The 110318-nt window shown below is 42.4% G+C and overlaps 1 protein-coding gene across 1 annotated transcript; it reads left to right on the plus strand.

Moving 5' to 3' along the window:
• The first annotated feature begins 17273 nt into the window (after positions 1 to 17273).
• LOC147419831 (uncharacterized) lies at positions 17274 to 57552 on the plus strand. Its single transcript, XM_086505461.1, has 4 exons — positions 17274 to 20994; positions 56420 to 56546; positions 56884 to 56985; positions 57151 to 57552. Exons 1-4 carry the CDS (start codon positions 17522 to 17524, stop codon positions 57217 to 57219), a joined length of 3771 nt encoding a protein of 1256 aa, XP_086361587.1. The 5' UTR covers positions 17274 to 17521; the 3' UTR covers positions 57220 to 57552.
• Positions 57553 to 110318: the final 52766 nt, after the last annotated feature.

A 110318-nucleotide genomic window follows, 5' to 3' on the forward strand; every position in this document is an offset into this window, starting at 1 on the left:
CCCATTCAGAATGCATTGTGCTAATGTATGCGCTTAGCAGACCCTTTAGTAAAGAATACGTGTAAGCTGCCCATCCAATGCGGGATGAATAGCAACACTGAGAGTGAGGGACTTTCCCCCAACCACTTACAGACAGTCTTCCCAGATGACTAGTAAACTGGGTTCACCATATCGTACAACCTTACTGAGGAATCAACAAGTTCCTAAATAACCATTGGTTATGTTGGAAGATCCACAAACACCCAAACCGAGCCATGACTTCTATTGGTGATTGGTAGACCAAAAAGTAATCTCATAGAGATACTGCACATATAGTGCAAAATGCTTCATAAGCAATTAATGTGATGAATATGCAAGCCGCTCCAAATCAATCTTTGCTAAGCACTAGGGCCCATAACACCTAGTGTGCATGGATTTAGCAAAAAAAAAGATCCGAACGTGTTTATCCATGGTCATGTTTGTGATGCTCGTAGCACACATTATGGAGGAATGTAAATAGTCCTGAAGAAAGAAACTAAATACTGTCCTCTGCAATCATTTGCAAGCCTTGCTGAAGCATTTGAACCATAATAGAAGGTGAAGCATTAATCACTTTTAGGGACAAACAATGAAACTTTTTCATTAACAGCTCAAAGCTTTGCTATATGTATAAACAACCATATGTAATATTGTTTAGCAGTACTTGTACATGAACAAGTCGTTCTAAGTATCCGACAATTTTTGGCCACCAAAATTGTTCTTGATACGTCGTGCTGAAAATGGTCTAGAATACAGATTTGACCAGTACCTAGGGACTTTGTCGTGGCATATACTTGAAATAGGGGCACAAGTGCCAGTCCTAGAGACTCATATTCTCCACATGAGGAATATGTTTCATGTAAGAATGTCTGAAAAAAGAACATCCTTCAAGTACAAGATGTACTTGTGCGTGGAGGTAATTGCAAACACACTACGACGGGAGTGAGAGGGACCCTCATTAGCTTTGCTCCACACTGGCTAAACCGAACTCCTTTAGTTCCTAAACCATGTGACAACATGTGCCAAATAAACCCTACAAATGGGTCTATAACAACATAATGCAAAAATAGTGGGCACTACGGCCCCAAAGTCGTGGCTCTTACGTGACCTTATCATCTCGCTGAAGAGCAAAAATGGATGACAACCTAGTTTATGCATCCTACGTAGAAAAAGCAAACCAAAAAAAACATAAAACCAAATCAAACGCGTACCTGGAGGGTGAACAGAGTGTTCACTTATTTGGAGGCATCTGTCCAAATTTCTCGCCTGCAAAGGCTTAGGAACACTAATTGAAAATTAGGAAAATGCAAGTAGTATTGCACATGATTGCACATGTAACCTTGGGTGTTGCCTTTGCAATCCAGACCCCTTGGTTAAAGCAACATTGTCAAACCCCGTGGTTAAATGGTGCATGAAAACTGCTCAACATGCAGCTGGCCCTTGGTCTTTGTCCATGGCCCCCGTTGGGTTTGCCCCTGGCATTTTATTACCTGTGAAGTTGAAAGATTTCCACGACCCTTTGGCAGTTTGTGGACTTATTTCCTTGAAAGTACAATTGTGATAGATCAAACTGTGATCCTCAATGTCTATGGAGTGATTTAGTAATCACTTGCAGGGTCTTACCCCAAAACTGTGCTTCCATAGACACTCATAGTGCTATAGAGAGAGCAAGAGATACACACAAGTGAAATGCCTAGCTCTTATGGACCACCATGCTATCTCAACTGTTTGTTGCATCTAGACTCCGTGGAATAGATCAGCTGTTGTGAGTTTAAGACTATCGAAAACTCAACTCGAGCGTCGCACTAAAAACATGTAGTGCAAAAATGACACCCAAAACATCCATAATGACAAGACTCTTGCTTGTCCATTAACGTCGATGGGTACTCCACTTGGTAGATTTGTTCGATCTTGAGAATAATCACCCAAGGAATGCCAACAGTTGGGTCTTATCTTAGGTCTAACAATGGCTCTTAGCCTTTGTGGTTCATAGCCCTTATGCCAATAACAAATTACTGTTCAATCGACGAACCGAGGAAGACGAATTTGGGTGGTGTCTTGGCCACTTTCTAGTTGAGAGTTAGAGAACCTTGGCTCAGGCTGACTCATGAGCAAAACATGTATCAAAAGCTTCTTAGAAACTTTTGATTATTCTTCGAGAGAAATAAGAAAGAGAGAGAAAGAGATAGCATGCTGGGTTGAGGAAGGTAGTGCGTACCCAATCCGTGTGATTGTGTGCATCTTATGCCTGGGTTGCAGCTTATTCTATAAGCATACAACAATCTGTTTGTATGACGCTCTCATCAAGAGAGGCAATAGAAAACACAAGTCAAATCTTGACCCATCTACCTTGTATGGGGTCATGATTGTATGTGGATGACTTGAATATAGCACTTTGCCTGTGAATCAAGTCCAAGTTTTAGGTTCTTTTTAGTGTTGTTGTGCGTTGATAGCAACCAAAAATCATGTCAAACAATCCACTATTTATCTTGTCCTTGATAGAGTGTCTGGTGTTATAGAGAAAGTGTAAACCAAAAAGTGATGGAGTTCATTTCACCTGGCTAGCATGCCTTACATGCAAAGTGGTAAGCCCTTGGCGAGAGTGACGGCCTCAAAGGTGAGAGCCCAAAACCATAAGTGCCTTGCTTCGGGTAGATTGGTAGGAATTTTGTTAGGTGGTATCCCTACTATGCCAGTTCCCCAATGGTTGAGTCATAGTTTATCGTTAGTCGTAGAAGACTATCTGTAAGTGGTTGGGCGAAAGCACCTCACTCTTACAGCTCCTATTCATCCCATGTTGGATGAGCAGCTTACAAGTATTTTTTGCTAAAGGATCTGCTAAGAGCGTACGTTAGCACAACGCATTCTGAATGGGTGATTCTCTCTCTATTCTAGAATTTGGCTTAAGTAAGGTTTTCAACTTGGAACACCTGTTGTGGTGGGGTTGGATACCATTTCAATAGTTTCATAAGTCAAGGACTTAATAGGTGTGCTAACAAAGTATGTTGGCAGGTAACCTTCATTAGGGGTGAACATGTAGTTTTGTATGTTCCACAATGTTCAAAAGTCTGACATAAGGACACACCCTATTCTACTTCTTAGTAGCTATGAGCTTTTTAAGATACTCACCCGAGTTGGAAATATGGCTCACAACTTCATGAAAAGTTGCACCAAGGCTTTCTTGCTTTTTTCCAATAGCTTCAGAAAGTATGGAAATTGGTTGGATACAAGTGGTTGCAAAAGGACAACAATGTTAAAAATCAAGATGTTGCTCTTGGTTTCATTGAACCTCCTCACTGCACCAAGTATCGTTCATATGGACAAGTGGCCCGCGTATAGGAGCCAATCAGGAAAACATCAGTGTTCTTATGAAGATACTATCGCTTGTGTTTTCGAGGACAAAAACGCTTCTCCAAGGGGGGAGTAATGTCAAGCCAAGGGCCGGGCCAAGGGCCAGGACGGACATGCGTTCAAGGGGATCTCTATAATTAGCAGGCAAGGCCTATATAGGAAGTAGTTGGGTGGAGAGTTGCATGGCCTAGTCCCCCGCGGTCTCACATTATGTAAGACCCAGGAGCTACGTGAATAGAGATTCTCCGCCCAATCCCCCATTATATAGCCCTTGGCCACTGGATAGAATCTCCATGTCCACCCTTAGCAGCCGCGCCCTTGGCCCGAGTCCTACTCGCCTGGATTTGCCCTTGGCATGACATTACTCCCCCCTTGGAGAAGCGTTTTCGTCCTCGAAAACACAAGTGGTAATATCTTCGTAAGAACACTGATGTTTTCTGTATTGACGTCCCATACATGGGCCAGTTGTCCTTATGACCGATAACTGGTGCAGTGAGGAGATTCAATGAAACCAAGAGCAACATCTTGATTTTCAACATTGTTGTCCTTTTGCAACCACTTGTATCGAAATGGTAACTCAATTTTTAACTCACTGGAGTACTTGAAAGGAGTAACCACAACTAAAAGGTATCTAAAGACATAACCAGTTGTCATACTTTTTGAGGAGACTGGAAAAATGCAAGAAAACCTTGGCGCAACTATCCATGAAGTTGTGAGCCAGATTTCCAACTCGCTTGAGTATCTTGAAAAGCTCATAGCTACCGAGGGACAGAATAGGGAGTGTCCTCATGTCAGTCTTCTGAACATTTTGGAACACACAGAACTACATGTTCACCCCTAATGAAGGTTACATGCCAACATACTTTGCCAGCACCCCTACTAAGTCCTTGACTTATGAAACTATTGAAATGTTATCCAACCCCATCACAACAGGTGTTCAAAGTTGAAAACCTATCCTAAGCAAATTCTAGAATAGGGAGAGAATTGCCCATTCATAATGTGTGTTGTGCTAACATATGAGCTTAGCAGATCCTTTAGCAAATAATACTTGTAAGCTGCCCATCCAACACAAATTGAATAGCAGCAGTAAGAGTGAGGTGCTTTCCCCCAACTACTTACAGATAGTCTTCCACGACTGACGATAAACTATGACTCAACCATTGAGTATCCTCGATATGGAATGGAGACAACCAACTAGGTTGAAAGCGGGTTGGAGTGGAGTAATCTCATAGAGTTTAGACCATCCAACCACAGACACCCATCCTGAGCCATTACCTTGTATGGTAGGGTGTATACTCATAATAAATTTGCTAGAAAAGTTGCACTTGAAGTGCAAAAAGTTACAGAAACAAGAAACTCCATGAATTTGCATGCCGCTTCGAACAAATCTGTGGTAAACACTAGGGCCCATAACACCTAGTGTGCATGCATTTAACACAAACAAATCCGAATCGCAATTCCATGACGAGACTTTCCACAACACGTACATGAAAGCCTTGCAACAAGAGTAGACCATAACAGAATGTGAAAGCTCTGTCACACCTAGGTACCAACCGTGAGACATTCTCATGAACGTAGCATACTTGGCTATATGTACAAACGACCCTCCATTAAGGCGGTTTCACAGCACTTGTAATCGCAACAAGTCTGTACTTAGTACCCGACAATTTCTGACCACTGAAATTGTTCCCGATACGGTGTGCTCCAAATGATCTAATAAACGGATGCAACCAGCACGTAGGGACTTCGTCGCAACACATCATTAGGAATTAGGTGCCAGTGTTAGTCCCAGAGACTCATATTAGCCACATGTGGAATATGTCTTAAGTAAGGATGGCAGAGAAAGCGACATCCATCAAGCACAAATTGTACTTGTGTGTGGAGAGAACTATGAACACTCCGCAATGCAAGTGAGAACCCTGGGAGCTGCCGTGTCCAATCCTCCACCCAACCACCCTTTTATAGCCCTTTGGCTTGCAGGATCCCTTCTCCACTGGGCAGTCGGCCCTTGGCCAGGTCCTTGATCTCCAAGGTGGCCCTTGGCCTGACATTTTGTCCCCAACCCCCCACACACAAGTGTACACACTTCTACATAGAGGTGAACTGATCAACAAATAGTGAGGTTGAAGTTTGTGTAAATGTAGAAAGAAAAGGGAAGTTTTTATATGACCTTCCAAATGAAAAAATGGAAACACCCTTAAGATGACACTTGTTTTTTCCAAACTCCATAAAGAAGTAGATGCCTTTTGTGTGTTACGATGGGCCCACTTAAACAAGGTGAAAAGATCACATTGGCATTTTAATTTAAAATCAAGTAAAAAAGTAAAATAAAAATAGCAGAATAAAGAGACTCCGTTACAAAATCAAAAGTAGATTTAATAAGAATAGATAATCATAAAATAATTTCTTAAGAAAAGGTAGGTTTAATAAGAATAAAAAATAAAAAATATTTTCGTGAAATGTACTCTTAGGAGGTCTTAAATGAAAAGATTCTTTTACAAATCAAAATATTGCATTAGTTCACATCATAAGATCAAAATTCTATGAATGTACTTCTAATGCTTTGTTCTTTAAGGCCTTTTAAGCACTCCAAATAAACAAAGACAAAAAAAACAAGTGATAAAATCATAAGGCCTGCCCTTGAGAGGAGTAGTGGAAGGTAAACATCACTATTGCAATTTAAACAAGTGCAGTAATTCTCAATTTCTAAGGGTTGTGTCCCGTTGGATTGGTGCAAGACATAGAGCACTACAAAAATTGAAAGACAGAGCAAAATTTGTAGTGCATACAACTGACTAGACTTCATTCAATGAAAACCTTTGCACTATATGCCATATGCCCACATGCGTCCAGTGGGACACAACTTTAAGTCCAAGTTCAAAGCCTTGCCATGATTCAACACTGAAGTGCTTGTAAAATTGTACAAATTTTCTTCTAATGCAAGATCGGAATTGAGCAGGGACTTGTGAATCTTAGCCACAATTTGTTGTGAGAAATATGTGAAAACTTGCACATTTCTCGTTTTTATTTTCTTTTTCCCTAATTTTAAGTTTTTTAAATTATTTCTTTAAATTTGTTGTGTGTAGGGTGGATTGCAAAGTGAACTGTGGGTTGAATGTTGTGGAAGCGTGTGTAGGGTTTGCACCCAAGGGAGGGAGAGCATGGAGAGTTGGGCGGAGGTGGTGGCCACCACAGCGGTGCAGTAATAATGAAGGCCGATTTGATTTGTAGTGTTGCGAGGGATGGTATTGGCGTAGAGCTGTTGTGGACTGGGAAATGGTGTAGTCACGGCCCTAGGTCACTACCAGTCTATTGCAATGAAATAGAGGTAAACTATGTACTGGGTAGACTACCATTGAACAATGATGTAGTGGACTGGAGGTAGATACCCTGCAAGCTAAGCTAGAGCAAAAGATGGCGATGACCAACAGTAGACAAGGGGGAGGAGTGCAGTAGCAATGTTTAATCCGGTCAACACACAAGGATGCATATAGAGGGTTATGGCTACATTAGACATGAGAGGTGGTTGAGCCGCATTGGACAAGGCAAAACAGGAATTCCAGCCAGCACAAGACATCATATTCGTTGGCAATTACAATGGACAACCCTTCATTTTGCGCTATGGGAGCTTCGGCCATCCGTCCATATCAGTACTTGCGCTTAGACTCTTTCATGGAAGCTTTTTATCGTCTTTGCTTTATTTTCCAGTCTCGACCTCAAAGACCCCAAATGACCCGGATCTCAAGATCCTTTTGCTTGGCCTCTCCAACGCCACATTCTCCTGCAAAATGGCCTTCAAGCCTCTTGATTTTCCTCACCTTCAGCTCCCGGAGCTCATCTCCCAACCCCCTCTATAGTGTGGACTCCTCTTCAAAGCTTGCATTACCAAACCCCTACTCAACCGCAATACCCCCCTTCTAAATGATTTTGGCAAGCCTTCAAGGCTAACCATCTTCTCTCCTTTGCGCTCTCCAAGCAACCCGGCTATGTAGGTCAAGGAAAAAGGCGTTCCTGAGACGATTATCATAGGAGATGTTGTAGCAGACAGGGGGACTCGAGAAGGGGTTGTGTCGAGCAATTGCCCATAGAGATGTTGTAGCAAACAAAGATATAGGGAATGAATCACAAGCTCGAATGGTTGTCGATGCATTGACATGCAAGGAAAATAAAGCCGAGCCACCATCATTATGGTTTTTAGCCCTCATAAGCAGAGAATCAATCTTGACGAACAGGGCAACCATGAGCTCCTCAGTGTAGGTCTCAATGAAAGGATCTACAATGACGATTGTGACCGTGTTGGTGCAAACAGCGTCGACAATGTCGAAATTGAAGTAACGTGCATTTTCCTTTTGCCCAAGGGAGATGTAATAGAATGTGCCATACCAATTCAATTTTCCCCTCTATGGAGAAAGATTTGCTTCCCTCGTCTATATCGGCGATCACGAACAACAGCAAGGCTTCCTTGATTATCAGGGTTTTCCCTTTGTCAGGCGGCTTACAACCGTCAGAGGGATTGCGAGCACCTTAGGGTTGGTTGACTGTAGGCAATGAGGCTTGAGTTGTGCTTGACCCACGAGTTGGGGAGCCAGTCTGCTACAAAGTCAAAGATGGTGCTCGGTTGGACTCCTCTCCTAGCGGCAAATCTGCTTTGGGCAAAAAAAAAAACAGGATCTTAATTCGGTTGCACATTGAAGAGCGCACTGCAACATACGACAACATAGACTCGTCAAGTTTGCCCCACAAAGAGCACGTGTATGCTGGCCATACCTGCACTAGCAGTAGAATGGCTAGCAGGGCTTTCCTCAAACAGGGAACACCTACACCTCTTCTCGACTACGCCTTGTCCGGAGTTCGGTCTTGGGGGCAACTCAACAGAACTCTCTAACATCGGGTAAGCCGCACGCTTGTTTGCAGGGCAAGGAGGAGGCTCAACGAGTTTGTGCAGCTCTGCAAGAGAACAAGAAGATGAAGCCACAACCCAAGCAAAACATTCACCACCTAAGCAAGCCAAAGACAACGTAGAAATGACCAACACACAACAAACTCACCAACGCCAAGGACAATCGGGCCATGCAAGCAAAACGCTCGGAAGCATGGGGCATGGCTTCTGGCGCTGTTTTGGGAGGCTAGGCTAAGATTCCCAACGAGCAAAACCCGAGGGGACTGGCTGGCTAGCTGGCTGTTGTGGGAGCAAGGCAGTGGAAGCACAACCAAAACATCAGCAACAAGCATCGACAAGAATAAGCGAGCCACACTTCATGCCTAGGTGGCAACCAAAATATGCAAGGCAAATGACGATCGACTAGTAGAACCAGTTTGCATCAATCATGCAACCTGGTGGACTTGGACACAGAATATTTGATGTTGCACTGGGCTCGATGAGTTGGCAAGCTTGGAGTGGAGGCATTGGATGGCGAAAACAGGATTAGCTGAGAAGACATTGCCCACAACTACAAGCAAAGCATGCCCACTCAAAGGCACAGAGCCATAATGCAACAAGTCAACACGGCACTTTCTTGACACAAATAGCAAGTGATCATTGCACCCATCAATCCAACAATGAAACCTATACACCTCAGTTCAAGAAAAAAACCTAGGATTTTTTTTTGTGCAGAAACAACATTGCAAGACTACAATGAGAATTCAAAAAAGGAATTCAACTCACAAACCTTGTCAAATCATGTCAACACTGGTCCACAATGGAGAAACAACCAGTTTAGCCGGTGTATGCACTCAAGTGTCACAAGTGAACTAAAAACACGCGTCAAGGATGACCTGCGCAAACAAGCAGCAAGCAACAAGGGCAGCATTCTCGAACACAACACATACAAGGGGAAAAGAAACCAGCACCAGCGACAAAAAAATGCACCATTGGCATGCGGCAAGCCGACACCCCCAACGAGTCCCCCGATTGGACGAATAGAAAAATCGATTTTAGCACACAGTCGAGCATGACAAGAATCTGGGCAAAAGGCAACAAAGTGAACCTCCAAAGAAGTCGATACTCTCACTATCGGTGGGTGAACCTAGACAGCTTGCTACTCCCACCATGACGTGATGCACCGTAAGCCTCAAAAGGCTGTCGCAAGACCTGCAGCTACAAGAAGATAACCTCCATGCATCGCTTCCTCTACCAGAAGCAGTGCGCTAAAGTTTGCAAAGCACACACCACCATAAGAGTTAGAAGCGCAGGACCGCATCACCTCCTCTGCCAAATGGAGTGCGCTGAAGTTTGCAAAGCACATGTCGTTGCAAAGCACATGTCGTCGTAGGACTACAGCCACTCCAACCTCAACTACAAGCACCACTTCCTCTGCCAGGAGCAAACAACAAAAACTGCAATGTGCCACCTCCTCTGTGAGAGCAGGGCAAAAAGGACTTACAAAACTTTGGAAAGCATGCTTTAGCAAACCCTTGCCATGTGGCGCTCATTCGATCAAGAATCCAACGGCCTCGGCAACCCTATGGCCTTCCACATTCCAAAAATCTATAGTCTCAAAATGAAAATGTGGCTCTTGGGATTTGTGGAACCACCCATGCTAAGTCTTTATCATTTAACCTCTAACTCTTTCAACGTTTTCATGCTTTCACAAGCAGCCCAAAATCTTTTCCTTGGTAAATGAGCATTCATTTCATATTTTAAAACTCAAGACATGTCATCATTAGATTTACACACTCTTCATTTAAATGAGTGCCCACTATCTCATTTCAACCAATCATCATTTTTGGCCTATCAAAAAATGCTTGAAAATACAACTCAACCTTTTTCAATTTTAGTCAGCAAAAAGAGAAGGCATCTCTATAGCCTTTGCCCTTTGGGCCGGCCAAAAAAAGTCAAGGGAGCTTTAAAGAAAGGTGCCAAATTACAATGATGAAAGGACCCATTTACAATTTAAAAAGAAGATATCACTTTTATAATACTTTCCTTTCAAGCTAAGAGGACACATGTCCACCATCGACAATTTCTGCATCAACAGCTTAGAAATTGAACCATTCCTCCACACCCCCCTATGGCCTTCTTCAAGCCAAAAATCTCATAATGAGAGGCTTCTTTGTTTTGAGAGAAAAATAGAAAGTGACTAATATTTAAAAACGTGTGGTATCACAATAAAACATTATGTTTTTTGGAAAAAAGTCTAACAGTGAACTATTTAGATTACAAAATATTTCAAAAGAATAAGAAATAATATTTGACACAATACTCAATGCCCCTCTTAAAGAGAGAGATACGCAAATGTCAACACCCTCTCACAAGCCCCTAAACAAAATAATAATAAAAAGTTTATTATCATTAGCTTGCCATGTGACACTAATCTGCAAGCTTTATCCAATGGTCTAGTGATGCACCCAAAATCCAACCCTTTGATAAGGACTACTTATGTAGTTCAAAAAGATGATTGAGTGCACATTCATACATTTGTGTTTTCCTTTTGCATACTTTCTCTTTAGAGTCTTCTTCTCTGCAGAGTGCTCTTGCACTATATTGGTGGTGAATATATATTTTTTGAAGCCATTAGGCATTAGGTGGTGTTTTTTTTTTTTTGAAACCACTAGGCATTAGGTGGTGAATAATTTTTTTTTGAAGCCATTAGGTGTTAGGTGGTGAATTATGAGTTTGGCAAAAAAAGAAAAAATAGTGCTCCGTATTCAGCAACAACTTTATTTTGCTATGTTGCTTAATACCAATATTGTTTGCACTAAATCATGAAGTTTTTGTCTTCTCAATTTTGCTCACTTGAAATTCTTCGTCTTTCCAAGACTTCAACATGGTTTAGAAATGCAAATACCTTCTATTATAAAGAGGCAATTACATCCTTTCAGGTATGAGAGAAGTGCAATCAACCATGATAATAAAAAGGTTTGTTATAAATCAATCCACACTAAATTCATTAGAATACTTAAGAAACGCTTATTGTCGTAAAATGCCTAAGATCGCCTCTTTCATAGAGTGGCCTTTGCAATCTTCCAAGTTCGAGTGGAAAGTGTGGCAGTGATCGAAGAGCATACACTTTCTTAAACCGTAAACCTAGGGAGTGTACTTCTCACTTATGTATTCAAAGGATTGGTTCTCTCCACTCAACAAGCTGTGGGGCAAGCAATGGTCGGAATCAAGATGGGAAACAATTGTGAAGAACATATGGCGCCCGCAATGGCCGCATAGGATGAAGGCAGAGAACACCATTGTAACAGCTAAATTCTCATAAATAATCCAATAAAGCAGGGGGCGATCCTCATTGTTGGTAAACAGACAAAATCTGATGAGTGGAACATGGCCTTGGGTGCTGCTATGACTGGCTTGCTTGGGTGAAGATGTGGGCTCATTCCTTTCCATGGGATGGCTCCTGTTAGGCGGTGTAGTTATGACCCTTTGTAGCTATCATGGCTCGACACAAGCATGACAATAATTTGTAATATTTTGGTTGTGCTAATATAATCCACTTACAATTGTGAGTTTTGCATTTAGGAAAAAAAAGGATGGTCGTTTCAATCAAAACTTTGGTTTTCGAAGACAAAACTAGAATAGACCAGGAAGGTGGAAATGAATGGCATGCACAAGTGAGAGATTATCGAAAATGGACCAATTGACTCCAAGCACACAACTGCTCTTTTCTTGGATGTACCGCATTAGAGAAAATAAAAACATGTAGACTTCACTCGGGTCGACCTTGAGGGCCATTATTTATGGTGCCCTCCACACGAAGGGGGGTAATTGTAGGAGGGAGGGTGATTATACCTTTTGAAAATTCATAGCTTCATGCACACACCAAGTGGGAGGGGAGTAAGAAGCTGAAATGTAACTTCACCTCTTTGAGATGCAATTAGTGGAAGGGCAGGTGCTAACTCAAAAAACAATTACCCCCTCCCGTGGAGGCTCTCCCTATCAAGCCCAACACTAATACAAATACCTTATCACTAGGGTGCAACACCATGGTGTGCATGATCTTCAATATGAATGACTTGATATACATGTATTACAGGCAATCTTTGTATGACGATGATGCTATGATATTTGGATTTGTGTTAGGTATACGATGATGCTATGATATTTAAATTTGTAAATATCCATGTTGTGAAAAGTCATTCTATTTTAACTCCATAAGTTTGTTAAGATTGTAATGTCCAATAGATTTCAAAACCATTGCTTAGTTCCATGCAAAATTGCTATAATGTAGGTTACACTAGCGATCCCCTCTAGCTCTCACTCAACTTGCATTTTATCTAGCTTTCCTTCTATGGGTATATTAATTTGAAGTTTAAGATATCCTAGTTGGCCAGTTGGGATTGAGTCTAGGAGCCTTATTATCCAAATGATTTGGGTGAGTGGGTTCATGTTCTATTAGGGTTTCGCCCAACTTGCAAGAGATGCACAACAGGGAGGCTCGTGAGGTGCTCGTCTGTGGCAGGTCCCAAGGCCTTATGGTCTCTGACAACATGTATTGGTGGCGGACTATGAGACAAGCTTTGCTCGAGCAGCGGAGGTATGCTCCAGTGGGGTCCTCTGACTATTACTCCCCCTAGCTATACCATGCCCGCCCATTATCCCTTGCATTTTTTCCCTTGGGAGAGTTCATCCCTCCCACCTCTTCCCCAAGTGGAGTTTGATGGCCATCATCCTTCGGGACGTAGGGCGATTTTTGGTAGGTTTCGCTCTTTAATGTGGCCCCTAAGAACTGCTCTCGACGGGATGAAGCTCTCTGTTTAGCTTGTTCTGATGATGGTGATGACTTGGCACTATTGGAATGGTCTTGGAGGTTGGTCCTTGGAACAACACACTAGGCTTCACGTATATCAGCCTGTAGTATGCCCGGACGGCTTCCCGGCTTGACAGGTGCTACTACTCTCATCAAGCCGACTAGACTCTATCGTTGCTTGATATGAAATTGGTAACCTCACAGTCTCTATTAGATCACCTACCACTTTACATTAAACTTAGAAAAAGCCAAAGGTAAAGGTCAGCACCCCAAAGGGTCTAAGAAGTTGCTGCCTACACGAGCACAATGTTCAAAGACCCTCTTTTCAAACGTCTGGACAAAAAAGCCTTGAGCAAGCTCGATAAAGATGTCAATTTTGATGACCTTAAAGCTTGGGATTCCTTTACCAAGAGCATGCAAAAAGTGGGTAAAACTACAAACCCTAGATTGAGGAAGGCTCATGATTAGCACCTGAAGCAACTGGAAGATGAAGTAGAGTGGCTCACAATCAGAAAAATGCAAAAGGACTTCCTTATAAGCTGAGAACGGTTAGAAGCAAAAACTGACCTGACTGCCGATCAACAATTGGAGGAAGTCAGAAAGGTCATATTATTATCTAAGGAAACCTACCTATAGCCCGAGGCGGCTAATCAAGCACATTTTTTCAAAGCCTTAAAAGTCAAGAGGGGTCGAGACCTGATCCACATCGCTAGCAGAGGGGAAGCGGAATGAAGGACTGGGATGAAATGACTAAGATGACGCTAGATCACCTATGCCAGATCATAGGCCAACCTGAGGCCCGCTCATTTGAAGTGGACGAAGCCAGGGAAATTTATTGAGGAGCGTCAAGAAGACGGTATTGCAATCAGAAGCCAACCTCTTGGAGAAGGACTTTACTAAGGAGGAATGCTCCTACACGTTGAAGGCTTTAGGCAAAGAGAAATCCCCTAGGTGGGATGGGTTGATTACGGAGTTCTTTAAAGAATTTTGGGAGGATATCAATTCCCCAATTATGCGTATGGATAACAAGGCATTGGGCAATGGAGTCCTAGACTCAAGCATTAAAAGGGGCCTCATAAAAACTATTCCAAAGCAAATGTGGTGCTCTCGTTTGAAACATTGACGACCTATAACCATGATATCAGTGACATATAGTATTATTGTCAAAGCTTTAGCCCTTAGGCTTTCTCTCATTCTGGATAGAGTTACTCCTCATCAACACGGTTTCATCAAAGGAAGGTCAATATATGATAACATCTTGGCAGCAATGTTCATCATTGAACATGCAACATTCACCAAGCAAGAGTGTATCTTGTTGCAGCTTGATCTTGACAAAGCCAATGCTAGAATCACATGGTCGTTCATTGAGGATGTCATGAAATCTTTGGGCTTTGGGCCACGATTGTGTCGGCTAGTTTTCACCCTCAATGATGGAAGCCATTCTGAGCTGCTGTTTAAATGATAGAATTGTGGGTGCATTTGAAGTCAAAAGATCAATCAAGCAGGGATGATTGCTTGCCCCTTTGCACTTTGTCATCGGCTCACACCCACTCATTACAACAGTTCAAAAGGCTATGGAGAGTGTGCAAACGTTCACCCTAGCTTGTGGATCAAAGTTCAATATTGAAAAATATACTGTCACAAAACAATTCGTTCGATCCATGTATGTGGAGTTTGGAATGGAGCAATTGTCTCAAAAGGAAAGATTTTCCGACACCTTGGTGCTCCGTTGGGGGTTGACGTAACATACAAGCAAAGATTCCAATGGGTCATGGACACAAGAAGAAGCAAGACGAGAAGGTGGGAGTATGTGTTACTTCCTTTCTCGAGCAAGTTCCCGAGCAAGGTAAAAGTGATTTATTCCTTTTATGTTTTCGTACATAGCCTTCACTAGTCCGCTTCTCAAACTAGCCAAGTGCAACTGGAAGGAGTTCTTGAAATCAATGAAAAGATTCTCAAGAAAAAAAAAAACCAAAGACTCGTCGCCATAGTGGGCCAAATGGGAGACTGTCGCGATGCTAGTGGCGCAAGGAGGCATCAGAATTGTCAACCATGTTATCCATGTTGAGGTACAGTGCGCCAAATTTCTAACGTCAATCACTATGCAAGACTAGGCATGGGATATCATGACAAAGGACATGATTGACAAGGAAAAACTCTTTTCTAAAGGTGGCAAGTGGAAAGGCTTAGAGGTACATGACAAGCTGCTCACTCCTAGGTGGTCCCCTACCTAAGACTGGAAGGCACAACAGGAGAGAGTACGAAAGTGCACTAGACCTTCGGAGGCATTGGAATGGGGAGAGGTAGCAAGGTATTTTCAAAATTCTGTCACTCACTAGTCCCCTTGGCTCTCTAAAGCGAGATGCAGCCAATTAAACCCTTCTAGAGAGAAATATCTAGAAAGTTTAACAATAAAGGACTCAGACAACTAGGCCTTTTTTGGGACAACAACAACAGGAGCTAGAAAGGGGAAGACCAAATGGCTACCCAATTTCACCTCAATGGGATTGAAAGACTGCTGGTCAATAGAGTTCTGGAGGGGCTTGATAGTTACTGTATGCGGTGTGTGAGTCCATGTTCCAGTAGAAAGCCTGGCGGTGGCAGACGCTTCTGCAAAGTGAAAACCAATGACATCTACCATACGCTAATGATCTTGATTGATTGGTTCTCCCCCCTCAATAAGCTTTGGGAAAAGCAATGGCGGGAGGCAAGCTGGATGGCGATAGCAAATACAATGGCCCCGCTGACGATAAAGATATTTCTTTGGAAGGTGTTATGGGGGCTATGCCAATAGGAGTAAAGGTTTTTGCTAGAGGAATTGGATCTGATAGATGCTCGGGTTGCAAAATAGCTCGTGAGGACTTCCCTCACCTGTTTAAGGAGTGCTTGACTATAAGGGGCATGACAGGGAAGATGTGCAAATGGGTACAAAAGACCTGGAAAACAGGGTTCTTGAAGAACGACCTATTCCTTGGAGGGATGGTGATGAAAAACCAAGCGTTACTAGTGTGCACACAAATTGTTAGATTCTGGTACTTTAAGCAAATATGGAAGGCCAAGAAGTGTCGGGTCTTTGAGAATAGTCTTTCTTCTGCTAGTTTCATTGAGATCGTGCAAGAAAGCAAGGAATTGATTGTATACATTGGTAAAAGAAGGACTAGGACAAGTGGTATAGGGTTATTAATGCCGCTTTGATGGATTAGCTTGAATATGAATAGGTTTTCACCTCTTGGTGAGGCTTGGTAGCTTATCAATGTAATACGAAATCCCTCAAGGCTCGACATGAGCTTGAGGTTATGTTGTACATTTATTTTGGGAATACAATACATACACTCACAGCTGTGAGTTTGACCCAAAAAAAAAAAAAACATGTGAATACTCCAAGTTTTCATTTTCATGCGCACACAATGTTTTGTGCCTCCTCCTTCCTGGCATCACAACATAACATGTGAATACACACTCCAAGTTCACATGTAAATTGACTACTTCAATTTTTTAACCTGGTCAAGCTAAGCCAAGGCTAGCTTCAGACGAGCAGACATAAGAATTATTCATCGGTTCGTGGCTCTATAGTGTCCAACACTCACTGGAGCAAAAGGAAAGAGTTTGTTTCTGGACTCACACAAAACTAGGCGAATGCTCCTACCTCGGAAGCGAGTTTCTCCTTTTCAAGGCAATTTGTGTCCGTCTAAACTTAGCCTAAGACACACACTATCCGGAACATTGGATGAACCAAACATGCACAACAACAAGCTATCTACCCTCATAACTAAATAACATGGGACGGGGTCTTGAAGGAAGCTTGAGCCATGGGATCGACGGGAGAAAAGCAATGCACGAAACGTGAAATGCTGCTCAACCATCATCTGTCAAAGTTTACCTTTTTAAGTCCGACTTTACTTTTCAGCGTTTTGGTTTACTTTATATGTTTTTGTTTTCCCCTCGTGGACAACCAAATCCTTGCATGCATGTGGATAGAGTTTGAGCCCCTAATTGCGGCTGTCTGCGATCAAATCCCACTCACGTCTTCGGGTTGACTTTTTGACCATCCGTCTTCCTTGAGATCCCCCCCCCCCCCCCCCCCCCCCACCCACACATAAATCCCACCAGGCGAAAAAAAATCCATTTTCTAATATCTTTCACCGTTTATTTTCGAAAAGAAATTTTCACTTTCAACAAAAGAAAGTGGTGCGTGACATGGCAAATGACGTGGCATTACAAGCCTCCACGCTTCAGCTATGGCTGTGCCATGCGCCGGTAACATTTGCGTCGCGCATTTCCCTCCTTCGCTCCCACGTTTGAATTTCTTGTGCCTGGGGCTCTCCTGCGAGAATGCATTCAATTGGGTTGCACCAGTGTCCAAGCCTCGCCGCAATTTCTTGTGCTATAATTGACCACAAGGAGCAAGTTTGCATGCCCAGTCGCACATAGTAAGCTCCTTACCGCAGATCGAAGCAGCCATGTCTACCCCCGCAGACGTCAATGTAGAAACACTTCTTGGTGGTATGGACATGGATGCGCTGATGGCCTTTGCAGACAATGACTTTGAAGGCATTTATGAGAGACTACAAGAACCCTTTGATGACTTAGAGCAGAGAATTGTCGTCTCCAGCATGGTACAAGAAGCTGTTGCCAAAGGCTTTCTCAAGGCCATGGAAGAGGAGTCTTGTACAAAATTGGCTCGCAAAGATCAGGAAATCACGTCTTTGAGGGACTTGTTGAAGGAGAAAGACGCTTGCATACATGATTTGCAGAAAGTTTTGGGTATTGCAGAGGATGAGGCCTCAATTGCTGGTAATGCAGAGCGCACCAGGTCCAAGCACTTGTGGGATTTTTTGCAAGAGAGCCAGAAGAAGTGGAGAGAGAGTGAGACTGATGTTGCTGAAAAAGAAAAGGAAATAGAACGCTTAGCTTCCAACGTGGCTACTATGGCTTTGATCTTGGATCGTGAAAGCAAAAGGGCAGCAATGTTGGAGAAACAGTTGAATGACTTAAAAGAGCAAGATGCCATAAAGTCTGGACAAATCTCTTCTTTCCAGCAGGACATTGTCAAACTGAAGCTTGATAGTTCGAGCCTGAAACGACAGGCTCGGTTGAAACGACTTCAGTTTGATGAGAGCATGGAACACACACGAGTAGAACTACAACAACAGCGTGTCTTATCAGAAAGTCTTCTGCAGGAAAAGAGGGTGTTTGAGAAGACTATTGAGGAAAGAAACAGAGCCTTTTCGAACCTGGAACGTGATTACAGAGCCTTGGAGTCTCAAATGTGTGTATTGGATGATGAGCTGAAAAGTTTATTGAAGGTGGAAATCACACTTAGAGAGACTATTGAGGGGCAGAACGTGTTACATGAAGGTGAGCAAGAGTTCTTGACTACTTACATTCATGAACAACTGAGGGCATCCCACGCAGACGTGAAAAAGGACATGGAGTTTACCTCATCTTCCTGCTCTCATCAGGCTAGTGGAGACCAAAAGGTTTTGCCTTGGACAACTGGAGAGCCAAGCACAACAGAGATGAAGAACTATATGATTGAGCAAACATGGAAAGCAGATTTACAGGGCTTGATTGTTGAAATTGTCATGGACAGTTGGTACAAGGAGATGATTGAAGTGTTACATAAGCTGACGTATGAGCTGGCATGGAAAGACGAAGAAATATTCTTTCGTGACGGACAATTGGGTAGTCTCAAACATGCTGTAGAGGAGTTGGAGAATGACTATGCCACCTTAATGTCCATTTGCTTGACACTAATTAGGGACCAAACTGACAATGATTCAAGAGGAGAGTCAACAGTGTCTCCCGTTCATGAGCTAGGAAGACGAAAATTAATGGAGCTAAGCGAGTTTCTCAGCTCAAGGGATGCCTTTGGTGGGCAAGAAGAGAAATTCCCTTTAGATACAGGGGTTGAGGAGGAACTAGCTGCCCAGCAACCTCAGCAGGACTTGAAGCTTGAGATTGTTTCAGAGGTTTTTAATCAGGAAAAAGGATTAGAAACTTTCAACACTTCTGCTGATGTTGAGAGAGAGTCTTTTCTACAGCTGAACCTCGCTAGCGCACAACTGCAACATGAAATAGAGCTTGAGATTGTCTCTGAAGTGTTTTCACAAAAATATAAAGAAGCGCTTGACATGGTTGTTGATGCAAAGCTTTGTGGGTCAGTAGAGACCAATGACAGGAAAGGTTGTAAAAGTTTTGAGGAGCTAGGAGCCCACTTTGAGTCTTTTATGGAACTGCAAGCTTGTAGGCGGGAGCTCGAAGCATGTAGGCTGGAAAAGATAGGTTGCTCAACCTCAATTGCCAAGTGTGAGTTCAAGCTGGATAAGCTCATGAAAAATTTGGCTGATCAGGTCAATGAGATGAATGCAAAAATTTCCTTCATGCAAGATGCTATCAAACAACAAGAGTGGAAACACATGTTTGAGGAGGATATTCTTGCATTGGTGCTGTGGGATGCCCTTGTGGAAATGCACAAAAATGTGATGTCGCAAAGAGTTCATGAAGAGCATGGCCTATCCTCAGAATGTCCTATAAGCCCACTTAATAGAATAAGTGCCACCACTTCATCACGAGATGCTCTTGCACTATTAGACACTGAGGGGCAAAGGTTATATAGTTCTCACCAAATGGAGGGTCGGCAGGGGATGCAAGACAAAGACAAGCTGATTCTTTTGCTGAAAAAAGCTATAGAGGAGTTACGAAAGGAGAAGGCAGACAGCGAACAAAAACTTGATGACATAACAGAAGAGCTTTACAGTTTGAAACGCCAGTTTTGGAAGGAGAAAGAAATCTGGGTTTCCAAGCTGTCGCAGCCTCAGAGGAAAGAGGTGGAAGCGCAAGTGGATGCTCTTTCAAGACATTCATCATCAGCCTTGGACTTAGAGGAGGAATTCAAGAAAATTGAGGAAGCAAGATTTGATGCTTTAGTGTCTGGTCTGAAAAAAGAGTGGCTTACAGAGAAAGAAAATCTCTTAGCTTTGATATCACAGAAGGATGAAAAAATAGAAAGCCTGGGCCCAGAGATTGTGAGACTTAAAGAAAAAGAGAGAGAGAGCAAGGCCACAGAGGCTGGCCTTTTGGCCCACATGGCAGACTTAAAAATCCAAGCTGGCAACCTCTCTAGTGAAAAACTCAATGAGGAGTTCCGTTTTGCAAAGTGTAAGCAAGACTGGCAAAACGAGAAAGAGTCAATGCGAAGAGAAATAAATGATCTTCTAGAAGGCAATCGCGTTTGTGCAGCCACAGAGGCATGCATGTCATCTCGAATTGTGGAATTGGAGAGTCAAGTTGATAGCTTATCAGCTCGAGTTGCAGAACTAAACACCGAGAGAATGAGTTCACAACAAGCAATGCTTGATCATGAAGCAGAAAATCTGAAGTTGAAGAAGGAGGTTGAAGAGGAAAGGGAGTGCCTTATGCGGTTGACATCAGAAAAAGTAGATCATGAAGCAGAAAATTTAAAGTTGAAGAAGGAAGTTGAAGAGGAAAGGGAGTGCCTTAAAAGGTTGGCATCAGAAAAAGAAGACCTCATGGATAAAGTTGTTGCACTTTCTGAACGAGAAAAGCACAGTGCGGTCATGATGGAAGAGCTAGAGACTGAAAGGGCCAGACTGACCAAAGAAGTTTTGGATAGGGAATCATCAACATCATGCTTTACAGAGGAAAAAGAAGTCGCCTTCGCATTGGCGGTCAAGGAAAGATTAGAGGAGGAGCAAAAGAGGAAAATGCTCGAGGTGCAGGTGCAAGATTTGAGGCTTGAAGTCAAGAGTTTCCAAGGTTTGAGTGACAAAGTAGCTGAGCTTGAAAGCAAGTTGAATGAAATTCCAAGGCATTTAGAGTCTAAAATGGAGCTTCAAGTTGATCTTTCTATAAAGGCAAGTCACACCTTTGAGCGGAAGGTTATGCAAATGATGCAACAGAATTCAATCAGGTATGCTGAAACCTTGGGTGTCTTATTCATTTTTAAAAATCTCACCTCTTCAACTGCTAACCGTATGTTTTTCACCCGATAATCATACATTGACTGTATCACCTATAATTCAGATCCTTAAGATATATCTTGTGTTCTGTTGTTTATGAGAGCTGAAATTGTATGCTCTAATGCACAATGGAAGCTTGGAATACACAACAATGGATAACCAAAAGAGAAAGTGAAGCATGTGGTTTCTTTTGGGCTCTTTTAGTGTGCACATTTAAAGGGAGAAGAGGGATGAAAAGGGGGTTGAACCGTATGCTCCTATGCAGAACCGGAAGCTTGGTAAGTCCATGTGGCAGTACTGCTGATATGGCAGTTGGTAGCCAACAGGGCAGATGACGAGGCTACAGCAGCAAAAAAGCAGCCAAAGGGCTCATGCAATCGAAAAGCAGCAAGGTCTCCAGGCAAAGCAATCTCGGCGTGAAATGAAAAGCAGCTAATCATTAGAGTGGGAAACTGCTGGTGAAAAGCGAAGCAGTGCTCCAGAGTCCACATGCTCTAGAGGTGTCATAGGCATTGATGCTGCACCAAGTCACTCCTACTGCTGAGGCACCTCTTGGGCTGATGCTAGATGACTTCTTCTAGCTAGTTCCAAGTTCTTCCTGCTGAAAACAGAGATCTACAGGACTGAACTGATTTGGCGACCTTCTTGGCCATTTTTGGCAAGGTTCCATGTCTCCAAAGGTGGGCTGATTTGCTGCTGCAAAACGCAGATGCAAGGGCTGATCTGATAACTTCTTTACAACAAATCTACTGCTATCGAGTCGCCCAAGGATGAGGATGCATGACTGGTTGCAGATCTGGAATGAGTAAACACGCTCGGCTGCGATGGAACTGCTACTAGAGAGTTCAACCAGGGCCTGGGCAAGGTTTGGATGGGTAAGATCTAGTCCGGATCAGCCTGCTATTGCAAAAATGTTGACCTCATTGCAAAAACGTTGGCCTCTTTGCTGGCTCAAAACTCCCTTCAAAACGCTAGGCTGAGGACAAGGCGTTAGGTTAAAGGTCTTCTTCTCCTTCTGACTTCTTGTCCTTTCATCCCCCAAGGGGTCACATTTTTACTTTTTACAAGTGCCATGTGCACATGGTTCTATGTGCCACGTAGACATGCTACTACTAGGTCTTCGGAGCCAAGGTTTGTTTACAGATTTTAAGGGATTTAGTTCCGACAATTTTGTTAGCGTGTTCGCATGACCTCCATGTCTGGACGGGTCCATTAGATAGGATTTTTCCAATTTTGGAACCCTCTTGCATAAATGGTTTGTGCAAGGCATACGCAGGTCTAGTTACACTTTGGTGGCGTCAACATGTAGCTTAAGTCACGCAAGTTTCACCCATCCGATCTAGTGTCAATTGGAGTAGGGGAAAGTGAGATGTACATGCTTGTGCACATGTGCAATGTCCTCATATTCTTATCGAGAAGTCACTTCAAACATTCTAAAGTGTTTTCAAGCGGGTGACACTATAGTCAGGCAGGCTGACAGCCCATATATTTTAATATAATAGTGTCAGGTGCGCACTTCACTTGCGCCACGTGGACATGCTTCTGCCATAGTCTAGCGTCAGTCTTAGCGTAGGACCTAGCATGGCACCTTGGGAGCCTCTAGCAGGACGTGCATGTCCAGACCGGTCATAGTTGCATACCCTCTCTTGCACAGTACAATCATTTCAGCATGAGCATTTTCCAGAGCATAGAATCCTTTTTTTCCAAAGTACACAGTTTTCACTTATATATCAATAAGTGACTTTTGTTGGAAAAGTAGGTAGGGCAAATTGCTAAGAAACTATAAAAGAACCCATTGGGCACTCAGTAGAAGCAGAGGAGGCAGCAGAAGGTGGTGCACCAAGTGTTGCACCCTACAAGTGGTCTCTCTCTCAGCAGTACCCCAGTAGCACTAGCGTTTTTGGAGAAATTTTCAGCCATCAGCGTTTTTGCAATAGTACCATCCCTTTAGCCTCGTCGCATCCCCGATTCCATTCCCAGCAGCAGATCCTGGCTGAAAAGCCATCCATCCCGACAGATTTCAGTTTTCATCCTTAGCGTTTTTCAGCCTTGACGTCGTCGTCGTCGACATCGTCGTCATCATCGCAGGTCCCGGACTTGACGACGACATCGTCATCATCGTCATAGTCCCATCGTCGTCATCATCATCGCCACGACACAGTATTGCATTTTCAGCCCTTACATCAGCGCCAGCTCTCAACCTTACACATCAGCCAACGTTTTGAGTTTTCAGCCCTTAGAACAGTAGTCATCGTCGACATCGTCGTCGTCGTTGGCACAATACCCAATCGCAGTAGATTCCCAGTGATCTCAGTTTTCAGCCCTAGCGTTTTCAGATTTCAGCCCTAGCCTCGCGTCATCGTCGTCGTCACGGCGACATCGTCGTGTCCGTGACGGTCGTCGTCGTTGTTAGCATCGTCATCGTCGTCTACATCATCGTCTTCGACATAGCCCAGCAGTACCCGTTGTAGACCTCCTCGTCTTCGACATAGACCAGCGGTACCCGTCGTCGACATCATCATCGTCAACATAGACCATCAGTTCCTCGTCGTTGACATCATCGTCATCGACATAGAACCTCAATACCTCAATACCCCTTCAGTATCTTAGTACCGAGTACCCAACATCAGTAGCATCAGCATCTCAACATTTAGTTATTGTAGTAGCATTTGTGCAAGAATAAAGAAAGTACTTGCTTTGGCAACAGAGCAAGGGGGCCCTTGAGGGTTGGGACCCGACATCTGTGTCGTCTCTTTTCTCTCTCTCTTGTCTCTCTCTTTCTTTCAGTTCAATTCAGTTCTTTCAAGTGAAGCAAAGTGTCCCTTGTGTTTGTGTACGGAGTACTAGATGCGAGCAAATCCTTATTCTCTTCCGCTACTGTCACAAAGTGATGATGTGGCGGACAACAAAAACCCTATTTCTGGCTGAAACCGTAAAATTCCTGCTAACCCTAAAAACTGCCAGAAACCCTAATTTGCAGGAAACCCTAATTTCTGGCTGAAACCCTAATTTCAGCAAACCCTAAAATCTGCAGGGATGCCACATGGCAGCAGCAGTGTACGGCCTTCCGGAAATTGCGGCGGAAAAAGCGATGAGAAAAAAAAGCAGTGCATGGGTTGCTTTTTGGACTCTACGCAATGAGAAAGAGAGAAATTGCTTTTGTTTTCAATTAGACTCTCTAAGAGAGAGAGAGAGCAGATGCTTTTGATTTTGAAGCTTTTTGGGGCTCTGCTTTTGGGCATCCCTTGTAAACCTTTAAATAAGTGGCTTGGGCCTTCACTCCTCAGAGCATCTGGACGCAGAGTCTGAGAGTGAACCCCGAGTCACTCCCTTGTACTTTGAACTGATTAATATAAAAAGAAATACCAAAAGGGGCGCCAGTCTTTGGGGCCAATATCTCTAGGCAGGGAACTCCACTGGGCCAGTGCAAATCTATTGTGATCTGTGAATTGTTTGAAGTGGTTATTTGGTGCTGTCGCGGTTGATTCTTGACTTGGAGAGTCCAAGTCTGTTTGGGGTAAGTCAGACTGCCAGAGTGAATGGCAAAGCCCCGCTTCGCATGACTCATCAACTCTTGAATAGAAGCTAACTTCTGCTCCAAGCAGTGATCTTGGATCTCTGTAGGTAGACCCAAGGTGAACCGCTCAATCTGTTCTCTGAACGTGATCTTCTTGAATGAAGAGGCGGGTAGAAAAGAGCTCGAGAATCTTTCGTAATAAGCATTGATTGTATCTTTCTTAGTCATCCGAATATGGTTCCAAGCAACTCGTATATCTCGTTCATATTCTTGCGTCAACCAAGAAGAAATAAAAAGCTTTTTGAATTTCAACCATTTAACTGGCGCAATCTTGTTTAAAAGAAGCGTAGACCACCAAGTACGAGCATTCCCCTTTAGGTAAGAGGTAGCTCTCCGAATCTTGGAGTGCTCTGAATAGCGTCCTCCCGTGAAAGCAATGTCAAACTGTTGTATAAACGACAAAGCCTTCGAAGCATCCGAGTATCCTGAAAAGGTATCAAACTTGATTGAGTGGCCACCTTCCTTTTTAAAAAAATAAAAATAAAAAAATTAGCGACGCAAATCCTAGCTTTTTGCTACACAAGGATTTTGGATGAGAGAAAGAGAGTGGAATTGCTTTATTTTAACTCTCATTGAGAGAGAGAGAGAATTTGCTTTTGCTTTCAAGCTTTTGGGGCTCTGCTTTTGGGGCTCTGCTTTTGGGCATCCCTTGTAACCTTTAAATTAGTGGTGAGGGCCTCACTTCTTAGAGCATCTGGACGTAGAGTCTGAGAGTGAAACCCGAGCCACTCTCTTGTACTTTGAACTGATTAATACAAAAAGAAATACCGAAAGGGGCGGTAGTCTTTGGGGCCAATATCTCTAGGCACGGAACTCCGCCGGGCCAGTGCAAATCTATTGTGATCTGTGAATTGTTTTGAAGTGGTTATTTGGTGCTGTCGCGATTGATTCTTGAGTGGTATGATGGGAAGCGTGATAAGCAACCCGAAGTGGAAGAAAACAAGGAGATCCTTGTTCCTGAACAGATTTTGGCACATAAGGATACGAAGACTAAAGGTAAAGTCCGAAGGCGGTTCTTGGTTAAGTTCAAGAACGATCCTGCATTGGATGCAAAGTGGATAGAGGAGGAGGACCTAGCAGATACTCCTCAAATTGTGAAACTTTACCTCGATGCTTTTGGATTAGCATAGTCTATTCCAAACAGACCCCAGAATTCAGCTTGGCCGCAGATCTGGTGCAGTGGGATGCACAAGAGGGGAGTCGCTCCGCTCCTTTGTCAACAGATGCCTTGATTTAGATACTAGAGTCACTGATGTCTCTTTGAGCTTTAGGGATACTGAGAGTTGACAGTATTCTACTGTATGACTTTATGAAACGGAATTCCTGATAATGATATCGATTTGTTTCTTCACTTCTTTTGAGTGCAGGAACTGATAGACGAAATGATTACAGCATTTTGGTCTGATTGATCTCGAATAGACATGGTTGCAATAGGGGTTAGTCAATCGGACATCGATGAGGTCCCGATTGGACCTAGATGTGATTGCTAGCTACATTACCGATAAATCATGCTTTAAGATCCGAATGAATGTTAAATGTCATGTGATGTCCTGTGATGTCGTGTGATGTGACTGTCGATTTGGTGCATGTGCTAGATGTGTGTTGCTAGTACGTAGGTACTAACAGTCAGTGTCTGCTAAGACGGTTTATGGCTTTTGTCGGTTTTGGAGGCGTAATCACGGTCGATTACAATGCTTTCAAGAGGGGGGTATGTTCCTGCAAACCCTAAAAACTGCCAGAAACCCTAATTTGCAAGAAACCCTAATTTCTGGCTGAAACCCTAATTTCAGCAAACCTTAAAATCTGCAGGGATGCCACGTGGCAGTAGCAGTGTACGGCGCTTCCGGAAATTGCGGCGGAAAAAGCGATGAGAAAAAAAGCAGTGCGTGGGTTGCTTTTTGGACTCTACGCAATGAGAAAGAGAGAGAAATTGCTTTTGTTTTCAATTAGACTCTCTAAGAGATAGAGAGAGCAGATGATTTTGATTTTGAAGCTTTTTGGGGCTCTGCTTTTGGGCATCCCTTGTAAACCTTTAAATAAGTGGCTTGGGCCTTCACTCCTCAGGCATCTAAACGCAGAGTCTGAGAGTGAACCCCGAGTCACTCCCTTGTACTTTGAACTGATTAATATAAAAAGAAATACCAAAAGGGCTCCAGTCTTTGGGGCCAATATCTCAGGCACGGAACTCCGCCGGGCCAGTGCAAATCTATTGTGATCTGTGAAGTGTTTGAAGTGGTTATTTGGTGCTGTCGCGGTTGATTCTTGACTTGGAGAGTCCAAGTCTGTTACAGCTACACCTAACAAATAGGGCTTGAGAGCAGGGAGTGACCAGAGGGAGGTGACGAGGGGCTGCCAATTAACACCAGGCGGAAAGGGCGATGGATTCAAAATATGCTGGATGTTTTTCTTTCCCCCATGTATGCTCTTTTAATGATTGCCTGGCTGCCCACATCAGCGTTTCTGGGTTCGAGCTCTCAGCCTTGCCATCATCATCTGTTGCCTCTTCTTGTTGCTGCCACTCCATACTGGAAAACTTTGGAGGCGCTTTGTGCAGGTCTTCATTCTCAGTATTGGGTCCCTATCGTGGAGGAGATTGACCATTGCTCATTCCCCCCTTCCATTGCTTATTGGATGGCTGTCTATTTGAGATCATTTTAGCCATTGGTTTGCAACAATACATAGCTGAAGGTACATCAGTTTTCCAGCCAAGTTCATCCTTACATTTGAACATCCAACTCAGCCTTGGACCTCATTTCGAAGAGTTACCATGGCCTACATCCATTTTAGTTGAGTTGATTCTAGTCTTGCATTGAAGTATTGCATTGGTATGCATTCCATTTACGCAAACACCACATTGGTAACGGTGTGGGGGGCCCTTGAGAGGGTTGGCTGGGACCCCATTGGTGCATCTTCTCTCTCTCTCTACCTCTTTATAGCTCTACCTCATATCTCTGACTCTCTTAAGTATCGAAAAGGAACCATCAATAGTGCAAAGTTGCATTCATCAACGCAAGGAAAGAACAAGGGATTGTGGAAGTGCGAATTCTCGATTCTACCTATTCTCTCAGTTCCACTACTACAAACACTGGTATTAGAGCTTTGTTTTTGCACAAATCCTCTAATCCTTGAGTTTTTTTTCTTGTCTTTGAGTGTGTATAGCGTTTCGCCTAAGCATGCTTCTCTCACTAAAGGAATTGCAGGACTTGCTGTTGAGCGTAACACCTTACACCTTGAGTGTAGGAAACACAAACATTGTAACAGGCTTGAATACCCAAGCGAGAAATCAATAGCAACACATGAACAGAAACTGCAACAAACTGAATTGAATAGAGAGAGAGAGAGAGAGAGAGAGAGAGAGAGAGAGAGAGAGAGAGAGAGAGAGAGAGAGAGAGAGAGAGAGAGAGAGAGAGAGAGAGAGAGAGAGAGAGAGAGAAGAAGAAGAAGAAGAGAGTTTTAACGTCGTAGGAAACTATCCCAAGAGACCTTAAAGATCTAGCCGACGAGGAGTTGAACTCAAGACCTGTTATTCAAGAGGGAAATGGCATAACCAATCTACCACACTTGGGTGATAGAAAGGTTATACCATTTTCCTCTTTTTATTGGCACACACATACACCCACACACACACACCCGAGAAGAAGATAGTTTTAATGTCATAGGAAACTACCCCAAGAGACCTTAAAGATCTAGCCGACGAGAGAGAGAGAAATGAAATGAAATGTTATATTAACGTCTTCAAAAGGCCAAAATGACCTATGAGACCAAAAAGTTACAATTGGTGAATCTGATACCATGTCCGAGTACGGAAATTACCAAGTTACAAAGTTACCAAGTTACAAAGAACTAACACTAAAACACTAAGGCACTAAGGAGAAAGGAAATAGGGGGGGGGGAGGGGGGTCTGTGGGTTCAAATGAAATCTCTCATCGGTCGCTGTCGGATCTCATCGACTTCCTCCATGGTCAAAACTCTGGTTGGGCGTCTTGCATGTTGAGCTAGAGTGAATCGTATCTTCTGTTGCAACCTTCGTCGGTAGTGGGAGACCCCCCGAGGTCGTGGACGTCTGGATCTGCCAAGTTCAGTGGCTCTGTCAAGCAGTGTACCTCTAGTATGAGTAGGCTGTAATGACTGCTCCGTTTGCTCTCCTCTGTCTGGTGTAAAGAACTCTGTGATTCGTCTCTGAGACTGTTTTTCCCCTGATGTCCTCAGCAAGCTCTCCCTAAGTCTGCGCAGCTCTAGCAGGAACAATCCGAGACACTTTTGATCCTTGTATCTCATGACTCTAGAAAAAGGTTCGAACCCTTCTCTGAACAAGTAGTGGAAGCGTCCGCGTATCTCATAGTATGCCGGGCAGTGGCATGTGTAGTGCAGTTCTGTCTCTGGCTCTAAGTTACATAGGTGACATATCCTAGCTCCTGCCGGCACCCCTCGGAATCGGCCAGTCTCGATCTGGAGCTGATGTGAGGATGTGCGTATATGTCCAATAGCGCATCTTATCCCATGAGATAAGTGTGTATCCATGTATGGTGGCCTAGTCACAAAGCCGTCCTCCGTGAGTTGGAGAAGATGCTCTTTGTAGAAGGCCATCTTCGTGCCCAACTCCTGTGTCGGCTGTATCCATGGGCTCCCGGTATTTAGTTGAAGATCTTGATGTATGAGCCTGGTGATCTCTGTCCGTGTGAGAGACAGGGAGGGTGCATCCAAGGAGTATTGAAGCGGAGGTAATCTATCCATATTGAGACCATGCGACTGGAACCATGATGCCATCTGTCCGTACCAACATGCTGTATCGCATTGTAGAGCTAGTTGTCGAGATGACTCCAGGGCAAGCCGAGCGTATCTGTCTCTGGGGAGATCCCATAAACCGTGCATAAAGGAAACTGATCTCGTCAGTGCCTCCACCACGAGGGGGGGGGGGGGGGGGGGGGCGGCTAGTTCGGCTCGGATAATCTCATGTGGTACTGAGGCCTTAGCCCCAATCATCCGAGTGATCATAGAGATCAAAGGCCTCTCCATACATCTCCATCCATCTGTATTACCAGATCTCCCATGGTGGTCTACTGAGGGTCCCCATACCTAAACTCCATAGAGCATAGCTGGAGTCACTAGAGTGTCAAAGAGCCATAGCTTTGTTCGCGGTTCCTGAAACTGAACCTGCGAACACATCCTCTCCAGTCCTCCCAAAGCTGCATATGCTCTCGTCAGTCTAGTGTCCGATGCTCTCCTTAGTGAAAACACCGGTCCACTGAATACTACCCCAAGATAGGTATATGCATCTGTGTACTCCACAGTCTCCTGGCCATACATAAATGTGTGTGTGTGTGTGTGAGAGAGAGAGAGAGAGAGAGAGAGAGAGAGAGAGAGAGAGAGAGAGAGAGAGAGAGAGAGAGAGAGAGAGAGAGAGAGAGAGAGAGATGATGAAATGAAATGAAATGTCTTAAAGAAGGACACCGGAAGGTAGACGTCGAGAGACCTTTGGTTATAGTCGTCCATGGTATCTGTGGCAAGCATTTTCAAGTTGCCACATTCTGGCCAAGATCTGGACTTCAAAGAGAGAAGTCATATAAATGCGTGCAAATATTGTCTTGAAAGCTTGCTAGGTCCTTGGAGCATGCGATTGCATCAAGATGGAACTCCACCACTGCATGGCATTATCTTTAAGAAATCTCGTTAATCTTGGATTCATTTGTATAGTTCCCTAAAGCATAGATGTTGTCGAATTGTTGTAGGAACTTCAATGCTTTCTTCCGATCTTTCATCCCGGAAAAGGTGAAAAATTCGGCTCTTGTGCCGCCATCCTTGAAATCTTTTGGTTGGTTAGGCGCGTATCCCGGGTGCGGATAATAAGGGTATCCATATGGGCTCCAACCATTGTAGCCCGGTGGCGGTGGTGGTGGGGGCAGCGGTGGTGGCAAAGGCGGTTGCACAGGATCAGGGTCAGATGGCTGCACCATATTCCTGAAGACTCCCGCGATCTGAACTGACAGTTGGGAAGGTTGCCGGTTGGAAGCTCTCGTACTTTCTAGTGTCGGAGGATGTCTGGGCTGTACTATACTGAAATGAAATAGACAATGTCAAAAGTGCATGATCCACTGCTACGTCCACTGGTCTTGCTTCCACTATGAAATCCTTAATACAAGGAATAAAGCTTGGTTGTGCCATAACATAGTCCACTGTATTGGCCCCGTGTCTGTGTGGAAAGCATGTGAAATCGGTTGCTCCAAGAAATCGCTATAAGCCATTAAGTATGGCTAACCCATGTGTACTCGTCATCTCCGTGAGGTATCTCCCATACTCCGTCTGCTCTCTGTCATGTGAGCATCTGTTAAGCCCCAACTCACCCACATCCAGCTCTCAAAGCATCTCATGTGAAGTGTCGTAGAAGACTGCCTGAGTTGCTCGTTCGGGCATTGAAGTCCCTAGGAGGATGATATCACCATCCCTAGAAAACTTCCACATATCATCATCTAGTATAGAGAAAGGCGACTATCCTCTGGATGCAACATATACTGACGTACTGGGGGGAAGTAACATATGGCAATGTATAGAAATCGGCCTGTGTCAGCTCTCAGTCTCACCCACATGTATCTAGCATGATCATCTCTCCGTACAATATGTAGTAGTGACTATAACTCCTCCCTAAATAGCACTGCACTAGTTGGGCTACTCAAATAAATATGTACAATTCTGGGGGTTTATGTGCGTTTGCCAAGGCAAGAGCCTTCTGAACAGGAACCGGATTAGCTAATTGCTAATCTCCCACAGGTACGCATAGTTCCATTGCGAAAGATTGCGAGTTTGGAGAGTTTTCTCACGTGAAAACTCGTCCAATTCATAAGGGAACTGTCCCATTGCGTGCGGGAGCCCTTGGGACACGCGTAGGCGTGTTTGCTCCACTAAAAACGATCCGAAACAGGGAATTACACCCTGCTGTGTTTTTCTGCAGGTTTAGGGTTTCGCACCTAAACTGCAAGGGAACACCAGGGGAGCCTCGTGAGAGCCTTCGGATGCGTGTACATGCATTTGGGCACCCGACAGTGAAAAACAGAGAATTACAGCACGCTGAATTTCTGTGACAGCTCGCCAGAAAGCTTCCAGATAGCGAGGGAATCCGTCCTAGACAGTGCTTTTGACCTGCAGGGGTTTTTGCGCCGTTATGTTGCCAAAATCAGGTCGTTTTCAGTCCTCGCCAGGTTTGGACAGCTTTGTGAAAGCTTGTACTAAGTGGTTGGATCGTCTACCTTAAATCGAATAAAGAAATACCGAAAGGGGCGCCAGTCTTTGGGGCCTACAGAGTGTCGATCTCGTGTGCGCAGTGACATTCTAGTCGCTGGACGCATCTGTGTTCTCTTTCCTTCTCAGTGCTCTGTGTAAAGTTAACAGGTAATTGAAATAGTACCGCCCTCTACGTTGTATAGGCCGGTCACAGATGACGTGGCAGCAGTGTATGGAAGTCCGCTTTTTGCGACGCTGTTTACGGCAACAGTGGGCAGATTTTTGACTTGCTTTATTTTACGCAAGTTGCAAGAGAAAGAGAGAGCTTTTGAAGCTTTGCTTTTAGTTTTGAAAGCCTTTGATTTTGGGACAGCTTTTGGGGCTCTGCTTTTGGCATCCTTTGTAATGAATAAATAATTGAGCAGGGCTCCCACTGTGCAGAGCATATGGACGCAGAGTCTGAGAGTGAGACCCTCCCACTCCCTTGTACTTTGAGTTGCAGATTAATACAAAAAGAAATACTGAAAGGGGCGCCAGTCTTTGGGGCCAATATCTCTAGGCACGGAACTCCGCCGAGTCGTGTCGAATCAGTTGTGAACTGTGAACTGTTTTCAAGTGAATTCCTGTCGTGTCGGGTAGAATCTTGACTTGGAGTGTCCAAGTCTGTTACAGTGGTATCAGAGCGCGGCCGATTTCTCTCCTTCCGGGAAATTCGATCCTTTTTACGTGGCACTTATGGATTCAGACAGAGATCAGTCGACTTGGTGGTCCACACGAAGAAGATTCACGTGAGGATTACGGCGGAGCTTGAAGAGATGGAGCGTCGACGATTGATCGACGATGCAACAAAGGTGATGCTAAATTTTGCGAAGGACCCGAAAATTGCAAAATTTGTGACTCGGACTTCCTTTGACGAGGTGCATTCACAGTGGCGGCAAACCACAGAACCACCCCTCAAACCGGCACTCAAGAAACCTCCTTCTCCAAGGATGTTTATAGAGTAAGAAATAGAAGAGGTGGTTGATACACGGATTTCTCAGCTTTTTGACACGCAAAACAAAGCCAAAAAGCACGACAAAAAGCAGAAGAAAGGCATTGACTTCTCGGATTATTTGGGTCGTCAGTCTACTTTTGCCTCGGCAAGAAAGCAAAAGAAGAATGTGCGATTTGAAGGAGTACCCTGTTCTTCTTCTTCTTCTGACAGTTCTTCTAGTTCCTCTGACTCGAGCGAAGAAGACAGAAAAGCGAAAAAGCGAAGCAAAAAGCAAAGCTTCGGAAAGGGCAAGGAAGTCTAAATCTCGCCCAGTTGTTGACAGTTCTACAGAGGACTCGTCTTCGAATAGTTCAGACTCTAACGACTGCAGCTTTTATGCAAAGAAGAAGAATTTCTATAAAGCCAACCAGCATGACTTTCTGGAGGATAAAGGCAAGAAAGCCCGAGAGTTTAAAGAAGGTGGACAATCAATTAAATCTGACACGTTCTCTGGATATCAAGATGCTTTGAAGGCTTTGGCCTTCATTCAACAGTTTGACATAGCTTTCTCTGGAGGGCGTTACTCAAAGCACTCCAAGATTTGGAGGGCTACCTCTTACTTCAAGGGAAATGCTCGAACTTGGTGGTCCACACTTCTATTGAACAAGACAGCGCCAATTAAATGGCTGAAATTTAAAAGGCTTTTTATTTCTTCTTGGTTGACTCGAGAGTACGAACGCAACATACGAATTGCTTGGAACCATCTTCGAATGACCAAGAAGAATACATTGGACGCATACTGCGAGAGATTCTGGAGCTCTTTTCTACTAGCCTCTTCATTTAAGAAGATCTCGTTCAAAGAACAGATTGAGCGGTTTACCTTGGGACTTCCTACAAGGATCCGAGATCACTGCTTAGAGCAAAAATCAGAGTCCCGCTAGGAACTGATGAGTCATGTGCAGGGTTGTCCACGTTCAACGTACAGGACGTTCCATACGTTCCGTACGACTCGTATGTTCCGTACATGACTCGTGCTTTTTTTTTTTGGGTGCGGGGGCGATTTTTGGTGTGGGATTGTTTTGCAGCATTTGACCAAGAGCCCAATGGCTGCATTGGCTCAAACAACCATGACCTATGTGCGACGAGGTTCGGGTAGCGGATCTACTATGGCTGCCACCACTTTGGAGATCATGATTCTTCTTTCTTTGGACATTGCCGTTTCCAATGTCCATGGACAGATCTTTCATGTTCTAACTTGTAAAACTTAAGTTACAAGTATTTAGTACTAAGTACTAAGGTCTATGTCATGACTCATATGATCTATCATGTGTAAGACGCATGATTTTTTTTGCATCGTATGTTACGTCACCGTACGTCTAATTTTTTTTAGTTCTTCGTACATGTACCCGTCGTACGTGACCGTACGTGTCAACTATGGGACTCATGCGAAACAGGGCTTTGCCATTTACTCAGGTGGTTTGACCTACCCCACAGATGAAATCATGACGCAAAAGATTGTGCAGACAATGAAAGTAGAAAGAGGAAGAGCAACCCAGAAAAGAAAGAAAAGGATGCACGAACCAAGCTTACTCTTTGAGAGAGAGCTCTCTACATTAAAGAGGGGAAGTGCTTTGGATGCGGGGAAACTGGGCATATCTCCGTGAAGTACCCAAGAACAGAACGACAAGGATGAAGACAGGCCAAAGGGTTCGAAAGCAGCCGAGGAACGTGGACGAAAATTCAAGATGAAAGCAGGACTGGTTCCAGATTGCATGGGTACTGACCCAAGCACGATTGACGAGAGTACAGAACTTTGCTGAGCATGGGGCAAAGTGACAGACCAAGAAGCCCAAGAAGCCCTGATCTTCTTCGATGGAGGAGCCAAGGTCAACTTCATTTCACTTGAATTGGCGGCGCGGCTCGAGATCACGCCCGATCGGATGGGACCACTAGCAAAGGCAATTCTAGTGGCACCCGGCAGGGACGTAGCCATTACACTTGTCATTGGCAAACTTCGGTTGCATTGTTAGGGGTATTTGGGGCATAGGACTTCAACATAATGCCCTTGGAAGGTTGTGATGTCCTCTTGGGAGTTCCCTGATACCATAAGTGTCACAAGACGGGCACCACGTGCCAATAGAAAAGAATAGACTGAACAAACTTTTAGCACTTCTTTAACAATTGAACTGAGGGAGAGCGACGACACGCGACACGGAGTGGCGGAATTCCACCCCAGAGAGTATTGGCCCCAAACCTTGGCGCCCCTTTCGGTATTTCTTTATATTGCATCAACAAAGTACAAGCCGGTACTCGCAACTCTGCATCTTCTCCAGGAAGCATGCCAGAGAATGAGCCCTAACCTCATATTTAAAGGCCCTTTGCCTAAAAAGCAGTTTACAGTAAAAAGCCTTCAAACTTAAAAGCATATGGTCCAAAAGCAGAACATAGAGAACATCTGCTACAGGTCTTTCAGGCATTACGAGATCACAAGTTGGTGATTAATGCGAAGAAAAGTGAAGTTTTCCTATCCGAGATACACTTTTTGGGACACATTGTCTCAGCAGCAGGAGTGCAGATGGACCCGGCCACGATAGAGACTATCCGTGATTGGCCCGATTTGAAGAATGTCCATGAAATTAGAAGCTTCTTGGGCTTGTGCTCGTACTACACGCGGTTCATTAGAAAGTTTGCAGAGGGTGCTTCCCCTTTGCATATCTTGACACAGAAAGGAGTCCCTTTCTCGTGGGGACCCACAGAGGTGACTGCCTTTCAGACATTGAAAGAGAAATTGACTATAGGACCAGTTTTTTGCCAGACTTGCAGAAGTCATTTGAAGTATATTGTGATGCTTGTGGTCGTAATCTGGGTGCGGTCTTAATGCAAGAAGGCCATGTCATTGCCTACGAGAGCTGATTGTTTTCAAGGCCGGAGTTGACAACACAGATTTATGGGAAAGAGCTTTTGGCGGTTATCCATGCTCTTACTCAGTGGCGGCATTACCTACTCGGAGCGGATTTTACTGTCTTCACAGACCTTCAGAGTTTACGCTACTTTTTGTCACAGAAGCAGCTATCAGAAAAGCAGATGCGGTGGGCGAACATCTTGTCACAGTTTCACTTATAGATTGTCCTTGTGCAGGGACAGAAGAATCTGGTGGCAGATGCTTTGTCCCAAAAGCCGTTGGTTCTGGCTTTTTCCGCGATACATCATAGGAGCTTCGAGGATATGGTCAATCGGTATGCCACAGATACAAATTTTGCAGATATTTTCACTCGGATAAGGAATGGAGAGATAGTAGCGGGATATTCCATTCGGGATGGCTACTTGATGAGGAAAACCATGTTGTGCGTTACACAGCGGTTGAGGGAAAACGTTATGACCGAATGCCACTGTCCACCTTTTACGGGTCACTGCGGCATTGCTACCACCTTGAAAGGGGTAGAGAGATACTTCTTTTGGCCGAGACTCAAGAAGGATGTGGATGATTTTGTGCGCAGTTGCTTGGTATGCCAGAAGGTCAAGTTTGAGAGGCATAAAGCACAGGGATTGTTACAGCCTTTACCCATACCCACACTCCCCTAGGAAAGTATTACAATGGATTTCATTTTTGATCTCCCGAGAACACAAAGTGGTCACGATGGTATCTGGACTGTTATTGACATATTTAGCAAGCAAGCTCATTTCATTCCAGTGAAGAAAACAGTGAAGCCGGATCACTTAGCGAGACTGTTTATGGCCCAGATCTTCAGATTACATGGCATGCCCGAGACGATTGTCTCTGACAAGGACCCCAGATTCACGAGTTTGTTTTGAAGGCAATTTGGGAGAACATTGGCACGCGGTTGCAGTTCTCGTCATCTTTTGACCTGCAGACTGACGGGCAATCAGACATTGCCAATTCAGTGGTACTAGATTTATTGAAGTCTTACATCTTGGATCAAAAGACTCAATCGGAAAAGTATTTGCTTTGGTGGAATTTGCCTACAATAACACGATACACTCTTCGACGGGGAAGGCGCCATTTGAGATTATTGAAGGTGCTACGAAGGTTCCACCCTTCCTAAGCACGAAAGATAAGATTTTTGAAGCCGATCAGTACACGCGTGACTTGGACACGGCTTTTGCCAAGGTCCGTGAGGCTTTGCAGAAATCTCAAGAAAGACAGAAAAAGGCAGCAGATCGCCATCGTCGCGATTTAAAATTGAAGGAGAAGGATTGGGTGCTCTTACGTTTTGAGAAGGCACGGCTGAGAAAGAAAAAGGGATAGTAGAGGCTTTTCCAAAGCTTAGTATGCGATACTACGGACCTTTCCAGATCTCCGGAAAGATAAATGATGTCTCCTTTCGACTAAAGCTGCCCGACACTTGGAGGATTTACAATGCTTTTCATTTGAGTCTCTTGAAGCCTTTTGAAGGCGATGTGCCCGAAGATGCGGAGCCTGATGAGCAACCCGAAGTGGAAGAAAACGAGGAGATCCTTGTTCCAGAACAGATATGGGCACATAAAGACAGAAAGATTAAGGGTAAAGTGATAAGGCGGTTCTTGGTTAAATTCAAGAACTATCCTGATTGGATACGAAGTGGATGGAGGAGAAAGACCTAGCAGATACTCCTCAGATTGTGAATCTTTACCTTGAAGCATTTGGATTAGCATAGTCTATTCTAAATGGAACCCCGAACTCAGCTTGGGTAGAATCTGGTGCAGCAGGTATGCACAAGAGGGGAGTTGCTCCGCTCCTTTGTCAACAAATTGCCTCGATTTTTGATATTAAAGTCACTGATGTCTCTTTGAGTTTTAGTATGCATAATCATTCCTGCAATAAAAACAAGGGAGAAACAGCAAAATGCACGCACACATACTTGCTGTAATTTTTTGCACATAACCTGAAAATGTTACCTGAGTACGTTTCAATGCCGAAATAGAGACCTTTTTCGCGATAGAATCGCACCAAACTTTGTATACGCATAGTATAGGTCGAGAAGAACTAGATTTTATGAGTACTTTGCTGAAATTCACCCTAAAAGAGATGATTAGGGGCTAAAAACAGAGAATTTACAGCCACCACACTCTACGGAGAGAGTGTCTGCTGCAACTCCTCGCGATGAATCTTCACCAAAAGCTGGCTATGGCTATGGGAACCCTTGTTCTAGGCAATGGGAGCACGAGGCAACCACATATGTCGCAAGGGGCTGCTCTCAAGCTTCCATGGAGGGCTCCAATGCGTAGAGGATACTCACAATAGGGGGGATAGGAGCATTGTAAACACTGGGAAGTGGGGGAGGGGCTGCTCTCTCGTCACAGGAACGGAATAATAGAGATAGACAGCAAAAGATAGAGAAAGAGATCTTTGTATTGATGGATTTTTGTAGAGTTTTGATACAACAGAGGAGCAATGGAATATATGGACGCACTCCGATGTATGGAGCTCGAACCTCCCGACCACCCCCGAGCTTCAATCCGCTTGCATGCAACGTCTCACTCGCACTCGCACTCGCACTCGCAGAAGAAGAGATATGTGAATGATCCCCAAACCCACCACCCTTCGCTCTTTTCCTCGAAAAGCATGCGACTTCTCAAAATAGTCGCTTTTTAGGCATTCGATCAACTCGATTTTCGTACCAAGTATACCTGCGAGAACAAGATAAGAACGTGATCGCTAAGCGATCCGTAAAGGTTAGATTTTTATCATGACACTTTGCACAGATCGTGTTTCACACATTGATTTTTGCATCGCCTACAAAATAGCCAAAACAACATACTCGTGCAACCAATTCAACATGATAATCAAAGTAAACAAACATAATTATGTACCTTCATAATCTCAATTGCAATAGTCTACCATGAAGAAACAAATCCACTTCTTGGTTGATAGCAGGGAGAGCTGTATGATGTTGTATGTCTGCCTGTCCCTGTGTATACTACCCTGCTGTTGCCTTCTGTTTGTTTTCATCATAACTTTTACAAACGAACTCATAACAGAGCAATCCAAGTACTCAAAACGACGGGAATAGGTCTGGTCTACAAGGCAATGTGGACAGAATTGCGAAAAACGTATTTATTGGGCTGAAAACACAACTTTTAGGTCGCGACTCATAAAACCTCTATTTTTGGGTCTCCACTACTTTTTCAACTTATTTTAAGGCTAACCATGCATTTTAAGCTAAAACACATAAATATAAAACACTGATATTAATAAAAATCTCAATTTTACTGGTTATAGACAAACTATCTATTATTCATTAATCTTTATCAAATATTTCTTTAGTGTATTATTTAAAAAAACAATATATGTTCTCTCTTAATATCTCAAACTCATTCATATAAGCTCTATTTAACAGAGTATTCAACAATCTTTCAAATCGTGCTAAACGAAAGATATACCCTACTACATTCTTTTCGACTTTAAGAACTTCAAAGATTAGTCCTATTACATTCTCCCCTTATCAAAATTAACTATGTCCTCAGAGTTGAAAAGAGAGGGAAATTCTCTTTGCAAAACACTAAGATCAACCCATGATGCATCCGCTACTGGATAGTTCTGCCACTTAACCAAAACTTCCACAATGTCTCTATTTCTCAGATGTTTAGCTAATGAACCAATGCACTTCAAAATTTTAAATGGCCTAGCAAATCGTGGAGACAATCTTTTATCCTTTCGAAGAATCAAATGAGACTTCTCAGGAATAACCTTTAAGAAAACCATATCACCATTTTCATACTCTACAACACGATGTTTCTTGTCATAATACAATTTATGTCTCTTTTGAGCTTCTCTAATATTCCCCCTGATTTTGGTCAACTCGCTATCCATTTTCTCAAGGATCTCACGTGACAGTTCTACCTTATTCCTCGAGTTAAGAAAATTAATAGGTGTGGGATAGTTATAGTCATACATTGCCTCAAACTGAGTCATCCTAATAGATGAATGATATGAACTGTTATATGCAAATTCAACCAAAGGCAGATATTCATTTCAATTAGATTGGTTTTCATTGATATACATTCGTAACATATCTTCTAAAATACGATTCACTCTCTCCGTTTTCCCATCTGTTTGAGAATGAAAAGTGGTAGACATGCGTAATTGGGTACCTATAGAGTCAAAAGTCGCTCTCCAGAAATGAGAAGTGAACTTAGAATCCTTGTCAGACACTATGCTCTTGGGCATGCCATGCAAACGAAATATCTCTTTCACAAACAAGCGTGCAATGGTCAATGCAGTATCAGTTATTTTTACAAGAAAGAAATGAGCTTGTTTTGTGAGTCTATCTACCACCACAAAGATCGAATCATACCCTCCACGAGTAGTAGGAAGTCTAATGATAAAGTCCATGGATATAGACTCCCACTTTTGTAAAGGAATGTCTAAGGGTTGAAGGTCACTAGGCATCCTCTTATGCTGAATCTTAACTTGTTGACATTGAAAGCACTCACGCACATAATTCTTAACATCCAATTTCATATACGACCAAAAGAATAAACTTTGAATCTTTTCATATATGTCATTCAATCTAGGATGACTAGAAAAAGGTGAATTATGACACTCATGCAGAATTTGACTCTTAAAAGCAGAATTTGCAGGAATACACAAGCGGTCATAATAATACAGATTTCCCTTATACACAAGAATTTCAAAATAGGCATATAAAAGGAATCATTTTCAACTTCAGCATGCATATCATTAATCAAATTAGACCGCACAACAGTCAACAAATTACACATGGGCCTACGACTCAATGCATCTGCAACTTTATTTTCTTTTCCACACAAATACTTCAAATCAAAGTCATACTCAGCCAGCAAATCAATCCGTCTTCTTTGTCTGTTATTTAACAATGGTTGAGTAAAAATATAATTCAAGCTTTGATGATTAGTACGCAATTCAAATTTTATACCAAGCAAGAGATGACGCCAATGCTTCAATGCATGAACAACAACAAGGAATTCTAGATCATGTGTTGCATAGTTCAATTCATGTCGTCTTAAATTCCTAGACTCATATGGAACCACTCTTCCTTCTTGTGTCAAAACACAACCTAATTGTTCCCCACTAGCGTCTCAGGAACTTTTAAAACACAATTTTCTTCTATTTTAGCCTTCAAGGTCTCAAAAGCAGTCTCACAACTAGAAGTCCACACAAAACCCTTGTCTTTCTTGGTCAATTCGGTCAAAGGACTTGCTATCTTAGAGAAATCTTTAATGTGTGCTCTCTCATATTGTGCTAGACCCATAAAGCTTCTCCCATCCCTTAATGACTTAGGTGTTGGCCACTCCACAATAGTCTTAACTTTATCAAGATCGATGTGAATCCCCTCTTTAGAAATCACTCTTCCCAAATACACAATCTGATCTTTTGCAAAAGAATACTTACTTGCTTTGATATATAATTTATGTTCACGCAAAACTTCCAATGTTTTCTTTAAATGCAATGCATGATCTTCTTCATTCTTAGAATACACAAAAATATATTCCAAGAATACCAGAATGAAGTCATCAAGATACGGGTGAAAAATATTATTCATTAAGCACATGAAAGTTGCTGGTGCATTAGTCAAACCAAAAGCAAGAACTGTAAATTCATAATGCCCATAACGTGTACGAAAAGCAGTCTTTGGAATGTCCTCGGCCTTAATGCGGATTTGATGGTAGCCAGAACGAAGGTCAACCTTTGAAAATATTGTGGCACCACTCAAATGGCTAAGCAATTCATCTATGTGAGGAAGAGGATATTTGTTCTTAATGGTCTGTCTGTTTAATCCCCTATAGTCAATGCATAACCTATATGTACCATCTTTTTTCTTTTGGAATAACACAGGACTACCCCAAGGAGATACACTATGTTTAATGAAACCCTTTTTCAAAAGATGATCAAGTTGTATCTTGAGCTCTTTAAGGTCATCAAAATTAATCTGTATGGAGCCCTTGAGTAAGGTGTTGCTCCTGGATATAGATCTATGGCATGGTCTACTGCTCTAGGCGGAGGTATACCAGGAAGATCGTTCGGAAACACATCCTTAAATTCATGTAAGAGATCCTCTACAAATTCTGGATTTGTCTCTTTCTGTTTATCCCCAGATTCTTCTTTAATCTCATTAGCAAACACAAGCAACATCTCACACTCTTATCTAAGTCACCTTATCAATTCCATGGCCAAAACTAGATTTAGGATCTCTTTCTTTCCACGAAGAGTGTGACTTATCATCATCAAATTATTAAAGATATATTTTTCTTTCTTAACAATCAATCAAAACATGATTTTCAATCATCTAATTGATACCAATGATAACATCATGCATATCAATGTTTATGATATAGAAATCATCTTTATGCTTCCGACTCTTCAAAGAAAAAAAACGAATTTTCTACTAACTCTTTCGTGAAACTATTATTACCACTGGTTAAGTCCACAAGTTTTTTTAATTTCTCGATTTAATTTCAAATTTAATTTCTCAATCAATTTAGACGATAAGAAGCAATGAATACTATCCAAATCAATTAATAAATTCAAATTTAAATCTTAACTTTTACGCATAAATTCAATCACAGAAGCTTTCAAAGCACGTATCAAAGACGTAAAACATCACAAAGAAGGGGTAGATGACTTACCTTTATCATACGCATCGCCAAAAGTCTCCAATTGAGCCATCTTGGTACGTATTGTCTTATCGGTCACCTTGCTCGAGCGTTCGGAAGTCTGGTGGTCGTGTTCTCGATATTGAAAGTATAATCCAAATCTTCGAGTTCTTCAATCCACGCTTCTAAATCTTTACATATTTTTCTTATGCCATCAAACTCTCTAAGCTTAGCCTTCGTTAAGAATGATTTGGTTGTCGCTTCTCCCATATCGTCATTGTTTCTTTTTCACGTTGACGACCTCTACGTCCACCACCGTTCCCATCATCACCACTATCACCACCGCCAGGTGCCCCAGCGTCGCCAAGATGATTATTGTTTCCTGGTGGAGTAGCATGGTTTTTTTTTTGCCTTCATGTTTGCCATCAAGATCCATATAGATATCAGGCTCTCGTGCTGCTTTGCCCCGTAGAGCCTCAGCAGGCTCTCGATTTGCTAGTTCGAGATCTTCTCGTAGTCGCCAAATCAGGTCTTCTTGCTCCTTTATCTTCCTTTCGTATCCTTCCATGTCCAGAATCAACCGCTTGCTCTGATACCACTTGTCACAGGAACGGAATAATAGAGATAGATAGCAAAAGATAGAGAAAGAGATCTTTGTATTGTTGGATTTTTGCAGAGTTTTGATACAACAGAGAAGCAATGGAATATATGGACGCACTCCGATGTATGGAGCTCGAACCTCTTGACCACCCCCGAGCTTCAATCCGCTTGCATGCAACGTCTCACTCGCACTCGCACTCGCACTCGCAGAAGAAGAGATATGTGAATGATCCCCAAACACACCACCCTTCGCTCTTTTCCTCGAAAAGCATGCGACTTCTCAAAATAGTCGCTTTTTAGGCATTCGATCAACTCGATTTTCGTACCAAGTATACCTGCGAGAACAAGATAAGAACGTGATCGCTAAGCGATCCGTAAAGGTTAGATTTTTATCATGACACTTTGCACAGATCGTGTTTCACACATTGATTTTTGCATCGCCTACAAAATAGCCAAAACAACATACTCGTGCAACCAATTCAACATGATAATCAAAGTAAACAAACATAATTATGTACCTTCATAATCTCAATTGCAATAGTCTACCATGAAGAAACAAATCCACTTCTTGGTTGATAGCAGGGAGAGCTGTATGATGTTGTATGTCTGTCTGTCCCTGTGTATACTACCCTGCTACTGCCTTCTGTTTGTTTTCATCATAACTTTTACAAACGAACTCAGAATAGAGCAATCCAGGTACTCAAAACGACGGGAATAGGTATGGTCTACAAGGCAATGTGGACAGAATTGCGAAAAACGTATTTATTTGGCTGAAAACGCAACTTGTAGGTCGCGACCCATAAAACCTCTATTTTTGGGTCTCCACTACTTTTTCAACTTATTTTAAGCCTAACCATGCATTTTAAGCTAAAACACATAAATATAAAACACTGATATTAATAAAAATCTCAATTTTACCTGTTTATAGACAAACTATCTATTATTCATTAATCTTTATCAAATATGTCTTTAGTGTATTATTTAAAAAAAGAATATATGTTCTCTTTTAATATCTCAAACTCATTCATATAAGCTCTATTTAACAGAGTATTCAACAATCTTTCAAATCGTGCTAAACGAAAGATATGCCCTACTACATTCTTTTCGACTTTAAGAACTTCAAAGATTAGTCCTATTACATCTCTTGTAGACTCCAGCTAAAAGGGGGCGCTAGAAGAAGAGAGAGGGCGAGAGTGAGTGAGAGAGTCACTTAGCATTGGTAAGTGTGTCAAGTGGCACACTTAATAACTTAAAAACCATTCAACTTTCACATTTCAAAAGTCCATAAGCTATTAATAAAATGTGCAAATTAACTCACAACTACATACATGGATGCTGCTAATAAAAACGTTAGCTGCTCTCCAGCACAATGCCGTATCAGCACTGCTCTGGCATTACCTGTTCGCACTTGTCCGACCATTTGGTCCGGCACAAACAATTTAAAATAGTTTAACTCACTTATCCTAAGGCCGTAAAAATAATTCAGGCCTTAGGATTACTGTTCTAAGAACCCCATCTCATTCTTGTGCTTGCATTGACGCGCAGAATCACTAGGGCTCTAAAGTATTTTCTGCTAGGGTCTCCTTGAGGTGCTCTGGCCCAAATTTGGGCGCACTTGAGACCCCAGAACTGCTAGATCTATTCTGATGTGCACACAACTAATTAGATAACTATTTCCTTGTAAATAAATTAATTATTTACAAAGTTTGACATTGTTACAATTTTCATTATCGGGAATTCCAAATCATAAAGTCATACAACAGAATACTGTTAGCTCAACAGTATCTCTGAAACCCGAAGGGACATCAGTGACTCTATATCAAATCAAGGTATCGGGGCAATCTGTCGACAAAGGAGTGGAGTGACTCCCCTCTTGTGCATATCCACTGCACTAGATTCACCCATGCTGAATCGGGTTTCTATCGGAGTAGACTATGCTAAACCGAATGCTTCAAGGTAAAGGTGCACAATCTGAGGAGTATCTGTCAGGTCCTCCGCCTCCATCCACTTCGCATCCAATGCGGGTTAGTTCTTGAATTTAACCAAGAACCGCCTTATCGCTTTACCTTTAATCTTTCTATCTTTATTTGCAAGTATCTGTTCTGGAACGAGTATCTCCTCGCTTTCCTCCACTTCGGGTTGCTCATCAGGCTCCCCGTCATCCGGCACGTCGCCTTTAGAAGGCTTCAAGAGATTCACATGAAAAGCATTGTGAATTCTCCAAGTATCGGGCGGCTTCAGTCTAAAGGAGACATCATTTATCTTTTCTTTTATCTGGAAAGGTCCATAGTATCTCATGCTAAGCTTTGGAAAAAGCCGCTCCTTTCCCTTTTTCTTTCTCAGACGTGCCTTCTCAAAACGTAAGAGCACCCAATCGTTCTCCTTCAATTTCAAATCGCGACGGTGTCAATCTGCTGCCTTTTTGTGTCTTTCCTGAGATTTCTCTAAAGCCTCCCAGACCTTGGCAAAAGCAGTGTCCAAGTCCCTCGTGTATTGGTCGGCTTCAAAAATCTTATCTTTCGTGCTTAAGAAGGGTGGAACCTTCGGAGCACCTTTAATAATCTCAAATGACGCCTTCATCGTCAAAGAGTGAATCGTGTTATTGTAGGCAAATTCCACCAAAGGTAAAAACTTTTCCCATGAGTCTTCTGATCCGAAATGTAAGACTTCAATAAATCCAGTACGATTGAGTTTGCAATCTCAGATTGCCCATTTGTATGCGGGTGGAAAGATGACGAGAACTGCAACCGTGCGCCAATGTTCTCCCAAATAGCCTTCCAAAACAAACTCGTGAATTGGGGATCTCTGTCAGAGACAATTGTCTCTGGCATGCCATGTAATCTGAATATCTGGGCAATGAACAGTCTCGCTAAGTCATCCGTCTTTATTGCTTTCTTCACTCGAATGAAATGAGCTTGCTTGCTAAATCTGTCAATAATAGTCCAGATACCATCGTGCCCACTCTGTGTCTTCGAGAGATCAAAAATGAAATCCATTGCAATACTTTCCCAGGGGCGGGTGGGAATGGGTAAAGGCTGTAACAATCCCTGTGCTTTATGCGTGTAAAACTTGACCTTTAGACATACCAAGCATCTGCGTACAAAATCGTCCACGTCCTTGAGTCTCGGCCAAAAGAAGTATCTCTCCACACCTTTCAAGGTGGTATCAATGCCGCATTGACCCGTAAATGGTGGACAATGGCATTCGGTTAGAACCTTTTCCCTCAACGGTTGTGTAATGCACAACATCGTTTTCTTCATCAAGTAGTCATTCCGAATGGAATATCCCGCTACTACCTCCCCATTCTGTATTCGACCGAATATAACTGCAAAATCTGGATCTGTGGCGTACTGATCGACCATATCCTTGAAGCTTCTATGATGTATCGTGGAAACGCCCATCGTATCTGCTTTCCCGATAGCTGCTTCTGTGACAAGAAGTAGCGTAAACTCTGATGATCTGTGAAGATCGTAAAATCAACTCCGAGTAGGTAATGTCGCCACTGAGTAAGAGCATGGATAACTGTCAAAAGCTCTTTCTCATATATTTGTGCTGTCAAATTCCGGCCTTGAAAACAATCGGCTCTCATAGGCAATGACATGGCCTTCGTGCATTAAGACCGCACCCAGTCTACGACCACAAGCATCACAATATACTTCGAATGACTTCTGCAAATCCGGCAAAGTCAAAACGGTCCTGTAGTCAATTTCTCTTTCAATGTGTGAAAGGCGGTCACCTCTGTGGGTCCCCACGAGAAATGGACTCCTTTTTGAATCAACAAATGCAAAGGGGAAGCAACCTCTACAAACTTTCTAATGAACCGCCGGTAGTAAGAACATAAGCCCAAGAAGCTTCTAACATCATGGACATTCTTCAAATCGGGCCAATCGCGTATAGTCTCAATCTTGGCCGGGTCCATCCGCACTCCTGCTACTGAGATGATGTGTCCCAAAAAGTATATCTGTAATTAACAGGCTTGGATACTCCAATCAAGAATCAATCGCGACAGCACCAAATAACCACTTCAAACAATTCACAGATCACAATAGATTTGCACTAGCCCGGCGGAGTTCCGTGCCTAGAGATATTGGCCCCAAAGACTGGTGCCCCTTTTGGTATTTCTTTTTGTATTAATCAGTTCAAAGTACAAGAGAGTGGGTTGGGATTCACTCTTAACTCTGCGTCCAGATGCTCTGAGAAGTGAATGCCCAAACCACTCATTTAAAGTAACAAGGGATGCCCAAAAGCTTCTAAATCAAAAGCTAAAAGCTTCTCTCTCTCAACCCTCTGTGGGCTTTTTAAAAATAAAGCAATTTGGACTCTCTGTCTTGTTGGGTTAAAGGCCCAAATGGCCCCCTTTTGTGTATAGTTTTAAAGGTTATTAACCTTTGGCCAAGTTCACATTGAACTTGGCCACATTGAACTTGGCCACTAACTTTAAATTGGTCCTATACTTTTTAATAAAGGGAATGTGAGTCAATTTTACTCACTAACTTATTTCCCCAACTATCGTGTAACGCTCTCTCTCTCTCCCTACTATCTTCGTTCCCTAGCGCCCTCTGTCCTGCAGGCCTTCGCCCCTCTTCAAGGTACACACCCTGCACATCTTCGCATGCTCTATCACTTGCACACACCGCTTCACGCTCATCAACTGGTATCAGAGCCAAATTAGGGTTTTCTCCCAAACCTGCAAACGCTGATTTTCAGCCAAGGAGGTCAACTTTCACGCGAGATTTTGCAATTTCATCGCCAAAGGACTCGTCCCCGGACACTAGAGAGCTCCCGGCAAGTCAAAACAGGCTGAAATTAGGTCAAAATCGGCAAATTACAGGTTATGACAGCAAAATACAGGTTTTGCAAATCATGTATTAAGGTGTGGGAACATCTTTGCTAGGTCTCCGCTACCCGAAAACACTGAAATTGCCGAAAAACAGGTCCCAAAAAAGGTGTTTTCAGAAAATTTCAGATTTATGCAGGTTTTTGTAAGTGTATTCTTGATGCGTCTACATTGGGGAAAGTGAAAATTGATGCAATCTACGCACATTTGACAAGTTTTGGCTATGTATGACCATTTGTGGCTCAATTTCATGCAATTTGATGCTACTAATTGGGGCTTTTGCTCATACATGCTTCTAAAGGTTGTGCATTAGCCTTATGTATGTTCTGTGAAGCTAAAAACAACTAAAATTATTGTTTTTGAGCACAAATTTGCTCGCTGAAATTGCCTGCGCATAAATTTCAGAAATTGTTTTTTGTGCCTAAATCGACCTATTTTGCCCCAAATTGCTCCTATGACCATTTGGAGCTGTAGTGCACACCTCTGTGAGGCTATACTCCGGTTTTTGTGCATTTTGCCCAAAAATTTAGCGTATTAGTCCTCTTATTCGTGCAACTATGGCCTCATCTTGGATGTGAAGAATCTCTTCGAGATTAGGAGGTTCGATGGAACAGGTTTCGACCTTTGGAAAGACAAGATCCAAGGAATCCTATTTCTTAAGGATTGTGAAGGGGCACTTGAACAGGTAAAGCCACAGAATATGACGGATGAAGCATTGGTTAGCCTGAACAGGAATTACATACATTAAAATGGCCATGACCGACGAGACAGTCATTGATTTGAAAGGTCTCACAATTGCTTTTGATGTGTGGGAGAAGTTAAAGGGAATGTATGAGAATACAACGCCTGTCAACCAAGTGCATTTGATGAGAAAACTTGTTGGCATGCAACTAGATGAGTCCAAAGAGCGCTGCAGAGCACAGTGAGTTTGGTTTGCCTGACAAGGCACCTATGCTTGGTTGTGATAGCTAGAGTGCCATATGTCTGGCAAAGAATGCCATGTTTCATGCACGCACAAAGCATATTAATGTGCGGTATCACTGCATTCGAGAAGTGCTTGAGGATGGCCTTATTACATTGGTTAAGGTCCATACATCACAAAATCCAGCAGATGCTCTCACTAAGTGCTTATCCAAAGCACAACATCATCTATGCATACAGATGGTGGGAGTCACGTAGCTTAAAGGCTCCATTTATGCCTTTAAGTGGGAGGTTGTTGGGTTAAAGGCCCAAATGGCCCCCTTTTGTGTATAGTTTTAAAGGTTATTAACCTTTGGCTAAGTTCACATTGAACTTGGCCACTAACTTTAAATTGGTCCTATACTTTCTAATAAAGGGAATGTGAGTCAATTTTACTCACTAACTTATTCCCCCAACTATCGTGTAGCGCTCTCTCTCTCTCTCTTTGCTATCTTCGTTCCCTAGCGCCCTCTGCCCTGCAAGCCTTCGCCCCTCTTCAAGGTACACACCCTACACATCTTCGCATGCTCTATCACTTGCACACACCGCTTGACGCTCATCATCTCTCTCTTTCTCTGCCCAATTGCGTAGCCCAAAAAGCAAATTTTGCAGCGCAAAAATCCGCCGCAATTTCAAAGATTTCCGTACGGGCCCACGTGGCAGCTTTTTAGGGTTTCAGCCAGCAGTTAGGGTTTCCAGAAATTAGGGTTTCTGAAAATTAGGGTTTTGGGCAGATTTTAGGGTTTGCAGGAAATCAGGGTTTTCTGGCAGAAATTAGGGTTTATTTTGCAGCGCAAAATCTGCCGCAATTTCAGGGATTCCGTACGGGCCCACGTGGCAGCTTTTTAGGGTTTCAGCCAGCAGTTAGGGTTTCCAGAAATTAGGGTTTCTGGCAGATTTTAGGGTTTGCAGGAAATCAGGGTTTTCTGGCAAAAATTAGGGTTTCTGCTGCCGGTCGCCACGTCATCACTTTGTGACATACCCCCCTCTTGAAAGCATTGTAATTGGCCGCGATTACACCAAATCAACAGTCACACAACACGACATCACCAGACATCACAGGACATCACATGACATTCAACATTCATTCGGATCTTAGAGCATGATTTATCGGCAATGTAGCTAGCAATCACATCTAGGTCCAATCGGGACCTCATCGATGTCCGATTGACTAACGCCTATTGCAACCATGTCTATTCGAGATCAATCAGATTAAAATGCTGCAATCATTTCGTCTATCAGTTCTTGCATTTAAGAGAAGGCAAGAACAAATCAGTATCATAATCAGGAATTCCATTTCATTAAAGTCATACAGTAGAATACTGTCAGCTTTCAGTATCCCTGAAGCTCAAAGAGACATCAGTGACTCTAGTATCTAAATCAAGGCATTTGTTGACAAAGGAGCGGAGCGACTCTTGCATCCCACTGCACCAAATCTCCGGCCAAGCTGAATTCTGGGTTCCATTTGAAGTAGACTATGCTAAACCAAAAGCATCGAGGTAAAGTTTCACAATATGAAGAGTATCTGCTAGGTCCTCCTCCTCCATCCACTTCGCATCCAATGCAGGATAGTTCTTGAACTTAACCAAGAACCACCTTTGGACTTTACCTTTAGTCTTCGTATCCTTATGTGCCAAAATCTGTTCAGGAAGAAGGATCTCCTCGTTTTCTTCCACTTCGGGTTGCTTATCAGGCTCCCCATCATCAGGCACATCACCTTTAAAAGGTTTCAAGAGACTCGCATGGAATGCATTGTGAATCCTCCAAGTATCTGGCAGTTTCGATCGGAAGGAGACATCATTTATCTTTTCAGTGATCTGGAAAGGTCCGTAGTATCGCATACTAAGTTTTGGAAAAAGCCTCTCCTTTCCCTTTTTCTTTCGTAGGCGTGCCTTCTCAAAACGTAAGAGCGCCCAATCATCCTCCTTCAATTTCATGTCGCGACGATGGCGATCCGCTGCCTTTTTCTGTTGTTCTTGAGACTTCTGCAAAGTCTCGCAAACCTTGGCAAAAGCCGTATCCAAATCTCGTGTATGTTCATCCGCTTCAAAGATCTTACGGAGGCTGACGTGGCAGCGTTGGCAGCTTTTGGCGATGCTTTTTACACGCAGGGCAGCTAGAGAGGAAGCTTTTGCTTTATTAAAGAGAAGGCCTCTTTGCTTTATTCTATTATTGAGAGAGAGAGAGAGAGAGAGAGAGAGAGAGAGAGAGAGAGAGAGAGAGAGAGATTCACTCTGCTTCATTTGCCAAGCTTTTGAGCTTTTGAGCTTTTGAGTTTAATAGCCTTTGGGCTCTGCTTTTGGCATCCCTTGTACTCTTTAAATAAGCAGGCAAGGCCTCATAACTTAGAGCATTTGGACCAGAGTCTGAGTGTGAGTGCTTGCCTGCACTCTTGTACTTTGAACTAAGATTAATACAAAAAGAAATACCGAAAGGGGCGCCAGTCTTTGGGGCCAATATCTCTAGGCACGGAATTTCGTCGGGCCAGTGTTGAATCAATTGTGAACTGTGAACTGTTTTGAAGTGGTTATTTGGTGCTATCGTGGTAGATTCTTGACTTGGCGTGTCCAAGTCTGTTACATGGGGGCTCTTCTTCTTTCTACTTTCATTATTAGAAGTCTGTTCGGTACTCTGAGTCATGATCTCATCTGTGGGGTAAGTCAAATTGTCTGAATGTATGGAAAAACCCCATTTTGCATGACCCATCAATTCTTGAATAGAATCTGACTTTTGTTTTAAGCAGTGATATCGGATCTCTGTAGGAAGTCCGCAGCAAAACCCCTCAATCTGCTCTTTAAACGAGATCTTCTTAAATGAAGAAGCTAGTAGAAAAGAGCTCCAAAATCTCTCGCGATATGCGTCCAAAGAATCTCTCTTGGTCATCCGAAGTGATTCCAAGCAGTTCGTATATCTCATTCATACTCCCGAGTCAGCCAAGAAGAAATAAAAAGCCTTTTGAATTTCAGCCATTTAATTGGCGCTTCCTTGTTTAGTAGAAGGGTGGACCACCATGTTCGAGCATTTCCCTTGAAGAAAGAGGTAGCCCTCCGAATCTTGCGGTGCTCTGAGTAATGCCCTCCAGAGAAAGCTATATCAAACTGCTGTATGAAGGCCAAAGCCCTCGAAGCATCTCGGAATCCAGAAAAAGTGTCAAACTTAATTGACTGTCCACCTTCTTTAAATTCTCTAACTTTCTTGCTTTTATCCTCTAGGAAGTCATAATGGTTGGCTTTAAAGAAATGCTTCTTCTTTGCATAAAATCTGTGATCGTCGGAGTCCGAACTATCTGAGGATGAGTCCTCTGTAGAACTGGGCGAAACTGGGTGAAACTTAGGCTTCTTTGCCTTTTTCTTGCCCTTTCCGAAGCTTTGCTTTTTGCTTCGCTTTTTCCCTTTCATGTTTTCTTCGCTCGAGTCAGAAGAGCTAGAAGAACTGTCAGAAGAAGAAGAAGAAATGGATACTCCTTCAAATCACACACGCTTCTTCTGCTTTCTTGCCGAGACAAAAGTAGATTGACGACCCAAATAACGCAGAAAGTCAATTCCTTTCTTCTAATTTTTGTCGTGCTTTTTGGCTTTGTTGTTCGCGTCAAAAAGCTGAGTAATCCGTGTATCAACCACCTCTTCCAATTCTTGCTCTGTAAACATTGTCGGAGGAGGTTTCTTGAGTGCCGGTTTGAGGGGTGGCTCTGTGGCCTTCTACCACTAGGTGTGCACCTCTTGAAGGATGTCTGAGTCAAAAATGTTGCAAAATTCGGTTCCTTCGCAAGGTTGATCATCATCTTTGTCGTGTTGTCAACCAATTGTCAACGTTGCATCTCTTCAATCTCCGCCTGAGTAGGCCGAGGTGGGCCATACTCTTCGTGAGAATCTTCTTCATGATCTCTTCCCGCATCCCTAGATGCAGAGGAAGTTGAGTGTTCTTTGTCGGAATCCATAAGTGTCGCGAGAAAAGGATCGGGTTTCCTGGTAGAAGAGAAATCGGCCGTGCTCTGATACCACTGTAACAAACTTGGACACTCCAAGTCAAGATTCTACCGCGACACAGCAGAGATTCACTTCAAAACAATTCACAGTTCACAATTGATTTGACACGGTCCAACGGAGTTCCGTGCCTAGAGATATTGGCCCCAAAGACTGGCGCCCCTTTCGGTATTTCTTTTTGTATTAATCTGTGTTCAAAGTACAAGAGAGTGGGAGGGTTCTCACTCTCAGACTCTGCGTCCAAATGCTCTGAGAAGTGAGGGCCCTGCCCACTTATTTATAAGTTACAAGGGATGCCCAAAAGCAGAGCCCCAAAAGCTTCTCAACTCAAAAGCTCTTAAAATAAAGCAGCTAATCCAAAAGCTTCTAAATCAACATGCGTAAAATTTAGCCTGCATAAAAGCAGATTTCCGTACGCTTTTCCACGTCAGCAGGTAAGCGCAAAAAGCGGGACTGTTGTACGGATGCCACGTCAGTAGTGCAACGGGTTTTACGGCGGAAAATCCGGACCTGCCACGTGTCATTGCTTCGGTGTTTTCTGCTGCTGCCAACCAGTGTGAGTGTGTCCGGGCATGCCACGTCACCCATTTGTGACACGTGACCTCTTTTTCCACATTGTTTATGTCCTTGAGGCTAGTTACCCTCACATGTAGAGCCCGCATCCTCCTCCTTTGTTCCTCTTTGAGGGTCATGTTAATAAGACTGGGTGTACAAGGAGCTTCCTTACCTTTTTCTTTCTTGGCAACCTCATTCCATTTTTCGGTCTCCTCTACTTTCTTTTGTGTTGCGGAGATGACCGCGGCCCATGACTACCTCTCCTCACCTTCCTTGATAACCCGTATTTCTACTCTCATGTTCCATCATGGATGGCTGAATTTCGCTTTCCTCGATTCGCCCACTTTTTGCTTGTAGATTTCGGATGATGGAATCTTGGATGTTAGAGAGAGAGAGAGAGAGAGAGAGAGAGAGAGAGAGATTTTATCAACGTCTTCTAGAGGCTAAACTCAGCCATCAATGTACAACTGTGGTATCTCCTTTGTCATCCCCCAAAACAAAATCATATTTACAATACTAGAACTGAAGATAAGGATTGGAATAGGAAAGGATAACTGAGTAGAAACTGGGAGAGGGTAATTTAATGTAATGAAGAGGAGGGCTCAGAATGCAATCTATATGCTTTGGGTGTACAAGCATGATATGCATAATCTAGCTGGCTCCATCTGGTGCTGTAGTGAGTGTTAGGGTCAGCCCAAACTTGAGCGGCCAAGTGTGTGTGAACATATTGTAAAGCTTCTAAAGGCTTTTTTGACATAATGAAAAACTCTCTTTTCCTTCAGTTGTTGCTCGTGCCCCTTATCTACACTATCTTCACCTTCTCTCCAAGCTATGTCGATTAGGGAGGCTGTCGCCATAACCCACAGCTGGTATCAGAGCTGAACGTTTGTGAGATCCCGGAAAAGCCTATAGGTGGTGATTTTTCATCTTTGATTGGATCGACAGGGGGTCGCCCACTTGACGAAGAAGACCATGACTCATCTTTCTTCACAGTGAACTCATTTGCAGGGGAAGGGTAGCCTACATACTTTGAATGAGATATCAGATGCTCCCTATCATCCTAGAGGTCACCGCCGAGCTCAGTCAGAGATTGCATTCCGCTTATCAGATGACATCGTTTTTTATTATGAGCCTGGATGTCTTGAAGCTTCTACACATGAGTGGCCTCTCCTCACCTTAGCTCGTTTCGGCAAGCTCTGGGTTTGCCTTCTTTTCTCCCTGTTTCTCTGTACATGTGTGTGGTGCATGACTTTGTATTCTGTTTCGTGATTTCTTGGCTGTGTGAGCGCAAGAACAGAATTACCCCTTCTCTTCTAGGCCTGCATCTCTGTTTGCGTGTGTGCTGCTTGATCTTCCTCACATGTGAAGACCACTTAGCTTTGGCAAATATCTTTTGTAAGCATGGGTGAGGACTATAAAGCTTTTCTAGAGTGCCTACAGTCAGTTTTTACCGTATCAAAAGGCTCTGTACAGAATGGTAACCCTACCCCGAATCCTGGTGTCAATCACAGCCATGGACACACTTCCAGTTCAAGTTTAGTGGAAGCTCAAAGCTGAACCGTGGTGCTTTTTCCACACACCTTCCTCCTGCTGGTTCGATTGCCCGCATCTGGCTGCAACTACATGCTGCTGCCGAATCAGTGCCACCTCATCACCTACAGGCCACACCATCGCTCGTCACCAGTTAACCATCAATTGCAGCAAGCCTTGCATCCAATTGGGTGCCTGTAGCGAGAGACATGAGAGGGGTGATGTCGCCCGTGATGACAAAGCCCTGTCCAAACGCCACTATGATGTCAGGCACCCCTTCACTGAAGCTTGAACACGCAAGCAGGTAGCTTGAAGCACGAGGCAAGCATTCAAGCTACCACGGGCATTGAAGCGGTGGTCATCTCAGCCTTTGCCAGCGCTTATAATCCGCTTTACTTTTTCTTGTTTTATTAAAAATGGCCTTTTATTTAAGAGGTGATTCACATGATCTCATGGCAAGCAACGAACCCTCTAGAGTCTATATATCTTTGTATTTCTTCGACGACACTCCAATCAACCAATCCTTTTACGATTGTGATGGGATTAGACACTGCCCCAACAAGTGATGTGGCTGGTGGTAAGACCTTCCCAAATGCGAAACCCCATGTCTATGTCCCACTCTCATGAGGTTAATGGGTAAACCTAAACTTGAGGTTTGGGAGTAAACCAAAAACCCCGCATGATGGTAGCTCGGTAGTAGCACCGGGTTGTGAGAAAAACCTAAAACTCACGGTTGGCGAGTATACCAAAAACTCGTGGTGTCATGAGAGTGTAGAACTTAGTTCAAGGGGGCGAATGATGAACATGATGACGCCAAGTTTGGCTGAAGGGTGCGATTGTTAGGGTCAGCCCAAACTTGGGCGGCCAAGAGTGTGTGAACATATTGTAAAGCTTATAAAGGCTTTTTTAGCATAATGAAAAACTCTCTTTTCCTTCAGCTGCTGCTCGTGCCCCTTATCTACACTATCTTCTTCCTCTCTCCAAGCTATGTCAAATAGGGAGGCTGTTGCCATAACCCACAGTGAGGACATAAACTATTTATTGGGAAGGCAGATTTGGGGAGGGGGGGGGGGGGGGAGTTGGTTGGGGGGTTGTAGAGCTGTATGCCTCTGAATGATTGCATGCCAAGATCCTAAATAGAGCGAGAGCTTTGGGCGTTTCAGTTGCATTTGAAGAGCACTCCGTCAAGGAAATCTTTGTGTTATGCTTGCTTTTACAGAATTTTCCTGGACAGAGATGACTAACGTTGTGCTCAGCATTTTATCATCTGTTTGTGTCTCTCTCAATCTCTTTTTGGTCCCTCTCTTTTGTATTCAGGAATTGCTCTCTTCTTGACCGATCCCTTATGTGTTCAGGAGTTGCAACTTGCAACTCCATTTAAAATTTTATTAATGGATAGCAGTGCTGATTATTTACTATCTTTTTGGTATATCATGCTCAAATTGTTGCCTTGCATCCTGTGTTTTCATCCTTTGCCAGCTCTTGTCATTTGAAGCAATTTGCTGAACGTTTCCATCGCTTGCCAGCTCTTGTCATCTAAAGCAATTTGCTGAACATTATTTTTCCGTGGCAGGCTTGATGGGATCAAGCAAAAATGCCAGGGTCTCAGAGGTCAATTTACAAAATTTCCCATGACGGAGGCACAATACAGGCAAAGGCGTGCAAGAGAGTTGCAGAACTTGCAAAAAGCTGAGGCAGAGGTGAGTTTGATATTTTGTGTTCCAACAAGATCTCTGTAGGTTTATGACTTGTTGTTAGGGAGAAATCGAACAATCTTAGCATCACTTATAATTGAATACCCTGAGAGCTTAATAGATAGTAAATTTTGATTGCAATTAACTCCTAGTGTTAACATGTCACATACATTTGCCAACTCATATCAGCTACATTGCTAAAGGAATTCCCATATCTTTATTTTAGTACAAACATTGTACAACTTCGGTTCGTACATTCTGAATCATACTCTATATGAGTCTTCTGTTCTTGTCAAGAGAGTTTATATGCAGGGAGCATTGACCTTTCTGCAATGAAATTCAGGTCGATATGCTTGGGGATGAAGTTGATTCACTTCTGGTTATTTTGGAGGAAGTCCAAGTCACATTTGATTTGTATGCACCAGTACTTGTACATTATCCAAAGGTAAGTGCATTGTTTGCTCTCTGTTTCAAAATAATGTTTACTCGCAGCTTATGGGGGGAGGGAAGAGTAGTTTGTTGCATAGCGGATCGCTTACTTTTGTTCACATATTTCTGATTAATCACCTCTTGCAGTACAGCGGTAAGTCGATTTTCTGTCTTTCTGCAGATGAATGAGATGGCAAAAATCGTAAAACAGGAGATCCAATTGCGAATAGATCCCAAGTATGGGGCTTGAGCAAAAGGTAGTGTGAGATACAGAGATCACCCTTGTAAATCTGTGTCTTTTGAGTGATAGGAGAAATTAGCTAGGTGCATTTTTTGGAAAATTGTCTTGTACATGCTGGAGATGGCTGTGATTATAGCACGAAGGACAAGGTATGAACTGCCTTCATGTAATAGTATGGCGTTTGGCACTTGAACTTGGGACAGTTGAAGTTAACACGGAAAAACCACTGAGATCTCGGCGTTCTAATTCGGCAAAGTAACTTATTTGTAAGAGGAATACACAATGAGTTTTACATCTACATGAAGCCCTTCATAATTTAGAAATGCTGTAATTTTTTGAGGCTACTTGATTCCTGGTTGTCATCTCTTGCGTATATAATTACAGCAAAATTTGTTAGCTGGCAACTGATTGATGGTGTAGGGAATGGTCGTTTAGTGACCATTCCTGGCTGTCAAACGTCCGGGGCGAGGGGGGCCCAGGCAGCGAGCTGCGACAGTTTAGGCGATTCCCTGCAGAGCGACAGTGACTTCTGAGCAGATTCTGCTTTGTGAGAGCAACGTGTCATTCCCATTGCTGATGTGGCACAAGTTGATGGGACCCCAGGGTTGAGGAGGCCGGTGGCATTCTGCCTGCTGAGCTGGCAGCGATCCCTGCATTGCAATGTGTGATTCCGGCGAGGAAAGGTGTGTAGATGGATGGCTGAGAACCTCTGCCCCCCTCCCCTGGACTTTGATGGCAAAGTGGTGGTTTTCTCCTCTGTAGCTATGAGACTCTGAGCACTTCATCGTTGGAAGGTGCCATTTCTTTTGAAACTTGTTACATTGTTATTTTGACATGGAACACTGGTTTACAGAAATCTAGGATAATAGTAGTATTAGTCCTTACAAGTTGTAAGTAGTTGTTGCTCCACCTAGATACCACCCGACTAGCATGTCATTGTCGACCTTCACGTGAACTCTTAAACTACAAAGCAATTGTCAATTTGAAGTAGGGAGCATTTGGAAGTGTCTGCTTGCCTCTTCTGAGCCCCTTCCAAGATTGCATTAGAGTAGTAAAATATTATTTTATATTAGGAGCTATTCACTTTGTACAAGTGCTATGTCACCATTAATTTGTTTTACCAAAACTGAAAAATGATGGATGATTGGCAAAAGACGGACGGTGCTTGTAAGGGGTGTCTTTCCATAATTTGTGAACGCCTCAAATAGCAGTTAGAAAACCCATTTCACAAATTGAGAGGCAATTACAATCCTTAAAGCAATCTCATAGCAAATAGCCAGATCCTTTACACTTATTTCCTCCATGTCTTGAATTAAAAGCCCTTGCGGAGGTGGACTCAACAGCAAGAAGGCAATCTAAGTTGCATGCCATAGAAGGTAACCTCAACCCTTTGAGTGGGACGATTCCATTTAAACTTTTTAGCAATAGTTGTGGTCACGCAAAGTATAGTTATTAGTAAGATCTTACTAATCCAACTATGCCAAAATCGGCATGGTTACACAAGGCCTTGCATAGTTGCATATAAGACAAACAACTAGTGCATGTGTGACCATGCATGAGGCATAGTTATTCCAAAAAGTGATTGATAACTATGCATCACGTGACCATTCCTTGAGATTGGATCAAAAGGTCTATGTTGATGGAGTGGCTAGAGGGCTTGCTTGAAAAGATTGATCTCGGAGATTTGAACCCTAGGTGGGCACCCACATGGGCTATGTTTAAACAGCGAACTTGACGTCCTTGAGGTTCGAGCCTTGAACTCAAACCCCGATAACTCTTGTTTGAGGAATGGCATCTTGGAGTCCTCTAGGGGAGGGAGGACCGCTCCCATTTTTTAAAAATTTGATTGCAGGTTGCTTATCTTTTTTTGATTTTTACGATTCTCACATTATGTGAGAGTATTATATAGCTAAAACAAAGAAATAACCAAAAAACCTCAGGCTTGATGGGCCATGAGGAACAACACACCAAAAGTACAAAAGTAGACATCGTTCTAGATCGCCTAGTAGGGAGCCACCGTAGCATGAGAGATGAGACAACAAATACTGTCGTGAAGGTGCAGGACCTCAGTTCTGCTGTTGAATGCAGCAGCCACCCATTCAAGGCTTGGGTTGTCATCCGTTTGCCCATAACGTAAAGCACTACCAAGGAAGTCTTGGAAAATAATCGCATAAAGAGGCAAGAACCATATGCTTGAGGAGAAGGATACAAAAGCCAAGCCCAGCAGATAAGCGTGCTAATTATCGTTACTTCCACTGCGAGGGCTCGCGGCTGCCCTTGCAAAGACGACCAGCACTGATAAGCTCCTCCACTCACCCTGCCTATGCTCCATAGCATTCCTCTCGACTCTCCAGCAAACCTAATACAAACAAAAGTAGGATTTGGGAAAGATAATCCTATGTTTAGCTTCTTGATAACACACTCCAAATAAAAGAGCATTCATACTCGGACATCACCCCATAGGGTATCAAATTAGGACATCACCCTCAATGAATGACAAGTCGCATATTTTCAAAGCAAGTGTTCCTTATCACAAACTTTTGCTCAAAAGCGAAAGTTTACAAAAAGGAACCTATCCCCCTATTTTCCCTCCTAACCATTTGAACTAGAAAAATGAAAATAACGCTCACTATCCTTTCTGAAACCCACCGTGGGAACATTCATCATACCATGTTTCTATTGTTGATAATAAAATTTTAAAAAATTGAAGTTCACAATGTAATGAACATCTTTCACACAGATGATTCATGTGAACAATTTTCTAGAAACTAGGTTGTAAATTATTTGATTGTTAGTAACTTGTCATGTGGAAGCAATCAAGGGGTTGTACATTTCACAAGACCTCGATGTTGTCTCCCTTGCATACACATTGTGCCCCGCTATGTACTCCTACATTGTGATTAGAGCCTACTAAAAGGACGCCGAAAAATGGTTTTATGGAGCAGTTTTAGATCCATTTTACCCCTTTTCGAGAAGGTGGAAAGCATATTTGAGAAGGAAAGTTCTATATAAAATTGAACTTCTCAACTAAAAATCTTAAATTTGAGCTCGCCTTAAATCCTCCTCCGAAAAATTTTGGGGCGACCATATTTTGTTTCGAACAAGTTTTGGATAAAGTGAACCTACCTTTTCTAGAGCTCTACCAAAGTTTTTGGATGGTTGCCAGGAGGTTCTATGGAAGCTTTTAAATTTGGTCAAGCTGAGAACAATAAAAACTGATGACAAATTCATGAGGCTTGCCTAGTGGGCACTAAATGGGTACACAACAAGGAAATTATCAATACAAACAGATTGTCTAGAGTGGAAAAAGAACTAAAAACTATCTGAATGTGCTACTCCACTACACAACTTGAGCTAAGGACATTATGAATACAAACATATTGTCTAGAATGGCAAGAGAACTAAGAAATATCTAAGTGTGCTTCTTCACTATACAACTTGAGCTTTGTCATAGATGAAAGTTACGCATCAGTGGCCCTTTAGACAACGCCGTGCTACAACCATGTGATCTCTTACTAATTCACCATCTACTTCAGCCTTCGATAACCTTTGGAAAAGGCCTCAAAATGATGCTCATTAATACCTATCCTACATAGGTCAAATTGTGGTCCCATGCAATGCTAACATATGGGAAAGTAGTCTTATTGGCCCTTAATTTTCAAGGCCAAAACATTGACATTCTACTCAACAATCTTGGTTTAAAAACCTACTTTATGGTGCGAGGATTGATAGAATAGGTTTTTTCTTTACTAAAAAAGGCTAGAATATAGCTTTTCTTAAGGTGTGATTTGATGCATAGTAATGTTCTCCTTTACTATTTCTTGCAAAGTCCTTTAATGTTTTCAAGGGTACATCACTCTTATTGCACTTGTGTGTGTGTGTGTGTGTGTGTGAGTGTGTAGCTGTTAAATCTTAGATAATAAAACATAATTGAATTTTTACATTCAAAAGACAGCTGGCAATGGAACAAGGACTAGATATGTTCAAAAACAACTCAATATTAGAATCATTTAAGTACAATGTTTGTAGGAAAGAGATCCCCTTTCAGTAAGCAGAAAGTAAATGAACTTCCCAAGTTATCAGTGAGTGTTCTATCCAGAGTAAGATAGCTTGCCAAAGTAACAAAACCTTCCAAGATAAGATAGAGTCCTTACCTGCATCCATCCAAACAAGACAACAATTTAGTTAGCCTTGGATGTGTTTTACAGGTATCAATGGACCATACCAGTTGTTATCCATGTCCATCTTATAAACTTTTTTTATTTTTACAAGCTTAGTGATATATAATTACAAAAATATTCTTCTATTTCTCTTTTTCTTAAATCCAAGTTACTAAAAAGCATTATTCTGATTAGAAGGCCACGACCCCTTCTAATCCAAGTGTCATAGTCCCCTATCAATAAATCCTTCAAGATAATGAAACTCAACCGAAGCTCAAGAAAACTTTTATTATAGTTTAAAATAATAAGTTAGTTTATATTTGTTTAGGTCAAATAGAGTTAAAATGTTCATCATGGTATATGGAATATAAAACATCTTATAGTATGTATAACTATTACCAAGTAAATCTCTCAGCACATTAAGTGGCAAGGAGCCCTTTGAAGTAACCAAAATAACCGAACAGTAGTTCCATATTCATATGCAGCCTTCAGGCCAAGCATCCGAAACCCATAATAGAGCCAGTATCAATTTTTACACAAGAAGTCACCCGATATCATATTATCCTCATGCCAATCTAAGGGATACATAATACGCAGTCAAATGTAGTCGAGAAAACAGTCCCAAAATGTAACTCAACCGAAGCTCAAGAAAACTTTTATTATAGTTTAAAATAATAAGTTAGTTTATATTTGTTTAGGTCAAATAGAGTTAAAATGTTCATCATGGTATATGGAATATAAAACATCTTAAAGTATGTATAACTATTACCAAGTAAATCTCTCAGCACATTAAGTGGCAAGGAGCCCTTTGAAGTAACCAAAATAACCGAACAATAGTTCCATATTCATATGCAGCCGTTAGGCCAAGCATCCGAAACCCATAATAGAGCTAGTATCAATTTTTACACAAGAAGTCACCCTATATCATATTATCCTCATGCCAATCTAAGGGATACATAATACGCAGTCAAATGTAGTCGAGAAAACAGTCCCAAAATGTATACTTACCTTTCATAGGTAAAGGTTCTTTAGCAAGAAAAGATGGGGTATGTTACAAAGCATTAGGTGCAATAGGTCTTAAAACAAAATAATAAAACTGCCCAGCGAATGCGACAAACGTAATAGACCTCTTAATTTAAACATTATGGTACAGCAATCTCATGCAGTCGGGCCTACCAACCTCGCATACAGTGCACATGAAGCCACATCAGTATTCTTTGTATTCCAAAAAACCAAATGATGAGTTTTTATCAGGTTGTATAATCATCAAATTACCAGTGAACCATAACCCCATGCTTATCAATCCAATTCCAAACCATACCATCTTTAAGCAGTCACCTCAATATAGCCAAAGAACTAACACAATATATATTAGCACCCGGGAAAAACCCTGTTACAGTAAGCGAATACCAGTTTTAAGCTAGCCAAGCAAAACCCAATTCCTTCTTTTCCAATGAATGACAATTTACCCACAATTTCTATGCTAAGTATAATGATACAACCTATCAATAAAAACACCAGCTGTGCACAGTGTGAAATTCGACAATCCTCGACATCTGTAAAAGCCCATTATGAACGTATGCAGAATACGCCTAAGGTAAAACAACCGTCACTATGCTAAAACATATAATGTTAACCTTACAATGTCAAAAAAAAAGCTTATAGTACAAAATTCCAATATAACCAGTAACGAGGCAAGCTAGGGTAGAGAAAAACCTGAGATATCTGAGTGGTGAGCTCCATAGCTCCTTTTTGTGAAGCAGGCAATAAGACTTCTCATAAAAACACAACAGAACAACACTGGCTAAGTGAGGGGCAGAGATGCGCCCTCACCTATTTAAATAGCAGGAGGAGGATGGTATACACGTCCTCTGAGTTGGACTAATGAGTGAGTCGGGCCGCACTCCCTTGTGAGTGTGTGGTTGCACAAAACGGCACGCAGATACCCATGAATGGGGAGATCCAAAGCCAAGGAAGAGAGGCCGCCTTCACGACGTAATGAGGAAAGAAACCATTGATCACACATGGCTCTCTAGGGGGTTTTATATATCATATTTTATTCAAGGGCTAGGCCCCATGGTTTTAACCGGTAATGGCATATTTTGAGTATTATCACTAAAGTGACCTAGTAAGATCCGGGCTAGATCCAAGAGGTTGGGGGGGGGGGGGGGGGGGGGGGGGGTTGTTTTATATAACCATAAGAGTATAACAGTTTGTGTGTGTGTGTGTGTGTGTGTGTGTGTGTGTGTGTGTGTGTGTGTGTGTGTGTGTGTGTGTGTGTGTGTGTGTGTGTGTGTGTGTACCCGCCCTATCCCAGGCGCCATACACTATGGGTCGGTAGTAGGCCCATTGTGTATGGGTCTACTACCTAATTAGAGAAATGAGATTCTCTTGTTTAAAGTGTAACCCAGGCCAGTTATGTTGGATGAGAGCATGTATAATAGTGTTACAGATCTTATTTCTATTAAACCCGTTAAGGCAATACTTTTTGATTAGTAACCAAACCTCCTCCCAGGCAAGAAAAGGGGTAGATGAAGAATAGCAAATTAAGTGTAGCAGGCTGATACAAGAGCTAATAGCAGCCTTGTAAGGCCTATTGCTATTGTTTTCAATGAATTCAATAAGTGGTAGTTTCAGGAGATCCCTTTTCCATACAAACCTAAGATCATGCCCTCCAACAGACGGGACATGAAGGGAGATAGAGAGGTTAAGAAATTGGACAAATGTGCAAAAAGTCCCATTGGGTGTGACGGTCTCATGGAGAGAGGTAGGTTCAATTTTAAGGCAGTGATGGTAAATCAGACAAATTTCATTGGGGAAGTCCCTATTGTTGATGCTAAGTAAATCATCCATGTATCTATAAGTATATCTAAACTATGAAAGCTTATTCTTGTAAGTTTCCATGGTCTTGAGACACCACTTGTATTCAACGAAAGCAAGGTAAATGTTACACATAAGGGGAGAACAAGAGAATCCCACGGGGATGCCAAGGCATTGGTTAAAGCAAAGACTACCTGAAACTATAGTGCAATTACTCAGCAACCAGGAGATGTAGGAGCAAAGCTTAGTTTCGTTAAAGTGTAAGGAGTATTCGGAGTGAGATAAGTGAATCCACCTGGGTTTTTTGTAAAGAGAGATGTAAAAAAGCTTCTTCTTTCTAGCATTGGAGAAAGCCAATTTATTACCTTGGCAAGAACAGCCTTAAGGTCAAGATCCCCATCAAGGGGAATATTTTTGTAACATTGTGCAATGTCAGCAGCAGTAAAAATGTGGAAGATTTGTTAAGGAAGGTTAAGCGAGACCTCTGTAGAGTTTTTAGTAAGCCAGAAGGGATTGTATTGAACATGCAAGAAGCCCTGGCAGATTTTCTGTTTACTGGCACAAATAAGCTCTAATTCAGATAGTATAAGGTCAAGGCAACACGTAATATCCTGGGTGATATCAGAAAAAATACAATTGGAGGCATCGCATATTCACCTGAACTTATGCTTCTGAATTTTATAAGTGGAAAATAGTACTGGTAACTTAGTGTTCAACACAGAGTAGCCTAGAAGCCCTAAGTGTTTAGCAATTTTATTGGTAACAGTTTGAAGTGTAGATTTAATATGACAGAATTCCTTACCAGATACTCGATCACGAGCGGCCTTCCAAGCCAGGTATTTGCAAATGATAGTGGGACAGTTAGAGCTTTTGTCCAGCCCGACAACAAACCATCTATTAGAGATCTTTTGAAAATTAAGAGTTAGCTGAGAAGTAAGCCAAGAATCATTAGATGATAACCATTTACTAGGAAGTTGTGAAATTTTATGAAGGAAGCATTCCTTCACAACTTCAATTAAGTCCGGTAGGACTGTCATCTCCGGTCGGAGAGCATTGACAAGGTTAGTGAGACAGCTTAGTGTAGCTGATATAGCAAGGTACGGGTTTTTGGGAGAGTTAGGTATATGATTGAGCCCTTTGTACGTATTTTAGTATTTTCAATAATGCTAAGATCACAAGTGCAAACATGATTACCAAAAGCCTCAAAATTTCTGCAAAAGGTGGTAAACTGAAAACATGTACAATGAGGAACAACATCCTGTCTAGAAAGTCATTATTATAGATCAACCTCTTTATGGGATGATGATATTTCCATCCTATGAGTATGTTGTCGAGCAATTTGTGATTACCAAAAAATAGATCAAAGATCTCACAAAAAATATTTTTTGGTTGAATCCAATCGAGGAGTACATTGTGAAAGAAACAGTGTATGTAGATGAAACCAATATCAAGATCCACTTCGCTGAGAGTTCTTCTTCCGCAAGGGCTTGTAGCAACCTGCAATATAACCAATAGTTTAAAATTCTGAGAAGTTCCCTATGGGGGAGACCTGCCTCTTCCTCTTGTAAAGCTGCAAACTCTTCCTCGGTTTGAGGAAGAACTAGGTGTTAGGAAGGAAGTGAAGGAGTTGGGGGTGATTAAAGAGTTAGCCCTTTTGAGAGCAGGGGAGTCATCCTCATCAATAAAAGGTTTAAGAAGACTAGTGATAAGTTTAACACCTTTATAGTTAGCATAAGTAGTTAAGTAAATGCCAGGTTCATCAGATTTCAGCTCCTTCAAGATGTCAAGTATTAGTCCACGGAAGATGTTGAAGGCAAGCTGTGCAATTACAATTTTCTTAGCTTGGCCACCAAGCCAAGAGCCCAAGGGATTCACTCTATATACAAAATGCGATGCCACCTGTGAGCGGACAACTTTGATAAAACCCCTATATACGACTCATATTAGGGAATATGACCCCCCTTTCTACACTTATACAACAATCAATGACGAAAACTATCATACCCCTATCTTATATAAAATTTAGGTCTCACATGATCTAATTGAGTAAAACCAGTCAAAGAGTGTGTAGCATAGTGACTGGCAATATACTAAGGAACCACTTATGTTGATAACTAGATGTACCCTCAATGTATCTTAGTTTGACTTCCAATTTATATGCATGATCAACCTTCATTTTGGATACTCGTCCAATTTTGACCCATCCAAAGCTGGTGTAAATCAATCCTTGACCTGTTCCAAATCAATCGTTATCTATGACCGACTTGATGCAAAATTTGATGTGTGACCTAAAAAAAAACTTCCCCTAAATTCATATAAGTTCTAGTGCATACCAGGGACCAATCGTATAAGTAATCAAACCAGGTCAAGTCCCCCCCCCTCCTCTAAATATGATACCCCCCTCCCTTATTTTTAAGCTTGGGAGATAAATTATTGGGGGCCTGTCCCCAACTTATAGGCTTATGCAACTTGTAAAAAAACCCCCTCCCTTGCACTTACGTGGTGCAGTAAGTTTTCCATGGTGAATCCCCCGAGGCCAAGAGCAAATGAGGGAGAGATGAAAATCCACCGGTTTTTTCGGGTAAAGTAAGTCCAGATGGTTAAGAATAAACCAAATGGCATGATCGAATCACATGTTGCTGGATTCACAAGAGGATTTAGGGTCAAGAAATCCGCAAGCACATTTTACATAAGGACGAAAGACATTCCAGATGGATTCAGTGTAAAAATCAGGGTTACTCTTGGCAAATTCCATGTTTCCTTTGGTATGGATGTACAAGCCTATATTAGAGGGACACTTGGAGTGGTCAATGAGTATTTGAGATTGAAGGGTGCCTTGATGAGCTCACCTTTGTCCAAAAATTTTCCTTTTAAGAATCTTGAGTCTACAATCTTCCACAATAGAGGCAGAGAGGTTGGCAAGGTAGACCCAGGTTTCACTCAAAATAGGTGCTAAGAAAGCTTTGTTAGGCAGGACCCAAAACTGATGGTCTACCCCGAGGGACTCAATTTCAATTTGTCTCACGGGCAAGACAAGGAAAACTTTAGAAATTTTAGGCACCATCTCCAGGAGGTTAGAATCATTGAGGGAGCAAAGATTACTCTGAAATTCCTTAACTGCTTCAAGGGCTGCACTATCCCGACAAAAAATTCCACTAGTTTGTGGAATAGATGGAGTGGCTGGTGCACAGACAAAAGAGGGATTAAGCCCACATAATTTCCTAAGAAAGTTAGATAGATCGGCACCATAGGAGGAAAAAAGAGCAAGCTCTTGCTGATACTGCAAGGATGAAAGAGGAAGCTGGGCAATGTATTAGGAGATTAAATTAACTCCTTCCAAGGAATCTTTATCCAAAGGAGTCTTACCATAAGGCGAGCGACTATTTTCGAGCAAGCGACTATTCCGAGCGAAGAAACACAGTTTCAACCAAAGAAGTTGGTGGGAGGGATATTGATCATGCATTTTGTTGCAAAGAGGGATCCCACCAAGGCTGAAAATGCAGCCACATCCATCTTCATGGAGAGAAATTGTATTGTAGAAGATGGACATGTTTAGGATCGAAGAACACCTTGAGAGAGAGAGAGAGAGAGAGAGAGAGAGAGAGAGAGAGAGAGAGAGAGAATGCCATCTTTACATTGAGTGCATAAGAACAGTGAAGATGGCATTGTTAGCAACATGTTGGTGAAATAGATAGTTGTGCTTGACAAAGTATCTAGTGACTTGCGCTTATGCAATGTGTTTACAAAGAGTCTCATGCATAGGATGCGGTCTGTTGAAGTTGAAATTGCATAAAAGCAAGGTAGGACAACAAAGGTAGGTCTAGGGAACTACGGGGCATTTTTGCAAATGTAGTGCAACTCTCTCCCTCTAAATTCATTATTATCGATTTCAATTTTAGGACAAAAGTTCCACCAAGGAGTGGCCAAGGAAGCTTTTGGATTGTTTTGAATGAAGGCCACATGAGAGCTTTTTGAATTTACAGCAACCTATAGTTTTGGTAGTTGTTTGACTTCTCCAACATGACCGGGGGCTTTTCTTTTCATATAAATGTGATTCAATTTAACCAAGAAGACGATTTTATAAAAAAATACAAAAAACATGTTGTAGCACCACGCGCTAGTCCCGTCACAATGTTGCTCGATTCCGTCGCCGTCGACAATGGCATCCACCCCGTCTTCTCTGCGTCGGCACGGATTGGTTTGGATTAGTTTCACTAAGGCTGAGAGCTAGAAAAATACATTTTCGTTAACTGAAGGCAAACTTGAAATTCTCTCGGTTTTTAGGTCAAAATTTAAAGTTTTGTTGATACTTACATTGAAACTTCTATAAATTTCTAAATTTTCTAAAAAACAAGCTCAAAATCCTATTGGGATTTCATAATTTCTAACACTGCCAAGGCCATATGTGGCAATGACGCGGGTTGGAGCTGATTTTATTATAAAAAAACACAAAAAAATTGCTTTGTATAGCTTGTTGAGAAGCTTATAAAATATCGAGGTTAACCTGTTGGAACCAGTCCGCGCCGGCGCGGACTAGTTTTGACAGGTTTCATAAGGGTCTCCAAGACGATGCACGTGGCGCATGCCCCACCCAGGAATCTCCTCGGTGTCTGTCACTCGCAGCTTCTACAGCCCCAGGTAGTACTTACTAGCTTAGCAAATTTTCAAGCTCCATGTCTATAATGACGGTGGAAGATCCCAACTGGCAATTTAGCTCTAGCGTTAGCAAGCCAGGGAAAACGCGGCCTGCAGCAAGCATGCCTTCGTCGCCGACGCCAGGAGTGCAGTTACGCATAGAGAGGTGCCGCAAAGGCAAGGGACTGCCCGCGCTTGAGCTGCCCAAGCAGACCATGAAACTGTCGAGACTCTTTACCAGGACGGGACCGTTTCCAACAGGTTGGTGTTTGATTGGGACACGAGCATCTACACAATGCCTTGCTCCACGGTACCCTCATAACCGCCAAAACCAAAACACCTACGGCTGCCTAGCTTGCTCTGTGGAATGCCCTGGAGCTGAGTCTCTATGTCATGCCCATGCTTAGGGAGAAGGCGTCTCTCTCTCTCTCTCTCTCTCTCTCTCTCTCTCTCTCTCTCTCTCTCTCTCTCTCTCTCTCTCTCTCTCTCTCTCTCTCTCTCTCTCTCTCTCTCTCTCTCGCATAGGGCAAGCAGACCCTTAATCTCCAGCTATCGGTCATTTCTCTTGTTTGGCAGTATCAGGAGCTACTTTTTGCAGTATTTTATACCATGGTGAGACTTTTCCTGCTTTTTTATGATCAAGATCTCTGATAGAACCTAGGCTTGTGTAGTGCAGCCTGCTGCAGGCGGTAGCTCGATGTTTTGCCTTGTTTCGGAGCATGAGGGAGACTTTTATTTTGGATTGGCTCCTCGCCCTATCACACACACACACACACACACACACACACACACACACACACACACACAGAGCGTGCAGTGTGTAAGAGAGAGGGAGAGATCGACTGCCTGCTCCAACATTTCCTAAAATTTAGTCTGCACCTTTTTAAACTGCTAACACAGTTGAATAGCCTTCTTCATCATCAACTATGCCTCAACATCCTTCTACTCGATCTAGAGGAAAATACCTTTCAATGCACTCTTCATGACTATGTGATGAAGCTTGAATGAGAAAACAGAACTGGAATACATGCATAGCATGGAGGGATATTTAAATGTTGAGGCATAGCCATGTACCTTCTAAGGAGGACTGTTGGTATGGCTTATCTAGCCCTGTAGAGAAGGAATGAGCAATAGTAGGAGTTGGAGGAGAAGGTGGCTCAGGGTCGAGACTAGAGTCATCAAAAACTAAAGTTTCAAATAGACTTGGGTAAGCTTTAGTATTAGGGAGGACGTATTGCTCATACAACTGAGATCTTGGAGATATGCAAGCCGCTTCACCAATAGTAGGATTGGGAGTAGCAAGAGCATGACATACTGGGTAGGCAACACCTAAAAGGGGTAGGGCCTAGGTGGGTTGAACATCTAGATCAGGATTTGCAATGCCCAAGTTCCCAAGGAAGACCTCGATGATGATTGCATTGCTATCAACATCGACATCTACATCATGGCATGTGAAGGAGGGTCAAGAAAATCTGCATGCCAGAAGGATCTGCATCTTAATGGAAGAATGATGCATGGTTAGAGCAACTGTGGGGCCTTTGGCCTTGAAATTGGGATACCTCGCCACAATAGAGGATCCATGCGATGCTTGGTAGGCTCATTGCAGGACAGCAAGGAGAACCAATGATGAGCCTCATTGTGATAGCAAGGGAATATAACTCTCTCTCTCTCTCTCTCTCTCTCTCTCTCTCTCTCTCTCTCTCTCTCTCTCTCTCTCTCTCTCTCTCTCTCTCTCTCTCTCTCTCTCTCTCTTTGTGTGTGTGTGTGTGTGTGTTGGGGGGGGTGGTGTGCGGGTGCATGTACGACAAGTACATTAAAGTTGCATTTTGCAAGCCCAGAAAGAGTAAAAGGAAGTTGGATGCTCATCCAAGCTCCCTCAACGTCAACTAGTATCACCATCCCACAAGAAACTCGTCGGACTCTGACACTGGCCAACAGGCAACAATCTTGCAACCCAATAGACGTGTTCGCAGGCGCTTTGGTCAAGCAGCATATGTGAGGCCACAAGATGTAGCCTCTGACAGCTCGGGGGATGATCATGCAGACCACATTCCCAACGAGGCAATGTTTGAGTCCGAGATTGATGAAATGATCGAGACGATCATGGATTCAGAAAGGCTTATCTATGATGATATGAAAAGTGAAGCCGATACGCCATTGTATAATGGAGCACGTGTGTCTAGATTGAAAGCGCTCCTGGTTCTTCTCAACATGCAGGCAAAGTTTGGATGGAGTGACACTAGCGTCACAGCGCTTTTCAGGTGATCTATTACAATTAGTTTACTTTAATAAGACTCTAAATGTATAATGATCTGATAGATTTTTATACAATTGTACCGTATTTTTATGTTGTGTAGATTGCTCAAAGAGCACATACTACCAGCTGATAATGTGATGCCAGATTCCCGAGAGGAGGCAAGAAAGGTTTTGCAAAACTTGGGGATGGATTACAATTCAATCCACGCTTGTCCTAATGACTACATTCTTTTCATAGGGGAATACATAGACATGGAAAAGTGTCCGAAATGTGATTCCGAAAGATATCGAGTAGATCTCCACGGAACAAAAATTCCGCAAAAGGTTTTGCGACATTTTCCTCTGCTTCCTCGCATCAAGCATTTCTTCGAATGTAAGTCCATGGCCGCCCTAGCATCATGGCATGAGGAGAATAAAGCTTCGGATGGTGTGCTACGGATTCCTGCAGATTGTGCAGCCTAGAAACATATAGATGGAACATGGTCGGATTTTGCCAGGGAAGCTCGAAATTTGCACTTAGGCCTGCCTATGGATGGCGTAAACCCATTTGGTCAAAGATCAACATCTTACAGTGTATGGCCCGTTGTCATCGTCAACTACAACATTCCCCCGTGGTTGACTACGAAGAAGGGGTACCTATGGCTAAGCTTGATCGTGCCGGGGCGATATAAAGTGAAGAATATGGATGTGTATCTTCGTCCACTATTGGAAGAGCTACAAAAATTGTGGATTGGCATAGAAGTGGTGGATATGAGCCGACACACAGGTCGACGGAATGCTTTGATTAGAGGCATTCTAATGTGGACAATGCATGACTATCCCGGACTAACAGAATGCTCAGGTGATCTATTTACACTCCTCACACAAACATTGTAAATCTTGGTTTTTCTCAAGCCGATCTATTATCATGTGTATACATGCAGGGCTTCAAACAAGCGGATACAGAGCATGTGTCACATGTGGACCTAGACTGAATGCACGTAGGGCGCCCTCATTGAAGAAGCAAATCTACGAAGGTCATCAAGCGTATCTTCCAGAGAATCATGTGTTACATGACGGCTTTTTGGGAAGAGATCCACCGAGGATGTCTGCACAAGCATGGTTAGAGCAAAAGGAGATGTGTGATGACGGATTTTCCCCAGGGATGAAGAGACTATCTCTATGGTACGAGTTACCATACTGGACCCGACTCATGATCAATCACTTGCTCGATCCAATGCACATATTCAAGAATGTGGGTAATCTACTATTGGACCATCTGACCAGCAAGAAAGATACTTTAGGAGCTAGGGTTGACCTTAGAAATGTGGATCGTATGGAGAAATATTGGCCGCAAACAGCGTCCGATGGGTCGATAAAACTCCCTAAAGAACCATGGATTTTCACAGGAGCCCAAAAATGCAAAGTAAAAGAGACCATTCGATCTTTGCAGACCCCCACTGGCGTAATGCACTCGCTCCGAACATGTTTTACTAAAGAAGGAAAGCTTACCGGTTTGAAGTCACACGACTGGCATAAAATGTGTCACGTATGTTCATAGTGGAATATATCATAGTGGAAATTGTGTAACAAATTCGTGTGTGGACTTTAATATCATTGTTGCACGTGTTTTGCAGTTTATTTTACCGGTTGCCATTGAGGGATGTTTGTCTCTTAACGTCCGTAACACAATCTACAAACTTGCGAAGTTCGTGCAATGGATCTCACAAAAGGAGATCAACGTAGACTCCGTACCATTCGCCAAACTAAACGCTGTGGAGGTTGTGTGCATGTTTGAGAAACATTTTCCTACTACCACGCTAACCATTTAGGTGCATCTTCTTGTTCACATAGTTGATGAGGTGGAAATAGCTGGCACAGTTCATTCTAGATAGATGTTCTTTTTAGAACGTTTCATGAAAACGCTCAAGGGATATGTGCGTCAAAAGGCATGTCCGGAGGGTAGCATGGCAGAAGGTTTGCTGGTATCAGAGTCCCTAGTGTACATTGGAGAGTGGCTAGACGGATTTGATAAAGCCAAGGACACGCTATGGCGAACCATAGATGATGAGCGCATATTTAGGATTGTCATGTGCAATCTCGGTGTTGAGAAGAAGATGGCGGAAGATCTAGAGGCTAAAATCAACTGATTTTGCATGCTTCACAATCCAGTGATGCAAAAGTGGATTTCACAATATGAGGATGCAAAGCAAGAGTGTGCGCTCCTTGCCGCACTGTCGAAGCAAGGGACTTACCTAACACTGTGTGCGAGCCACAGACGGCTCCAAGCACACAACTAGCTTAACTAGTAAGCTCAAAAGAGGGCAATGGTGTGTCACTCACCACTCTATGCTCCTGCCGTGGAGGATTCCTCGCCGCGAAGAAGAAGGAGACGTCGCTACGTCGCGCTCAACCGCTTCACCGCCGTCGTGCCGCCGCAATGCTCGGTCACTCTCTCTCTCTCTCATCTTGGTCAAAAGGGTAGGCTTGTGCAATGGGAGAAACGCTCTCTACTAAGTATGGATCAGACGTGGTCAAGAGACGTATCAGCCATTCTAAGTCCTCAAAATTCCTCTCACATGCTAGCGTACATATCAAATCCCATTCACATGCAAGCACTGGAAAGACCATGTGAAATATTTGTGAAAAGTAACGAGGGTACCTCTCACCCAAGGCAAGAGTGGATGACTCTAGCGTACTAGCCATATCAGTACACGCAAATAGATGATGGTTAGAGTGCAAATATTACAAGGGTCGTGTTCTTGTGCATAATTTGTTTTTATGATTTTGTGTTATGGCTCTTGCTCTTTTACTTTTTTACCTCGTTTTTGTGAGTATAAGGCTTTATATATACATTCCCTAAGATTGGAGATTAAGAGGTCAGGGAGAAAGGTTGAGAGGGAAGCAAGTGAATAATGGATGTCCACAAACACTTCCCCCTTCCTTGGGTAGATCATACCGTTTGAAATGATGTCGTCACCCTTTGAAACCAGTTGTTCCAAGTTGTTATAGGTGAAGATTTTTGCCAGTAGTTTTCTATTACCTTAGGTGCCTCGTCGAGTTGCAAGGGTGGTAAGGTACTCTCCCAGGATCGAACTTGAAGTGGTTCATTAGGTGATTCTTGAACACTGGAAGGTGTGGATTCCTTTGTAGCTTCATGGAGGTCCACTATTGTAGGTGGAGGCTGTGTAGAAGCTTTTACCTCTATGGATGTATTACATGAGGAGCTAGAAGCTTCATGGAACTCCCCCCTTCCTGAGCTAGGTGGAATAAATTGGTTTTGCCTTGGAGCCCAAACTAGCTCTGGACTAGGTGTGTAGCATTCTGTGATCTTTCCCTTCCCACGGTCTGCCATTGGCTTTAGCGTTACACTGTTTGACTCATATGGGTTTGTTGTCGATAAGGAAGGACACATTTTACGTTTAGGTACCCAGATTTGCTCATTTCCATCATAGTAGCCTTGGGCTTCTAATAGTCGTTTTGTAATCCATCGTGATTTGGTTTTGACCCTCCTAGAGCACGCTCTTGGTTTTCCAGGGAAATTTTTTCTTGGAATGGATGGGAGGGTTGAGGTAGTTTGAAGTAAGGTCTTGGGGACCCATTGATATGTACTCTTAGGTCGTGCAGGTTGAGTACTTGCAATATTACTGCTTGCTGCAACTACAAGTGTTGAAGTGCTAGGTTCATGGGTAGCCGGCAAGGACGAATTAACCACCTTGGCTTGTGAATGTTGGCTATCCTTCAACTTTGTTAAAGTTTGCAACGTAGGTGACTTTGCTTGAATGATAGGGGTAAGAGTCGGTGGTCGCGTCGTGACACTACCAGTATCCCAATCAATAGTGCATTTGGTTGCCAACATCCACGTGCGTCCCAGGTTTACGTTGCCTTCCATAGCTCCGCGAGCATGACTAGAAACCTGCACTATGCTTCCATTGTCATAGACAACAGGGGTCTGAAGGACTCCAAGAATAGCAGTTTTCTTTTTATTAATACCCTTGACTTGCATCATACTCGGGGATAGGGTCGGTTTCCCTAATTGACACCAAACTCCATAGGACAACAAATTGTGTTTAGCTCCTGTATCTAATAAGGCATTGTATAGTACTTTTCCATAGGGGCTATTTAGCTCAATTGGGTATTGTAGGGGTGGCTCAGATTCTAATGAGTCGTCATCTGTGTCCTCGAAAAATGCTTGCGTGATTCCCAGATTAGCCTCTCGTTGGCGTCTAAGACGTTGTTGTCGTTCTCGAGCCTCAACTCTTGCTTGGATTTTTTTAAGTTCTGCTTGTTCCTTGGCAGCCTTCTTTTGATGGATGGCTTGCAACTCTTCCTAGCTTAGAGGATCATAATATCTTTTGAATTTACTCCCATTAAGGAACCAATGGTTTCAACTCCATCTAGAGTCTCCACACGAATGGTACCTTGCGGGGTAATTTCACACACTCGATATGGTCCCTTACCAACGTATTTCAATTTCTTCTTTTCATTACGTACCCCGTACATAAGAACTTTATCACCAACCTTGATGTCTTTATCCTTTAACTGGCTATCAAACCACTTCTTTCTCCTATCCTTCTCCACTAGAGCATTTCGCACAGCTAATTGCCTCTCTTCATCTAGTCTTTCCAGGATATATAATCGCTCCACTAAGGGGTTACCATCCCAACCTTCTTGAAAAGCTACTCGAAGACTAGGAATGACAAACTCCCATGGCATAACTGCTTCTTGGCCATACACCATCTTAAACGGTGTGCAATTAATAGCAACTTTATACGCAGTACGATAAGCCCATAAAGCTAATGTAAGCTTTAGGTCCCAATCAGTGCGATGAGCCTCAACTGTCTTTGTCAAAATGGAGATGAGAGTTTTGTTGGTACTCTCAGCTTGGCCATTTGCTTGGGGATAATAGGGTGTAGACTTGTGGTGAGATATCATGAAGTTTGATGTGAGTTCTTTTATTACTTCATTTATAAGATGAGTTCCATTGTCACTCACAAGTTCAAAGGGGCATCCAAAACGTGTGATAATGTTCTCAAAGAGGAACTTAGCTGTTTTTTTTGCATCCGCCTTTCGTGTTGCTTTTGCTTCAGCCCATTTGGTTACATAGTCGGTAGCCACAATGATGTATCGTGATTGCGTGTTACGTGCAGCCGGACTAATCGGTCCTACAAAGTTTAAGCCCCACTTTTCAAATGGTTGGGTTACCTTGATGGGATGTAGAGGAATCCTATCCCTTCTTTGTGGCTTCTTGAAGCGTTGGCATTCATCACATCCCTTTGCAAAAAGTGATGCATCCTTAAACAGAGTGGGCCACCAATAGCCTGATTGTAAGATCTTTCGGGTAGTCAACTTTCCTGAAAAGTGACCACCAGTTACGCCCATGTGTGCCTCTTGTAGAATATATAAATACTCATCCTCACGGGCACAGCGTCTAAGAACATCATCTTTTCCTCTCTTATAGAGAGTTCCAGCCAGTAAGCAATAGGGTTCGCATTCCTTGATTAATTTTCGAGCTATATCTTTTTGCAGCTCTTTGGGTGGAAAACCATTAACTAAGAAGTTAACAATCTTTTCACTCCATTCAGGCATTGTCTCAACAATGAACAAAGGAGTATTAGGAAATTCATCATCAACCCCCGTAGGAGCTTCGCCATTAGGGATACGAGATAAATGATCCGCCATGACATGTTTTCTCCCAGGCCTCACAACAACGGTGAAGTCAAACTCACGAAGAATTAACAACCATCGTGTAATTCGACCTGTGGAACACGGCTTGTTTACCAAATATAGCAATGCTTGATGATCCACATAAAACACAAACTTGGTAGCAAGAAGGTAATAGTGAAATTTCTTTACTGCGTAAATCATAGCTAGACCTTCGCGCTCTGTAGTAGTGTAGTTCATATCGGCATCATTTAATTGGCGACTTGCAAAGCTAATAGGGTAGTCCAATTTATGTTGTCCTGGTTGAGTTAGAACACACCCAATAGCAAAATTTGATGCATCAATATGCACATGAAAAGGTACATTCCAATCAGGTGTTCACAGGATTGGAGCACTTGTTAGGGCCTTCTTTAATAACTCATAAGATTGATGACATTCTTCCATCCAGTGAAACTCGATAAGAAGCTTGTACAATGGACGCGCTATCTCGGAAAAGGTTAAAATAAACCTTCGATAATAACCAACATGGCCCATAAATCTTTGAACTCCTTTATAGTTAGTAGGTGGTGGCAAATCGGCAATGGCTTTAATCTTACTCTCATCTGTGGATATCCGGTTCTTGGACACTATATGCCCTAGAATGACTCCATGCTTAACCCAAAATTGGCATTTGAAAGGGTTCAATGAGATGCGATAAAATCTGCACCTTTCAAATATTTTTCGTAGATATAACAAATGCTTCTCCCAAGAAGAATAAACACAAAGGTCGTCTAGGAAAGCTTCACAAAATTCCCTTAGACATTCTTTAAACGCAGTGTTTATTAATCATTGGAATGTAGCAGGGGCATTTGTTAAGCCAAAAGCCATAACACGAAATGCAAACACTCCAAACTCTGTGATAAAAGCAGTTTTAGCTTGGTCCTCTAATGCAATTGTGATTTGATTGTAACCAGAGTACCCATCTAAAAAGCTATAATCTTCCTTGCCCGCAACTCTTTCAAGCACATGTTCTGAATATGGCAAGGGATAATGATCTCTCCTAGTAGCTGCATTAACTTTCTTGAGGTCCACGCACACTCTTAGTTTCCCATTCTTTTTTGGCACAATGACTATTGGAGAAACCCATTCTGAGTGCTCAATAGGGTATATGAATCCACATTGGATAAGTTTTTCAATCTCCTCTTGTACAATTTTGGCGTACTTAGGATTCATTGGATAGGATCGTTGCTTGACGGGTTTAGCAATGTTGATCATGGGAATTGTATGTTGCACCACAGAAGGTGGAACGCCCTTCATGTCATGATATGTCCAAGCAAAGATATCCTTGTATTCCTTGAGGAGCTCCTTAAGTACAGCCTCTTCAGTTTCGGTAAGGTCTTGAGCAATAAAGACTGGTTTAGACTCCTCACCTGGTTCTGCTAATTCTATCTCTTTAACTATCGCTGGACCATCATAGACTCCACTGCTTCCATTGGTAGGTATTCGTTGGGCTTTGGCATACACAACCTTTCGCTCCCCCGTGGTATAAGATTTAAAATGTTCAGGAGCCGTATGTAAGTCAGCAGGCTCTTGTCCTGACGGAGACCTTTCTTTTAGTTCTGCCTCCTTTTGTTGTTGTGCTAACTCTCGATTTTGACGTCTTCTTATAGTTCGACTCAATTTCGGCTCTGTAACCTCCAATTGAGCGAGGTCAATGGGTCGCGGGCTGCACCACATGACACTCTGGAGATGTTCACCCCAATTGTCTACTAGCTTTCGATGAGCATCACATGCCCCTAGATGGCATACGCGCGGCTCTTGGGTCCCATATTTCGTATGGTGGTGTATGAGACGGTGGTCCAAAGTTTACAGGCGTGGCCCTAGGCATAGGGGGTGCCTGATATGGCATGTTATTATTAAATGGCATGGCTCCACTTGTATAAGAGCTTGGATAATTCCATTGTGGATTGTAAGCTCTTGGAATAATCGGAGGTGTAGGAGCTACATGAGGCTGAGGTACGACAGGTGCACATGATTGATACATACATGTAGGTATAGTTGGGGGCATTGTGCTACTAGGCATCGGCGCAGTGTTAACAAATGAACTCCATGGTGTACTTCTTGTCATGCTCACCACTGGGATATGCATGGTAGCCGTAGTGTCATTAAGAGAAAGATGAGCTAGATGTGGGAAGGTAAAGCTGCCACTTGTGGGCTCAGATTGCACTGAGGCTCCTGGCGAAACAACATATGGAGGATCAATGGGGCTCACTAAGGGAGTCTCCATTTGTGATAGGGTTGGTTGGTTGGCCTTTCTCGTATCCAAGAATCTCATTAGGCCTATGAAAGGCATGTTGATCCCTGTGTTCTATCTTTCTAACTCGACAATCCTATGGAGGACATCACAGACTTTCTGTTGTTGCTCATCTATGCTAGTAGCACCCGATGTGGATTGTAGAACATCTAACCAACCCACATGATAGGTGTGTCCTGTGTACCGATCAGTTAAAGCTTCTGCTTGTAGTTCATACTCCCAATTTTTGTTTAGGAATATCCCATCTAAGCCTGGCGTGTTGGAGGTTTCCCTCTAAGTGGAAGCATTATTGCTCCCCATCGCTTGCCCCCCCGTGACTGCTACCTTGGGAGCACTCGGTTGCTCGGCTGGCATGATTGTTGTCATAGGAGCCTTTGCTTTCAGGGCTTGACTTTGTTCTAGCCTTCGAAGGTTCTCAATTTCCCTCTCCCTTGTTGCTTGCATATAGTGTTCGATCTCTTGCACTTCGGCAAGACTCCTACCATCGGGTAGTAGAACCTCAGAGGGAGATAGTCCTAAAGGATCAGGAGGTGCAGTGGATGGAACATTCATATGCACACTCTCAAGAAGCATAGGGTCTATTTTAGGCATGAATGACGAATTTACTTCCCCACTCCCTTCATTTATTTCATTAACCGCATGTTCGGAGCGAGTAGCTCTACTAAGGGTCTCTTTTAAGCGGCTAAACACGTTGGACCCGGGCCATGGGCCCATGGCATGCATGTCTTGACTTGAACTATCAGGGTTTGGTGTAGGATACCCTCCATGACTTCGTAGTCAGAGGAAGAATCACTAGACGCGATATGAGGATCTTGGGTCGCGCTACCTTGAGTCCCAACCGAAGGTCCAGAACCTTGGGTGGAGGAATAAGGGGTGCCCGCGTAAATGGGGTCACTACCAATATGTTCGTGCTCTAACACTCGTCCAGAGCGTAGGTTCATATGACTTGGATCCCCTAGAAGTGTCAGTGAGTGCCCCTGAAGGCTGCTCACCTAGTAATTTTGGGTGTTTTGCAACCGAAGTCTTTTCTTATTTATTTATTTTTTGATTTTTTGGTCCTTTTTTTCTAACCCAGCTATAGAATAGAACGTATGATAGCTCAAAACGAACGTCTTGGTCAAAGGGACATGTCATGCTTTACAGCCCTCCGTTTGGTCACTTTATGTCCTTGGAATCCCTAAAACCGTCAATTTCTAGTAGGGAACTAGTCCCAAATTAGAAAGTCTAAGGGTGTAAGTGGGAAGAGAAGGGAGGAGAGTGGAGGACTTGCCCCACATGCTCTCATTCCCTCTTGAGGGGGTAGGGTATATATATAAGAGTGAGTCTAGTATATATCATAGGACTGAGGCCTCGGCCTGGGCCTGGGCTTGGGCTTGGGGAAATGATCCCAATCCCGATCAAAATTTTAGTGTAGCCCCCCAGTCACTCACGCTTAAATATTTTCGGTTTTTTTATTATTATTTATTATTATTTTATATATATATTATTATTTATTATTATATATATATATATATATATATATATACATATATATATATATATAATTATTATTATTATATTATTATTATTAATTATTTTTTTAAAAAATTATTTATTTATTTTTAGGCGACGACCGCGCGCGGTTTAGGTGACCCTTTCTTAGCCACACACACTGTCAACACCTACCTAACCTCTCTGTCAACATCTCACAGCTCACTACCTTATCTACTTACTAACAGTGCTGCTAACCACTAACTAATATGTTAACCACTCTGCTAACTGCTTACTGACAATGGGCTAACTGTCCACCTACTTCCTCTCTCACTACCTTACTATGCAAAGACTGTGTGCAGGCAAACCTTGACAGAAAACTGTGTACAGACTGTGTGCAAACAGAAATTGCTAACTGTCTACCTACTTATTCATTCACTGCGAACAAGCTAATGACTACTAATTGTGCAAAGACTGTGTGCAAACAGAAAACACAACATTATGCAGAAATCACAGAACTTGCAGACAATACAGAAATTAACAACCTGAAGAAAATAACTCATTCCTCTTCCTCTTCCTCTTCCTCTTCTTTCCTACTACAAACAACTCATAGGAGAAGCACAAAGTGCCTCTTGGGCTTAGTGCAGGGCGATTCCCCGGCAACGACGCCAAAAATGTGCGCTCCTTGCCGCACTGTCGAAGCAAGGGATTTGCCTAACACTGTGTGCGAGCCACAGACGGCTCCAAGCACACAACTAGCTTAACTAGTAAGCTCAAAAGAGGGCAATGGTGTGTCACTCACCACTCTATGCTCCTGCCGTGGAGGATTCCTCGCCGCGAAGAAGAAGGAGACGCCACTATGTCGCGCTCAACCGCTTCACCGCCGTCGTGCCGCCACAATGCTCTCTCTCTCTCTCTCTCTCTCTCTCACACACACACACACACACACACACACACACACACACACACACACACACACATACACACACACACAAGGAGGTGAAGAAGAAGAAGATGGAGATGGAAATGGAGCAAGAGCACTCTTCTATTGCACAAATGAGAGAATAAGTGAATTTTAGGTTTAGTTGGCTTTTATATGAGCTCACCCCATTCACACTTGGGCGCCCATGCTTAGCCAACTAATCCCTTGAATGTCCGAGTTAGAGTGCGCCTCTCATCGGCGATCACTCTTACCCTTTTCCTATTGGACCGACAAGCCCGGTACCTGACTCTACCAAATAAATAATACAATGTCCACCGTAGGTTACAACGTCCGTCTCGTAGGTGATAGGGTGTCCGTGAGCCGTGAGGGTTAACAAAGAGCGAAAAAGGGCACGAATTGAGTATAGACGGGGAAGACGACCACCGATGCACTATCCGACGGGTCTGGAGAGCCTACCAACATTCATGAGCTTAAGATGGTTGCACGACCAATTGAAAAGCGCACAACAGTGCGGTGAAGAAGTGACTGAGGAAGAGTGGGAGTATTCTCGGGGTTGCGCGACCAAGGTAAGTTTGCAATGTACGATTAGTGACTTTCTAGATGTTTGAACGGCCACTCATAATCTTTGTTGGTTGTAGTATAAGTCATACACAGCAGCATGGTCTAAAGGTCGACATTTTAGGGTGGAACGGATCGACAAAAAGCGTTTTACTCAAGATTGTGGAATCATGGCAAAATTTGAATAGTCTAGTCGACAACGGTCCTCTAATGCAGATTCTGTGGTGGCAGAACTCACTTACTTTGGCACGCTACAAGAGATTTTGAGGATCGATTATAGAGGATTTTTTGTTGACTTGTTCGACGTGCAATGGTTCAAGATAATCATGGAGGGTCGCAATGCTACTGTGCGTAGAGGAGAGTCTGGTTTTCTTGAGGTGGATTCAACTAAGAAATGGACTAACCTAAGAGACACTTTCGTACTACCCAAGCATTGTGAACAAGTAAGTATGTAAATAGTTAACATCCCATTTTAGAATTTATTTGCTTGGAAGCTCTCATGTATGTTATATGGCTCTGGCAGGTGATATTTCATCCTACAAAGTTTGCATCAAACTGGTGGTACGTCATAGACGTAGCCCCTCGTAGTGCATGGACGTATGAAGGCTACCATGTGCCAATCATAGCGGCATCAATGGAGGAGATCGGAGAAGATGCTCAGTCAGAAGCAGTTGAGGTGGTGCCAGACGAACATCAAGCTGCTACTCTCTATGGGGTGCATGCAGAGGATCTACAAAATGAAACGAGGACATCTGTTTAAACGGAGAGCTCTATATAGATATAAGAAGTTATGATGAGCTATGCGAGGATGAGAGAGAGATCTCTTAAAGCCATAAATATTGTATTTGAACAATTTTGCTCTGTTTTGTAAAAACTCTAGCTCTCTAAGTACCTTCCATGTTGTATAACGCTCTTTTGATTTTGCTCTCACATCCTGGGCAATCCATGGCCACATGCAGCTCCACCATCTGGTTTTTCAACTGCAAGATTTGATTGTGTGCGCTCTCTCTCTCTCTCTCTCTCTCTCTCTCTCTCTCTCTCTCTCTCTCTCTCTCTCTCTCTCTCTCTCTCTCTCTCTCTCTTTCGATTGAAAATTCTGAGTTATCCACTTGCCTCTTCCATGACTCAAGTTGAATAGAAGAAGAACGTGTTATGTTGCGGCTAGCCTTTGAACATTCCAAAGCTACAAGCACCTTCAAGTTCTACGTCAAAAAAGAAAGAGATAGTTGGAATTCTTGTACGATTCTCCATTTTGAACAATTTTGCTCCGTTTTATAATATATATTGTGTTCACCTGGCTTTTTGTCCATTTCTATTTATATGCATCATTGTATTTAATGGTCTTTGCGTCCACTCCAGGTACGTATGCTCCTGGTATGTTCTCACAAGCAGGGACAATGAGCACTGCGCTCCGGGTGCGATGGAGACTGAAGATGCAATCGTGAAGGGAGTGATCTGTCTCTGCTCATAGATGCAGCTCGTCTCATCGCTAGATCTAATTGGTCGGGTGAAAGAGACGCTAAGAAGCACTACTACTGCTTACTTAGCGTCTCTTTCACCCGATCAACTAGATTTAGTGGTGAAAGAGACGCTAAGAAGCACTACTACTGCTTCTTAGCGTCTCTTTCACCCGATCAACTAGATTTAGTGGTGGGGCAAGCAACATCTATGAGCAGATACGGACTTCCTTCGCGATTGCAGCTTCAATCTCCATCGCACCCGGAGCGCAGTGCTTTTACAAATTCACCCTCATTCAACGAAAACTCTCTACACAGGAATCCATCCTCCTCTCTCTCTCTCTCTCTCTCTCTCTCTCTACTTGTCTATGTTTTCTACTCCATTCATTCAATATTAAGTTTAAATGTTCGTGTGTTTAATGCAGGTATGGATGATAAGGAGTTTCTTTCTTCTTTGTCACCCGAGCAGAGACAGTGGTACGTGGAGCGTCATCGCTCTGGTACACCATCGCGCGTTTCTACTCTAGCCGCATCTCCCTCTGTTTCGGAGCATTCAGCGCGCTCCGAAGCTTCGGTGTCGACGAGACAATATTCACACTCATCTAAGCACCGACGCTCTAGTGATGGCGGTGGCGGTGGCGGTTGTTGTGGGGATGCCGTCGGCGATGCTTCGACACCGCCTCGTGTTCGACGAGGCTCTTTACTCTCCCCTTCTTTGCCCACCCCGACACCAGCCACGACATCACCATCGACACCAGGTTTTGTGCGGCTGACTGCCGTTCCTAGCGGCTACACACCATTAGCTACTCCTCTAGGAGTCACTCCAGTGGATACTCCTCGCTTCGGGGCTCAGACTCCAGTGGAGGGGACACCCAGGTTCACACGTCAACGGTGAGAGGGCTTGCCTTACTGCGTCGACTTCAGCGGCGGCATCATCTTGGATGATGAAGGCAAGAAGGTGATTTTGCGCATGCGCGGTCTTTGCTCTCAGGTGTTCAGACACTACATACTAAACACCTGGAGTGAAGTACCAAATGATTTAAAAGACAGAGTCATCAGCATGCTTCATGATGAGTTTCCCATTCCAACACGGGATGAGCGCTTCAATGAAGACCTGACCAAGGTTCGAATGCGCAAATACTGCAAGCACAAGCGTTCCGAAGTGCAAAAAGCAATCAAGCATGGGTGGAACAGACCAGATTGGCTGGCCAAAGAAGATTGGAAGAATGCGAAGAAAGCAGAGCGCGAGAATCCCGACAAGTGGAAGCAACAAAAGGAGGCAGCCAGAGCGCGAGTAGAGGCAGGGAGCTCGCACCACTTGGGGAGCGGCGGGTGGACATCATTTGAGGCCGATTTTGTAAGTGTTTTTGCATTGCTCTTTATGTTTGATAGTTTAGGGTTTATGGGTTTTTAAATTCTAACATAATGAATTCTTTGTATGTTTTGACAGTGGTCGATGACAAGACGTGATCCCATACCGTACGAGCGCGAGTACACAAGCAGAAAGGGCTTAAACGCCCTGATGGACATTCTGAGTTCTCGCGACGACATGGTTAGTATTAGGGTTTACTCTTTTCTATTTGTTGTATTGTTTTATAAACGTCGCTATATGTTTATACTTACAAAAAGCTGTCTTATTGTTTTCTTTTGCAGAATCCGACAGATACGCCGCTTGGACGCGATGAGACGTTTGATTAAACGACGTCAGTCTAGCCGTAGCTAGATAGCATTAGTTTCTTTTTGTCATAGCTTATGTATAATGAGACGACTTTTATACGTCTTTTTGAAAACCATGTATATTTTTTCAATAATGACAATGTTGTTGTAACTATTACATTTTCAAAGTTTAACAATCAAGTGATTTTGCCTATGATATGTACAATTGTCATTGATTTACTTTCATCAATTCACGCTTCTCAGTTCTGTATCTTTATTTTGCAAATACGTACTATGGATGATGGAGTTAATGGTTATATTGTCTTGTGGGTGACTATTTTGGGTCTATATCTACCTTTGCACTTTTTTTCAAAGGTGAATCAATTAATGAAACATTCAATATGGTTGATGGGTGTGCCCTGCCACCAAAAAATTTTCCTCTCGGGCGTCGCTATATAAGGCTCTGCAGCATCGCTATAAACGTCGCTATAGTGGCCTGCAAACGTCGCTATAATCGTCGCTATAGGTGTCGCTATATAGCGACGCATATAGCGACTGTTATAGCGACGTTCCCGTATCGACGTTGTCAGCGACGGTCTTAGCGATGCCGGGGATTATCAAAATCCAATGTATTTTCGTCGCTAACAACGTCACAAGAGCACACAACCTCTTGTAGTGTATAATTGCCCAACGACGGAGTTTGCACGGGCCCACAAACATTACTATGCACAAGTTGCAACCTGCATGTGGCCCTAACTGAACCATCCTTTGGAAACTTCGAATGCTGCATCTTACCCAAAATACAACCTTCACAAACATGTTTGATAGGTGCTTCAAGAGGAGGCAAAGAAGCACCATATCAAATTTCTGCAAACGCAGCAAACTGGCAAAATTCAGATGTCCAAAACATGCATGCCAAAGTTTTGCACCTGAAATAGCCTTTGAATTCACAACTACATTTGCAAAATTCTACCCACACTTGTCATACAAAGTGAGCTTATACAGTCCACGACATAAAATGCTATATGCAACAATTTCATCACCAAAACTAGGATCATCTTTCATAACACTTGGGTCTTCTTCTAATTTCAATAGAGGAAAATCTCATAGCTTCACTAGAGGTAGAGGAAGAAACACTCCAATCCGACACCTCCTTGACATGTAACTTATTTACCATGCAGGTGATTATTGGCCCCTGTGGGAGGAAGCGTATTTCTAGCAGATATTTGGTGGCAAATCATATCTATATGCACTGTTTATTCCAAAATGATCTCCTTGAGTGGTTCTCATCCAAATCTATCTTTTGTGAATGTTTTGATATACTTTTTGGTAATCATAACCTGTTAGAAAATGTCTTAATAGGTTGGACTTATCAACGGCCTATTAAGAATTTAGTATACAACAATGACTTTTTACAACACAATACTATTCATGTATGTTCTTGTAAAAAGTATGATGCATTTTGTAAAGACTTTGGTGATCTAGGAAAGCATGTCTGCACTTGGGAACTTAAAATTATTAATGATTCCGCGGTTCAAAAGATTATTGCCAAAGGACTTGACCACATTCCGGTTTTTCCAGAAAACCCTTACCTTTCCCTTTCAACTTTACTTAGCTATCTGACTAAATTAGTCAACACTCTTTGATTGGAGATGACAGTCCTACTGGACTTAACCAAAATGTTTTTTCAAAAAGTGGCTCTTTTACCACATAACTAGTTATCTACTGATAGCACTTGGATCACACGTGATTTCAGCCTTAAGTTCCAAAAATTTGCTCAAAAATGGTTTATTGTCGATCTTGATAAAGCGGCCAATAGCCCTACTCTTATGTGTAAAAACCCTACATGGAAAGCTGCTCACTCACATCTAATAGGGGATGAGTTTGCACTACTTAATTTATCTCCTGTTGCTGACGTCACTAATTTTATTTCAATTCACTGTAGTAGTCTTCGACATTCTCTTGAGACGGTCAAATTACATGTATTGTTCCCTACTTATAAACATCACAAACATAAATTTTGATGGATTTCGGAAGCCTCGAATGGAATCTTTACAAATATTACTAAAGACATTACTTTATACCTGGACCTCATATTAACTGAGTTTGAATCAATTTGTGCAAAAAAACAGAGACTGTTTAAATTTCCTCGAGATCCACTACAATCCATTTTGGCTTGCAAAAAAATTTACAGAGGTTACTCTTAACCGCTCCAAACAAATTTTTCATCTTTTTCCTACCGACATTACTCAATGTTATGAAAACATTCCCCTCAATGGTGATACAAGATTTAAAAACATTTTGAAAATAATGACTAGGAATTTGGTGGCAATTGCTATAACCAAAACCTTAGGATTCCAATTGGCTTCTCTTGCTCACCCTTATGTGCAACCTATACCTAGCCTATTTTGAATATAAGTGGTTTCTTGAAACCATGAAAAATAAAAATATCAACCACAAACTCTCCCTTTTTAATCATACCTATAGATACATGGATGACATTCTTAGCCTTAACAATAGAGCCTTTTTTAATGAAATCACGACAATATATCTTAACTGTCTTAAAATTGAACCGACACTTGGTAGCAGTTTTAATACTTCTTCAGGGTTCTTTTCCACCTCTATACAATTCCTTAACTTCTCAATCATATTACACAATCCCTGTAATGGTGACTTTGATCTCCGTTTTATTTGGAAAAGGGATAACCTTCTGCAGAGTTTATTAAAAAGAAAAGTAATCGATCACATAAGATGGCACTGAACATGTGTATCAGTTTACTCTACATGATTCTATCTTCCTCTTCTGACTACTTTACAGCATGGGAAGGTATCAATCATCTCGTAATCAAATTCTATCTCAATGGTTTCAAGAAAAACGACCTAATTAACACTATTATCAATGCTACCTCACATAAGAACTGGCCTGACTTATTAATTAATCGTACTAACCTCATAACATGAATCAGGCAGTAGGCCCATGATCCTCAATGGGCCTATTGCTGACTTATTGAATATGGTGCATGGGATAGGGAGGGCACGTGCGTGCGTGCACACACACACACACACACACACACACACACACACACACACTCAAGTATAGGTCAAAAAAATCCCACTCCCTCACTCCACCCATTCAGGATATACACAGTCAAAAAATATGTGCAATCAATATCCCTTTGTAAAGGCTTTTTTCGTATGTTTTATCTTTTAGTCTAAGACGGCATCTTCCAAACATGCAACAGGGTAAGAGCCCAAAGTAATGTATTTGGTGGTAGGCCATATGACATTGAAGATGCTACAATACAAAACGGTATTGGAATGTCAGGCTTATCAGAAGGCAGTCGTAATGTGTTTATGAGGCGTATCAACTGTAATAAAGATTTTTTGAATAAATGAGTTCATTTTTTTATGTCTCCATAAGTGTAAACGGGTACACAAATCTATTGAAAAAAAGCCTCAAGAAGTAATCATGGCATCGAGTGGAAATAGGGAACATCCCGTTAAAACATAGCAATAATAAAAATATGGATTAATCAAACTCGGAATTGTCTACAAAACATTAGATACGTATTGCCATACGGCATGGAAACGATTGCTAAAAACCTACTAAGGTAGCTGGCATAATGGCTTAATGCATATGGTGGAGAATCACCACCAGATAGCAACTGTAGGCTTCACATGCAAGGCATTAAATAAACGCACTTAGTTGGATAAGTGGGCAAGCTTATAAAAGCTTCACTTCATAAACTTGAAACTCACATTGTGCATGAAAGCCATGAGAAACATATTCAGCGCATAGAGTAATTGAAACCCTCTATGTACAGGGGAAGTTGCATCACGCTTAGCGCCCCATCTCCACACACACACACACACACACACAGAGCCAATAGCATTTGGGAGGGTGCATTGATAAGCCTGCATTGCGTTTTTGATACCAGAAAACCGCGTGCCCCATCTTGATTCTCTACACACATGCACACACACACACCAGCAGCCCATTGCTCATCTCAGCCTCGCCATCATTCGTATTGAAACCATACACCAAGTAATATGCCCCTCCGATCACTCACAAGGAGTACTCGGAAATCCCTTCTCTCAACTGGTGTCCGGCATAAGGAGAAATTGCACATTCGAACTGGTTCGGAAGTAAACACAAGCAAGATAAAATGACATCCGGCTTAAACACCTAGGTAGGCTCCAATGCCTATTGAGATGCATGCTATTTCGGGGTTCCATATGGTTACATTCTAGTGTGGATTTGAACATACACAAGTAGGTAAGAAAAAACACAACTGATAATAAAGGTATTTCGCATCATGCTAAGCGTTTATAATGTCCACAACATAGGTAAAATGATATGTTATGTATTGATTCTTCTATGGTTAATATATGTAGTTTAATTGTGGTTTTTTACATCTTATTGGAATATGAATTCATCAATATGGCAGGCATGGATGACAGGATTTGGTTGTTTAAAAAAAACAGTATGCAGGTCATATGGTTTTTTAGTCAGCACGATAAACTGATACTACATTGGAAATTATGGTTTTTTTGAAAAAAGACACAAAATACAAAGGAAGCTCTTGATTTATTTTTTTCAGGGAGGTCAATAGACCAAACCATGTCACATACTCCCGGCATAAGAAACTTGGTACGGCCGTTTTTCGTTACTTGGTAATACTTAAAATAGTTAGGACTTGCTCGGGTTCGTTTCACTACACATGAATGGCTGGATTCCACAATAATACAAACGTAAGTGTCTGGGTTTGAACAGGAAAACAATATACAAAGCACATGTAGATGAGGGATTAAGAATGGAGGGATTTAATTGGTCAAACATGATACATTCATACAATGTTAGTGAGTAAAAGTTGGTTTGAAAATATACACGAAATAGAAACACTTGGATGTTTTCAAACAACGGTTTTTTTGGAAAAAACTGCATGTATTCGTATAAAGTGAAAAAAACTTGGTACACAGCCTAGACATGGGAAACTTGATAATGGCAAGTAATGTTAATTTGTAATGAAACACAGAAAAGGCATCATGGCTGAGGCACCTCTGTAGAAAAAATATCGAAAAATGATTGTTAAAGAGCATATTATCATAGGGATGTTGGATGCATTGTCAAGGATAATTCATGATTGAATGTTTTTTCGGATGTAAGCATAAGCAAATATATGGATAGACATGTATATCATGAATGGTTTTGTTTACAGGCTGACTGGACACCTAAAATTGTCAAATACAAGCAAACTGCTAGGATGTCAACGGTTACTTGTCCAGAGAAACGCATGTTTATTAAGCATAAATTAGCAATTCACCGGTCAATTGCAAAGTACTCCCCATGTAGAAATAGACCCTTGCTGCCTGGGAAGGCTAAAAAACCCTGAATTAAATACACAAATAGAAGAAGTGGGTGACTGAGTGAAAAATCATGGGTAAGAGACAGCGATAACAAGTGGTTGAGGCTACCTGGTACCTGTCTTCCCATTAAAGGCATTATACATTCTAACTTGATGTCGTTTTTGGATGGTGGTAGGTATAGGTCTCAGTCTTCTTCATCTGGGGGCACTGGCACCTCTTCTTCATTCATTGTATCAATATCGTTGGTTGATATAATCAAAAGCAGGATTGGTTTTGTGAAACAAAAGTTTGTATACATGGTGTCAATAAAGGTTTTTTCATAAGGTTTTGTTTGGTTACGTTAACTATACAAATCATGTTGATGGGGATAATCAATCATTAAAAAAAAAAAAAAACACACACACACACACACATGTATCACTATCTACTATGCTTGATTTTTAAACCTTAATCCCATTTCCTCACACTCACTCTCACCTAAAAAGCACTATCTGTGGACAGTTTATGGTTACATGGAACCCTTCACCTAATCCATGCTTTGGCTATTTCTTACCTAGTAGTGTAAACAAACTCGTACACACATCTGGCTTGATTTAAACCCCTTTTACACACACATACTACATCATTTCTTAGCAACACTATTGATACTATGAACCCTGAGCTTGTTTTCAAACTTGAACAATTGCTATCTCTATGGAACTTCTCTAAGTAACCATTTCCCAATACTGTGGTGGGAGCGAACCCCCTTGGGTTTGGGTCATGGTTTTCTCTCACCAACATGGGAACCGCCACCCGTTGGCTGCCTATAATATACTCATCTCTTGAGCCGATGGTGTCCCTTAGTGGGCATTTTGTCATAATAACTAATATCTAATTCTCCTAAATGATTTTCTCATGTTAAACTGATCATTTAATATGTGGAAGTACAAGGGGAGAAAAAGATAGATTATTGGTAAGGCTAGCAGACTGGTCACAATAGGGATCCAAAGGAGGGAAAATAGGGATCCAAAGGGGGACCACTCTGCAGAAGAGCAATGGGCTTCAAAGACCTAAGCTTCATCCCATTAAGACTTCCAAAATGCTAAGGTTCCAAAATTCAAAGGTTAAGTCCAATGGTCATCGCTTAGGAAAATTAGATGCTTGGTAGTGTACACAAAGTCTTCAAAGACTCCTAAAGAGGAGGAGGAAAGCCCTAAAGGTAGGGAAAGTGAGAGAGTGAGGTGACAGAATACACACGTACACACACAAAGGCTTCCCCTTACACAAAAAGGGCATAATGGACATATGTCAGGTTCCTAGCCCCGTTGCCCCCAAGATGCATTCAATTCCTATTGGATGGCCATAGAGGTGGACCAAAGAAAATTAAGCTAGAGTATATTTAGTTTAATTCATTTAAGAACACTTGATAAAAGAACCAATAGAAATTAAGCTCTCTAGAAGAATATTGGACAGTCTCCCAAGGGGTCCAATGAGCATTCAACAGCCCAATGGCTTGCCTGATTCCTATTGGCCAGAAGACTAAGGGATCCAATGAGAGTTTAATTGCATTATTTAATTACCTAAAGCTCTCACAAAAGGGGAAAGGGGGACACATGTCACAAGGCTATCACTTATGCTTCTCAATTATCCATTGGCTAAGCTTTGCAGGGTCCAACGGGGATTTCTAATCACCAAGCAAAAAAAAAGCGAGCAAAAACAAATTCCGAGCAAATTCAGGCCATGGGAAAATTGATACAAGAACTTATTCTATGCATGTTATTTTCACTACCATAATTATGTGAATTTTTCGGCACAAATTTAGATTTTTGAACCGTTATGAAAATTGAATACTCGAGACACGTGCAGAGACACAACACAATTATAGGTGACATACCTTCTCTATCACATCTCTAAAATTCTTAAAAGACGACATCTTATATCACCGCTGATGTGTCATGGTGTTGAATATCAATCGCTTGCTATTGAAGCATGTTGCCAGGAAAACAACCTCAATTGTACTATGATAGTAGGGAGACATTGCTTTTCGTTGAGTGGTTGGACATGGTTGGTATGTGCTGATCTAGCCCAAGCAGCATGTAAGGAGTTTTGTTGTGCTCTTTTGGTAGTCAACAAGGGCTACTATTAGGGTTATCCCTAGGGTTATTCTTTGTAGCTTTTAATTAGGGATAAGGTTGAATTTTAATGAATGACTCGACAACTCAATAGAGCGATCATTTTTAAGGTTAATATATAGATTTTGAATGCTTTTGGAGTTGTTTCCTATGAAGCATTTATCAAGACTCTTAAAGGCTGATTGAGATGGTTTGTACAGTGAAAAAGCTCTTCTAACTCTATGCACAAACTTCTTCTTTTGTAAGTCATCTTAGCAAGATCTAGCTAGACAACCATCTAATGCACTTGTCTATGATTGATACTTTGCAGTGGAAACCCTCTCATTAAAAAATTTTAATACACTTAAAAGCATCAGATTGTCTTCAAAAATTGTGTTGCTATCACCAACACAACCCTCTCATTAAAAAATTGTAATACGCTTAAAAGCATCAGATTGTCTTCCAAAATTGTGTTGCTATCACCAACAACACATGGCAAAAACACTAGAAGCCCATTTGAAAAATTTGCAAAACTCAAGGCTATTGATACTTGTCACACATATCTACGCAGCCCCACAACTTTACATCAACATCTGGCCCATTTTCTGCAGATAATTTACACAGTACTCCTTTGCTAGCTCCTATTGGCTCAAGAATCTTCTCAGATTCTTTTGCTCTCAACCCTCCACTCAAAAATTTGAGCGACAGTCAGTGCTGCTTGAAAAAACCTAGGTTTAGTGTAATCTCACCTACAAATTTTGAGAGTTACCTCTGAATTTTCAATTTGAAGGTGAGAAAACCTATAAAATGTAGAAACCTTTAGTGTAATTTACGTCTAAAATTTCTCATATGTAGGTTTGCCAAGTTTTTAGAAAAAAGTTCATTTCAAGCCCTCGCGACAGTCCTAGATAAGCACATTGATCGAACACAGGAAGCCTTTGATCATGATTTAATGTCGGCTATTTTCTAGCCATTGCCGCCGCTTGCACGTGCTGCTTGCAATGCACGACACATTTTTCTTGTTTATAGAAAAAGCCCAGCCTCGACCAACCAGCCTCGGCCAAACCTTTCCACCTAGCTCTGGTCGCTCCACCCCTGCCTGCCTTCCTACCTTCCCCGCCATCTGTAACTTCGTGTATTGAGAGAGAGAGAGAGAGAGATAGAGAGAGAGAGAGAGAGTTTGCAACCCATGGCAGCAAGTCCAAAATGCATCAACACTGGGTTTGGAATGCCGGCGCTCTCGTGATATGTCGATTACGTATGGGAGATGGAATTTCGGAATTTTTTGCAAGCACTATTGGTGTCAAACAAGGATGCCCACTTTCCCCAACCCTCTTTGGGCTACTCATTGATGAATTGGAATGCATGGTTCTTGACTTTATGCAGCAAGAAGGCATAGAAGAGGTTAAGATTGGAAATGCGGTGATCATGCTTTTGCTTTATACCGATGATGTAGTGCTCTTGGCACATACCTTAGAAGATGCACAAAAGCTTATGAGTGTCTTGGAACGCTTTTGCCTACATAGCGGGCTGATCGTGAATGGATCCAAAACCAAGGTTATGCTTGTAAAGACCCTCAATGATGAAAATCCATGCATTGTATATAACAATGAGAAACTTGAAGTGGTAGATCACTTCAAGTACCTTGGTCTTGAGGTTCCATCCAATCATAAATGGAAGGATTGTGCAATGCGTCGCTTGGAAGCTGGAAAGAGGGCCTATTATGCATTTGAGAACATGTGCAATGCAGGAGAGATCAAGTGTTGGGCTCTCAAAAAGTACCTCTTTGACACATTGGTGACACCGGTGCTTCTTTATGGAGTGGAGGTGTGGGGTGGAAGCATCGGGAAGTCTACTTGGAAAGAGTTTGAGAATGTCCAAAAGCGTTTTCTCACCAACTTTCTCCAAGTCAAGACACAAACACCCTACATGCTCTTACTTCTTGAGTCCGGATTGCTTCCCATTGAGGTCTTGGGCATGCAAAGGGTTGTGGAGTACATGCGTAAGACACAACGTAGCCCTTTGCATTGACTTCCTAGAATCGCATATGAAGCAAGTCAAATGGTTCAAAAGACATGCAAGAGCAAAATACTAAGTTCGGGGTGGATGCTTGATATCAAGAAATGGTTTGGAAGATGGGATGCATGTCACTTGGTCAAGGATGCGTCGATTGACTCCCAAGTTAATGAGGCCTTCTTACAACGCCAATGTATCACGGCTTGGGAGAAATCCGGAGGTTCTCGCTTCAGCCATTACACCACACACGTTGCCCCAAACTACAAATTTCTCTTCTTCTCGGAACGAGGTAACCGAACCCATTCCTACATCCTTGAGCCCATCCCGTTGAGTGCGATCCGCACCATTGCCTCCATTCGTCTTAGCTCCCATTCTCTACGCTGCGAGACAGGACGTTGGGGCACTGGCGAGGAGTGTCATCGACTTTGCACCTTATGCCCTCGTCAAGTGCGAGAGAGTGAGTACCACACACTACTTGAGTGCTCAGCTTTTGACCACATTAGGTCCTCTTTTCCCCATATATTCAACCATGATCTCTCCCTACATACCTTCCTCTCCCAACCACGATGTGGACTCTCTATTGCGAAGCTCATTTCAGCCATTTTTGAGCATCGAGAGTCACTTATGAACTCCACTCACACCACGTGACATGTTCATTTGGTCCCATAGGTCATATTTGACCTCCCAGGACGATAATAGAACTATCTATCTATCTCTCTCTCTCTCTCTCTCTCTCTCTCTCTCTCTCTCTCTCTCTCTCTCTCTCTCTCTCTCTCTCTCTCTCTCTCTCTCTCTCTCTCTCTCTCTCTCTCTCTCTCTCTCTCTCTCAAATTATACCTGGAGGTGGAATCAGGCTAACGTGCAAGGTGTCCTCTTGAGTAGGCGTAGGCAAGGCGTGCATGCAAAGACTAAAAACACACACACGCACATGCTCAGCCTCAGGATCGCAATTTCTTGTCATCTTCCACCTCCACATCCAAAGTCCTTCCATCGTAGAGAGTGGCCTAACTGTCGTTTGATAGCCGAGAAATGTTGCTCTCAATAGAAGCTGCATGCTTTGCTTCCCCTCCGTTCGTGGCGCCGTCTTGTAAAGCAGCGGGACGCGAACTGGTTGCAGCAGCAAACCAGACCGCTGCTTTACAAGACGGCGCCACGAACGGAGGGGAAGCATGTGTTTGTCGTGATCTGTCGCGAATCCCTTTAGTGTATAAAAAAAGAAAAAATTACTTATCGTGTGAACTAAATCCCAAACCACGACTAGAAAATACATTTTTCCTAACTAGTGAAGGCAAACTTAAAATCTTTGGAACTGCAGATCAAAATTTGAAGCTTTTTTGCTAATAGTTACACTAAAATTAGTGAAAATTTTCCGATTTATAGTTACAATACACTGGAGTACCGGGTTTTTTCTAACAATTCCCCAAACCTTAGGTGACTCTTCATATTTCATAGGTAATGCATCTATAATCTTTTTAGTGCTCTATGTCACCTTAAAACATGCTCATCATATGCACCACCTACTCTGTGTTCTTCTATCTCCTCTAGCCCTAAACTTCTCTCACCCTCTAAGTACATAACAACATTTATCAACATCTACAAGCCCTTAATGCCCTTAGGAATTTTGATTTCAAGGTTATGTGTATTGACAACAAGCATTATACACACACTCAGTGCTCGAATACATCTTGTTTGATAATATTGACAAGTAAGGGAATGCAACAAGAATGTCACTGTGTTCATAATAGGAGAAGCAAACTCTCTCTCTCTCTCTCTCTCTCTCTCTCTCTCTCTCTCTCTCTCTCTCTCTCTCTCTCTCTCTCTCTCTCCCCCCCCCCCCCCCTTCAGTACAGATTACACTAGTCCAATATCCTTCTCAACCCATAATTGAAGGATATATTTTATTTAAATATGTTCATCATGGTTTTAAGTTTAAGTTGATGTTTTGAGAGGCTTTATCCAGCACAGAGTTCTAATTTTAGGTTGATATTCATCAAATAGTTTACTTTTGGGGAGCTGGTCTTCAACAAAACTATGCCATCTCATTATTTACGTCTTCCATGACTTAAAAAAAATGCCCCCATCTTGCCACCGGTGTCAGCGAAACTGTCCCACACCATCGACACCAACGGGGCAAGCTGGGAGCATTTTAATTTGGCATGGAAATGAAGGGGTTCGAGCTTTTATTTTTGTCATGAAAATGAAGGTGTTGGAGCATTTATTTTTGTCATGGAAATGAAAGGGATGGAGTATTGTTGGAAATGGAAATAAAGGGGTTGCAATATTTTGTTTCATTGAATTCATTACAATAATTTTATCCATTATATTTTATGAAATTAACTAATGAAAGTATAGAATAAAAATGTCATAGTTGATTGTGCAATGATTGAAGAGGTGGTTCATTTTTTGTTTGTGGAAATTTTGGTGTAGTCCTACAATTGGGAGAGCCTCTCATAGAAAATGAAAAGTCTTTCTGGCTCATGATACTCTTTGTAGTGATCAAGTGAGCTCCATGTCAGTCACATAGGACTTTGATGGTGATGATCTTCATGGTGATGAGAGCGAGAGAACATATATTGGCTTGGGGTCAATGAATGAAGTGGATGCCCATAGAGCTAAGCAAGAGGCAGCCTTGGAACTGCTTCTATTTCATATCACCCCTGAAGTTGGGGCATCTATAGATAATGGAGATGATAGCCATTTTTATATGGATAGAGGAGAGGATATTCTCAAAACCACAAGGCTTTTTAGTTGTTTTGAGTGCTTCTTTCTTATGTGAGTGCCTTTAAACTTGTAGCTCTTTTTTGTATGCTTTGATTGGATTTTTTATTTCTTTTGTTGAAAGCATATTGTTATTTTGAAGGATCAAATGTCAAAATAGCTACATAGTAAACTAGAGAGCAAGAAATATTTGCTTTCTAATGAGGACTTGTGCAATTCACTCTAAGTAATCTCAAGGGATTTGCTCGGTTATTTTGTTGCTCGAAAATACTCGCTCACCAATTTGTATAACTCGGTCCAACGGGTGCCAGCATGAGTAAAAATCATGAGGGGTCGACCAAGAGAGAGAGGGGACTGATTTTTGCAAGGCATTATCACACACACACTCACACAATCTCATGGGTGAAGCAAAGAAGAGTCTCTCTCCTTCTCAAGCTTTAATGGAAAGCTCATCATCTACTCCAAGCTTTTGAAAAGGGAGGCCTACACCAACAACTCTTGGCTTTGTGATGCAAATCCAACCAAGAGCCAAGCTTCAATGCATGCTCATCTCCTCTACCATGCTAATTACAAGGCTATGCTAAGCTTTTATGAGTGATTATGTGAGGAGATATACTTCTTTCTCGTAAGAATACTCCTTATTCCTCTCGATCTACTCTCATACCCCACTAGCTCTCACCATCTTTGAAGGTGTGTGAGGTCTTTGGTGTGAGGCCGTGAGGGAATTAATGTTGTGTTTTCAAGTGTGAGCTTGGTGCTTGAAGCTTCCATCTTCATTGCACCAGCAAGTTATTGAAGGAACACAAAGTATTGTATTGTAAAATGTCTCCCTTGATGGGGGAAACCAATAATACAAAGCCTTTTGGAGGAAGGACCGGAAAATCCGGTCCTCAACTATTGTCAATAGCTTAATTTCTCTCTCTTTTTGAAGTAATGTTCATGCCTTTTTAACTAGGTGTTATGATTTTTGTTGATCTCTCCATCCAAGCACTCTTGCTAGGCTCATTAGGAATCTATTCTAATGAAAAATGCTCGCTATGTTTATGCTATTTTCCGCTACACACAAGTTACTAGGCCATTAAATGTTACACATTTGGTATATGATTTACTATGTCTAGATTTTAGTACACAACATTTAAACAGTTTATAACCCCTATGAGGGTGGGTAATAAACTCGTTCTTACTATACCCCTTCACGTCCCTCCTGCTCCCCCTCTCCCCCCCCCCCCCCCCCCACCGCATACCTCCTGCTTATACACACACAAAATCCTGCTATGCTATTGTATGTAATCCTACTCTATCCTTCTCTCTCTCATACCTACGCTTCTACTGTCTAACCATGGTGGTTGGATCATGTAATCATCTGCCTTGAAGCTTGGACATGTTGAGTATACAGATTGGGTGGGATTCATCACTCTGTGCAATAGAAAATGGCTCAACCTTTGTGATTCTACTATAAAAGAGGCGAGGGTTACTTTGGCCCCTCACTTTAGCCTCGATTGCGTGGTTTGTGTATGTGAAAGAGAGGAGTGAGGGCATATATGTTAATTGTGGAGTACTGGAGTTGGTTGAGCATGATAATGCGTCTGAGGTCAGTGCTTTACCTAGCTTGGGGTTTTGTTGCAACTTACACTTGGTTTTTGAAAATATTGGCTTACAGTTGATCTAGTCTACCGCACCCGCACATACTTTGAACTGGTTTATTTTCTTATCAAGAGAGAGTTGATGCATCCTATTGTCTAAATTATTGATGCATCCTTTTATGGTTGTTTTTCTGTTGTTGGAGTTTATGTCCCTGTAGGATGGTCTACTGCGTGGGTTTTTCCTAAAAAAAAGAAAGGCATCGAGTTTGCCTATATTTTTTGCTCAGATGTTTTATTTGATCTGTTATTGGGTGTGCCTTGAGATTGATTGAGCAAAATAAGGCTCCTTCTCTGGGCTTGGTTATACTGACACAACTGATCCTACTTTGTTAGTTTAATTGAGATTAAGTAAGTGAGACGACGAGATAACTAATATCTCGGGTAGAAGCAATTGTTTTTCTGGGTAAATAAGCTTTGGTGTAAGATTATCAAAGGAGTATAATGCTTCGGTTTTGCTCATCTAGAAATGGTTATACAAACTCGTTTTTTCATCTTGATTCGGTCATGTACTTTGTCTGTTATAAAATGAGTAGCCTGAGTGGCGTATCTTTTTTGGAGGGATTGCAAGGGAAGACTTTGTAAAAACGTTATAAAATTGGCCATTGTTAAGCACCCACCATTGGTGTCTTTGTCAGGCACTAAGACATTCAAGATCATAATTTACCTAGTAAAATGATTGGCAAACATACAAATGTTGGGAAGAGACTTTGATCAGAGCTACATAAACACATAAAAACAGAGACCTATGGGACAAATATTGGTTTAACACTTGATCAGAAGGGGTAGTGGCCTTCTGATCAAAACTTAATCTAAGTAAATAGATATTAAAGTTCTAAAAAAATTGGGGTAAATAGTAACCTTATTTATATAACCTATAAACTCACTTGAATCTTAAAGAAGTGATGACCTTTTTGATTACAAGTTAAAAATGAACTGAAAAGGAAAATACACCTTATACTTAAACAATAAAGCAATGGGTTTACGATTACAACAAGCGAAACTACTCCAAAAATGCATATTTATTTTGGATAGTAGGTTTAAGTTTCGAAAAGGTTGTAAGATGGACATGGATAACAACTGGTAGGGTCCATCGACACATGTAATACATATTCAAAGCTAACGTATCTGTTGTCTTGTTTACATGGTGCATGTGAGGACTCTATCTTCTCTTAGGATCTTTTTTTATTTGCTGCTGCTCGTCATTGATTACCTGACCCTTTTCACATTGTAGACAAGCAATGCATATTACCCCATGAATAAAATCATTAGAATGATACCTCATTCTCATATTTATGTACAAAAATGAATCAAAGACTGAGTTGTTTTTGTGTTATTCCTTGTCCCTTGTCTAAAGCCAACTGTCTTTTGAACTATCTTGTTCTTTTGTGTATAAGTAAATAGTTTAAAAACAACACACACACACACACACACTTTGTCACTTTATTGGGCCTGGTCTAATTGCCTACTTAGACCGACCTTTCTATATTGGTGGGATGGAGGGCATGTTTCTCTTCTCTATTCCATGAAAGGAAGGATCTCATATATTTTGCTAACAGATAGTTCTAATTGTGGATGACCCTTGCCCATGGGTGTGAATGGACTTTTTATATTTTATGAATACTTTTGGGCTAATACTCAGGTGCCTGATAAAACTGTGATCTCGGTGGGACCTGTCCCCTAATCAATTTCTCTCCCCCTTAGAGTTGATCCTCTCCTTAAGAAATTTTAACGTCGGGCTGCCTGGATGGTTGTGCTATGCCTATTGGTGTTGATGGCTACATTATCTGGTGGGTTTATATGGCAATGTGCCTTTCCTTGGGTTGGAAACTGGCCCTTGTTAAGTCTCTTAATGTGTGTTGAGGTTTGGTTGCTATGGGAGTTTACCCCTGTTGCTTACCTACCATAATTATTTACAATGCTCTTTCACAAAAAAATATGATTTGCTAGGTCGCCCTCACCCACTTTCATTGTGTCGTGCTGCTTTCTTGGCTTTGCCGGCACGGGGTCATCCTCACTCTTTGAGACAACTCCCTCTGCACCCTCACCTTCATTTATTGATCCCTCTTTATGATATAGTGCCTCACCTTGTGTGCACATCGTGGTTGTCCCTATGCAGCCGCTGATTTGTTGGCCCGTAAGCCGTTGATTTGATGGATTTTGGACTACCTACTAGCTCACAAAACGAGGTTGTGGTGTTGCTCCCCAACTGGAGTCCACTTGGTTGGTAGATTTTTTAGTAGTAAATGGTGGAATGCTCTGCACACAACTGAGAGGGATATTATCATTTCTTCTGCTGGCTCATCTCCTATTTAACCAGGTGAGGGTTTTATTCCCTCACTTAGCCTTGGACTGCGTGGTTGTGTCTATCTGAAAGGTAGTTGAGGGCTGTGGTGATACCACCCGTTGATCTGTGCATTAAAACTTGGTGAAAATAGTAGATGGTGATAATAGCTTCTTTGATGGTTCAACTCTTGAGTGGTGATGCCCGCGGCCTCACAGGTTGGGGCCAAACTGATTCTAATGGTTTCTTAATGACTTTTACAAATCTTTTTGATTTACTGTGCTGAATGATATGGTATCTTGGATTAGTTGATTTTTGAGTTAATGCAGGGTTCAACCTGATGATTTTAATTGAGCATGCATAATAAAATATTATGGGGATTTTCCAAATGTGCACGATAAGAGGAATGAGCAGTATGCTGAAAAGTAAACCCGGAGACATCTAAATGTAGATAACGCCCACTACAAGAGGTACTTAATAGTAGCGATGCTTGTAGTGCGACGCTCAAACATGAAAAACCACGGCGTCGCTATGAGCATCGCTATGTTACAAGTAACATAGCGACGCTCATATCAACGCTTATAGCGACGCCGCCAGGGCTAAAAAAATAACCGAGAGTGTCCGAAAACTCAAATCTCAGATCTCAGATCTGAGTTTTCAGCGCGCGCTCAAGCAACCAAGGTAACGCTCTCCCACTCTCTCTCTTTCTTCTCCACACACACACACACACACTCACACACACACACACACGAGGAGAGGAAGGAGAGCCAAGTATGCTCCTTCCCTCTCCTCACTCTCATGTTCCCTTCCCCTCTTTCTCTCTCCCTCTCTCCCTCTCTCTCTCTCTCTCTCACACACACACACATTGTGTTTTTGAGAGAGAGAGAGAGAGAGAGAGAGAGAGAGAGAGAGAGAGCATAAGCATAAACAAAAAACGCACACACACATGCATAAACAAAGAATGCACACACACATTAAGAGGGGAAAAGAGAGAGAGAGCATGCATAAACCAAAAACGCACACACACATGCATAAACAAAGAATGCGCACACACATTGAGAGAGGAAAAGAGAGAGAGAGAGAGAGAGAGAGAGAGAGAGAGAGAGAGCGAGCACAAGCATAAACAAAAAACGCACACACACATGCATAAACAAAGAATGCACACACACATTGAGAGAGGAAAAGAGAGAGGGCGCATGCATAAACCAAAAACGCACACACACATGCATAAACAAAGAATGCACACACACATTGAGAGAGGAAAAGAGAGAGAGAGAGAGAGAGAGAGAAGAAGAAGAAGAGAGTCTTAACATCGTAGGAAACTATCCTAAGAGACCTTGAAGATCTAGTCAACAGGAGTTGAACTCAAGACCTGTTATTCATGAGGGAAATGGCATAACCAATCTATCACACTTCGGTGATAGAAAAGAAATACCATTTTTCTCATTTTTTTTATTGGCGTGCACACACACCCACACACACACACCCGAGAAGAAGAGAGTTTAATTTAACGTCGTAGGAAACTAATTAAAGAGACCTAAAAATCTAGCCGACGAGGAGTTGAACTCAAGACCTGTTATTCAAGAGGAAAATGGCATAACCAATCTACCACACTTGGGTGATAGAGAGGTTATACCATTTTTCTCTTTTTATTGGCACACACACACCCACACACACACAAGAAGAAGAGAGTTTTAACGTCGTAGGAAACTATCCCAAAAGACGTTAAAGATTAGGTTAGATGTAGACTTATGTTAAATTAGATTTAGCTTTATTTAAGTTAAATTAGATTAGATTTAGGTTTATTTACGTTATATTTAGATTTACGTTATATTAGATTCGATTTAGATTTATTAATTTAGGTTTATTTACATTATATTATATTAGATTAAGGTTTATTTACGTTATTTACCTGTTAATGAAGAGGGAATTGGCATAACCAATCTACCACACTTGGGTGATAGAAAGATTATACCATTTTCTTCTTTTTATCGTTTAAGATAAGGTTAGAAGAAATGGCGAGAAAATTTCCTGCGCTCACAGCCTCGACAGTCCATGCGGACCAGCAATTCCACCTGCATGTTCGACTGCTGCTACCATACAATCAGCCGTCATGTTCAGCTAATGGAAGAGCAAATTGAGCCTACACAGAAATTAGTGATGCAAGATGATTCCACACACACACACACACACACACACACACACACACACACACACACACCACATCCCGTCAAATCTAGAGTAAGAATTAAGTGCCTTGAGCAGACATCAGCTACATTGCAAGAATGGCGTACCTGCATGCTACAAACAAAGATCTACTTGGAAAAGATGCTGTGAAATGCTACAGCTAGAGAAGAGGCAAAGGGGTTTTGTCCACTACATGCAGTATCATGTAGACGTGGATGTGTAAATTTCTTGTACCCACAAATATAGGCATTGACCAATAAAGATGAGATTATAACCCGGTGGTTCTGATCTCCGTGCACCTCTAGAATGAGATGTGCAGAGATTGGACATGACTGGACAAGACGCGTTTCTTTGCAGCACGTTCGCGAATTTGGCGAGTTCGATCCATCTATTATAGATCGAGTTGTTGCCAATTATAACTCGTCGGACTCTGACGTTGGCCAACAGGCAGCAATCTTGCAACCCAATAGACGTGTTCGCAGGCGCTTTGGTCAAGCAGCATATGTGAGGCCACAAGATGTAGCCTCGACAGCTCGGGGGATGATCATGCAGACGACATTCACAACGAGGCAATGTTTGAGCCCGAGATTGATGAAGGCTTGTCTATGATGATATGAATAGTGAAGCCGATACGCCATTGTATAATGGAGCACGTGTGTCTAGATTGAAAGCGCTCCTGGTTCTTCTCAACATGCAGACAAAGTTTGGATGGAGTGACACTAGCGTCACAACGCTTTTCAGGTGATCTATTACAATTAGTTTACTTTAATAAAACTCTAAATGTATAATGATCTGATAGATTTTTACACAATTGTACCGTATTTTTATGTTGTGTAGATTGCTCAAAGAGCACATACTACCAGCTGATAATGTGATGCCAGATTCCCGAGAGGAAGCAAGAAAGGTTTTGCAAAACTTGGGGATGGATTACAATTCGATCCACGCTTGTCCTAATGACTACATTCTTTTCAGAGGGGAATACATAGACATGGAGAAGTGTTCGAAATGTGATTCCGAAAGATATCGAGTAGATCTCCACGGAACAAAAATTCCGCAAAAGGTTTTGCGACATTTTCCTCTGCTTCCTCGCATCAAGCATTTCTTCGAATGTAAGTCCATGACCGCCCTAGCATCATGGCATGAGGAGAATAAATCTTCGGATGGTGTGCTACGGATTCCTGCAGATTGTGCAGCCTGGAAACATATAGATGGAACATGGTCGGATTTTGCCAGGGAAGCTCGAAATTTGCACTTAGGCCTGCCTATGGATGGCGTAAACCCATTTGGTCAAAGATCAACATCTTACAGTGTATGGCCCGTTGTCATCGTCAACTACAACATTCCCCCGTGGTTGACTACGAAGAAGGGGTACCTATGGCTAAGCTTGATTGTGCCGGGGCGATATAAAGTGAAGAATATGGATGTGTATCTTCGTCCACTATTGGAAGAGCTACAACAATTGTGGATTGGCATAGAAGTGGTGGATATGAGCCGACACACAGGTCGACGGAATGCTTTGATCAGAGGCATTCTAATGTGGACCATGCATGACTATCCCGGACTAACAGAATGCTCAGGTGATCTATTTACACTCCTCACACAAACATTGTAAATCTTGGTTTTTCTCAAGCCGATCTATTATCATGTGTATACATGCAGGGCTTCAAACAAATGGCTACAGAGCATGCGTCACATGTGGACCTAGACTGAATGCACGTAGGGCGCCCTCATTGAAGAAGCAAATCTACGAAGGTCATCAAGCGTATCTTCCAGAGAATCATGTGTTACACGACGGCTTTTTGGGAAGAGAGCCACCGAGGATGTCTGCACAAGCATGGTTAGAGCAGAAGGAGACGTGTGATGACGGATTTCCCCCAGGGTTGAAGAGACTATCTCTATGGTACGAGTTACCATACTGGACCCGACTCATGATCAATCACTTGCTCGATCCAATGCACATATTCAAGAATGTGGGTAATCTACTATGGGACCATCTGACCGGCAAGAAAGATACTTTGGGAGCTAGGGTTGACCTTAGAAATGTGGATCGTATGGAGAAATATTGGCCGCAAACAGCGTCCGATGGATCGATAAAACTCCCTAAAGAACCATGGATTTTCACAGGAGCCCAAGAATGCAAAGTAAAAGAGACCATTCGATCTTTGCGGACCCCCACTGGCGTAATGCACTCGCTCCGAACGTGTTTTACTAAAGAAGGAAAGCTTACCGGTTTGAAGTCACAAGACTGGCATAAAATGTGTCAGGTATATTCATAGTGGAGTATATCACAGTGGGAATTGTGTAACAAATTCGTGTGTGGACTTTAATATCATTACTACACGTGTTTTGCAGTTATTTTACCGGTTGCCATTGAGGGATGTTTGTCTCTTGACGTCCGTAACACAATCTACAAACTTGCGAAGTTGGTGCAATGGATCAACGTAGACTCCATACCATTGCCATTGAGGGATGTTTGTCTCTTGACGTCCGTAACACAATCTACAAACTTGCGAAGTTGGTGCAATGGATCTCACAAAAGGAGATCAACGTAGACTCCATACCATTCGCCAAACTAAACGCTGCGGAGGTTGTGTGCATGTTTAAGAAACATTTTCCTACTACCATGCTAACCATTCAGGTGCATCTTCTTGTTCACATAGTTGATGAGGTGAAAATAGCTGGCACAGTACATTCCAGATGGATGTTCTTTTTAGAACGTTTCATGAAAACGCTCAAGGGATATGTGCGTCAGAAGGCACGTCCGGAGGGTAGCATGGCAGAAGGTTGGCTGGTATCAGAGTCCCTAGTGTACATTGGAGAGTGGCTAGATGGATTTGATAAAGCCCGGGACACGCTATGGCGAACCATAGATGATGAGCACATATCTGGAATTGTCATGTGCAATCTCGGTGTTGAGAAGAAGATGACGGAAGATCTAGAGGCTAAAATCAACCGATTTTGCATGCTTCACAATCCAGTCATGCAGAAGTGGATTTCACAATACGAGGATGCAAAGCAAGAGCGACAAAGGGCACGAATCGAGTGGAGACGGGGAAGAAGATCACCGATGCACTATCCGACAGGTCTGGAGAGTTTACCAACATTCATGAGCTTAAAATGGTTGCGCAACCAATTGAAAAGCGCACAACAGTGCGGTGAAGAAGTGACTGAGGAAGAGTGGGAGTACTCTAGGGGTTGCGCGACCAAGGTAAGTTTGCAATGTACGACTAGTAACTTTCTAGATGTTTGAACGGCCACTCATAATCTTTGTTGGTTGTAGTATAAGTCATACACAACAGCATGGTGTAAAGGTCGACATTTTAGGGTGGAACGGATCGACAAAAAGCGTTTTACTCAAGATTGTGGAATCACGGCAAAATTTGAATAGTCTAGTCGAAGACGATCCTCTGATGCAGATTCTGTGGTGGCGGAACTCACTTACTTCGGCACGCTACAAGAGACTTTGAGGATCGATTATAGAGGATTCTTTGTCGACTTGTTCGACGTGCAATGGTTCAAGATAATCATGGAGGGTCGCAACGCTACTGTGCATAGAGGAGAGTTTGGTTTTTTTGAGGTGGATTCAACTAAGAAATGGACTGACTTAACAGACACTTTCGTACTACCCGAGCATTGTGAACAAGTAAGTATGTAAATAGTTAACATCCCATTTTAGAATTTATGTGCTTGGAAGCTCTCATGTAAGTTATGTGGCTCTGGCAGGTGATATTTCATCCTACAAAGTCTGCATCAAATTGGTGGTATGTCATAGAGGTAGCCCCTCGTAGTGCACGGACGTATGAAGGCTACCATGTGCCAATCACAGCGGCATCAATGGAGGAGATCGGAGAAGATGCTCAATTAGAAGCTGTGGAGGTGGTGCCAGACGAAGATCAAGCTGCTATTCGCTATGGGGTGCATGCAAAGGATCTACAAAATGAAACAGAGGACATCTGTTTAAACGGAGAGCTCTATATAGATATAAGAAGTTATGATGAGCTATGCGAGGATGAGAGAGAGATCTCTTAAAGCCATAAATATTGTATTTGAACAGTTTTGCTCCGTTTTGTAAATTCAGAGTTATGCACTTGCCTCTTCCATCACTCAAGTTGAATAGAAGAAGAACGTTGTCTGTTGCTGCTAGCCTTTGAACATTCCAAAGCTACAAGTACCTTAAGTTCTTGTACGATTCTCCGTTTTGAACAATTTTGCTCCGTTTTGTAAAAACTCTGGCTCTCTAAGTATTTGCGTCATTGCGTGTATTTATATGCGTCATTGCGTCATTGTATTTAATGGTCTTTGCATCCACTCCAGGTACGTATGCTCTAGGTATGTTCTCATAAGCAGAGACGACGAGCACCTCCTCCTCTCTCTCTCTCTCTCTCTCTCTCTCTCTCTCTCTCTATCTACTTGTCCATGTTTTCTACTCCATTCATTCAATATTAAGTTTAAATATTCGTGTGTTTAATGCAGGTATGGATGATGAGGAGTTTCTTTCTTCTTTGTCACCCCAGTAGAGACAGTGGTACGTGGAGCGTCATCGCTCTGGTGCACCATCGCGCGTTCCTACTCCATCCGGTTGTCCCTTTGTTTCAAAGTCCTCAGCGTGCTTTGAAGCTTCGATGTCGATGAGATGATCTTCACACTCGTCTAGGCACTGGCGCTCTAGTGGTGGCGGTGGCGGTTGTTGTGGGGGTGCCGCCACCGATGCTTCGACACCGTCTTGTGTTCGACGAGGATTTTACCCTCCCCTTCTTTGCCCGTACCAACACCAGCCACGGCATCGCCATCGACACCAAGTTTTGCGCAACTGACTGCCATTCCCCGCAGCTACACACCACTAGCTACTCCTCCAGGAGTCACTCCAGTGGACACTCCTCGCTTCGGGGCTTAGACTCCAATGGAGACACCTAGCGTCTGTACCCTCGTTGACACACCGCTAGAGACCCCTGCTAAGACACCCAGGTTCACGCATCAGCGGCGAGAGGGCTTGCCTTACTCCATCGACTTCAGCGGCGGCATCATCTTGGATGATGAAGGCAAGAAGGTGATTTTGCGCATGCGCGGTCTTTGCTCTCAGGTGTTTAGACACTACATATTAAACACCCGGATTGAAGTACCGAATGAATTAAAAGACAGAGTCATCAGCATGCTTCATGAGGAGTTTTCTGTTCCAACACGGGATGACCGCTTCAATGAAGATATGATGAAGGTTCGAATGCGCGAATACTGCAAGCATAAGTGTTCCGAAGTGCAAAAAGCAATCAAGTATGGGTGGAGCAGACCAGATTGGCTGGCCAAAGAAGATTGGAAGCATGCGAAGAAAGAAGCACGTGAGAATCCCAACAAGTGGAAGCAACAAAAGGAGGCAGCCAGAGCGCGAGTAGAGATAGGGAGCTCGCACCACTTGGAGAGAGGCGGGTGGACATCATTTGAGGCCGATTTTGTAAGTGTTTTCGCATCTATGTTTGATAGTTTAGGGTTTATGGGATTTGAAATTCTAAAATAATGGATTCTTTGTATATTTTGACAGTGGTCGTTTACAGGACGTGATCCCACACCGTACGAGCGTGAGTACGCAAGCAAGAAGGGCATAAACGCCCTTATAGACATCCCGAGTTCTCGCGACGGCATGGTTAGTATTAGGGTTTATTCTTTTCTATTTATTGTATTGTTTTATAAACGTCGCTGTATGTTTATACTTACAACAAGCTAACTTATTGTTTTTTTTTGCAGAATCCGACAGATACGCCGCTTCGACGCGATGAGATGTCTGATTAGACGATGTGAGTTTAGCCATAGCTAGATATCATTAGTTTCTTTTTGTCATAGATTATGTATCATGAGACGACTTTTATACGTCTTTTTAAAAACCATGTATATTTTTAAAATAAGGACAATGGTTTGTAACTATTACATTTGCAATGATTAACAATCAAGTGATTTTGCCTATGTGTACAATTGTCATTGATTTACTTTCATCAATTCACGCTTGTCATTTTTGTATCTTTATTTTGCAAACAATACGAACTATGGATGATGGGGTTAATGATTATATTGTCTTGTGGGTGACTATTTTGGGTCTATATTTACCTTTGCACTTTTTCCAAAGGTAAATAGACAAATGAAACATTCAATATGGTTGATGGGTTGAATGCCCCGCCACCAAAATTTTTTCATCTCGGGTGTCGCTATGACCGTCGCTATATTAGGCTCTGCAACGTCGCTATAAGCGTCGCTATTAATGGCCCTGCAGCGTCGCTATATAGCGACGTCCCCGTATCGAAGCTCATAGCGACGCTCTTAGCGACGCCGGGGGTTATAAAAACCCAGTGTATTTTTGTCGCTAAAAGTGTCACAAAAGCACACAACCTCTTGTAGTGGCCATAAATCAAGTATGTGTGTAGAAGCAAGAAGATGATCCTATGCTTGTCTCTCCGCAAGCAACATGTGAGAATTGCATGTGGTGCTATCATGCACATCTAGAGTATTATTAAAATCACCACAAAGGAAAGCATTGGAGATCCATGGATAAGAAGAGATGTCTCGCCATAAAGCGGCCCTTTGAACAGAGGATGTATATGCATAGATGCCTCCAATTTCATAAGTTTGACTCGCAAGAACTGGCTGAAGTTTGTGATGAACCATCAATAATCCCGACTAATCATGCAAACTAGCATAAGCAATCTAATAACCAAAAAAATATAAACATTCACTAGCAAACTCATGCTGATTGTATTCTGGCAAAACTATTATATCCGCCTTACATGTATTTACATAGTACTTATTAAGGTCGCATAACCCACACACATTGTACGAGATGCATCTAATGCGATGCATGAAAGATCATATGTACAAGCGGAAAAAGAATGTAAGAGATAAGCTAGACGTGCCCATGGACACATCTTCATCCAC

This window comes from Adiantum capillus-veneris, chromosome 29 (assembly GCF_014529385.1).
Source record: "Adiantum capillus-veneris isolate H3 chromosome 29, ASM1452938v2, whole genome shotgun sequence".
NCBI classification, from domain to species: domain Eukaryota; kingdom Viridiplantae; phylum Streptophyta; class Polypodiopsida; order Polypodiales; family Pteridaceae; genus Adiantum; species Adiantum capillus-veneris.

Excerpts from the sequence above, each read along its gene's own strand:
- LOC147419831 (XM_086505461.1), top strand. The coding sequence starts at position 17,522 with ATGTCTACCCCCGCAGACGTCAATGTAGAAACACTTCTTGGTGGTATG. Across the intron at positions 56,547-56,883 it reads TGCAAAAAGCTGAGGCAGAG|GTCGATATGCTTGGGGATGA; the intron begins GTGAGTTTGATA and ends AATGAAATTCAG. Across the intron at positions 56,986-57,150 it reads TACTTGTACATTATCCAAAG|ATGAATGAGATGGCAAAAAT; the intron begins GTAAGTGCATTG and ends GTCTTTCTGCAG.